Source organism: Bos grunniens, chromosome 2, assembly GCF_055505025.1.
Source record: "Bos grunniens cultivar Pamir isolate PY7600 chromosome 2, Bosgru_T2T1.0, whole genome shotgun sequence".
NCBI lineage: Eukaryota > Metazoa > Chordata > Mammalia > Artiodactyla > Bovidae > Bos > Bos grunniens.
Window position 1 is genome coordinate 41,343,961 of NC_141166.1, and position 144,179 is coordinate 41,488,139.

General features: G+C 41.8%; 1 protein-coding gene across 8 annotated transcripts; it reads left to right on the forward strand.

Annotated features, from left to right (window-relative positions):
• Positions 1-14,228: 14,228 nt before the first annotated feature.
• KLF7 (KLF transcription factor 7) lies at positions 14,229-119,234 on the forward strand. Of its 8 annotated transcripts, none has more exons than XM_086343639.1 (5): positions 14,229-14,276; positions 14,493-14,732; positions 55,615-56,248; positions 105,134-105,257; positions 113,079-119,234. In XM_086343639.1, the coding sequence occupies exons 2-5, from the start codon at positions 14,631-14,633 to the stop codon at positions 113,128-113,130; spliced, it is 912 nt and encodes a 303-aa protein (XP_086199765.1). In that variant the 5' UTR covers positions 14,229-14,276; positions 14,493-14,630; the 3' UTR covers positions 113,131-119,234. The 8 variants fall into 8 exon arrangements, with proteins under 8 accessions (XP_086199765.1, XP_086199785.1, XP_086199759.1 ...); XM_086343659.1 differs by having other exon boundaries at positions 55,615-56,245; XM_086343633.1 differs by having other exon boundaries at positions 14,229-14,732.
• Positions 119,235-144,179: the final 24,945 nt, after the last annotated feature.

Below are 144,179 nucleotides of genomic sequence, written 5' to 3' on the forward strand. Positions count from 1 at the left end.
TTTCTTTCCTTTCCTAGATTAATAATTTTACTCCTCCTCCTTTATTAGCTTGTTATCTGATATCCTTAAATTACTCTTTTGGTGATTACCTTAGAAATCACAACATTTCTCTTTGATTTGTTCAAGTCTGATATACATTTGAACTTTTTTTTTTTTTTTTTTGGCAGTTCAGCACTTGTTTATTCTGGCCCTTGTGGCTCATTTGTGGGTGAGGGACGGGCTTGGTGGCCTCTGTGGCTGCTGCCTGGCTGTCCCCAGGCAGGCCTTGAGGACCCCAGGCTCATGTCCTGGGACTATGCAAAGATATGAGAATATTTTAACTCTACTTACTTCCCTACTTTTGTGATATTTTAATTCCACATAATTTAAAATCTGATAGACCTTATTATTATTGTTTTATAGTGTCACTTACCTACAGCCAGACATCCTGGAGTGTGAAGTTAAGTGGGCCTTAGGAAGCATTACTATGAACAAAACTAGTGGAGGTGATGGAATTCCAGCTGAGCTATTTCCAATCCTAAAAGATGACGCTGTTAAAGTGCTGCACTCATATGCCAGTAAATTTGGAAAACTCAGCAGTGGCCACAGGACTGGAAAAGGTCAGTTTTCATTCCAATCCCAAAGAAAGACAATGCCAAAGAATATTCAAATTACCATACAATTGCACTCATTTCACATGTTAAAAAGATTACACTCAAAATCCTTCAAGCTAAGCTTCAGCAGTATGTGAACCAAGAACTTCCAGATGTTCAAGCTGGATTTAGAAAAGGCAGAGGAACCAGAGATCAAATTGCCAACATGCACTGGATCACAGCAAAACCAAGATAATTCCAGAAAAACATCTGCTTCATTGACTACGCCAAAGCCTTTGACTCTGTGGATCACAACAAACTGTGGAAAATTCTTAAAGAGATGGGAATACCAGACCACCTTGCCTACCTCCTGAGAAACCTGTATGCAGGGCAAGAAGCAACAGTTAGAACCAGACATGGAACAATGGACTGGTTCCACACTGGGAAAGGAGTATGCCAAGGCTATATATTGTCACCCTGCTTGTTTAACTTATATGCAGAGTACATCATGTGGAATGCCAGGATGGATGAATCACAAGCTGGAATCAAGATTTCTGGGAGAAATAATAACAACCTCAGATATGCAGATGATATCACTTTAATGGCAGAAAGTGAAGAGGAACTAAAGAGCCTCTTCAAGAAGATGAAAGAGGAGAGGGAAAAAGCTGACTTAAAACTCAACATTCAAAAAATAAAGATCATGGCATCTGGTCCCATGACTTCTTGGCAAATAGATGGGGGAAAAGTGGAAACTGACAGATTTTATTTTCTTGGGCTCCAAATCACTGTGGACAGTGACTGCAGCCATGAAAGTAAAAAACGCTTGCTCCTTGGAAGAAAAGCTATGACAAACCTAGACAGCATATTCAAAAGCAGAGACATCACTTTGCCGACAAAGGTCCATATAGTCAAAGCTATGGTTTTTCCAATAGTCATATATGGATGTGAGCTGGAACATAAAGAAGGCTGACGGCTGAAGAATTGATGTTTTCAACCTGTGGTGTTGGAGAAGGCTTGTGAGTCCCTTGGACAGCAAGGATATAAAACCAGTCAATTCTAAAGGATTGACTAATATTCATTGGATGCTGAAGCTAAAGCGCCAATACTTTGGCCACCAGATGTGAAGAGCTGACTCACTGGAAAAGACCCTGATGCTGGGAAATATAGAGGGCCAGAGGAGAAGGGCACGACAGAGGATGAGATGGATGGATGGCATTGCTGGACATGAGTCTGAGAAAACTCCACGAGATGGTTAAGGACAGGAAAGCTTGGCGTGCTGCAGTTTATTGCAAAGAGTCAGACACAACTGAGCAACTGAACAACAACAACAATATATGTGTGTGTGTATATATCTTGTCATTTAATTTCTTGATTATATTAATGATAGTTATTTTAAAGTGTCAAGGGAACTATGAACAAAATGAAAAGACAACCCACAGAATAGGAGAAAGTATTTGCAACCAAAGTGACCAAAAAGGGATTAATCTCCAAAATCCACAAACAACTCATGCCACTCTTTGTCAAAAAATAAAAATAAAAAATGAAGCCAGGACATGGAAGCAACCTAGATGTCCATCAGCAGATGAATGGAAAAGAAAGCTGTGGTACATATACACAATGGAGTATTACTCAGCCATTAAAGAATACATTTGAATCAGTTCTAATGAGGTGGATGAAACTGGAGCCTATTATACAGAGTGAAGTAAGCCACTAATACAAGTATACTAATGCATATATATGGAATTTAGAAAGATGGTAAGGATAACCCTGTATGCGAGACAGCAAAAGAGACACAGGTGTATTGAACAGTCTTTTGGACTCTGTGGGAGAGGGCGAGGGCGGGATGATTTGGGAGAATGGCACTGAAACATGTATAATATCATATGTGAAATGAATCACCAGTCCAGGTTCGATGCATGATACAGGGTGCTTGGGACTGGTGCACTGGGATGACACAGAGGGATGGAATGGGGAGAGAGGTGGGAGGGGGGTTCAAGATGGGGAACACATGTACACCCGTGGCAGATTCAAGTCCATGTATGGCAAAACCAATACAATATTGTAAAGTAAAATAAATAAATAAATTGAAAAAATAAAATAAAACATGAGCAGAAGATCTAAACAGACATTTTCCCAAAGAAGACAGACAGATGGCTAAGAGGCACATGAAAAGATCCTCAGTATCACTAATTATCAAAGAAATGCAAATCAAAACTACAGTGAGGCATCACCTCATATCAGTCACAATGCCCATCATCAAAAAGTCTACAAATAATAAATGCTGGAGAGGGTGTGCAGAAAAGGGAACTCTCTTACACTGTTCTTGAGAATGTAAATTGGTCAACCACTATGGATAATAGTGTGGAGTTTCCTTAAAAAACTTCAAATAGAACTACCATATGATCTAGCAATCCCACTCCTCGGCATGTATCTGGACAAAACTATAATTCAAAAACATACATGCATCCCAATGTTCATTGCAGCACTATTTACAATAGCCAAGACATGAAAGAAACCTGAATGTCCATTGACAGAGGAATAGATAAAGATGATGTGGCACATATTTATAATGGAATATTACTCAGCCATAAAAAGAAAGAAATAATGCCATTTACAGCGATATGGATGGACTTGGAGATTATCATATTAAGTGAAACAAGTCAGACAGAGAAAGACAAATATATGATATCACTCATATGTGGGATCTAATGTTTAAAATGAGACAAATGAAGTTGTTTACAAAATAGAAACAGACTCATAGGTTTTGAAAATAAGCCTATGGGGAAGTATGGGGTGAAAGGGATAAATCAGGAGCTTTGAATTAACATACACCCTACTATATATAAAATAGACAATCAACTAGCACCTACTGTATACAGCACAGGGAATGCTACTCAATATTCTGTAATAATCTATATGGGTAAAGAATTTGAAAAAGAATGTATATATGTATATTTATAGTTGAATCACTTTACACCTAACACAATTTTGTAACACAATATTGTAACTCAACTATATTCCAATAAAATTAAAAAAAAATAAAGTGTATGTCTGAAAACGACAATGTCTGGATCTCTTATGGGTCTATTTCTACTATCCAATTTTTAAAATCCTGGCTTCAGGGAAATTTTACCTTTTTATAGCTTTGTTTTTAAATGAGTGCATGTGTGCATTCTCAGTGGCTAAGTGGCTAAGTCATGTTCAACTGTTTTGTGACCCCATGTACTATGGCCTGCCAGGCTCCTCTGTCTGGGATTCTCCAAGGAAGAATACTAGAGTGGATTGCCATTCCTCCTCCAGGGGATCTTCCCAACTCAGGGATTAAAACTGGATGTCCTGTATCTCCTACATTGGCAGGTGGATTCTTTACCACTGAACCACCTGGGAAACTGGATATTAAAAAAATTTTTTTTTAATGTAGATTAGTTCAAGGTTTTGGATTATCTTTCTGGCAGAGAGGATTTCCTCTTTTCTTCTGAAGACAGCTTGACTAGGGGCAGACTACTTTACTCCAATCAAGTATTGTGATATATCAAAGCCAGACTTTAGCCCTGGTAAAGTATTGTCTTTTTCTGCCCTCTACACCTGCCCTCCCTTAACCTCCTAGTCAACTCTGAACTGTAATATTCATACTCCCAGCCTTTTGAATTTACTGAATCCTCTGTTCACCTTCCTTTTCAGTTGTGTTTTCTGCTCAGCTTCAGAGTCTCTCAGCTTTCTCTCTGGTAATTACTTCCACTGGGATAAAACCATGCTGATTTTTTGGTCTATTGCTTTTTGTTTCCTTTCTCTCCAGGATCTAGGCATAGTGAGTTATTGCTGCATTGTTACTTCATCATGTAATTTTTATCTTTTGTCTAGATTTTCTAGTTGTTCTCGGGATAGAGAAGGGCAGGGTTTCTCCAATACCAGCTAGTTGACCTTTGCTGGAAGCACACGTGACAATTTTTAAGCTCTTGCTAATATACAGCCAGTGCTGAGACTATTGAGTTTAGAAGTGCTCACTGCCAGCAGCGATGTTGAATCCCACTTTTGGTTAGATTTTAGCTCAATAATCCCTTATTATCTTGTCAGCTCATCAAGACTTATATTCTAGTATTTTGGTTGTTTTTACATAAAAGGAGTCCGGTCCAATAATCTAGTCTGCCATATCACTCATGTTACTTTTTATTTAAATCTCTTTTCACTTAACATCCTAGTTCCAGAAGGACAAGAATCATGTTTCACTTAACCTTTTAGTCCCTTTCCCCAGCCAGTGCTTGACAAAATAGGTGCTCAATAATTGTTGAGTAAATGAAATGATGAAGCTTTAAATGAGACCCTTTGGGCACATCTTAGTGGGTCCACCGTAAGTGAAACATATGAAGTTCAGTTTTGCCAGCTTAAAAAGCAAATGACTATGTTCACAGAGACAAGATTCCGTGCATTAGTTCAGACTAGGCAAATTTACAAGGAACTAGTTTATAAATAAATCTTGATGACCACTTAATAGGAGCTACAGCTGGATTGATAATGAAGTGGAGTGAAGTGAAAGTCACTCAGTTGTTTCTGACTCTTTTCGACCCTATGGACTATACAGTCCATGGAATTCTCCAGGCCAGAATATTGGAGTGGGTAGCCTTTCCCTTCTCCAGGGGATCCTCCCAACCCAGGGATTGAACCCAGGTCTCTCGCACTGCGGGCAGATTCTTTACCAGCTGAGCCACGAGGGAAGCCCAAGAATACTGGAGTGGGTAGCCTATCCCTTCTCCACTGGATCTTCCCAACCCAGGAATCGAAACAGTGTCTCCTACATTGCAGGTGGATTCTTTACCAACTGAGCTATCTCCTTCTTCCCTGATACTTTGGTACTTAACTTCTGTCTTTTCTTTAATGCTAATAGTTTTCTGTATTATGTTTCCTGTGTTTTAATATCTTTATTCATACTTCCCCTCTGGAAGTAGAAGAAATAATAAAAAGTAGGTAAATAAATAACATTGATACCATATGTTTACAAAGGGCAATCTTATATAAGTTAGTCCACTCAGAAGACCAAATCACAGATTACAAGGTTGCCATGGTAAAGACAAGTCAGAAAGGGGAAATTCAAGGTTGACAAATCACTTACTTTCAAGCTGCTAAAGTAGATCTCTTTCTATTCTAAGTGATCTTTAAAGGTCATTTAGCATCAAGGCATCCTTTACCCCAGGTCAGTATACAAGAAACTCAAATTTAACAAATTCCTATTCTCCAGCTTTCTTTCTGCTAATGCTGTTACTAGTTCCCAGAAAAGTCTATTATTTCAGGTATATTCCACTTTGTGAAATGTTACAATAGTCAAGATTACAGTCTCTCTTAAAATGTAACAAATGTAACTGGCTGTTTCCTGATAGATCAGGTAGAACCTTGTTTTAAAATATACTTTATCTCTGTACACCATTTTTTTTTGAGTTACTTCACTCTGTATATTAACGTGTATATATGGAATCTAGAAAAATGGTATTGATGGACTTATTTGCAGAGAAATAATGGAGACGCAGAAGTAGAGAATGGACTTCTGGACACGACTGAGGAGGGAGAGAGTGGGACAAATGGAGAAGGTAGCATTAGCATATATATACTATCACGTGCAAAGTGGATAGCTCGTGAGAAGTTCCTGTGTAACACAGGGAGCTCAGCCTGGTGCTCTGTGATGACCAAGAGCGGTGGGATGGGGCGGAGGGGAGGGAGGCTAAGAGGGAGAGGATATATATATAATTACAGCTGATTGGAGTTGTTGTACAGTAGAAACCAACACAAACTGTAAAAATTTAAAAAGAAAAAAGTTAAAGGAAACAAGATACCCCTCAAAAAATACAGTCTCTCTGAATCACCCTGTAAAGTGGGTTCTTTGACAATATATCTCATATACTTTATGCAGATTTTGTTATTTTAATTACAGAGAATTTTGCCAGGAGCCTGAGATCTTCCTTTCTCTTTCAACTACATTTGACATCATTTGAGATAATGCCATTTTCTCCTGCTTGGGCCAACCTAACAGAAACCAGTGCAAACAATACAATGCCCTAACAATACTGGGAAAGAGTAATATTGTTTTTAAATTTTACTAAAAATATTTTGCATGATCTTTTAAAAGTTAGCTTTTTTTTTTTTTTTAAGCTTGTATTTATTGTAACAGATATTAGATTCTCTATAGGGAGATCAGACAAATGTTCCTTAGGAATTTATAATCTCAAGAGCGCAATGATGCCCATAAACACGGGGAAAGGACAATAACCTTTGAGAGGGGTTTAACATGGACCTCCATCAAAGATCAAGGATGGATGCTGCAGAAAAGCAACGGACACGTTAATGTATGGCACAAAGGAGCCAGGTTGAATCTCACATTTTAGGTAAATTGGGTAAGTCTCTCTCAATTATACTGAATTTTGGTCTTCATCAAATGGGATTTCCCTAGCTTCCCAGCAAAAAGGAAGAGCATATCATATATGGGACCAGCTTGAGTGAAACCAAAATGTGGTGACCCTGATGACTGCTTAGAAAAATCTTCGAGCATTGCAAAGCAGCAGGGGCAGATGATGAGAGCTGGGAGAGGGTTTGTGAAGCATTCTGAAATGGACACTGAGGTGCTTCCTACACATACCTCCCCCCTTTCTGGGCTGCATAAATGGGAGGTTAGGCTATCTGCCTTGTTGTTGTTGTTGTTGCTAAGTCGGGTCCGACTTTGCAACCCCATGAACTGCAGCATGCCAGGCTTCTCTGTCCATCACTATCTCCTTGAGTTTGCTCAAACTCATGTCCATTGAGTCAGTGGACATGACTTGCTTACTCCTGAGAAAAGCGGTAACCAGTATTAAAAACTGTGACTCAGCTGGTTCTCCTAACCATTCAAATAAGCATCCTTCTGGTAAAGAAAATTCAGTGAAATTCAAATGAGCAACCAGTCAGCAAAAAACTGCTGCTGACATTATTAATCTTCCAAACTACTCAGATCTATCATCCACATAAAAACTCATCATTGGGCACTTGTGGAATACGTATCCCTCACTTAAAGGAATGGGCATTGTCAGCAAAGTTTGTGGTCCAGACTTTGTATCAAATCAATCTTATTCTCCCATTGATTTCCGTTACTAAATCTGAGATGCATTCTGCTGTTAAATCCCATTAAGTGTATACCAAACCCTTTGGAAATGGCATGTTTAAAAGAAAAATGATAATATCCTGAAAAACATTGACAGTGATATTTATATATTAATAGTAATGTTGGGCTGTATTCACCATGTCACAATAGAAATTGTTCAGGATGAAACATGACACAATCCTATAAATTGCCTCACGTACTGTAAAGGGCAATAATCCCTAAAACATGAGCAACTTAATTTTTCACTAGCTTCACAACTGCCTTGGCATTTCTATCATTACATAGCCAAAGAAATCCTTCTTTTCATTATTTAAAATCTTTTCTCATTTCCTATTGGCCTCTTTTCCAAAATCATTGTCCAGAAACCCCGAATAGCTTGTGACTCTATTCTCAGATGGGGAAAATTAGCCAGACTTGATCGTAGTGGTTTACTCCAGTGCCTGCTGGGATTTACCCATCATTGGAGCATCTCCTGGAAGGAATGTTGTTGAGGGAAGTGGTAGCTCTGTGAAAGTAGGACTAGAGACTTCAAATGCTTTTTTCTCACGTCTGAGATACAGTTCAACTATCTGACACTGGTAAAGTGTATGTGCTTACCATTCTATTTTCAACCTATGCACTTTGTATAATATGTTAAATGACCAAATGTTTTACATAAGATATGCTGAACGACTGAATGCTTTACATAATATATGTTGAATGACTGATTGAATTTAGATGATGATTTTGCTTTTCATTAGAAAATATTGACACTTCTAAGTGCTGGTAGCTCAGGCTGGAAAAATGGCTGTAGACATTAATCTTCACAGGCTTTATGTACCAAAGGTCATAATGGCATTACATGTCCAACAGTCTAAGGTCTGGACAGGACATTCCTGACAGTGATTTCTTGCTGAATTCTTGAATTCCCTACCTACATCATTACGATAAGTCAATTTTTATTAAGCAATAAATTGACTACTTAAATCAGAGCAACATGCCCATCACTGGTGATGTACCTCAGGTGTCCCCTTTAATTCCTTTAGTATAATCGACTGCAGTGCAGACTCAACATTCAGGGCTGACTTTAACATCTGATTAAAAAAAGGAAATGTTTTTATTAAACTATGACATACCCACAGAATTCTGAAAAGTCAATGGCAAGAGGCTACATGTTAATTTACCAAGAATTTTTTTTTGTTTCTGTTGTTTGTTTTTTTACTCATCATATCCAGAAACCTCAACATGTTAAGAGTCTCAAAACTGGACACACCCAGGGAATCAGACCCATACTAACTAAACTCACAAGGAATACACGTACAACTAAAAGGACTGTGTGTGGACAAAAACAACCAGAACTGTCACAATGACCACCAGACTCCTGTGGTTGTAACCAGCACATTCTTTCCCTGGAGGCATAACAAGTAGGAAGCCAAATTATGAGCTGAGAGTAAGTAAAGAATGAAAATAAGAAGAGATGTGTATTCTCAAGGAATATTTTGTCCAGAACATGAGAGGCCTGATGAAGCTGCCATTTCTTTTTTCAATCATGAAATAACTCTCTGGTTGTATGTATGTATGTATGTATGTCACTGTGTGTATGGCCACAGACATTTTCTTTCAGGTTCAAACTGCCTCTAACAGAGTCTCTTTGGCATCTCTATTTCCATCTCCTTGGCACTCTTATTTTCTCTGATACAAGTAAAGCCTGCTTCCTAAGTTCACATTTTCTTCTGTTATAGTAAGACTGTAAAGAGAAGCAAAAGTCAATACTATATGAAAGTATTATTAATGATATGGCCACTTATAAATTAGTGCCCCCTTCAAACATCTCTTTTAAACACCACATTCCTCGCCCCTCCCCCATGATGGTAAACATTTATGTGTGTGTGTGTTAGTCGCTCAGCCGTGTCCAACTCTTTGCGACCCCATGGACTGTAGCCCACCAGGCTTCTTTGTCCGTGGGATTCTCCAGGCAAGAATACTGGAGTGGGTTGCCATTTCTAGTACAATGCAAATACACTCAATTCTATTACAAAGTGAAGGGGCAAATCTTGCAAAAGGTATAAGATCAATAGAAGTGAGATCGGTAAAGCTGGCACATGAGGATTTACAGTTAAACAAACAAATGAAGGTAAAATCAACTGGGATGACTACATGGGTGCTTCAGAAGAGAATAGTTTGAATATCAAAGGATTAACTGAGACCCTTGGGAAAACCGAAGAAGCTCTCACACATTTTTACAAATGTTTTTGATTATCCTATTTTTGATTATTCCCTAAAAGTCAAACATGAAATAAAGCATGTTGTTAGGTGCTTCATATTGTCCAGGAAAAATTAAGCCAACAATAATCATCTTGCTGCTGCTGTTGCTGCTAGGTCACTTCAGTCGTGTCCAACTCTCTGTGACCCCATAGACGGCAGCCCACCAGGCTCCCCCGTCCCTGGGATTCTCCAGGCACGAACACTGGAGTGGGTTGCCATTTCCTTCTCTAATGCATGAAAGTGAAAAGTGAAAGTGAAGTCGCTCAGTCGTGTCTGACTCGTAGCGACCCCATGGACTGCAGCCCACCAGGCTCCTCCATCCATGAGATTTTCCAGGCAAGAGTAGTGGAGTGGGGTGCCATTGCCTTCTCCGATAATCATCTTGATGTACTATTTATTCATTCCACAATTTGCACATAGTTGTACTTATAAATTTTGTCCAAGATAGGATGTGTTTTAAAAATGTTGAGATTTTCAAAAAAAGTCTTGGCAAACCTTTTTTCACTAATTGCTCTGAAATTTGGTCCCTGTTTTAAGTAGACTTACTTCAAGGAAGCTTTCTCAGTGCTAATCACACTAGGATAATAAGCACTTCCTGTACTTATGGCACAGAACTTTTCTGGTAGTAACAGTCTGATGTCTTGACTGCTTCTATTTACATATAAAATTTTTACTATTTTGGTCATAAATATCCTCATAATAAAATGAACTTATTATTTACTCTTAGGTGTTTCCTATACGATGATTTTCAAAGGCTGATATTTTTAAAAGTATCATCAGTGTCTTCTAAGGCAACACATGCGGGAGACATAGATTTTGGAGTGAACTTGGAGTCAGACCTATATTTGAATCAGCTTTTGCCACTGAGACATGTAACAATGGGCAAATTATGTGAACCTTCTGAACTTTGGTATTTTCATCTGTGAAAATGGAGCAATAATAGCTCCCTCAAAAGACTGCGGTGAAGATCAGACTTGAACACGTTTAAAATCCCAGGTATAGAGAAAGCATTCACTACACAATAGTTATAGCAGTGCTACTTATTTTTGTTTTGTTTTGTTGACTGCCAAAGTTCCCTTGTGATCTTAATTTGTTGATTATTTTGTACCTTCAGATCCTTTGCATGTGCTTTGCAATGTGAACCAGGTATCTTTAGGCTATTAAAGTTAGCTAAACATGACTAATTTTGAAAACGTGCCTTTAGGAGAGCCTTGTTGGAAAAATCTCTTAGAATGAATTCTAGAAACTTTGAAAAAAGTCATAATGAGGGTTTTAGGATTTACACTAAAATTTTGGTTTAATTCTTCTATTAGTATGGCAATTTACATGAGAAAAACCTCAATGGAAGCCTCCCTTTTCCACACTGAAGAAGTTTTTTATTAACAAATCTTGACTTAAAACCAAGAAACCCAGTCTTTTACCTTGCAGAAAGCGCCATTCAGAACACAATCTTGGAAGTCAGGTGCTCCTAGGTTTGAACCCGTTTGGCTGCTTCCTGGTTGTCTAACCTTGAGCAACTTAGTATTTCCAACCTTGGGTATCTTTATCCATAAAGTTAGGAATAATAAAAACACTTACCTTGGGATTGTCATGAAGATGAAAGGTGAAATTGCATATAAAATGTTTATGTGGCCTTGCAGCTTGGCACACTTTGCTTAATAAATATTACTTGTAAAATCTTTGGACTCCTAAGTTAACAGGTATGTCATATTTTGTTCAAAATGGTAATAGCATGATACAAAAACAAAAAAAAAAATTCACTTGAGTTTCCAACATCAAACATTAGGTTCTCTGGTCTTCCCTTGATTTTTGCCTCCTGAGTTTCCTATATTTAGCTTCCTTTTCTTCCCCTATTACTTCTGAACATATCTTCTGCCCCAGTATTTCTGGGTGGTCTCCTCCCTATCCCCACCCAGTCAGAATAGCATGTGGGGTGGGGGTGGGGGTGGGGGGTAAGGGGAGACATTATTCCAAATAGGCAAGAGGTTTCTATCTTCCTCCTTCCCTAAGACTCTGGTATATCCCCCCATGAGCCTGATTAGTTCAGATATATGTACTCAGCTAAAGCCAGGAGATAATAACAGCTAACATTTAGTATTCACCTAATAGCACCAGATACAGTATGTCAGGTAAGTTACAAACATCATTTTAGGACATCTTGACTGTTCATAACGATCAGGCAAGTAGATACCACTATTACTGTTTCTAAGAAAGGTAGCCTGAGGGTCTGAGCCAGTAATTGGCTCAAAGACACACAGCTAGTAAGTGGTACTATCAATGGTCATAAGGATCCAGTTAATGCATTAATTGGGGTGTGATGGCTCTAAGTGGTTTTCTGCTTACAGGAAAGGCCCACATAGCCTTTGCATACTGGCACTTATATGTGCGCTATTATAATATCACCTTATTCATGTAGGACTTTTAATCTTTTTATACCATTTATCTCCTAGTACCATGAATGTGTATACATAACACTAAGCGCACCAAGATCCTTGTGCATTTCTTGTGCATACGCTTGCAGTAAGCGCACCAATTTTATACACATACACTGGATGCTGTAGATCTGACCAACAGAATTCAGGACATCAAAAAGTAAATAAACTTTCCTCAACTCAATAATTCCTGTTTAATTTCCCCTGGCAAATATTGAATTTCAAATTGTGTTTGTCCTATCAAGTAGAATCTTTCAAATATTGTGATATGGAGTTCCACATTGTCAGAAGGAGAGAGTTGAGAAGGGTGATTAACATGGATGTGTTTCTTCCATTATGAGTTGAATTAAGTTTCTCATTTCTGACTAAGTACCAAATTCTGCAATCATTCCAAAAGTGGAAGTTCAGCTCACAGTGCATTTTGAGGAAGCTTCAGCTACACTAACCATTTAAGGTCAAGCAAACAACGGGTCAACCCTAGCAACTGGCATACTGCAGGGCTTTCAGCTAAGAGATAATAGGGTCTAGATCTACACATCTCTATATGTTAGCTGTATCGTTAGCTGTATCAAAAACACAATCTGGGTCCTCCTCTCACCACCGCAGCTTGGCTGACTGACACTTTATCTTCAAGTCACAAGAGGGGCCTCACGTTTAAGACCCCAAACAAGTTGCCTGCTCCTGCCAGCACCTCACGTCTACCCTGATTCCCTCTATTGTCTTTAACACACACACTTCTTCTAATACTTCCCCTTCCAATTAACTCTAGCTGGCACTCCGACCCTCGCCGGGTCCCCAGCGCGGGGTCAGAGGGCTGGGCAGGGGGTTGGGGGCGCGGCGGCGCGCTCCTTGGCGCCGGCGGGCTGGGGGCGGGGCCTGCGCGCGGGGCGGGCCCCGGGCCGCTGTCTGTACGCCGCTCCCCTTTGTTCTGTTCCATTGTGTGGCACTTCCTCCTCCGGCGCTTCTTCTCTGCACTCTGGTAGCCGGTGGGGAATTCGTGAAGGGGTTTTTGGTGACTTTTTCCTTTCTCCCCCGCTCCGGTTTATTTTTTAGGAAGTGTGGAACTCTTCTGTGCTGCCCCTCCCTCGCGGTTCCCCGCCCCCAGGCCTGGGAGGGAGGCGGAGTGGGAAGTGGCTGGCCCTCTTCCCCACGCCGGCTTCCTTGTCCTCCCACCTTGCTCTTCCTCCAGGAGGCATCCTAACCCCGCATTCTGGACTTTCACCTCCTGACCGGCCGCGTCCACGCCAGAATGGCGATACACGACCCTCTCCCTTCTGAGGGGCGCCGGCTCCGGCCGCCCGAGTTTCCATCTGGCACCAAAGCGAAGGTCGAAGGCCGGCGTGCGGCCCGAACCCAGCCGCCTCGGCGTCCCGGGAGCCGGCGAGAGTGTCGCCGCGACCCTCCCCGTCCCTCGCGCTCACGCTACCCGGCCGCTGTGCGGCCGCCTCAACCCCGTTATATAGCCCTCTAAAAATAGCTCGCCTCGCACCGCCTTGTAAGGCAGCGGGGAGATTCGCAGCTTGCCAATCGGCGCCCGCCGCCAGGGCCGAGCCCCGCCTCAGGTCCCGCTCCGCGCTCCCCATTGGTCCTGAGTGACTTCATGAGCCCCCTGTTTACCTTACATGGTCACACGCGGCCTAATGTACGCCCTCCTCCGAGATCCCACGGCTGCGCGGAGAGCGGGGCGGAGGGAGGGAGTTTGGGGAGGGGGAAGAGCAGGAGGAGGAGAAAAGGAGGAGGAGGGGGAGAGACTACAAACTAGCGAGGATGGGGTGGGGGGTGGGGAGGGAAGGAAAGGGGGGGAGAGAAGCGATCGCGAGAAAAAAAAAATGCAACCTCCCAAAATAAAGAGCAAAGATTGCATTAGGAGCGAACAGCGCTGCAGAAATAGATGGCAGCTTCGTATCAGTGAGTTTGCATCCCCCTTCCTGATCCACGAGCTGGAGTGATTAGAGCCCTGGAAGGGAATTGTTACTCCCGTGGAGAAGTCCCCTTTTCCTGGCAGCCGTCTGCACTGTACACGCTGGATGCTTCTCTCCATCCACCCCACTCAGTCTCTCCTCTCTCACCTCCTCTCTCCCTCTCTCCTGCATTGATTTTTTTTTTTTTTTTTTTCCTTTTTAGTTGACTGAAACAAAACAAAACAAAAGGGCCACTGGATGTCTGCCTTCTTGGGGGGTGAGCCAGACAGACTGACAAACAAACAGACCCAACTGTGCTCGGGGGAGGGTTTCTCCTCCGGTTTTGCCCGGCAGCAGCAACATGGACGTGTTGGCTAGTTATAGTATATTCCAGGAGCTACAACTTGTCCACGACACCGGCTACTTCTCAGCTTTGCCATCCCTGGAGGAGACCTGGCAGCAGGTGAATGATTTAAATTACTTGTGTAAATCGTGTGGTGGCGGCGGACTCGCAGGGGCTGCGTTGGTGTGGGCTTGGGGTTGAATTTTTTTGTTTGTTTGTTTAATTTTTACCCCCCTTTTGGCTGTTTGTTGTTGAAAATGTTTTTGGAAACAGTCATATGCTTACCTCTCCACCCACCCCCTAACCCCGTATAGTGTGCAGAGCTGAGCAGCCGGTCCGAGCTGCCTGCGTTTCAGTCACCAACACACATCCTTGTGCACATTTTGTTGGGCTCACTGTCCCCCAGCAGAGACCTGCCTAACTTCTGGGGTTCGGAGGAGCCGGGTGGGAAGGGGGTTTGGGGCTTAACGAGCCATCGCAGACAGCTACCGCGTCCCTACATGCACTAGCTGTACCTACTTGGTACCTTAAATCAGGTTCATCTCTCAACTGGTGCTGACGGCCGTCAGATGCGGAGGGGTGGGGGGTGGTAAGAGCAAAGCGGGGTGTTTTCCTAGTAATTAGCGAGTGTCAATAAAGAATAGGAACTTGATTTTGAGATTAGAAGGTGGGCAGGAGGGCGAGGAACCCAGTTATAAAAGGTACTCAAGGATATCTTGGAGGAGGATGGGAAGATATATCTATCTAGTGCTGACCATGCATTGTAGGCTTCCCCAGTGCAATATCCACGGAAAGAGATCGCTCTCTGCGTGTGTCCTTGCTTCCCTCTCTCCTTTGGTGTCCCTCTCCACTTAGCACAACCTCCGACAAAGGGTGGTGTGTGCTTCCATGCCTCTGACTTTGTCTTAGAGGACTAGTTAAGAAACTCCTAAGATGCTGAAGGGCACCAGTGCCAAGTTGGCTAGGTGTCCCAGGGAGGGGGAAGTGGGGCTGGTGACAAGTTCACTGGGCTTTGTGAAGTAGAATAAAGAAAGTGCTGGTCAGTGGAAAGTGCCAAATCTGCTGCAGAAACGGTGGTTTTTCGCAGTAAGGATTGGGAGCTGCTGAGGGGACATTTCTTCAGGAAAGATGGTGGATGGGGGGAAGGTGGAGGGACACGAGTATGCTTTAGTATTCTTTCAAAATTCTACAATGTGTATCATGGAAAGTCCAAGAAGACAATTCAGATTTGCATGGAGGAAGTGTGAACGTGCACAATCCGTCTTGGAGTAACGTGCTTGTCCTTGGGGAGGGCTGCGAGAGGCTTGGTGTGTGGCTGCTCATGTAACTTCTCTGCTTCGTGACAGCAGCTTGTTAAGGCTAATGAACGGCTGGATTTCCTCTGCCAGGATCCAAAGCGGGATTTGCCGGCTTGAGTCTAAGGATGTAACAGTCGCTGCTTTAGCGAGTGAGGTTTGGTTTTCGGTGTAAGGAGGTGATCCTCTGTACCATTGTTACTAATTGCCGTTACTCCCCTGATTCTTCCAGGCTGGAGTTTCTCCGGATACTGGTCTCTGGTGTCTGTGGGTCCATACATGCATTCCTGCCTGAGGATGCTGGCAGATGTGTTTGACTTTGTCCTTCTCTAAAGGCACACACAGCGCACACTTTTTTAGCATAAGGCATTTCTCCAGTGCATCCTTTCTTCCATCCTTGATGAGACTGCCTCATGAAGGGTCTCACTGGAGCTTTTTCCTCTTTTTATTTCACATGCTAATTAAACCAAAAGGTTGCCAGAATTTCATTTTCAGAAATAGTCTTCATTTCACACTGTCAGCCCACTGGTGTTGAATTGGTTGCCTATTAACAACTGTCTAGACTCGTTAGGGAAGAGAATCTGTTGATTTAGGCAACCCTTGTTTGTGACTAACTGTTAAGTAGGCTTGGAGGAAAGAAAGTTGGCTTTATTTGTTACAACGTTCCCCCCTGATGAATCACCCAACTTTGTTTTGGTTCAAGTTGTCACAGTAGTAAAGCCTGCTTTTTGGGGAAGGCCTCTCCAGAGGAAACCTGCCTTTCTAGATCTGGTTAGACCATCCATGAGAACATCTAGATCTATAGGGAAACATCATTGGTTTGATAATTAGAGGATGTATTAGATCTATTGTTTCCTCAGAAGCTTTCTCTGCTTTTCTCTCCACCTCCCACCCCCCTTCCTCCTCACTTCATCTCACCCACTTCGAGGAACCTCTAGTTTAGTTTCTATCTGTGGGCAAAGGAATTTCAGCCCACTGCACCTCCTTCCCTATTTCTTGCCTTAATCCTGTCCTACTGCCTGTTACCCTCACCTTCAGATCCTTTACCACGCTCTTTCAGAAGCATGCTCATAGTCCATACTGAAATATAACTTGTGAGGACACAGTCCTAAATGAGCTGTCACTCCAAAGAGCTTTCTTCTCTGGACTCCTTAGTCACAAATGCTTTCTGTAAAGGTGACTGGGACTCCCAAGTTCGTACTGGTGACATATCTCCAACTTCTCTCTCTTCCTCTCTCTCCCTACACCCTCCCCTATGCTGCTTCTGAGTATAAAGGAGGGGAATGTGGTTACATGCAACTGTTGGTTCCAAATCAACCATCAGATGGTGAAATTTTAAGTCTCCTTTGCTCAAATCAGCTCAGGAAGGTTGCTACAAAGAACCCCAGGCCGGAGGAAGTTTGCTGATGCTCTGGGGTAATCAGATTTTAGAGGTCAAATAAGGAGCAATTATTAGATGTACTCCTGAAAGTGAACAGTGTACCTTGAGGAGATGAGCGAAATGCAGAGATTCCAGTAATCTGGTTTGGTTCCTAAGAAAAGACTGGCTTGGATGATAAACCCAAGAACATCTGTGCATTTGAAAATTAAGGATGGAGGTTTTATTTTAAATTCTTGCCTGAGATAATTGTCCTGCTTAACAGTCAGTGAGCTTGTCATGGATCTCCTGTCACAGGGGTCATCATTTTGACATTGGGTTTTGGGACAATCATGTCTTCTCCACATCCAGCTCCAACTGTGAAAATCGTTGCCGGTATAATTTTTAAATCCAGATGGACATCCTACATTAACAGCTCTCCATTCCTGGGCTCTGACTGCATACTTAAGCACTTGGCTCAAGTAACATCATCCCTGCCTGTCATATAACTGTAAATTACGCTGTGCTTATGTGGTCTATTATTTTATGGAATTCAGCTGACGCACAACTCCTACGGCCACCAGCCTTAAGCCCTTCGGAAACTTGCAGGAAATTTTCCAAGAGCTGTCTGAGCAAAAGTAGAAAAAAGTCAAAGGTAGGACAGAAGCTAGCGTAGTGTATAGGGTACCACTTGATGGATAACGGGGGACCCATTCATGAGTTTTGTCGCCGTCAGAAATCATGATTTTTCTGGATGTGCTGCTGACTTGGAAGATGAAGAAGGATTTAATACAATATTGATGGTTATTTTTCTTTGGGAAGCTACAAGCACTTTTAGAATTTTGATATATTCTTCATACCTAGACTGCTGTTTCATGAGTACAGGTCAAGTAATGATGTTCTAAGTCTTATTTACACTTAGCCTTGCTTCATGCCATTGAGGAGCATGGTGTGTTTACTGGAAAACTCTTATGGAATTATGTTTGTTGTTAATGCTGATTCATAATTGGCAGATGGGGTCAGTTTCAGGCCTCCCTTGTGCTCAGAGAAAATTTTCCACTGCTACTGGAAACAAATAAATAAATCATAGAACATTCCTCCCTCCTCCCCCACTCCCCCATTGTTTTAAACTAATGGCATACTTGGCTACTGTAAGAACTGCAGCGTCCCCATAACACTGCAATTTCATCTTGGTGACAGGCACCCTGAACCACTTTTTATAAGGGCCTTTGGTATGAAGCATCTCTAGGGGACAGCCTACAAAAATGGTTGCCTTCCAAGAGCAGCCTCATGGTGCAAGGGATAGGATTTGGTCCGTGAGCTACGTTGCTTCTCCTACACGGGGATCGTGCCTTCGCACTGCCTTCTACAGGCCCGAGCAGCCAGGTGCTGTCTCAGCCAGAAAGACAAAGCAAACTGTAGGGTCCCTGCACCCGCAGGTTTGCCTCTGTCCCCAGTTTGCAGAAAACCTTGTCGTGAATTAGAATTTCTTGGCAACAGCACCACCCAGGGAAATTTGTAGACACAAAGGAGCCTTGCTAACCACACTGAAAGGATAAAATAGCTGGCTTTTTATTTATTTATTTATTTATTGTATGTGATTTGTGCGTTCTTTAGTTACCATAAGCCTATTTTTAAAAAAATTTGAAACAGTGACTTGGCAGACTGAAAAAAAAAATTGGAACTGCCCCTGTTACCCAGATTTCCTTTATAAGGATGCAGTCACTAAATAAATGTAGCTTTACAAATGAAAGCACATGTGAATGCCATCAATCACACACTTAGCCTTTCTTTAACAGATTCATTTCCATGTTCTTCTGAATAGATACATCTCTGTGTAGATTTAGGGTTTCTAAACATGATCATTAAGTCTACCTGTTTCAGTTTGGTATTTTAAAGTGAATGAATGTTACAATGCAGATTTTTTTTTTTTAACTACATCTGTCTTTAGTTGCGGGAGAGGGGGTAAAGGAAGTGGTGACTTCTTTGTTCTCCATGTAACTCCCACCCCCACTCCCTACCCTGAGGAGAATGTGATGTTGGGGTCCAATCCATTTAAAGGGCAGAGCAGAAGATGCACTGTGACACCTCACCCTGAAATGATTTATGTATGGGTATGTCAGAGACCTTCAGTGTTCAAAATGCGCTCTTCCTCTCTCTCAGCCCATTCTAAATATAAATGCCAGTGGGGGCTATTTGCCTCTCCACTTAAATGGGAATAGTTTAGAGAGGGTCCTAATGGAGCTTTTAGTTGCCATTCTCTTATAAATCTTCAGATTCTTCTCCCATCAGAGAATTCCTGCATTTTAACTTTGTGCGTACAAGAAGGCAATGCAGAATTCTTTAATCAGCCTATGCTTATTGGGGAGGGAAGGCAGTTTCCTCCAGCCAGCCCCAAATGACTCACGTTGAGAGGGTAGCTGGCCACATGGGGTGGAGACACCCCCTATCTCTGCAGTTTGGCAGTAGCATGCCAGGAGTTTTCAGTCACCTTTGCTGGCCTCCATGATTGGCAAATGCAGAGAATGCCTCTGTGATTCGGGTTCACTCAGTCTATCAGTTAGCATGTATGTTGGGACAGAGATTTGCTGAAAGTTTAGGACAGCTCCCCAACGTAACCTGAGCAGTGCCAGAAGGGTGAGGGGTGGAGATGTATCTCTCTACAAATACACCCCTTTGTTTTCCCAGATCAACTGAGTGCTTGCTTTGCGTGAACAGGTAGAAATTTTTAACCCAGATCGCCAGATCTTACCAAGAACAGTGATTAGGAAGCTCTACAAGCACTAAAGGTGTTAAAGTCAGTGGAACAAGATACAGCAGCTAATCATTAATGTTACATGCAACACCTGCAAGTTAAGAAATACTCCTCTGCCCAGATACATTGTGTGCTTATTTTAGAACATCACACACCCACAGGAGAAACTCTCCTCATTCAATTTAAGTGTTCCCCAAATCAAGTCCTGCATTACTAGAACAGGTTTTTACCTAAAATTAGTCATCATCTTGTTCCTCTCCCTTCTTGTTCTTTCACTTTTGTTTTCTGCTGCTAATTTGGAGAATCATTTCTCCTGCCTTGGTACCTTTTTGTTTTCGTCACTTGGTATTTTGTTGTGACCCTGAGAATTCGGTCCTGCTGAGTGTATTGTGTCTGCTGCACTCTCCGTTAGAGCAGCTTCCAGCTGTCCCCATCCACCACGTGCGTGACATACAGAGGGACAGCTGAGGGTCAGCAGCAGCTTCGAGATCCATCTAGGATCAGCCTGCTTGACATGGGAGTGACTTATGATTTCATAGTGATTCACACTGCTGACTGAGCTGGTCGAGGCACTCAGTCACACCTTGTGGGCTTTTCTCTATTTATATGAAAATATGGAAAATACTTCACAGTCAGTACTTCATTCCTTTACTTTGGTTATGTGCAAAATACTGTTTGGGTGATGTGAATTTGAATTGGCTATAGGCTCTGCCCTGTATGAGCTTGACTCCAGTAGGGGAGAGTGAGCATGTTCAGAATTCAGTAATGCACTATCAGAACACTGTTGCCAAAAAGAGAGATTTGAAGTCCTGAATTTGAGTACTGACCCATGCCTCTCTATATAACCTCACCTTGTTAAAATCTTGTTTATAGAACATACTTGAGATTTACTAAGTTCTGTTGTGCTTTTGTTTTAGCTAATGGGGTAATGGGGCTGGTGGCCCTTTGAGGGCAGATGAGTAGACAGCGTAAATACACATGTCCGTAATGGCCAGGAAACAGCATCCCTGTCTGTGTCATTCGGAAATGATTATAGGTAATTAAAATAATTAATGTAGAGCCGTATGCAATATCTATTTCTGAATATGGGTTTATTGACATTTCCTAAGGGTCATATTAAAAGTCAGGCCCCAGGCCTGTTATCAAAGCTAGATGCAGATAATCTTAGAGTTTCAAATCCTGAAAGGCTCTTGGTTTCTTTAAAACACTAGGCTAGGACCAAGTGATTGTTGAAGCCAGATGGAACACTGAACCTTCCAAGGTCCAGCTGTTGTTAACATGGATGGCGGTCCTAGGCCCCAGACTCTTTCAGATGTCCACATGATCCATTTGCTTGCTTTTCATCATGTTGTTCTGAGTATATTTTGGGTTACTTCTCATCTTTCCTCCTCTTTCTTTCCCTGTTTCCCCTTAAAAGGAGGCAAAAAAATCCTGTTTTTACTTTGAACAGCCCTTGTACATGAAGTTTGGGAATTGTCTGGGCCCTAAACCAAGCTATTGATATCTTGGAGAAAGCTTATGTGTGTCATTTTATCTCTTTTTCCACTTTTAATAATGTGTGGTAACCTGGAAAATGTACACTGTACTAAAAAGACAAAACAAAAGCCCCCAATTACAACTCCAGCCCTATGAAAAAAAGTGCTGTCACTTAAATGATAACGAATGGAGTGAGAATAAGGAGGTGCATTGAGATGGATGTGGTAGGGAGCTGGATGGATGGTGGAACTGGGGTTTTATGTGGAAAGCGTCAAGTGCGAAATGGTGAAATGCTTTGTCTCTGACAACTTGCCAACTAAGAGACTGCGTGAAACTGTAGCAGTTATCATGTGCCAATTCAGGAAAAGCTTTTCTGAAGTGTTTTAAGATTTCTTGAGAGGGTTGGATGGGCAGTGAAGTTGTAATGTTTTACAAATTTAAACAAAAAAATATTGCACATTGTGATAAGCAGTTGGGAAGAGAGTCAACTTCTGTGTGTTTTTAAAAAAGTCCTGTGGGGCTGGAAGGATTGTGCTGGCCTAATTTTGAGTGACTCTAGCGAGGAAAGGAAACTTGGGGCGCTCTTCACTCTACTTCCCAGCAACTTTTGGCCCGTCTCCACCCAATCTCTGGTAGTGATGATGGTAAAAGTTCTCTGTTGGAACTTGTCTCACAGATTGGCTTCACCTCTAAGATCTTAGAAATTGAAGTTTGCTTCCCAAATGGAGACTTCTTTATTTCATCAAAGCTGTAATCTACATGTCCAGCTCCGGTATCTTCCTGAGTTCAGTCTCACAGTTTGGAATTGGAAACATGGGGGCTGACACTAAAGACTTTTGGGATTGTCCAGTTATGACCTCAGCTGAATATACCCCGAAGTGTGAGCTCATCCACTCTGTCCTCCTTTTCCTGGCTCCCCTGTTTCTTGTACTAATCGCCTTTCTTCTGGGATCCAGGTTTGAAGGTTCTATCATCTGTGGCTTCTCTCTTTCCCTTGACTGTCATCGGTTGAAGAATCCCCCTGATTTGGATCTCACTGTACGGCACCTGGTTGGCTTTCTTCTTGTTCTGCCATTGCCCCAGGGCAGCCTGGCCACCTCACCTGGATTGACTTTCTACCTCAATCACCGTGTTTCAGATTGTTGGTGTTTCCCTCTTTTGCGTATGATGACGCCAAACGTCTAAGAGTCACAGTATTCCTAGACTGAGGCTAGGTAGTAGTTACAAGTTTGCCCTCTTGTTACCATGCGCGCTGCCATACAAATTGAATGATTGTGCTTTTTCTGCTTCTGTCTTCATTTATGTCATTTTCTTCAGACTTTTCCCTTCTTTTTCCTTTTCCCTCATGAGTCTCTTTGTCCAAATTCTACCCATCCTTTGACTTTCAGATGGTTGCCACATCATCCAGGAAACTCCCTCACTTTCCCTTTGCCAACAGTAATTGCTGCTATTCCTACACTCTTGTGTAGAACTTTCTACTTCCTCGTGATGCTTTTCAGTTTTGTCCTGTAATATAGTTTTTCTTTTTTCCCCATTACCCTGTTTTTCCAGTTAGGTTGTATGATTTGGAGCAAAGTCCATGCCTTGGTTATAATTCTGAGAATAAACTTTTAATACATAACCCTTCAGGTTCTTAGAAAGCCATGCACATGGTAGATAATCAGTGGATATTTAAGACTTAAGATATGACCGTGACTTAAGATTTGACTATGTGTGCAGTAATGATTCACAACTGTGGTTGTACCCCAGACCAATTATATCAGTATTCCTTTGGGTGGAACCCAGACATCAGTGTTTGTTTTTTTCTTTTTTTTTAATAATCTTCTGGGTGATTCCAATATGCAGCCAAGGTTTTGAGCTCTTAATCTATGGAAGGTTGATATCAGATAGATCAGAGTTGTAGTTGGCTATTCCTTATATGGAAATATTTTATTTCTTGTATAACTTGGAAGCTAAGTGTAAAAGAGGTTTATAATAAAGCAGGGTAGTCGTGGGTATACTTCATCCAGCTCCTTGGTTAATAGCAACTGTCCAAGTGTTGTTTGATCCTTCTTGTTTTGCTTTCCTTTACCCTAAAGTGTTGAGTACAGTCTCATTTAGCTTACATTTCCTCTGACCCACTAGAGGTTTGCTTAACCTGGTCAAATTCCATTTCTGGTACTTTTGTGGTGGTGGGCACTAAACTCCAGCCGTGCCGTGCTTCAAATAATTCATTCTCAGCAGGCTCTCGACCATGATTTTCCACTTACCTCATCCCGCTCTGTGGTTTTGAAGGGATGGATGCATGCATGAACATCTGTTGGATGATGCCAGATAGGTATTAGGTACCAGTTCAACAGATTTCTTCCTGACCTCACTGTTTGCAAGTAGACTCTGTTTATAAAGAATTTCAAAGGACCCATGTTTCTAGTAAGAGGAGCAAAAATAAACTGTAGAAGAATTGCCACCGAGGACATTCAGGCAAGGGGGCCGCCTCCTTGTCCATAGAAGGCTTTAGCTCTTGTGGTAATGACTGTGGGCATGTGGTGATTTTCACAAAGAAGCCTTAGAAAGGCCTCGATTTCAAACTGTGATGTTTGCAAAAATGTATGTACTGTAGCTGCATCCTTTCATCTATAAACTGTCTTTGATGGGGTATGGTTGGCAAGAGAGAACATCAGGAGAGGAGCTCAGAGCTCAGGGTTGAAGGATATCTTTTGGAAAGCTCAACCCAGCTGTGAAAACGGCAATTAGCTGTGGAGCAATCGCTCGACAAGGGAGTGCCTGCCTGCTCCTGACCCTGCGTTCATGCTCACCTTCCAGAGCTCAGGTTGCGGGAATTCAATGGACTGGTCACAGTGCTGGCTCTTATTTTTGGAGAGGCGGCAGATTTGCTTGGCATACAAAGGAGTGGAAATAGATGGCCCCATCCCTCCCTTTTGAGCTCTTAGTGTTTGTTCATAGGGCCACTGTAGACCCTGTTCATAGAGCACAGCTCCTGTCTAAGAGGTGAAGGATGTCATCTGCGAGGAGCCCCCTGTGCAGAGCTGATTCTCCTGTGAGCTCCCTGAGATGCTGCTCAGTGTCACACTGAGTCTTTGGCTTTGCCTTCTGCATTCCAAGATGACCCGGCCCTCCCCTGTGCATTTACCTCCCTGTATTAAGTTTCTTTCTTTCTTTCTTTAATATGGACCAAGAGATGGTTTCCCCTGTGATGGGGATGTTCACGTTGGCTTGTAAGAGTCCAACAGACATCTGTATTGAGCTTTTGTTCTCAAGGACTCAGGGTGTTTTGATCAGGATCTCTTGTCACTGGCACATTCTTTCTGTAACTAAGGAACAGGCAGATATTACAGAATTTCCCATTCAGAGGTGAGAAAAATGGGGCAGAGGAAGATGAAGCAAGTTGTATTCATGTGGCTGCAAAGCAGATGAGTTGCAAAACCCATGGTGGAACATTCTTTCCTCTTCCTTCTTTCAACTTGGCCATTCTGTCTGTCACCATAACAAGCATCATAATAATACCTGTGCTAAGTTGCTTTACTCGTGTCTGACTCTTTGTGACCCTGTGGACTGTAGCCCACCAGCCTCCTCTGTCCATGGGATTCTCCAGGCAAGAATACTGGAGTGGGTTGCCATGCCCTCCTCTAGGAATAATATCTAATAGATATCAGATACTTCCTAGAGATGATCTCATCTGAGCACGTTATATACATCATTTCATTTAACTCTCACACCAACCCTGTGAGATATATGTTCTGCTTAATCCTCCTTTTACAGATGGATACATTGAGGTGAGAGTTATTAAATGACTTGCCTAAAGTCACACAACTTGGAAGTCTGGTTGAGCCAGATTGGGCTCAGAATGAGCCCAGGCAGTATGCTCAGGACTCTGAATTTCTACATTTATACTGACTCCTAGTTAGGAAGGAGACACCAAGGCAGAAGCCAAAGGTCATGGCTTGGGACTCAGTGGAACTGTATGGATTTGAAGGCTTTCTGGCCTATCTTTCTGGTTTTCTCATCTGAAAAAGAGCCCTATAATGGCTCAGATGGTAAAGAATCTACCTGCAGTACAGGAGACCTTGTTTGATCCCTGGATCAGAAAGATCCCCCGTAGAAAGGCATGGCAATCTACTCCAGTATTCTTGCCTGGAGAATCCCATGGACAGAGGAACCTGGTGGGCCACAGTCCATGGGGTCGCAAAGAGTCAATGACTGAGCGACTAACACTTTAGTTAGGGTTTCTTAAGGTCATAGTGTTTGTATTAGTCAAATTACATGAGGTGTTGAAATCAGGCAGAGCTGGAGCCTTGAGAAAGTCACCCAACATCTCTGAGTCTATTCTGTCATGGGTGGAATAGAGACAATAATGCCTAAGTAAGAGCAGGCATGTTGGCTCTCTGGCCCAGTGTCTGACACATAGGATCCACTCAACAAATTCTTTTCCCATTTTCAACCATTCTTCCTTCCGTTGAAAACAGTACTCTTTTTCTAAATAGTATCACTGGTTTCTCTAAGGCCCTAGTCATCTCGAGTGTCTAAGAGAAGGTGAATGATGGGAAGGCATGGTATTTCCTTTATCCATCCCACCAGAGCAGCTTTCATGAAATCACTTGCGCTTAGTAGTGGGGAAATACTCGCAGTATCCATTGCCCCCCAAAACTCGGCCTCCTTTGATACTGTTGGAATTTGCTTGGCTTGCTCACTCCCATGTCCAACTCATTCCCTTTCTTTCCAGTCTTACTTAGGACTTTTCCTAAGTTTTCCCGGCATGTGGATATTTTTCTTTGTGAGTCAGAATTCGGCACATATACTGTAATACAGTGCCGGTTACTACACCTGCCTTTTCTGCCTTACCTGATGACTGAGCTTATAGCAGCTTATGAGAGTGAATCAGGTTTTATGAGATCTATAAATATCTCCGATAGGATTTTTATTTCATTTTCCCCCTTCAAATAAGACATAATGGAAGCACTCACATACACAAGGAATATTCTTTCTGTGATAAAGTGGGTGTTTTTGAATTGGCCTCTGAAAAGCAATAATTTGATGTTGTTCATGATGTGGTTGTTCATGTTGGGAGTTTTATGGGGGAGGGGGAAGAATCATGCATATGCTGCTATAAAACTTGAAGATTATTTCCTCATATTGAAGGTTTAGCCCAGTACCTATGGAGAGATTTATGTCAAGAGATGCCAGCTGTGTGTACAGACTGCATCTCCTCCTTCTGAGGAGTGTGTGTTTGTGTGTTTCTTAGACACACAGAAACCAGGGAAGGAAAGTCCCGTTGGCTGACAGAAGCGGGGGCTCCCAGAAAGAAGATTTCCAGTTCTTTGTCTCATCTGCTTCTAGCTGCCCTAGGGGAGGATCTCGTCATCCTTCTCTGGACTTCATGAATTTCCTAGGGAGATTTCACACCACTTAATATATCTCAATGAAATTTTTTCCCTCGGAACTTCACTTTTTATTTTTTTTTAAGAGTCTTAAGCTTACCCAATTTTTAAAAAATGTACATTCCCCAATACCAAGAATGGAAAGGATTTTTCTTACCTTGCTTTTTGAGGAGTATCTAGAAGGAACCTTGAGCATGTAACTTTAAAGAATCCATTAAAAATAAAACTGTGAGGGTTCTTTGTCCCTCGTTTTTACTGCCTGGAAAATAGAAGTCAGGAACTCCACTTGCCATCTTATTCAGGACTGTTGTGACAAAGATAATTATGGACTTAACACTGGTTTTTGAAAAACTGGATATCTGACTCTGACTACTTAGGATTTTTGTTTTGTTTTTTTTGCACAACCTCTCCTTGCATACATCTTCCAGCAATTCTCAGTAGCTTTATGTTTTAACTAGATGATATAATTTGGCCTCTGAAAAAATAAACTCTGTGAACTTAGTACACCTGACCTAAAGGCATGCAGGATTTTTGCCTTAATGTCATTTCATTTTTTTCCATTTAACATCATCTCGGTGTGTAATATAATCCTAGCATTTTGGCTCTGCTACAGGCAAACACTATTGCATGCTTATCATCAAATGATATGAGTTCTCTGGTCCTCAGTTTCCTCATGTGTAGACAGTAGGGTAGAGTTAGGAGCAGTCAGATGATCAGATACAAACAGGAAGCTCCTAGGCTAAACTGGCTTCAAGAGCTGTTTTATTTGGCCAGCATACCTATTTCAGTTTTCTTTTTAATTGGAATGCTTTCAGACACATCATGCACTCTTCAATTAACCTTGTCTCCACTATTTCTACCTTGCTTTGTTTCTGATCTCTAGCCAGGTGAGCATGCATTTGAGTTTGTGACCCCCAGACTGTCAGCTCTCTAAGTCACCTTCCCCTCCAAAAATGCTGTGATTTGGGGGACAGCCGTTATTTCTTCATGAGTCTCAAGCTGGCTTGATTTCTGTTCTTACCCGGAATCCATTTTCATTCCTTTTTAGACTTCTCTGCCTTGTTGAATGTCTTTGTTTGGGATTCTATTTTATAAAGCAGATTCCAAATTGCATCTCAATTTCTCCGAGTCATCCAGGTTCTGTTGTAGATCATCGAAATCTGGGTTGGAAAAGACCATCTGGTTTACCCCTCTCCCCGCCTGGGCTGAGCAGTTGCTGCTGAGCATGTTTATTCCTTATTGGTATTTGCAACATTTTCCAATTTGGAAACTGACTCTTAAGTTTCCTGAGCTTGCAGCGTCTTCTTGGTGGAAATGGGAGTGCAATGAGACAATACCAAAAAAAAAAAGTTCTTCTGGTCAGACAACCCTCATTAACAAATGACTGCCATTGTCTGGGTTTCTTTTGTCACTCATGACACACAACTGATCAGTGGTGGGGAAAAGTCGTTTTTGTGGAAGAAAAACGTGTATCCATTGCTGAGGTTTCATAGTCTTGATATAGAAGCATGTTGTATAGAACCCCATTATCAGCTTTAACTGCTAATTTTTTGTGGAAGTGGATTTTATGACTTGTTTCACTGAGGAAGTGATGCTTTTTGTGTGAAGAACTCTAGGGCATTATAATAAAGTACTTTCCTGAGAATCAAGTAATTGGCTTTTTTTTTTTTTTTTTTTGGCCCTTGGCACTCAAATACTGCCAGCAAGGCACTTGGCCTTCATTTTCTAATGCTTTCAGGATGCTATTCTACATTAGGGGTGTTTAAAAAAATTTATTCTTTTGTATTGGCTCCCTGATATTACTAAGGATATCATTTAGGTTGACTGGCTGGCGATTTTCAAGTCATTCTTTTCCTGTTAAAAAAGCCAGTCATTCCATTGAATTACTTGATGCTGGGTATACCTCCTTTGCTACAATCTCCAATTACTTTTTCTTTTTAAAAAACTCTGAGGGTTAAGTAAAGGTCCAGCCTCATTATCTTGTTAGCATATGTATTAATTAATTTTTAAAAACTAAATAGTTGTTTATCTTACTATGTGAATTGACAGCTATTAAAATATTTCTGGAAAGTATCTTTAGAAAGGAAGAAAGAAAGGTAGAAAATAAAAGCAAGAAGAAAAAAGCAGGCAGACCTTATATGGCCCTCAAATGTCCTTGCACAGTTCTTCTGTGAAAGAGAAGCAGAATGCAAATCGTTTGTCTTCCTATCCAAGATGTGTCTTTTCCTCTTGTTTCTGCATTCATGATCTCTTTTTTTATGCACCCTCTTCAAAGAGTTTAAGATTTTACAAATATTAGAATCTGAGGACTATTGGACATCTCATCGCAATCTCTTTTCTTTCTCCTCGATTTGCAGATAACCTGCCTGAGCTCTGTTGTTTCAGTCGCAAAGTTGTGTCTGACTCTTTGTGACCCCATGAACTGCAGCACACCAGGCTTCCCTGGCCTCCATTATCTCTCGGAGTTTACTGTAAAGCCTGAGCTTTAGAGAGCATTATTTAAGTCCAAGCCAGTATTGGACCTTCAAGCAATTTGCTTTACTTGAAATACTTTATTTTAAAATTTTTATTGTAGTATAGTTGATTTACAATGTGGTGTTTCACGTGTATAGCAAAGTGGTTCAGGTATATATATATCCATATATACATGCATATACATTTTCAGACACTTTTCCATTATAGATTGTTATATGATACTGAGTATAGTTTCCTGTGCTATATAGTAGGTCCTTGTTGGTTATCTGTTTTATATATAGTAGTTTGTATATATTAATCCCAAACTCCTAACTTATCCCATTTCAATATTTCAGATGTCTTCCCATGTTAACATAATGTGTGGTGAAGCATGGCTCAAGGCAGTGCTTCTCAAAGGGTGAGCTACCCTCTGTGGGCTCAGGAGCACAGCGTTAAATAACAACAGAATTACCTTGGGAGGCCTTATTATTATTCCCGGTTCAGTTTTCTTTCAATCCTTCTGACTAACTCTAGGAGAAAGTCTCAGCTTTGTGTCCTTAAGGCTTCATGATCTTTTCCTTCTCTTCCTCCTTCTCTGTCCTGTCCTCCATCCTGCCCTCTCTTTATGCCTTCTTTTTTTTCATTTTTCTTCCTTTCTTTCTTTTTAATGACGAGAAAACAGAAACCAAACCCAGAGTTTTTGACAGTCAAACGTCCAGCTAAAAGTTAATATTATCATTTTGGTTATATTGTTTTTAATTTTATGGTTATTTTTTATTGATGATCATTTATAGGAAAAGTATTTTAAAATATATGCAGCCTTAAATTTTTACTGTAGTATAGCTGGTTTACAATGTGGTGTCAGTTTCAGGTGTACAGCAAAGCGGTTCAGATACATATACACACATACACACACGTATACTTTTTCAGACACATTTCTGTTATAGATTATTACAAGATTCAATGCCTTCATGAGGCAGTTATAAATGTAAATAATAGGGAAATGATTATACAGATGGAAAGCTGATTTGGTAAAAATGTATGAACGTGGGATGAAGTGAAATATGAAGAACACTGATGTGGTAGAGAATTCAAGGGACTTGGAGTCAGAAAACTGGAATTTAGTCCTGACTTTGTAAATATAAACCAGGGCAAATCGCTAAACTGCATTTTCCCATCTGCAGTGTGGGGTTTATAATAATAGGATTATTATAATCAAATGATACATGGCTGTGAAAGTGCTTTGTAAACTATCATATGCTACATAATGTTATTGTTTTCTATTCTGTGGTAGCGGAGGCTTTAGTTTCAGACTTAAACTAGCACTCTCTGTTGACTTTCTTCTTCCTTATGATTTCTGTTCAGTGTTCTGAGCATGGATATAGTAGCTTCTTACTTGTTCAAGTGGGGCTCTTGTCCCTTACTTGCAGCACTTTGAAAAATCTTCCTACTGGTTTTCTAAAAGTGGGGACATAATTTCTAATTTCTTTGTGTGTGTGTTAGCTTTTAAATAAATTTTGAAAAAAGTAAATTTAGTAAATATAGTATGTCAAAGCTAGATTAAGATAATACGTTTAGCTTAATTGATCCTTTCCAGATAAATTTTTAAAACTTAAAATATTTTATCACACTCATGAAAGAATTGGGTGTGTGTCTGTGAGTTGATGCCCAGAGATGAAGGCAGTTTGGGTTTTGTGTAGAAAGGAGAACCTTGGGGACAGTTTGCTCCTGAAAGTAGAAGTCTGTGTGGCTAAAGTGACTCATTAACAATGTCTGTCACATGTGGTTCACTGATAAGATGGGAACTTGGCCTGGTTAGGAAGTCCTGGACTTACCAGGACCTTTCAGCTGACTTCCAGAAAAGCCTAGCTTATGCTGCACAGGGATTGGAGTGACAGAGCAGCATTCATGGTCTCAGGGACATGGACTTTTATCCCACCCTAGACAACCCAGATCGGAGATAACTGTAGATAAGAAGGGAGGTTGATCTCTCTGACTTGAGGACCACACTGACTGCGTTGGTCAAGCTCCATGAACTCTTCAACTCAGGATGCTCAGATGGGTGCCATTTTGACAAGAATTTAGGAACTCAGAGTGTGAGGTCCAAAGGCCCTCTCTCATACTGCCTCATCCTGAAGCTGGGAATGAGGGAGTATCTGGATCCCTGTCTAAGAGAGGGCCACTAGGGTTTTAGCCCATCCCTGTTTTAGGGGATTGAGTAGCTCTGTCCTTATTCAAAGACCTCCATTCAAAGCGAAGGTTTTTAGGAGCAGCCCATGAAGTGGCCTAGCACAGGCCTCTCTCTCTCATCAGGGTTGAATGGCCGTCATGGCCTTCCTCTCAGCCTTGATAGAGTTACTGCTACTGCTGCTGCTGCTAAGTTGCTTCAGTCATGTCCAACTCTGTGCGACCCCATAGACGGCAGCCTACCAGGGTCCGCCGTCCCTGGGATTCTCCAGGCAAGAACACTGGAGTGGGTTGCCATTTCCTTCTCCAGTGCATGAAAGTGGAAAGTGAAAGTGAAGTTGCTCAGTTGTGTCCGACTCTTCATGACCCCATGGACTGCAGCTTGCCAGGCTCCTCTGTCCATGGGATTTTCCAGGCAAGAGTACTGGAGTGGGGTACCATTGCCTTCTCTGTTAAGGGGCTTCTTAAAACTCAGAGCTTCCAGTTTGCCCTTCTTCGGACTTTTAAGCGGAAGTGGAGATGGACAGGAATCTACTTCTGTAGGGATTTGTCAGGACATACCTTTGGCTCAACCTCCCACATGAGAAATTTGATTCTGGGGTCAGGAATGTGACAAAACACTTGAGTATGCAGCTGGATCTTTGCCATCAATATGATTTGCAAGGAAGTGTGGCCATAAAATGCTTGAGATCATGAATTGGATGGACTCCCCATCTGGAGAGCCATACCTTTCTCTGCAAACTTAAATACTTATGTACTTTTAAAGTTTAGTTTTGATTTTTTTAAAAGAGGATAGAAACTTAATCAGCTATTAAGAAAAAAACGGAACAAAACAAAAATTGCTTCAGATCTAGTGGTAACATTTTCAAGTTTGCAACAAACAGTTTTATTGGAAAATAATGTTTTGTTCGTTAAAGAAAATCAAACCTGTCCTAAGGCATTGCAAGAACTGGCCAATGCTACAACCCTGGTCAGTGAACACGGTGGAAAGAAGCGACAGAGGCTGGGGCTGATGTTGGCACATTGTATTATCAGAGAAATTTGTCATCATCTGTTACTTATCGTCCTCTTACTTTCAGGTTCTTCACTGTGGTTTTCCCTGTCAAGTGGTAACTTATTTCATTTTAGAAATGCTTTTTATTTTGAAGTAATTATAGACTCACAGTAAGTTGCAGAAATAATACAGAGTCCTATGTTCCCCACAGTGAGGGCATCTTACTCCATAGCCATCAGATGACTTGGTTCTTTTTGAGGGACTTGCTCTGAGGGAGTGGGGTGGGTGTGGTAAGTGGGGATACCTTGGAATACAGGGATGATGTTCTTATGGGGCAAAAGGGGCTGTAGGCAGAAGGCAGGGGTAATTGAGAAGGAATACAGGTCATACCTCCCCAGCTTGTTTGTAGCTGGGGCCTCCCAGCTGTTAAAAAGCCAATTAGCTTTTGTGTAAATGAGAAAAAAAGAAGAAATACAATTGTCTCTCTATATATACATTCAAATAAAAGGATATACTTATTGACAGTTTGAGGGGGAAGGAGTAGAGGGTGCTGGGAATTAGAAAGGGAGATTTTATTTTTTAAACCTTTTCTATTCTGTTTAAATTTTTTGACCTTCACCTGTGTTCATTACTTTCAATTTTTTTAAGAGCGATCCTGTGATGAAGTGATGGGCCTCTTGCCTTTTCTTTGTGATTTTTTTTTTTCTTTCAGTCTTATGTTCATTTAAAAGAATACCCAGCCTCTTGAGAGGATCAATAATTTGGACTGCTGACAATTGTCTATAATTATACCATGATTGCTCTTCTTTTAGTGGGGCCAATAAATTAACTCCCCTTCTCCCCTCCCCAACCCATTTGAGAAAATAGATACAGGAAACAGACAGATTAGAGGTTAAATATCAGGTTTCAAGTGGATAAAACTGGATTGAGACCCAGTTGGGAAGTGCCGTCTCATTCTGGCGTCCCAGTAGCTACTGTGGAATCCTCTCCGCACCCCCACCCCACGGCTTGTAGGCTGCTCATCCAGGGGAAGGAAACGTGCGTCCAGCTGAGCAGCAGGTCGCCAGCTCTGCACTGCCTGCCTGGCCCCTCAGGGCTTCCCCCACAGCAGGGGGCAAAGCTTTCCAGGAAGGGGTTAGGATGACGAGAGAGGAGCAGGGCCTATAGCGTGTTTTTCTTTTTTCTTTTCTTTAATCTTTTCTCTTACAATAGCTTTCTTGGGCAGGAGTGAGGGAAGGTGATAAAAAGAAGTTTGGAAGCTCTACTTGCAGGACATCCTGGGAGATACTTACTTGGAAGAGTGAGCCCCGTGCCTCTGAGGAATTCTAGCGGAGGAGGGGAGGAGTCTAGTATAGCACCGGGACAGGCTCCAGGGTAGAAGGAAGACAGGAAGCAGCAATGAAGGTTTTATCTTGGTCTGACTCAGGGGAAGGGGCTCAAGGGACCTTGGTCCTAGGCCCTGCTCTTTGAGGAACACTGGCCAGAAAGGGACTGGGAGCAGCTAGGGAAGGGGAGTGACCCTGGGTGTGTTGAGTTCTAGTCTGTCCTGAATTCCCCCAACCTCACCCTGCAAGTAAAAATGGAAAGAATTTGAGGACTGCAGGCAGGTAGCCTCAAGGAAGAGTGGTGGAGGTAGAGAGATGAGAACAGAAGAATCCTGAGTCTCCAAAAATGCTGGTGTGGAGACTGCTTTGTCCCTTACCTGTCCACCTGTCCACTTGCCTCTTCTTGGCCACTTCACATCAGAATAGAACTCCTAGTCCCTGAAGTCAGCTGGCTCTTGCTGATCAGTCTGTCATCCACTAACAGGGGGTGAAGGAGTCGGAACAGTCATACTCCTCTGTAATTAACCATCGGGATGCTTGAGAAGGAAGTAGGGAATGCTCAGTTTTGTAGTTATGCTTCATTTTTCTTCTATGATTTTTGTTTGGTTCTCTTTCTTTGTGATTTACTCAGTTTCTATCAGATTTCTCAGATAACAACTATTATCTCATGAATAGTTGATAGTTGCTCTTCTTGTGAAGCCAGGAACCACCTATGTTGCTATCCTGGTGACATCACTCTCTTGGTTCCTTTTCTTTAATTGATTAATTTAATTCATCCCTCTCTCTTTCTCTTCCTTCCTCTCTTCTTTTCTTGAAGGCTTTTGATATGCTAAGCATTGTACTCGGTGCTGAGAATGTATTAATGACCCAAACAGATGCTGTCCTTGCTAGAATCTAGAGTGGACCCACAAGATAAATAGATTGTGATTGGCATAGAAGGAAAAGAACAGGGTGTCAGGAGAGAATATTTCCTCAGTGATTTTCCCAGTCACATCTGAAATAGTTAAGGAATTTTCCTGCTCATCTCATAGCTTTTTTATATACTCCCCAAAATGTTCTTCTCAAAACTTTTTCCTGGAAGTATGTAGTTGACACTCAAGAAATCTAAAATGGAACAAACATTTTGGATTTAGTATACTTATGATCTGTTTCATTTATTGCATATATTTCATTTATCATGAGTCTCCTCTTGAGTGTGTAAATTCTCTTCTGTGTATGTAGCTGGAATTTTAATCTTGCTAAACAAAAAGGCTGTCACACTCCATATACTTACTGTGTGTATTGTCAGTGTTTGAGTAACTGTATTATCGTTTGAAGGTTTTGTTTTTTTTAACCTCATCTTATTTTCCAATAGATTTGTTGTATTCCTTTCATAGGAAAAACTGAGGGAAGTAAAGAAAAGGAAAAGCTAATGGTCTTTTCATGTCACAGCAAATCATGGCAGCCAGGAGATTCTGACTAAGCACGTCAGTTAAACCTTTAATGGTACGTTACTGTGCAGCACTTCCTTATAAAATCTATACGTAAAAGCAGTAGGTAATTTATGGTCATCAGTGGTGGCAGTTTTAAAAAATATAGATGTGATAAGCATTCTGTTCCTTAAGTTCTGCCTCAGGACTGATTGGTGAGTTGCCATTGTGTTGAGTGATGTGAACAATACTGATAAACATATCAGGTCGTATTTATTTGATTCCAGCTAAAGGAAAAAAACCTTTCTGGAAAGAGTGATGCTTCTTTAATAGCAAATGGATTGAATTGATGTAAGTATGGTTTGTAACAAGGGATATTTAACCTTCTATCTAGAATCAAATGCGAGAATCAGAGACGCTGAAGACAACAATGACTTTACAGAGAAGACTTTTGCTTAATCTGCATGATTGGAGGAAGGCTTTGGGGATAAAGATGCATCTGAAAACTTACTTTGCTTAGCTTGGTGCTGTGTGCTTAGTCGCCCAGTTGTGTCTGACTCTTTGCGACCACATGGACTATATAGCCCGCCAGCCTCCATAGGATTCTCCAGGCGAGAATACTGGAGTGGATTGCCATTCCCTGCTCCTGGCGTCTGAGGCACCTTTCAGCCTTGTAGTGACAATTACAGGCATTCCTGAGGGATGGTGGCAGGATATTGTAGAGACCAAGGTACAGCCTCACATGAAGGGAAGGTTGAAATGAACCCTGTTCCCTCAGGCGTGCATGAAATGTGTTGGTGATACTGACTTGGTGATAGAGGCAGCTGAATTGGGTCATGTGACTGATGCGAGGGAAGCCGTGACCCAGCTGGTTGGGAGTCCTAAGCAAATCAGAAGGGACGCAAGGATAGGGCTGGTGGTTTCATTTCCCTGCAGGTATAACAGAGGCTCTGTGTTCTCCTCTGCTGACATTTGAAAATGTTCATTTTGGTACTTGTCGGTGACCCAGGAAAACAAGGTGAAAAATTAGCAACAGTGGGATGCTATAAAGCTTGTGACTGAACATTTCTATGATGTTTTTGAAACTTTTGCCTTGGGTTAGCCCCCTGGCGTGACTTTTTGGAAGTCTAAACCAAACAATAACTCCCTGTCATTCAGACTAGCTTGTCTCCCTCTGAGACTTCTCCTTGACCAAGGGCACAACTTTTATGGGAGTGAAGGAGGTGCTATATCAATACTGGGTTCATCTGTAGAGCTTAGATGAATTTGCCTCCCGAGAGTTCAGACTTTAATGAAGCATCCTTTCCCTTGGAGCCAGCCTGCCTTTCTGCTGTCTTCACTCTCCACTAAGGCAGAGAGCAGAGCCTTCTCTTATGATATTGCAGAGTTAATAATGCTGCTCTATTGATTTTGTGAGCCTCTCAGTCACAGGGGAATGTGGGGGCGGGGATGGGTCCAGTGCTCATAGTACGCTTCCTCCAACTCTCTTTCCAGCCTGGAGCTGTTGTTTTGATTCTGGAAGCTTCTAACCAGGGCTGGATTTCCAAAGGTCAAATGTGCCTGCACATTTTGTCCTTAATGAGTTAGCTCTGCCCTGGAGTCCTCCCTGAACTTGCCAGCGTTCAACCTGAGCAGTAGCAACAGCAACTTCATAACCAGGTCCAATTGCTTGACGCTCCACCCTTGAGAGGTGCCAAAAGGAGCCGCTTAGTGTTATTGGCCAGGAGAATGTGGTCATAAATGCATGTCTACAGGAATGGGTGAGGTTTCCTCTTTGCTTAGAAAGCCAGAAAAACATCAACAGAAAGGGGCTACAAAGGAGAAAAACACATCCAGGCGCTGAACCTTTGGTCCCCTCACCAGCAAAACATTTGATGGTTTTAGTGAGGAAATTCCACTTTTTTTTTTTCCTTAAAAAAATAGGGAGATATACTTTTTAATCATCTCCTTTTTTCCTCTTATTCTTTCTCTTTTATTCCATATTTTGTCTTCTTCCAGCTCTTGCTTTAAACCTGGCATACACAGATCAACTGATATCTGAGGAACTGATGTTTCTTTTTCTTGATGATGAGAAGTTCTTAACTTATTGTTGATCATTTTACCTTGGCTACCAGGAAACTCAGGGCTGAATTTCATTTTGTGCTTGATATACTAGCATTTTTTAAGCGTTCTTTTTAATAATATTTATCTCTTCTTTTATTCTCATTTGAAGGCTTATTATATGTGTGTCTTAAACTAGGAGTATAAATCTGAAATGGAAAAAGCCTCAGATGACTTTGTAAAACATTTGGTTCAGAAGTATTACTTGGTAGCATTAATATGACCAGTGGGCTTTACTAGTGTTTTTTGAGCTCTTCATCTTTCCCTGAATTATCCCCAATGCACTAGAGAAACAGCCATTGCTGTTTAGCAAATTATACTGGTAAAACTGAGCCCAGAGCAAACAGGCAACATCATTTTCAGCCGAAAACTGCATTTTCTGGGCCCGGGGGATGCTGTTGCTGCCCCTTTATAGCTACCCCCGTGTATCAGAACCACGAGTCTGCTCATCCACTTCCAGGCACACAGTGGGGCTTTCATGTGTCCGTGTGCTCTTTCTGGAATGTCACTATCCCCTTTCTCCACTTAACAGAAGCCTGCTCATTTTTCAAGGTCCAGCTCAAGTGTGACTTTTTCACGTGGCCTTTACCAACCTCTCCAGGAAAGTGAGCTGGTTCTTTTGCTGCGATGCCGTCATACGTGGTTTGTCCTAATTATTAGTCACACACATACTCTCTTAGAGTTGAGCATATTTCTATCCCTCTGTCCCTGCTATACTGTGGGCATCTTGTAGGCAGGTTTTGAGCCCTAGGACTCCCCAGAATCTCTAGCAAAGTGTCTGATGTAAAGCAGAGACTCAGTAAATAATCGTTCAATTAATTTAAAAGAAGGACAAGACACAGTACCTGCCCCTGAAAGGCCAACAGAGTTCAAATGGGTGTACTCTGCATATCCCAGCAAAGTTCTTTCTCCCTGGCTGTTATCCTGCTCATCAAAGCAACCAGTTTGATCTGGTCACTTCTGAGAAGAGCACAGAATGATAAGTAATAGTGGCTCCTAATCAAGATTTCTTTTTTAAAAAATTCACTTAAGAATTTACTGAGCAACTGCTGATGATACCGAGCACTGTGCTTAGCCCGAGGGAGGTTTAAAACTTGGTGCCTGGCCTCCAGGCTTCTGTAGATTTGTCCGCGCTTGCCCTCTCCTGCTTGACATTTCTTGGTGACGTCTCTGCACATTTCCCTTTCTTGTGTCAGGATTCTTCTCAAGAGCAGGGATTCCAGCTGTGTGGTGCTGGGCAAGGGTAGCTGAGCAGAAGATGAATGAAAGTGCTGCTCATTTGTGATTTCCTCCAGATGGGTCTCTCCTCAAGTGAGCAGTTTCATAGGAAAACTTGGAGGAAGGTTTACTGCAGTTCCCACCCATCTCTGTTGTCATATTCTTTCCACTAAATCCTGGCCCCTATAGGTGTTTGAGTGTGTGAATCCTGACCTAGATTTATCAGGAAGGGCATTGATACCTACTCGAAGTGTGTGTGTGTGTGTGTGTGTGTGTGTGCGCGCGTGTGTGTGTGTGTGCCCGCGTGCATGCTCAGTTTTTCAGTCATGTCTGACTCTCTGTGATTGTATGGACTGTAGCCCATCAGGCTCCTCTGTCCATGGGATTTCCCAGGCAAAAATACAGAAGTAGGTAGCCATTTTCCTCCTCTAGGGAATCTTCCTGACCCAGGGATCAAACCTGGTTCTCCTACGGCTCCTGCATTGACAGGCGGATTCTTTACCACTGAGTCACCTGGGGATCCTTAAAAACAACACCTGTCTACCCCAGCACCTCAAGGACAACTGTGTGGCCTTGTTTCCTGGGATCTCACCTGGGAGATTGGGCAGAAGCTGCAGTCCACAATCTGAAATGGAGATTCCGGAAGACTCCCATAAGCAGAGGGATCCGAATAGTAAAATTTCATCTTCCACATGCTTTGCTTCCTTTAGACAAGCAAGATTTGGCCATGAGAAAGCAAGGACCAAACAGGAGGTGACTTGAAGAAGGCCGCAAAGCTAATTACACGGGAGGAGCTGGTTAAAGTCCTCCTGACTCCAGTCTGTGTTCTCTCTGTGACCCCACATTGCCTTTGATATCTGTTAAAAGTCCCAAAGTGGAAAGGTTTTGATATCCAAGATTGATTAGGTGCCCATCCCAATAAGATGCTTAATTCCTTGATTTTTTAATAAAGATGGTCTTCCACAACCACACCTTTCTGAATCACAATAATGCCAGCCATCTTTCTTCTTAGCTGACTACCAAATGATTATAGACAAAAGCACTTTAAAATTAAGGTTTAGTTTCCATGTAGGGAGCAAGGCCAAGTGTCTCTTTTACCCTTGAGTTGATTTGCTGCCCAAAGTTTGATGGATCTCCTTGGTTAGAGGTGTGTCACCTGAGAAGAGGTATTGGCATCCAGGGTTTTTACACAGGAGTGAAATGCTTGCTGTTCATCTGTTTCGCTTGCTGCTATTTTTCCTCTTCTTGCTGCTTCTATTCCTTCTATGTCCTTTTTCAGGCTGCATTTTTTATTTGAATCTTAAACAAAAGAAATGAGTGATTGATAGTACTGGTGTTGAAAATAGCTTGAGTATTCTGAAGGGCACTGGTTGAGAGGGATGTTGAATCTGGTTTGGTCAAATATGCATTTTTATGTTTATTAAAACTAGGAAAATTTTTAAAAAGATGTTGAATGGCAGGTTCAACTACCCCTTTTAAAAAAATGAATCACTTATAGTTTCCATATATTTGTCATTAATCCAATAAAAAAATAAAATTAGGTTCTTAGTAAACCATAATTATAAATTTTCTTAGTTCAGATCTTAATGATACTGATTCCATTTCTTTCTGTTTCATTGATGACACTTGATGTTGATAAATTGGAATGACTAAAATTCTAATTACTTTTAACAATCCAACCAGGGTTTGGAACAGCCAGAGAAAACTCAGAAATTTCCTAATAAAGGGTGTCGTCAAAACTAAGACTTCTTGTTTCCTTCTTACCAGGAGAAATTACACAGAAATTACACAAATATTTGAAAAGCTTGTGGAATGAAATTTGGGTATTGTGCTTACAATTTGGGAAGATCCTGAGCCTTTGTCAGGAATCTGTTCCTTCAAGCTTACTGCAGATGGTTTGTTGAACTTTCTATGTTTTGAGATCATGATAGAGGGTTCAGAGTTGGACCAGAAAAAGAGCCTAAGGGAAAAGCCCAAGAATCCTTTGGTTCTGTTTCTGGTTTTGTTGGTAGTACGGCTATAGAAGTATGGAAAACCCATTTTTCTTTACCAGAAAGGCTTCCCCGTTAATAGGAAGGGAATTTTAATCCTTGTTGTCTAGTTAGACTCATAGGAGGACTTTAAGGTTACATGAAAACATTGACAACCATTTTCAGAAGCTTTGCACAAAACAGTTCTCTATAAAGAAGTTATATGTCATTTCATACGGATTGGATTGGAAAAGTCCCAGTTTCACCTGGCTGCTATATTTATGATTTGTTCCTGATTCTGTCAGCCTGTTTTCTAGAGAAAATGGAGGGGTTCTGTGGATCTCTGATTCAGTGAATCGTGGTTTCAGAGCTCAGAGTGTGTTTTCAAGAACGACATAGATAGTACATCCCTGCCTCAGCAAAAGTAATCCTTTCTTTCATATAGTTGTTTGCAAATCCTGATGGTGTAGATGTCATTTTTATTTTCTTTTTCCAAAAAGCACATTCAAGATCTCAATTTGTTGAAGAGCAAGCCAAACATGACCAAATTTTATGACAAGTGCAAATATAGACACAACATCAGAATATCTCCTTAATTAAGGCTGTGGCTCTGCTGGGGCCCACATTCCAGGATTCTCAGTTGAGAAAACATGTTTTCTTTATAGGGGAGTTTTATTAGCAGCAATGTTCCGGTATGTGGTTCAGGTTAATTAATGATGTAGTCACACTGGTGTCTTGCCATGAGTTTTATCCCAGTAAGCAGGGCACTAGGAAATCTCATTGGCATATCCTGTCATGCCAAAATGGGATCCTTAATTTGAAGCATTAAAATACATCTCAGTGAGGTCTGTCAACAAGGTAGTTTAAGAATTTTTAATGTGGATACCACCTTACACTGAGATTTCATCCACCATAAACTATTTAAAAGTATGTGCATTGATGTCAGTGAATATATGCATTTTGAAATATTTTGCTCGCTGATATGATTGAGATCTCAAAGACCGAGACCACCCACAGGCTCTGGTGGAGTTGACCTTCAATTGTGTAAGGAGATTTGTACCAAAAACCACCTTTTCCCCATGAGAGTTTTTATTAATTTTAAATCACGGTGGCGTTTTAAAACTTAATTTATGTTGTGCATATGTAGCAACCTTCCTTGGAGGTTGAAACAACAAAGCAACTGGATTGGAAATTAGATTTTCCCCCTTATGCTGCTAATGTAGTTCTTGTTCCATTGGGACTTCCCCTTTGCATGGGCTGATGATTTCTTTGAAACTGTATGGAAATTGGTTCAGACAGGAACAAAGAGGAGAGGGGATGGCAGTGATGATTCAAATTAGTGTCTCTTCTTCAGTGAGAAGACTGGTGCGCCTGAAAGTGCATGTCATGCCGTACCGGGTGAGCCACCTAGGGTTGAATGAGATGCCAGAGCTACTGGAAACCAAACTTCAGGGCCTCAACACTTGATTCTTCCCTGTCAAGTTGGGTTGAATTGTTAATTTGAAATCTGCAACATTGGATTGTGGTTCAAAAATGGGCTGGGCACAGTTTTTCTTTTCTTTACATGATGGAAAACCATCTCTTCCTTTCTCCCTCACCTGTTCCCAGCCATCATTGAAAGCTTCCTATTGCCTAACATAATAAACAAGAAAGGGACTGGCTCTGGGATTCTGGAAACAACAATGAGTTTAGGGAAAAGCATCTGAAAGACATGAAAAAGAATCTGCATTGCATTGTCAGTGACACGTGCACACGCTCACATACACTGGGACCCTGTACAGCTTATATTCAGTATTTTCACCCTTAGCTCTTGCCTAGTTCAAACGCCATACCCTCTTAATTGGATTTTGGCTTACTTCCAGGTTCAGTATTTGAGAGCTCTGTATCTCTGAGATAATGATCCTGAAATAAATAGCATCTCTCAGTAGAGATATCTTTTTATGTAAAATTCTTAAAGGGAATGGAGAGGAACGAAACGTTTTGTGTTTAGGAATTTATGGGAAAGTCACCAGAAGAGGCCAAAATAGGAATTTCCCAGGACCTCACCTATGTAAGTGGAGTGTGAGGCTATTTAAGATGACAAAAAACAGGATCCTTGCTGCCTGTGAAATTGAAATGCACTCTTTCATGGAAAGACCAGTGAATATGGGGAGACCCACATTGGGGACCAAATGGTTGTGACCCTCAAGGGCTGCAGAGACCAGTGATCAGAGTTGCCTTTCCCAGGGAGGCCCTTTTGGGTGTAGAAATGGGAATAAATGATATAAGAGGCTTGAGCCTCTACCCTTAGTCTGTTCCCTCAGGGCACCAGTTAACAAGCTCCTGGTGCGGAAAGCCAGGAGAGGGTGGGTTTGCTCATCTGAGTGACACTCTGAACACATGATGCAATACCGACTTCTGAGAAGAAATGCCCTCCTTGCATCTGTTGGAAATGGGCAAGTGTGAGGACCCAAGACTGATCCCTTTGTCTTGAGCAGAGACTCCATTCTGCTCAGTCCGATGAGAATGAATCATCAGCACATGCTTTCTCGGTGCTGATGTGTGAATGGAGGAGAAATGTTGATGGAGCCCTTTGACTTCGTAAGGTACACCTTTTAGAATAGATTTCTTGGCTAGAGAGACCAGCTATCATTCTCTGTAGAATTCGGCATTGACTAATGGCTTCATTGATTCCTTTACCCATTAAACTAGTATGTGTAGATGGCTTTTCCAAGCCCTGTGCTGAGTGTGGAGATTCACTGGCACATAAGCTGGAGGTCCCTACTCTGCTGGAACTTCCTTAATAGTAGGGAAGATAGACAGTAAACATGAAAACAAACAATTTGGATCTTTCCAGGGCTTGGCAAGTAACTGAAAAGCAAATAAAACAAGGTAGTCTGATAGAGAATGAATAGGATGTTTGAGTTATTTAGGCAGATCAAAGGACTCTGAATAGGTGGCAATTAAACCAGAACATCATAGGTTAAAAGAAAGCAGGTAACAGCAGGCACTGCGGCTCTGAACTTGGTGTGTTTGTGTGCATGGGAGAAGGGTAAGAGGTGAGGAAGGCAAGACAAGTTCACGTAGGACCTGATTGGCCATGGCAAGTAAGTAAATGTGATGGCTGGCTAGGATTGTCAGCAAGAATTTGAGCTGGAAGGAGTCTTTGCGAGGATGGTTCACTCATTTTGCAGAGAAGGAAATTAACTCTCTGCTCCAGGTTAGTAGTTTAGTGGGAAGGGGAGAGGCAGCATCAGAAAGGGAGACATTGAACCTGATTCCCAGACCAGGCCCTTTTACCAACAAAAAATGAAAATTGGACATAGCAGCTTGTCCACTTGTGTTTTTCTGGCGTCTCTTCCTGGTGGTTTCCGGAGGCCAGAGGAGAAAAGATGAAGTGGCCAAAGGAAGAGGAACATTCTCTGAGATGACGAAATGACTTTTACTTCCTACACAGGGCTGCGCTATGGCCTTTTAGGAATCTAAATATGCCTCTCATTTAGGAATGCTGGGTGTATCCCAGAGAGTAAGCATTTAAAACTTTACTTTTTTAATGAAAAATTTAATTATTAAAATACTGTGGAATCCTACAAGGACTGTTGCTGATTATATATGCATGCATACTTTTTTCTGATGTTCTTTGGGTGAAGGAGGAAGAATTTTGGCTTTTATCATACTCTTGGACCCCTACCTGACAAGAATTGTGCTCAAATATGTTGACATTTTGATGGAATTGTTTGAAAGTTGCTTCATTCATTTATTCATTGACTCATTCATTCATTCAACAAGACAAACGGACCATGAGAGAAAAACAAGTCCAGGTATCTGAGGAATCCACATTCTAGTGAAGATTAAATGCTAGTGAGGCCAATACCCACGGTGAAGCAGAGGATTAGTTTCACAGTATCTGGAAACATGGGTTAGAGAGTGTCATAAGCTTCCTGAGTCCCCTGTGAAGAGGCCAAAGACCGCCTTTTTTCTGGGTTCTCAGCCTCCTTCCTTTCACCAGCCTCTTGGGCAGCAGAGCCACATGTCTCTTCCTTCGAACCTGTTCTCAATGAGCCATTCCCACCTTTCACCACTTTTACCCTTTTACCACTATTTCATGGCATCTTGGAACCGCCAGACGAGTAGGTTCCTAAGACCCCCCATCCGTTCACCTGGTAGGTGAGAAAACAGCCCCATGAGGTAGATCACTTAATCTTTCCTACTCAACAGCGTTGCTTTACCTGGATAATTATTTGCTGTTTTTATTTTCCCTTTCCATGCCCTCAATGTTCTTAGACATGTAATAAAAAGAACACATTATACTGGCTAGAGAGTGTGTGTTTCAGGCCCTGTTCTAGGTACTCAGCACTTGAGAGGGATGGAACTCGCACGCACTTCTGTGCTGTAGGTTTTTCTGTTATCTCATTTTACAGATGAGGAAAGCGAGGCAGAGGGGTCGAGTAACTTGCCCAGCAGTGAGTTGAGCTAGTAAGTAGTGCAGCCTGATATTGGCCCTTGGCAGTCTCTCTCCAGGGCCGACTCTTCATCCCTTCTCTTCTGCCTTTCAGAGCACACGGGGCCAGTTTCTTTAACTGGGGTGAGCAGCCCCGTGGCACACCCCTGCTGCCACCTGAAATATTTTGAGAAGTGGATTCCAAGTACCTCAAATGAAGTCAGTGTACAACCTTCTGTGTCAGGAAAAGCAGCTCAGGGCTTGGTTTTCATTATGTTTTTGCTTGTCACTTTGCAGTCTGAGGAGCAGAACAAACATTCCTTAGTACCTCCACCTTTAACATTCCACAGTGGAAGTTGTTGAAAACTCTCTTGGTTTTGAAAATATCCTCTGTGATCACCAATCACTAAATTGCATCTACCACTGAGGGCCCTGATGAGAACTGAACCTGTTGTTCTTGGGAAATTCAAGCTTTGACTGGGTATGTGTATGTGTGTGTACATTGTACACATGGGCAACTGTGCTTCAGGGTAAAAAGCAATCATATATGTATATGTAATTTTTATGGGAGGTAGAGAAAGGATATATTTAATTTACCCGACTGAGGAGGATATAACAATTGTCCAGAAGGGCGTCCATAAAATGAGTTTGCTTTAAAGAAGAAAAAAATCCCAGTAGCCTGAGTCAGCCTGTGCAAGTGATTTGGGAGAGGAAGGGGAGATGATGTCATGGGTTCGGCATGTTCCCATCTTGGCCACTCAGTGCAGAGGGGCCCGGGGAGTTTGGGGAGGGTGTGTGCATGTGTGAGCAGAGTTCACAGGAGTGAGTGGGGGAGTGAGTAAGAGCGCAGTTGTGAAACAGCATTAATAACCCCTTGTCAGACCTTTCTCTGTTACTGTGTTTTTCAGCAATCTTGGTTTGAATGAAGGCTCTCTAGCCAATTAATGTTTATTTGTTTCTTTTGGCAAGACCCGTTGGGGGAAGGGATGAGATTGGTGAGTTGAAACATTTTTGTTTTGTTTTTGCATTTTGGAAGAAGAGGCAAGTAATGTGAGTCTGGGTTTTCAATGAAGGCTCCCCTGCCCACCCCGCCCCTCAGCCCCAACCCACCCCTTTAAGAGGCAGGAGGCAAGACATGGCCAGCTGGTGCCTTGAACTGACGCAGGTGCAGAGGCTGTGGGGGGTGGGGAGCCAAGAATAATTACAGGTTTTTGAAGCATCAGGCCCCTCCTGACACAAGCGCTCGTTGCAAAAACTGCTCTTTATGGAAAATTAATGGTGAAGCTGAGCAACTGTCAGGATCACTGTTGTTCCCAGGAAGCATCACTCTTTGGACAGCATGCCTTCTCCCAGGTCCGTGGGCTCTTGTGAGTTGCTGGGACAGGACTTAAAGCAAGGACTGTTGGCACTCCCCTACATGGGAATGGGCTTTTCCTTTAGTGGTATCTCTTCTGCAGTTTTGTCTTTCTTAATCCACACACTCAGCCCAGAGCTAGGTCTTTGCTCTAATGGAGGATGATTTTTAATTGACTATTATTAAGGCATGAATTTTATTTTGCCCATGAAAGTGTGATGACTGAAGCAGAGACATCTAATGAAGCTTCTTTTCAAGCTATAAAGTAACAAATGGGATTTCCTCCAGTGTGTGTCAAGCTAAATTGAGGCTTCTTTGGGAAGTCTGTTGATAGCGGACCCAAGCATCTTCAGTGATCTAGCTGTGATGAGCAGTGGTGTCTATCTACCACTTGTAAGTTGAATTTAGTTTTAATTCAGTGGCCAAATAATAGCAAGTGCCTCTCCTAAAGGGCTGATGGAGGGTAGTTGCAGTAATTGTGGATGGAAGCCAGAGTGATAGACTTCTAATTGGTGTGTTCTGAAAAGTAATGTGTGGAAAAACAACCCTGAGCCAAGATAGGAAGACTTCTTATGCATGTACCTCCTTATCCCTATGCTATGCTAAGTCACTTCAGTCGTGTCCAACTCTGTGTGACCCCATAGATGGCAGCCACCAGGCTCCCCCGTCCCTGGGATTCTCCAGGCAAGAATACTGGAGTGGGTTGCCATTTCCTTCTCCAATGCATCAAAGTGAAAAGTGAAAGCGAAGTCGCTCAGTCGTGTCAGACTCTTAGCGACCCCATGGACTGCAGCCTACCAGGCTCCTCCATCCATGGGATTTTCCAGGCAAGAGTACTGGAGTGGGGTGCCATTGCCTTCTCCCTAGTGGACACTTAATTTTAAGGATTACAGACACTGAAGGAAGAAAGTGCTATTCTAAGTTGTTGGAGGTGTGGGGAGCCTTCCTTCAAGGAGCGTAAGACCTGGATCCCAACTCTGCCTAGGTTATGTGACTTTAAAACTCGCCTTAACAATTAATTTGGATTTATGTTGAGGTGTTTTTTTTTTTTTTAAATGTACCACAACTAAGACATCCTTGGGAGATGAAACGAGTATTTGAGGCTGTTTATTTCAAAGACATCACCGTCTCCCCAAGCCTTTAATCTGGTCTCCTTTCTCCCCAGACTCCCCATTGAAAAACATACAATAAATACTTTTTTTGTATGTTGAAAATAGTTTGGGGAGGAGAAACACTGAAGAGGTTTTGGTAGAAATTTCCCAACTTTGATGTTTGTTTAGAATTCAATTAATTTTCATAGTACTGTCTCTCAGAGTGTACAAATTACTAGAGGGAAATATTGAATTTGGTTTCAGCTCCAGCAACCAGTTGATGTGAGAAACAGTGGAAAGGAATGCGATGTTCCAGTGATTTTAGTACTGTGGTTATTTTGTGGAGTTCAGCAGTTCTGGTAGTGATGTGTAATTCTGTTGTACCTCTGGGGTGTGCTATTGATGTGGGTTCTTTTTTTTTTTTAACCTAATAACTGAAAAATGCAGTAAGAGATTTTCACTTAAACCATATACTTGCTTACCCACAATATCTAGATAGAATTTTTTCTCCCCTAACCTTCCACTCTAATGTTTTCCCCCAGTGGAAGTCAAGAAAAAGTGGATGTTGGTTTAAAATCATCAGAGAAATCACTTTCTAGATCTTACAAGGTTAATTCTTGTCACTGGTTCATGCATCCTGCCTGCCATCAGTTAGGTTCAGTGTTACCTTCTTCTCCTCAAACATGCTTTGAAATGTTGAAACCCAGGAAGATGGGCAAAGAGTTGAGGTGCTTGTTTTGTAAGGTTCTCCTATATGCTTACTGAGCTTATCAATCATGGTGCTTCCTTTCCCCTTTCTAGTTCCTGAGAAAAATGGTACCAGAACTCTCTGGCCATGCTTTCCACTTCCTTTTCTAAACTCTGACCTAATTTTAAAAGACTAGAAATATGACAGAACCATTACATCATATCATCCTTTGAAGGGAAAAAAGAAATCACAAAGTTCCCATAAATATCAACTTTGCAATCCTATAAAGTTTTCAAGTTGGCTGTAGGAGTTAGAAGAATAAAGATTTTGCTAAAAAGTGTAAAGTGTGAGCATAGCTAATAATATGTTAGAAAGAATGAGTATTTTAAGAGATTGCTTTATAGAAGAAGGCCAGATTACCCTACTACAAGTCGCTTGTTTTGTGGCACTTTGAATTTCCATTCTGGGATGTGTGTTATGATTTCAAATCACAGAAAAGTAATTAAGCTTTGGGATACTCCCAGGAGAAAGGTAAGAGGTTCTTCTCCCTGTTTCTACACTTCAGATTCTTTGGGGACTGTGGCACCACGGTTAATAGCATGTGACAAAGCCACACATAACAAATGTCACAGGGAGGGACTCGCACGGGCAGCCAAGTACAGTTCACTTGTGTGTGCAGTTACCTGGGTGAGCATTCTTTCTGGGAACCAGAGTTTACCCCTTTCTTCCTAGGAGCATCGTCATCATCATAACCATCAACATCAGCAGGTCAAGGTCTGATCTCAGAAGAAGCATGACTTTGCAAGTTTCCGCAAAGGAGAATGCTGTGTCTCCCCATATTTTTGCATCTATATTCTTTCCCCAGATTGTTTTATCTGTTTGTATTTTAGATGAATGAAGTAAGTGGGATTCTTGGAATGAAGGGCAGATGGTTAACAGGAACACAAATGACTGATGATTGATTATAAACATAGGTAGTAGTAAGTAGCATTTTATTTTGATGACTGTATGTTTCCAGAAAGAAATCATTAGCAAAATGCAATTTCTTTTATTTCTTTTTTACTCACTAACTCAAGTATGTGTGGATACTTGAGTAAAAGTACAAAGACGATAAATAAATATTCCTAATGACACAGCTATTGAGCGGTGCCAAGAATATTGGACCACTGACTTTGTCTTATGTTCTAATTAAAAGACACAGAAATATTTACAGTGGTGGTGATGGATGGGGGTTGTGAGGTCAGCTTAATTTTTAGAAAGTTCTTAACAACTCTACACCACTTCAAATACTTAGATATATCTCCCATCTGAGATAACAAAGGTAGTTTTAGCTCTAAAAGATTATTTATATTGTTTGAGGCTTAAGTGATTTAAACAATATGATTATTGCTTTTAAGGAGATCATAAATCTTAATAAACCAGACATGTCACCAATTTGTGGCCCCTTTGATTCATTTTGGAGATACTATTTAATTGTCCAGAATTGAAGAGGAATGTTTTTAAGCACTTTACAGCCAGCATATTTTCTTAACATTTCCTAGACCAGGCTCCTTAAAGAGATAGACTTTATGTTGAACTTTGAATGAAAGGATAATTAGTTGGGGAGAAAATGAAAGATTGTGTCAAGTATATGGGCATGAGGGAAAGTTAATGAGAGGAAAAATAGGTGAGGAAAACCCTTTAGGAGAGATGGCAAAAGTGCCTGGAGATGTTTGTAGTCTTCCCTGGCAAGTTTCGTGTAAATTATGATGAGATAAGGACTGGTTGAAAAAGAGCCGTTTGGTAACCTTGGCATCATCTTGCCTGCATATGACAAGTTTCTTGCATACTTCTTGATCCTATGAAAGTAACTACCGCAGGGAGATTTTGGTGAACTGAATTTGTGCTGCAAGACTTGGATTATCTTGTTTTCTATCAACTTATGCCTTTGGATCCTATCATAGAAGTTGCAGATATGGCAGTAATAGATTTGCATTTTTTTTTCTTTTTTAGAGACTAGGTCTTGGATTGGGGCTTCTTTGGTGGCTCAGATGGTAAAGAATCCACTTGCAAGGCGGGTGACCCAGGTTCGATCCAGTATTCTTGCCTAGAGAATTCCATGGACAGAGGAGGCTGGCCAGCTACAGTCTTTGGGGCCACAAAGAGTCAGACACGACTGAGCGAATAACACTAATAACAATGGGTCTTGGATGATGGTTTTTAATAAGCATGTTTCAACAAGAGGGCTATGAAGAGAATGGAGAGAGCATATTAAAATATTTCAGAATGATCAGTTCAAAGCCAAATTCAGGTGATATTTGTTAGAAAACTCAAAGAAGCCATACATTTTGAAATCAAGATATTAGTGACTCATTTGTGACTCATAAATAATAAGAAAGTCGCTTTGCACTTGGGCACCTTTCCTTCTCACTGCTGACGGTAGTAGATTTTTGAGATGGTGGAGGCTGATACAGTGTCTCAAGTCTTTAGCTGTACTGTAAGCTCAGGCTGAGCAAAGCCTCATTTCTCCAAGGTGAGGTACCAGACAGCCATGATTTATGTCGTTAAATTGACATCTGCTGACTCCAGTTTGGAGTTTGCTGGCTAGAGTGTCTTTGGGACAGAGTAAATCTCTGTGTCTGGTAGAAAAACAAGTATTCACATTATATCAAAATTGACAATCTGGAGATGTTCCTAGTTTGCTGATGGGTATTTCTTTTTTTCTTTCTTTCTCATTTGAAATAATTTAGACTTAACAGAAGTTGAAAAAGTTGTACATAGAATTCCTATATACATATTCCCAATTTACTTTGATATTACATAACTGTAGTACAAGTCCTCTGGAGGAGGGCATGGCATCCCCACCCCAGTATTCTTGCCTGGAGAGTCCCATGGACAGAGGACCCTGATGGACTATGGTCCACAGGGTTTCAAAGAGTTGAACGCTGCTGAAGCGACAGCATGCACACATGCATGCATGCAAATCTCTGGTTCTGATAGAAAAACAGACATTCAAACTCTATCAAAATTTGCAATCTGGAGACACTCCTGGTTTGCCAGTCGGTATTTCCTTTTTCTCTCTCATTTGAAATTATTTACATTTACAGAAGTTGCAAAAATTGTACATAGAGTTGCTGTATACATATTGCTAGCTTACCTTAATATTACATAACCATAGTACAGATATCAGAATAAGAAATTGACACTGATAAAATACCATGAACTAAATCTATATGCTTTCTTTGAATTACATTGTTTTCCCACCCCTGTTCTTTTTCTCATCCAGGATCCAGACAGGGACCTATTGCATTTGGTTGTCTGATCGTCTTAGTTTCCTCCAGTATGTGACAGCTTCTCAATCTTTGCTCCTCATGACCTTGGTACTTTTAAAGAATACTGGCCAGGTATTCTGTAGAATGGCCCTCAGTTTGTATTGGTCTGATGTTTTCTCATGATAAGATTGAGGTTATTGAACTTTTGGCAAGAGTGACATAGAGTAATGTTGTGCCCTTTTCAGCCTATCATACCAGTGGAATATGATATCAATATGCTGCTAAATTTCATCATATGGTTAAGATGGTGCATGCCAGGTTTCTCTGCTATATAATTATTATGTTTTGTCCTTATAATTAATAAATGTCTTATTGGGAGGGGATACTTTGAGACTAGACAAATATCTTGTTTCTCATTACACCTTCATCTATTAATTTTAACGTCCTTTGGTGATTCTTGCTGAAAGTCATTGTTTCTTTGTTATTTGACTAGTAGTGATCTTCTATTTCCATCAATACTTATGTTTATTAATTGTCATTTTACTATAAGGAGGAGCTGATCTGTCTCCTCCATTTTTTTATTCAACCATTTTTTTATGTCACTGAATTTCTTGAATATTAATTTTATTCCATGGGTTAGAATCTGTTATTATCATTATTCATTTTTATTGCTCAAATTCCCTAGATTTGGGCTTTGAGAACTCCTTCAAGTTGGCTCATGTGTCTTTTTGACATACACTCATCACTTTATGAGCACTTTTTTACCTTATGGTACAATAACATATTCCAAACTCATCTTTATTTTCTTTGCCTCAGGCCTTTCAATCAACTTTTCCCTCCCAGGTTCTCTTTATTGGATAATGATATTTAGAAACCAAGATCTTGATGCCAAGTGTGCTAACTACTATTGGGGTGTCTTTGCTTGTGGATTCTTCTGATTGACAGAGCCAGGAAGTACATACATGTATACACATACATGCAAACACACCTTTGTTACTATAAAAATCTCTGTGTGTATATGTGTTGAAATCTCTAAATAAATACTGAAACCACAAATTCCAATTAAACATCATAGGTGTTTCTTATGGGACTTCTTGTAATTATTTTTTTTAAATATGGGAGATAAACTATCTCTTTTGCTTGGAAATAATCTAACAATGAAATAAATACTCCTCATCCTTAACATTTTATTCTCCAGCACTCCTGATGAGTTTCTGGTTGACAAAATCTTCTTTTCTATCTAAGCTTCATTACCAGCAGATATTATAAGAAGTAGATTTCTCAAGACAACAATATTCCATAATGATTTCAGAGGGCTATCCAGCATATTTTGACGGGTTCTCATGGTTTATAGCTCTCAGATGGAATAGAATGCCTTGTATTAGGATTGCAAGAGATAGCCTCTCTTAGTGATCCAGATTTCCCCGTATTTAAGTGATGAGAAGTATCTCCATCCTTAGATGATTAGTATGATCCATGTGTTCTGGGATTCAAACTAGGGCATACTGGGTAGGTTAGTTTGTATCCTCCCTGAAGAGTGTGTAAATGCATTTAGAATGTCTCAGTTCCTCAGAACTTTGAATATGAAGAGATCTAAGCCTCCTGTTAGTAACAATCACAATTTCTTAGTGACTTTTGAACCTTTGAGCTAAAAACTACATAAGAGGATATGACATCCAAAAGCCCTATCGATAGACACTGGTGACTGTGAAATAGTTCCTGTGTGTGAGGACCTGTCTCGAGGACCTGTCTCAAGGACCTCTTCTAACCCATGATTCAGCTGACTTCCCCCTGGAACATATTTGTGTCTCAAAGGTCTGGTTCTACTCTTTGAACAAAGCTAAAGGAGCGTTATGTTCTAGAAGACATGTATTAGTGGTCATATCTAGCTTCATCGTATTCCAGATTAAGGTCAGCAGGTAGCTTTTGTACAGTGGAGTGGAATAGAATGATTAAAAATAATAGTATATAGTTGGTTTATCTTTGGTTGGTAGACATTATGTACCTGATGGGTACCAGACACTGTTCTTGATAGGTGATGGTTTAAAAAGAGAAGGGAAGATTAAAGGGAGGTTTTTTGGGGGTAATATAATTCAGAAGTGAATTGACTGGGGCTGAGACTGGGGGTTTTAATACTGGAAAGAAGTAAATGATAATTTTTAGCAATGAGATGGAAAAAGGAAAGGAAAAAATCTTTGAAACATAGAATTCAGAAAAGGGACAAATAAGGATAAGAGAAATTTCTAGACCTGAGAAGGTGGCAGTATTGGTTTTAGATATAAAGTGGTGGAAAGCTACTCAGCAAGAGCTATTATTTAATCAATAAGCAAAATAGAATCAAGCTTAGTTTTCCAATAAGCTTTCCTTGATTAACACCTCCATAACATAAGAGTACAGAATTCATTGTCCACTCATCCTTTAAGAACTTGTCAACATACTTTATTGTTATATTATTTGGTATCACTTTGCTTGTAAATTCATGTAAATTTTAGCTTGCAGTTGTTTATTCTGTATGTACGTCACATGGATCTGTTACTGTGTCATCCTCTAACACAGAAAGCCTTGCACCTTGCTGTGAACACAGTAGTTGAATGAACACTTGTGACATGAGTATTGAATGAAGATTGGAACCATTCATTAGTTTATACTATTAAAAATCAGCAGTGAGACCCAAAGGTGATTCATCGTTAAAAATCTGCTTTTCTTGTTCAGTAATGCAGTTTTACCAGAAGGCTGATTAAAAACCAATCTTTTGAAATGTCACCAAAATAAAATCGTTGACAGATACAACACAACCAGGTATATCATTAAAATATATTCTTAACAGAATAAAAGCCTAGAATCAGAACACCGGTTGAAAACATAGAAGTGCTAGAGAGCCAGAGAATTAGGAGCTAGTCAGATTTTAAATTTGCCGGCAGTGTTTCTTTGTTGAAGCCCCAGAAGTTACAAGTTGAACTGATGGCATAAATTAGGACTGGGCTTCTCAGGTTGCACTAGTGGTAAAGAACCTGCCAGCCAGTGCAGGAGACAAAAGAGACACGGGTTCAATCCCTGGGTCAGGAAGATCCCCTAGAGGAGGGCATGACCCCCCACTCCAGTATTCTGGCCTGGAGAATCCCATAGACAGAGGAGCCTGGCAGGCTACTGTCCATAGGGTCACAAAGTGTCAGACACAACTGAAGTAACTTAGCACACATAAGTTGCTGCTAAGTCGTTTTAGTCGTGGCCGACTCTGTGCGACCCCATAGACAGCAGCCCACCAGGCTCCTCCGTCCCTGGGATTCTCCAGGCAAGAATATTGGAGTGGGTTGCCATTTCCTTCTCCAATGCATGAAAGTGAAAAGGGAAAGTGAAGTTGCTCAGTCGTGTCCGACTCTTAGCGACCCCATGGACTGCAGCCCACCAGGCTCCTCTGTCCATGCTCCAGGCAAGAGTACTGGAGTGGGATGCCATTGCCTTCTCCAAAACACATAAGTTAGGACTATGGTTTTCTACCAGATTCTGAAAGAGCAGGATTAAGTGAGGAGAGCTTTCAGGTTATAAACTTAAATATCCATTTTTGCCATAAAAACACTTCTACCATCTTACAAAGACTTACGAGCACCGTGGATGAAGATTTGTTGAAACTCTGAACTTTTCTGATTATATTTTTCTTGCCTCACTTCTTTACCAGGTGAAAACTTTATATTGAAATAGATTAGTGTCTTTTTCTTTAACAATTCAAATAGCTGTGTTTGAACTTATTTTTATCACGTAGACAGATGTCAGACTATTGTAATGGGACTCATGCTTCTTGCCTCGCAATACGTAATGATTGTGCTTAGTGATTTGCCAAAGTCTGTTTGAAAAATGAAGTTGGACTGTGGGGAGTCTTACTTGCTATGAAAACCTCATCTGATTTTGTTTGCTTCCTGCTTGCATACGGGCTCCTAGGGAGGCTAAGAGCATCTCACCTACCGAATTGGATTGTAGGATGTGAGATCATTTTAACATTGAATGTTCTCAGGGAACTTGATGGTGTGAGATAGCCCTTCTGGGTTTCTAGTTCCCCATTAACTGTAGTAGTTGAGCTCATATGATGTGACCCTTGTGAACCCTTCAGAAGTGTCCAGGGAGAAAAATAACAAGGTCAGACCTTTCACCAGGAAGATTTCAGATATGAGCCAGGAAACATCCTCTGTTCCTTCCTGTAGATTGCTCCTCAGCCTGTCAACATGTGGTCCCCTGGTGTTCTTTGCTTCTGATGGCTGTTTCTCTCCCTCCCTCCTTGCCCTCTGCAGACATGCCTTGAATTGGAACGCTACCTGCAGACGGAGCCCAGGAGGATCTCGGAGACCTTCGGTGAGGACTTGGACTGTTTCCTCCGTGCTTCTCCTCCCCCGTGCATCGAGGAAAGCTTCCGGCGCTTAGACCCCCTGCTGCTCCCCGTGGAAGCGACCATCTGCGAGAAGAGCTCGGCCGTGGACATTCTGCTCTCTCGGGACAAGTTGCTATCTGAGACCTGCCTCAGCCTCCAGCCAACCAGCTCTTCTCTAGACAGCTACACAGCCGTCAACCAGGCCCAGCTCAACGCAGTGACCTCATTAACGCCCCCATCGTCCCCTGAGCTCAGCCGCCATCTGGTGAAAACCTCACAGACTCTCTCAGCCGTGGACGGCACAGTGACGTTGAAACTGGTGGCCAAGAAGGCTGCGCTCGGCTCAGTCAAGGTGGGAGGGGTGGCAACAGCAGCGGCAGCCGTGGCGGCAGCTGGGACAGTTAAGAGTGGACACAGCGACAGTGAGCAAGGAGGGGTAGGGGCTGAGGCGTGCCCCGAAAACAAGAAGAGGGTTCATCGCTGTCAGTTTAACGGGTGCCGGAAAGTTTATACAAAAAGCTCCCACTTAAAGGCCCACCAGAGGACTCACACAGGTAGTGGTACAAGTTGGCCGCACGTGGTTTCTTCTTTTTCGTCCTTTAGCCTCGTGGGGGGAAGGGCCTCTCTCTGTTCCGAGAAGTGGCATCCATGCCAACGAGGAGGTATAGAGAGGCAGGCAGGCCTGGGAGGGAAGCCGAGTGACTCACCCATTAACCTTAGGATCTCCAGGTGTCCTGGGCACCAGACATGGGTTTGTCACTTGCTGGCTTGGAGATTCTTTCAGAGGGCAGTGCCAGCCTTGGTGTAGTATCAGACACTGCTGAGGATGCCTGAACAGGGGTTCTGGTGGTGTGACTCACAGCCGTACGTGATGTATGCATCTGTCACTTCCCTGACACTTTTCGTTGTTTTATCGGTGTGATTCGGTGGTTTTGATCAACACTGGAATCTGAGACGTTACCTTGGAGAGAATTGCAATTGAACAAAGTAGCCAGGGTGTCCCTATTTACTCTTTTTCCAGCATCCCTGATTTTTCATCAAAGTCACCAACAGCAGGAGGGTTTCAGAGTTCATTAGATGTGATCATTCTGTAATTAATTGGCATCTCCTCTTTTGCATTGTTCTCTGGCGCGTGCTTTATAGAGAGATGGCAGAATTGCTTTTTAATGAGCTTGTTACTGCGAAGTTGCTAAAGTGATTACATTGCTATGTGTGTGGTAAGGGCGGTGGGGACCGGCAGGGACTGTATAGTTTACTCAGGACTTCTGTGGTGACTCCCAGGACTCATACTGATCTTGGGAGTGATGGGATAATTTAGAAGAGTGGGGTTTGTGAAGAAAAGAATGAGATTAGCATTTTCCTTGAATCTGGTCTTTGTCCTCTGCTTTGAGGCAGAAACTTAGGGCTGGTGTCTCTTCTTGGGGTTAGCATTGTAGGAGCAATTACTGTCATTAGTGGTTTTTAAATGAGTCCCTGAAAGTATATTGCCGGTATGGTTTTTTCAATCTGCGTGCACAATACCAACTGAACTGGGAAGAGCTCCGAAAGTGTAAGTAGCAGAATCAGAGTGTTGCTGGGAAGAAATGGGTGATTAGATCTAGGCTGGGAGATATGTCTGGAGAGAGTTCTTCTTCTTGGGCTTGCTGCTTGCCTTCCGGGTGCTCTGTGGTGACTTGAGGACTATGTCACCAGAGAAGTGTGCAGTGCAAGGATCATTGGTTGGAAAATGGGGAAACCTAGGTTCTAGTTCTAGTGCTGTCCCTAACTAGCTTTGTCACCCTGAGCACATCCCTGTACCTCACTGGTGGCCTCATTTTCTACATCTACCAAACAATTTGGCTTTTGAGGCCCCTCTCAGCTCTAATGTTCTTGGGGGAGGCGGTTTTGGGAAATGTCTTTGTGTAGAACAGAGGAGCTTCCCTGAGATAGGAGTGTATAATGTGTGTGTAGAAACCATCACCACCTTGAATTTCAAAGTTATTCCCATGGGAGGATGATAGCGGACAGTGTTTCCTCACAGCATAAGACTTAGGCATGTTCTCCTCTCATTTCAAACTGACTTTTGCTTGTGGTCCTTGCTTGCTTCATGGAAAGTTATCCTAAGGTTACTTTTGAACCCGTGGCTCAGGTTCAAGTCCCACTCATGGTTCCTTTTGGAGTTTGAGTTCGAGTCCTCTAGTCCACATACTTCAAGGCAAAAGCTTCTTGCTACTGTCAGCTTTTCCTTTTTTTCACCTGTCTGGTATTGTTCTGGAGGTTAGTTTTATTTATTTGTCTTTCTCAAGTCGGTGAGTAAAGTAACTAGAAGACATTGCAGTGCTCCCAGGCTTCGGCCGTGACTCATCTCCTCTTCCCCCCAGGAAACCAGAGAAGGCAGGATGAGGCGAGAAGGTTGAGCTTTGTTGAGGGTATGGAATTCATGATTATGAGCACATTTTTAAAATTATTGACACGAAGACAGGCTATGTCCTGCCTAGTTTGGAGGCTGGGCCTCTCTGGGAAAGCAGAGATTCTTTTTTGGGGGGTGAGTCCAGAGCATTTGCTTCCTTTTCCTGTCCCCTCTTTCTAATGGATGTGTTAGGAGGATAACTCTGAGAAGTGATGCATCTTATGTGGTTTGTTTTTTTTGGGCATTGTCTACTCAGAGTGATTATCAAGGTGGAGCTCATTATGTTTCCCAGCACCTGCAACCACTTGCTCTATAGTGGATTAAAGTGGAAAGAATCCTCCCTGTGGGGAATTTATCCAAGAAGGCACCTTGCATTATTGGAAAGGCAGTACTGCAGAGCAGTTAAGAGCAGGGCTTTGCAGTCAGGGAGACTCAGGTTTGAATTCTGGCTCTACAACTTCCTAGATTTATGACCTGGATACCTGATGCATCTTCCCTGAGTCTCAGTTTCCTCATCTGTAAAACAGGGATAATTTACCTCCTAGATTGTTTTGAAAATTAAATGAGTAAATATATGTAAAGTGAAAGTTAGTCGCCCAGTTGTGCCCAGCTCTTTGGGATCCCATGGACTGTCGCCTGCTAGGCTCCCCTGTCCATGGAATTCTCCAGGCAGGAGTACTGGAATGGATTGCCATTTCTTCCTCCAGGGGATCTTCCCAACCCAGGGATTGAAACCAGGTCTCCTGCATTGCAGGCAGATTCTTTACCTTGAGCCACCAGGGAAGCCCAAATATATGTAAATTACTTGGCAGATGGTAAGAGCTCATTAAAGAGAGTAATAGGGTTGGTTGTAGTCCTGACTATTGCTGATGATATTGATTAAAGATGATTTTGTGGAAAAAAAGAAAAACAGCTTTATATAAACTAGAAATAAATCACTTAAAGTTAAATCCCACTAAAAAGCAAGAAGCTTTTCTTTCCTCACTTCCGTAATTTCAGTGTCGGGGTGGTGATGCACAGCCACTCGTCACAGAGGATGAAGTTGGACGTGCAGGCATTGACCCATTGAAGTTGGCAGTAATGTAGAGCACAGCTTTCCTAAAACAACACAGGAAGCAATGACCTTGCACCCTCCAGAAGCATTTTGCCAGTAAAACCTTCTGCAGAGACAAACATGGAGGGAAAAGTAGGCGCTATAAGAAAGAGAAACAGACAGGAGGGGAGGCAGAGGTGGAGATGGGCAATGAGGAAAGGGAATCTGAATTAATTTGGATTAAATAGATGAGAATCAGAAGTATTTATTTGGAATTGGTGTGAAGGGGGCACAGGGGAACTGAAAACAAAAGTGATAATTTATGTGGTGTGGATGAACTAAGAATAATGAAAAAAGCATGAAGGATGGAATCAAATTAAGTGCAAACATATCAAGGAAGTGGACTAGCAAAAGCTTGGGGGCAAAGGTATATGGTGATGAGAATTCAGGTTGGAGATGAGGCCATTGATAGAAAGAAATGAATAAGGGAGGGCTGCTGACCAAGTGTTGAAATGAAGCTCTGGTTGGATTCAGGCAAGCTATTTTAACACAGGGCTCACTTTAATTCAATGAAAATATTTTCTTATCTTTCAGCTGGGGAAGTGTTTTGGGACGTAAAAAGAGAGAGAGAGGGAAAAAAAAATCCAAGAGAAAGAGAGGAAATACTGGCATTTTGTTCTCTGGAGTTATGTATATGCTCTATCTCTTCTATATGGTAATATGTTGAAAAAGAGACACACTTGCAAAAATGAAATAAACTGTGTGGGTCTCAGTCTATGCATAAAGAAAGACAATACGTTGTTGGTAACATGGATTTCCTTGCAGTGAATAATTTTTAAAAGTGTTATTCATTTCATCTTTATATAGATAGAATTTACTGAGCTGGAAAAGATATGCTGCTGCTGCTGCTTTTTTTGTCCTTCTGTGGCTGTTTTTTTGAGGATGCTGAATCCTTCAAACTTTTTGCCCTGGAGGATGTTAGGCAATGAGGTGATTTTTCTTTTTTTCAGGTAGCAGATGCTCAAATTGGTAGCTAGGGCACAAATACTGGTTGCCCAAGGAGCTGAAGTGAGGGATGGGGGAGCCAGGCTGGGGGTGGCTGAAGATGAGGCAGGGGCTGGGACAAAGGGAATATTGTGAAGTAGCAGAATCTAAGTGAAAGGAAGCATATAAAAATGGACATATGGTTTATTCATTGGGAAGAGCACTTAGTGCTGGCGTGAGGGTAGAAATGTCCTTCAGCAGCCAAGCCATTACAGACCTTTCTCTTCCACTGTTTTCTGGTCTTTGTATAATATATTTTTCTTTCTCAATAAGTCAACCATTATGTTCACAGTTTTATTTGTCCTCTTGAAGACAGCTAAATAATCCTAAATTTTGTTGCAGGGAAATCCCTCACTTTCAGGTTTTAAAATACTACTTTATTATGTTTATTTTCAGCAAAAATCAATTTGTTAAAATGTTGGTAGTTTCTATTCAAAAAAACAAAAAATAATTTTCTACATTTCTTCTTGATCATTTCTGAGAAGGAAAAAAAGCCTGTGATTGAAATGGATCTTTATGTTAAGTGAGCAGACTTCTCTAATATGAAAATTCATATAAAATCATGTTCACATTTACACGATTAAGATGAGTCATGTTGGTAAAGTCAGGACAAAGGCCAGCAGTGAAATCTTTGACTGTTGGTCATAGAGGAAGGAGCAGAGGCCATGTCCTGTCTTCTGCTACTTGGACAAGGGCTCTCCATAGACTGGAGTTGCTTTTGCCTAATCCATGGGTGGTGATAGAACATTCTAGGTTTTGCACTGAAAGATGTAAAGATATGCTTTTTAGGTGAAAAGATAAAATGACCATGCAATTTTCTTAGTATCTGATACCTGCTTTGAGGCAGGTCATAATGAATCATAATGTGGCACAATCTCTAAGTTTAATTAGGATTTAGGGAAATAGTTTATTTTTAAATGGAAAGATAGCTAAAAACATTATGAACAAAAAGATGGGTATCAGTTCAGTTCAGTTGCTCAGGTGTGTCTAGTTCTTTGCGACCCCATGGACTGCAGCACACCAGGCCTCCCTGTCCATCACCAACTCCTGGAGTTTACTCAAACTCATGTCCGTTGACTCCATGATTCCTTCCAACCATCTCATTGTCTGTCATCCCCTTCTCCTCCCACCTTCAATCTTTCCCAGCATCAGGGTCTTTTCAAATGAGTCAGTTGTTCGCATTAGGTAGCCAAAGTATTGGAGTTTCACCTTTAGCATCATTCCTTCCAATGAATGTTCAGGGCTGATTTCCTTTAGGATGGACTGGTTGGATCTCCTTGCTGTCCAAGGAACTCTCAAGAGTCTTCTCCAACACCACAGTTCAAAAGCATCAATTCTTTGGTGCTCAGCTTTCTTTATAGTCCAACTCTCACATCCATACATGACTACTGGAAAAACCATAGCTTTGACTAGACGGACCTTTGTTGGCAAAGTAACATCTCTGCTTTTTAATATGCTGTCTAGGTTGGTCATAACTTTTCTTCCAAGGAGGAAGCATCTTTTAATTTCATGGCTGCAGTCACCATCTGCAGTGATTTTGGACCCCCCCCCCCAAAATAAAGTCTCTCACCGTTTCCATTGTTTCCCCATCTATTTGCCATGAAGTGATAGGACCGGATGCCATGATCTTAGTTTTCTGAATGTTGAGTTTTAAGCCAGCTTTTTCACTCTCCTCTTTCACTTTCATCAAGAGGCTCTTTAGTTCTTCACTTTCTGCCTTAAGGGTGGTGTCATCTGCATATCTGAGATTATTGATATTTCTCCCGGCAGTATTGATTCCAGTTTGTGCTTCATCCAGTCCAGCATTTCTCATGATGTACTCTGCATATAAGTTAAATAGGCAGGGTGACAATATACAGCCTTGACATACTCCTTTTCCTATTTGGAACCAATCTGTTGTTGTTCCATGTCCAGTTCTAACTGTTGCTTCCTGACCTGCATACAGATTTCTCAGGAGGCAGGTCAGGTGGTCTGGTATTCCCATCTCTTTCAGAATTTTCCACAGTTTGTTGTGGTCCACACAGTCAAAGGCTTTGGCCTAGTCAATAAAGCAGAAGTAGATGTTTTTCTGGAACTCTTTTGCTTTTGTGATGCTCCAGTGGATATTGGCAATTTTATCTCTGGTTCCTCTGCCTTTTCTAAATCCAACTTGAATATCTGAAAGTTTACGGTTCACGTACTGTTGAAGCTTGCCTTGGAGAATTTTGAGCATTACTTTTCTAGCATGTGAGATGAGTGCAATTATGTGGTAGTTTGAGCATTCTTTGGGATTGGAATGAAAACTGACCTTTTCCAGTCCTGTGGCCACTGCTGAGTTTCCCAAACTTACTGGCATATTGAGTGCAGCACTTTAACAGCATCATTTTTAGGATTTGAAATAGCTCAACTGGAATTCCAATACTGCCACTAGCTTTGTTCATGGTGATGCTTCCTAAGGCCCACTTGACTTCGCATTCCAGGATGTCTGGCTCTAGGTGAGTGAGCACACCGTCATGATTATCTGGGTCATGAAGATCTAGTTTGTACAGTTCTTCTGTGTATTCTTGCCACCTCTTCTTAATATCTTCTACTTCTGTTAGGTCCATACCATTTGTGTCCTTTATTGAGCCCATCTTTGCATGAAATGTTCCCTTGGTATCTCTAATTATCTTGACGAGATCTCTAGTCTTTCTTATTCTATTGTTTTCCTCTATTTCTTTGCACTGATCACTGAGGAAGGGTTTCTTCTCTCCTTGCTATTCTTTGGAACTCTGCATTCAAATGGGTGTATTTTTCCTTTTCTTCTTTGCCTTTTGCTTCTCTTCTTTTCTCAGCTATTTGTAAGGCCTCCTCAGACAACCATTTTGCCTTTTTGCACTTCTTTTTCTTGGGGATGGTCTTGATCTCTGCCTCCTGTAGTGTCAGGATGGGTATAGTGTTTAAGAGATAAACAAAAGTGCTTTAATGAAAGCTTGAAATATAATTTATTTATTCAACAAACACTTATAAAAACTTGTTATATGTCAGATAATGTTCAGAGTATTAAGAAACAAAATTCAACTGAGTAAATTTTAAAGATCTCACTGGCTTTATTCAGTGATTCATGAATTGGGCAGCATCTCATCTAGCATTTATAGGAAGGAGCTCTGAAATGCTATAAGGGACTTCCCTGGTGGCTCAGACGGTAAAAGCATCTGCCTACAATGCAGGAGACCCGTATTCGATTCCTGGTTTGGGAATATCCCTTGGAGAAAGAAATGGCAACCCACTCCAGTACTCTTGCCTGAAAAATCCCATGGACGGAGGAGCCTGATAGGCTACAGTCCATGGGGTCGCAAAGAGTCAGACACGACTGAATGACTTCATTTTCTTTCTGATATGCTATGCAAAGTGAAAGACTTTTATAGGCGGAAACCTGGACAAGGAAGTTATACCAGGAAAGAGCTGATGGTTTGTGGCAGGGTCACCTTCCTTTAGGGAATGGTAGGGGTCTGTGAGGCAGATAACCTCACTAGTTCTGACCTGGCCATTTCAGATTGCCTGGTTTAATATTCTATTCCTGGGAGAGGCTGAATCTATATTAAATGTATAAGTTTCAGCTTGTTGAAGTAGGGCTTAGCACAGTTCAGTTCAGTCACTCAGTTATGTCCGACTCTTTGCGACCCCATGAATTGCAGCACGCCAGGCCTCCCTGTCCATCACCAACTCCCGGAGTTCACTCAAACTCACGTCCATCGAGTCGGTGATGCCATCCAGCCATCTCATCCTCTGTCATCCCCTTCTCCTCCTGCCCCCAATCCCTCCCAGCATCAGAGTCTTTTCCAATGAGTCAACTCTTCGCATGAGGTGGCCAAAGTACTGGAGTTTCAGCTTTAGCATCATTCCTTCCAAAGAAATCCCAGGGCTGATCTCCTTCAGAATGGACTGGTTGGATCTCCTTGCAGTCCAAGGGACTCTCAAGAGTCTTCTTCAACACCACAGTTCAAAAGCATCAATTCTTTGGCACTCAGCTTTCTTCACAGTCCAACTCTCACATCCGTACATGACTACTGGAAAAACCATAGCCTTGACTAGACAGACCTTTGTTGGCAAAGTAATGTCTCTGCTTTTGAATATGCTATCTAGGTTGGTCATAACTTTCCTTCCAATTTCATGGGCTTAGCCCAAGTGACTCCATTTTGGGCCAGTTGTGTCTTTTTTAACAATTCTCCTAGTTTGATCAGACTTAGCCTGAGAGATATGATAAAAATTTAAGGCATCAAATGCCACTCCCAGCTACTGCTCTGAAGATCTCCCAGTTTTTGCTGATTCTCTGTGTGCTATTCACAGATCATGACTTAAGGTTCACATGTTTTAAGTTGGTCATTCTCTTCATCCGTTTTCTGACATTTCAGTCTTAGAGTATTGGTTGGTGGTTAGTGGCTACAGACATGCACTTAAACATGCATTTAAAGTGCACCAGGAAGACTATTATTATTATAAGCAAGACGATTCCCAGTGTCTGGAGTGCACTTCAGAGCCACGGTCCCCAAGACCCAAGCCAATCAAAACTAAATATGTCAAAGAAAGATCTTGTTAAAGCAATCACTTTTTAAAGCCAAGTGATTTTATGTTCAGCCAAGTTCAGTGATTTTATGAAGCTGAGTTTCAGCTTCCCCAGAAAGGTTAATGCAGGTGCAGCAAGTGGTGTTGGATGCAGCACAGACCCCTTCTGGTGAAGCTATAAGATAATCAACGGCTATCCCATCATTAAGAGCAACATTGGTCAGAAAGTCTAAGGATTTTTCTTGGGCAGCTTTAGCAGTGGATTCTGAGTTAATGATGGTTTCTGATCATTTGTACTCACTCCTAACCAGGGAAGTAGGGTTCAGTCTGTGAATTGGTAAGATCCCCTGGAGGAGGGCATGGCAACTGACTCCAGCATTCTTGCCTAGAAAATTCCATGAACCTGGCAGGCTATAGTCCATAGGGCTGCAAAGAGTCGGACATGACTGAAGCAACTGAGCATACACACACACGGGCATAGAGAGACAACCTAAGAGGCATTGCCTGGTTACACACCAGCCATCAAGGCATGTATAAGCCCAAGGAGAATGATAATCAACACAGACAAAGATTAATCATGTTAGGGCACAAACCATTCCTACTGATGGATTCATTTGCAGGAATTTGTTACATTTGCCCATTCAAACCAGGGGTCAGTTAGGTTTTCAGTGCATTTGGAAAGTATATCTAGCTCAAAATAAAATGTTGTTCTAAATTTCTGGCAAAGATGGGTGCTGCTGGTGAGATCTTTTCATGACTGGGGAAGAATCATAGTTAGATAATCATAAGAACATGGGAGTGCAGATATACTGGGATTTCTCTAGGCATTGTGTCTCGTTGTGTCTAGGGCACCTATAATAGAAAAGTGAAAACGAGGCACTGGTTGTTCTGGCCATTAAAATCAGACCCTCTAAATGATTTCTAAGGGAGGTTCAACTGTAGTTTACAGGACATTCGGAATAGATGAAAAAGTGGTCATAGGGAAGACCAGTGGTTCTTTAGTATTACCGATAGATTGGTATTTTTACTGGCAGATCCAGTAGTCTAAAAGGTTATCCCCCTTAGTAATGGCCTGGGAGATATGGATGATAGTGTTATCTTTTTAGGACCATGCCAAAGTAAAAGAAAGAAAAGAAGAAAAGGTTTTTGTTGTTCAAGTATGAAGTCTTGATCCAGCATCTTGGGTGGAGGCAGTCTACACTGATTTCAGCTACTTCTCTTCCTAGTCAGTTTTATTTGCGTGTCTCCAGAGTTTGCCCAATTCTAGATGTCATGTGGAGCCTTCTTCAGCTGTAAGATATGTACTCAAGGTTTATTACTTTCTAATTTTGTAGCAGTGTCAGTGGTCAGGAGCACCTGGTAAAGTCCTTTCCATGAGTCTCATTTTTGCAAGAATATTGGAGTAAAACAGTAGCTGTCTGTAAATTACAAAAGACTTTAAAATGCCCATTGTTGAAGATCTGATGCCAACTCATTTGCTAAAGAAGTATATTTATTTCTCTGATATACAACATTTTAAGATAGTAACTAAAATTGTGACTGATAATATTTTACCAGAACATATGAGAGTTCCAGGAATGTTAAACAGTTTCTGGAACACTTGTAACATATGCCTATACAAGTACAAAATAAAGAAGACTTAATATTACCTATTTGACAGTGCTTCTTGGTTAATTTAACACAGTAAATAAGCCTATTTGGTTTAACATCTCTTTTTTTATAAAGAGAGAGAACAAATCTCCTGAGATGTTCCAGGAGCCCTCTAGAAAATTCCAAAAAAGTTTGAAGTCAAAAAACTTCATTTAGAATTTGGTTTGGGGGAAGTTTGTAAAAAATATCCATTTAATAAAATGACAGTAGATATTGTTAAAGGCAAAACAGAAAGTTACATAATTGTGAGCAAATCTTAGTTCTTTAATTTTGAGAAGATTGGGTTTTCTTAAGTAAAAGACCTGATAAAGACAGTGTGAAGCACAGTAAGTTATTTTGGTATGACATAAAATCTTTACTGTTCAGAAAGATTACTTAAAAAATAAAGAAAATTTCACAGTCTGTTATCAAAAGTAGACCAAAAGTCCAACAACACCTTAGTAATGTTAACAGAGAGAATAAAATTCTAATTTTGCACCAGTGTACTTTTGATAGTAAAACTCATTTTTTAAACAATTAAATAAATTTATTTTAATCCTAGCTATCCTGACTCCACATAAAACCAAGGTTCCTCTTACACAAACTGTCTACAATTTTGTTCCATTTTTTTCCTCTTTCTTATTCTAAAACAATGAGTCATTTTACTTTCCTTTCCTACTTTTCATACACAGTTACTTTCCTTCACCTTTATTTTTCTAAGTAGTTCTAACTACATACATGATTAGAATGACTCTTAGAATGGTTAATTCATAGTGAAAACTGAGATGTAGGAAGTTGTGGACTATCTCTTACACGGGCATTCTGTGGATTGGCAAATTTAGAAATACACGTCATAATTTCTAGAAATACATGTCATAATGTCTAGAAATACATTCTTCCTCATAATAAATTTTCCAATGTGGCAAACAAAAAAAATGTTTACTAATAAACCCAAATATCTTAAGTTTCTCAGTAATAGGAAGCCAAAAGTAGACAAACCTACATTCAGGACTAATGTTCCAATATTTATTCAGAAACAATCTAGGTATTCAATTAAATATTCATCATTTAAATTAACATAGAAAAACTCTAAGGTTTCAAGTTACCGAAAAAATTTGGGGAATATATTTAAGTAAACATACCAAACTATAGTTATTACTGGAAAGTGGAAATAGTTAACACACTTATATCTATTCAAATCACTTGTTCTTAATAGTTATGTTTAGATTACTCATGAAAATTTTAGTATACCAAATTATTTTTCTTGGTGAAAAATTCTGTAATAGAGATAACCCAAGTAGAATAAAAATGGTATGCCTGCATTATTTTCAGTGTTGATAACTTTATAGACATGTCTATTTTAATTAAACCAACAAACTTAAACTACCCTTTATTTAGTGGAGATAATACTAGGTTGTGAACTTGAAACATTTGGGATAGTTTTTCTATTTCTGAGATTATACTTAATTTATGTAGCATTTGTTTGTTTTAAAAGCAATTGAATAAAGCCCTTTACAAATTAATTTTAGCCTTACTATCCAAAGGTAGATAATACCACACATCTGTAACACATATACAATTGACCTTTGAACAATGTGGGGTTAAAGAGAGCTGACTCTCTGCATAGTCTAAAATCTGTGTATAACTTATAGTCTGCCCTCTCTACATGGTTCCAGTACATCTGCAGATTCAACTAAGTGCAGATCATGTAGTACTGTAATACCAAGTATTGGAAAAAATCTATACATAAGTGGATCCACACAGTTCAAATCTGTGTTGTTCAAGTGTCAACTGTGTGTGTAGATACACATAAAGACAGATCAGTTCAGTTCAGTCTCTCAGTTGTGTCCGACTCTTTGCGACCTCATGGACTGCAGCACATCAGGCCTCACTGTCCATCGCCAACTCCTGGAGTTTACTCAAACTCATGTCCATTGAGTCAGTGATGCCATCTAGCCATCTCATCCTCTGTCATCCCCTTCTCTTCCTGTCTTCAGTCTTTCCCATCATCAGGGTCTAGCTTCCATTCTCAAATTTTAGCCACGAATCAAGTACAATAATATAAAACTCATTAGTTATATAAAATAAGTTGGATCCAAATTGTGTATTTGCCAGGTAAAATAAATTAACGGCTCAAGTGGCTAAAGCTTTTTACTAATATTGGTGGGGAAGACAATTAAGGTTTTTCATTTGTCTAAGTTCCAAATAACTACATACCCCTCCCCATTTTTTTTCCTTTAATAGGAATTACCTCCCTGGAGTTTTCATTTAAAAGAGATGGCCTAGATAAGATTTCCTAGAGATGACCAGGTAGAACATTTACGTCTCAAAGCCCAGGGAAAGAATGCAAATTCCTTCAAGAAGGACTCTTGTTTCCGAAGGCCAGGACTGGGGAACCTGCAAGTCTTTTGAGATGAATAAGAGAGGTTTGGGGATTGGACTTCATATTGTTTCTAGAGCTGCATTTCTGGTTTTGCAAAAATTTGTAAGATGTAGACAGTTGCTTTTAATTTCTATTTCTCTAAAGAAGTTATAGCCTAAATGATTTTGTTAAAGGGTTGATTTGCTTATCCAACCACATTATCTTCAATTTACTTTTTTTATACTGGGGAGAAGATTTCCAACTAAGATGGAAATGAAAATCTTTGGAACATTTTAGTAAATCCTTCCATAAAACCATCAGAATTTTGTTTTTTTAATTTTTTTCCTCCTTCTGGGTACATGGTTTCATTTTATCTTAGGAGAGAAGGTTTAAAATTTTTTTTCCATCAAGCTCTGAATATCAGCTTCTAGTTTGGCCAACCTCTGATCACAGAGCTACTCAAAAAATGCTTTCAAATATCTTGTCAATTTTCAGCTGAAACAAACAATAAATATAAATAAATAAATACTGGCAGTATTGAATATTCCTATGGACTCAAGAGGTGTCCCCAAAGAGAGGGCAAAAGATATACCTCCCAAGATCCAGAGCCAAAGATAGCCAAAGGAAAAAAAGGAAGAAATAAAAAATACAATTCCCCTGAGGACTGGCCATATCCTGGAGCTGCAAATGAAGTTCAACCATATTTCTGTCCAACCATATCTAACTGCAAATGGGGATATAACCTACATTTTCTGCCCAGTCATATTTTGGGGCACCCAAATTCCGTGGTAGCTCAGTTGGTAAAAATCTGCTTGCAGTGCAGGAGATCCCTCTTCCATCTCTGAGTCAGGAAGATCCCCTGGAAAAGGAAATGGTAACCCACTCCAGTATTCTTGCATAGAAAATCCTATGCACAGAGGAGCCTGTCAGGCTACAGTCTGTGGGGCCGCAAGAGTCGGATACAACCTAGTAACTAAAGTGAAAGTTGTTCAGTCGTGTCCAACTCTTTGTGACTCCATGAACTGTACAGTCCATGGAATTCTCCAGGCCAGAATACTGGAGTGGATAGCCTTTCCGTTCTCCAGGGGATCTTCTGGAGTGAGTAGCCTATCCCTTCTCCAGCAGATCTTCCGGACCCAGGAATCAAACTGGGGTTTCCTGCATTGCAGGTGGATTCTTTACCAACTGAGCTATCTGGGAAGCCTAAACCACCACCAAATTGACAAACCAAGCTCTCAGGACGTAAAACAAGACAAACAAGAAGGTAACAGCTGTCCTTGGGAGAGAAAGAATCAATAACCAATGTATCTGGATTTAGAAAGGAAAGGACCATGTGAAATTTTAGTTTCCTTTTTCCTCTGGGCATAACAGGCATTCAGGAGAGCTGATTCTGTTAAGAATTCTCACCCTTTGCTGGTCTCCCAGTTTTCCCATAAACCCATCTGCATGCTTTGCTGGTGGCTCAGACAGTAAAGAATCTGTCTGCAATGCATAAGATGCTGGTTCTATCCCTGGGTTGGGAAGATTCCTTGGAGAAGAGAATGGCTACCCACTACAGTATTCTTGCCTGGAGAATTCCATGGATAGAGGAGCCTGGCGGCCATTGTTGTAAGATATTCATAGCTTCTGGGACCACAGTTCTTAGACATAAAATAAGCAGATGTGCCAGAATGTAGTGTACTCAATTCTTTGAAACTTAAGGATCTCAGTTTTTTTAGCTAAGCCTTGGGTCTCTTGGAGCCAGAATTAATACCTAAGAGGAATGTGGCTCTGGACTGGGGATTGTGTGGTATTTTACAGCCTACCTTGTTATGTGGAAATTTCCCTGGGATTGGCAGGTGACCTGGTATCAGCCTAACCCGTTTTGTGACCAGTTTGTCCTAACACAGGAGTCTTTTGAGGTAGGTGACAAGTGCTCTAACAGCTTTTAAGTGCTCAACCATACCCATACACAAAGTCAATTTTGTGACTTTGGTCTTCTGAGATTCCCATTAGCAATAGTCTTTCAGTTCAGTTCAGTCACTCAGTCGTGTCCAACTCTTTGCGACCCCATGAACTGCAGCACGCCATGCCTTCCTGTCCATCACCAACTCCCGGAGTTCACCCAAATTCATGTCCGTTGAGTCAGTGATGCCATCCAACCATCTCATCCTCTTTCGTCCCCTTCTCCTCCTGCCCTAAATCTTTCCCAGCATCAGGGTCTTTTCAAATGAGTCAGCTCTTCACATTAGGTGGCCAAAATATTGGAGTTTCAGCTTCAACATCAGTCCTTCCAATGAATACCCAGGGCTGATCTCCTTTAGGATGGACTGGTTGGATCTCCTTGCAGTCCAAGGGACTCTCAAGAGTCTTCTCCAACACCACAGTTCAAAAGCATCAATTCTTTGGTGCTCAGCTTTCTTTGTAGTCCAACTCTCACATCCATACATGACTACTGGAAAAACCATAGCCTTGACTAAATGGACCTTTGTTGACCAAGTAATGTCTCTGGTTTTTAATATGATGTCTAGATTGGTCATAATTTTCCTTCCAAGGAGTAAGGCTGACTTCATTTTTGGGGGCTCCAAAATCACTGCAGATGGTGATTGCAGCCATGAAATTAAAAGATGCTTACTCCTTGGAAGGAAAGTTATGACCAACCTAGACAGCAATAGTCTTTACATGCACATTAACATACCAGCAGTAACCAAACTGATGGTACAGTAAGCTGGCCAAGAGAAAGCTTTAGGTGCACACCTCCAGCTGTTCTCAATGAAGAACTACAGGCTAAACTAACAGACCCTAACAAATGGGGACTGGACTAGCCAAGGGCTAGGGACTTCAGTGACCCACTGAGGCCTGGCCTGGGACCGTGAACTAACCAAGGGCTGAGGACTGACACCCTGTTAGAGCCTCCTGTCAATCTCCAGGGGATCTTCCCCACCCAGGGATGGAACCCAGGCTTCCCACATTGCAGGCAGATTCTTTACCAGCTGGCTTCCTTGTTGGCTCAGCTGGTAAAGAATCCGCCACATTATGGGACACCTGGGTTCAACCCCTGGGTTGGGAAGATCCCCTGGAGAAGGGAATGGCTACACACTCCAGTATTCTGGCCTGGAGAATTCCATGGACTGTATAGTCCCTGGGGTTGCAAAGAGTTGGACATGACTGAGCAACTTTCACTTCAGTTCTTTACCAGCTGAACCACCAGGGAAGCCCCCTGTCAGTCTAGACTGGCCCATTAACCCTAGTCTGGAAAGCTAATTAGATCAGGAGCTCAACACAAAAAAAGTGGACCTCAGAGCCCAGAGGAACTTACCCACAGCACTTGGAAATGATAAGAAAGATAAAGAACTCAAAGTTTACAGGTACCAGCACCTGTGTTTCTCATTCTCTGAAACTGGCTGAAGTTTCCACTGGATCCCACCACTGCCCCCAAATTTGTTTTTCAAAAAAATTCAACTGAGTTCTTACGATCTTATTGGCTTTCTTCAATGATTCATAAATTGAGTGGCATCCCATCTAGCAAATAGAAAGGAGCTCTGAAGAGCTGAGCAAAATGTGAGACTTTTATAGGCAGAAGATAGCAGGACAAGGAAGTTATACCAGCAAAGAGCTGATTGTTTATGGCAAGGTCATCATCTCCTTGCAGAAGATGGCTGGGGTCTATCAAGCGGATGATCTCACTAGGGCTCACCAGGTAATTCCAGATGACTGGTTTGAGATTTCATTCTCTAAGGAGGATGAAACTACTTTGTTGTTGTTGTTGTTATTCAGTCGCTCAGTTGTGTCCAACTCTTTGCGACCCCACTGACTGCAGCACGCCAGGCTTCCCTGTCCTTCACCGTCTCCTGGAGTTTGCTCAAACTCAAGTCCATTGAGTTGGTGATGGCATCCAGCCATCTCATTCTCTGTCTCATTCATCTCATTCTCTTCTCCTCATGCCCTCAATCTTTCCCAGCTTCATGGTCTTTTCCAGCTTCATGGTCTTTGCATCAGGAGGCCAGAGTATTAGAGCTTCAGCATCAGGCCTTCCAATGAATATTCGGGGTTGATTTCCATTAGGAAACTGTACTTAAGTTAGGTATTAAGTCTTGGTTTGATGATACGGGGCTTAGCACAAATGACTCCATTTTGGCCTGCTGTCTTTTTTCTAAACAGAAGTTTTTTTATGAATATAACCCTTTAAGCCACATTAATGACACCGGTACTATTCTCATTTTACAGATGAGAAAAATGAGACCAGGAGAGGTCAAGTAACTTGCCCAATATCACACAGCTCCTAGGTGGTTGGGCCAGGGTTTGAATCAAATCCTGTTTGATTTTGTTTCTCCATTTTGAGCTTTTAATTTCTTTGCTAAGTCATAAGGGGAGATGCTGTCATTTAGATATTTTTCTTAATAACCCATTATTTAGAGGAAATGAGAAACTTACAGTTTAAATACAAATTGACAATGAAACTACTTTAAGTATCTTCTAAACAGATAAGAACTAGGAGGATCCTTAAACATATTGCTTCATCAAGTGACTAAGAACCAGAACAAGGAAATTACGAAGGAATGATCTTCCGTTTCCAGTCCCATTATTGTTGCTGCAATAGTTACTATTATTATGATCATTACTATGAAACCATTTTTTTTACTTTAGTATTAAAGAGACTCTTGTAACATTCTCAATTCACTCATTAAAATGATAAATGTTAGTACTGTATTCATATGAAATAATATAAACAAGTGTTATCACCTACAGGGAAAACTGAGGACCAAAAATAGTAAATACCTTAACCCAGGCTATACAACCTGCCACTAAATTAAAATTTGTCCCATTCCCTTCAGCTTGTATTCTATTTAGCATTAATATAGTTTAGTAGTATTCTTACTTTGTTCACTCAGCCATCTTACAATCAGGTATTAAGTGCCCATAGATTTCAGGTGCTGTGGTATAGAATAACCAGCAGTTAAGATAGGAAGGGCTGTTCAGATAAGGAAGGCTAAAGAAAGACAGGGCATTAAATGAGATTAGGGCTCCTGTCAGTGGTCAGAAGCAGCATGGATGATTCTGAGATACAAAGTCACTTTTCTCCTCTGGAAAGGCTGTTTTTTATTGATGCTGTTCATCTTTTAAAATTATGCCAATGTGATAATACATTAATTTATATAAATAGAAGCCCTAATTCAAGGTCAGGCATATCAGCAGGATGAAATTAAATACCTCAGTCTGGAACTGTAGGGGGCCCATCGACCACTTTCAACCTCCTCAGCTCTATAGATAAGAATTCTTTGAATTTATACAATAGCAACTGAAATAGGGCAATTTTAAGACATTAAAAGGCCTTTAATATGCTGAGACACATGGCTGCTAATGAAGTTTATCCATGTGTTGAGGCAGAAACTCATTAAACCCCTATTATGGGATGGAAACTAGCGTAGGGGTTAACTGTTCAGTTCACAAGGTGGAGAGAGTTTAATAGGAGGGTTTGGTAGTTTGGATTTAGCATATTCAGGGACTTGGGAGAAAGAGTTTGAAAGAAGGGGTGTGAATGAGGTGGTGGAAAACAGTTGATGAGAGAATCTTAGAGCTTTACCATATGATGATTTAGCAATATGCTAAATCTTCATACTATTTATGAAGATAAATTTAGGTAAACGTATATCGAGTCGAATGGCTTAAACTCAGCATATACACAACAAACACATTTATTTTATTATTATAATATGGTAATAAACATAGGCTTTGTAGGATGCCTATTCCAGATGTCCTTTTAAAGGATAATCAGTAGTCACAAAGTGTTAAAATAAGAATTGAAGAGAAAGGAAGAACCATGAAATAAATACTGCACCATAGACAGTATTTATGGAACACTCACTGTACTAGACATTATTCCTTCCCCATCTCTGAGAACCTCATTTTTTGATGCAAAAGCCTGAAATATGGTTTCATAAAGTCTAAATATAATATTTAGAACCTGATTTCAAAAGAGAGCATGGATTGGGGTTGGGAGGTAGGAAAAGGGAAAAGAGGAACCTCATTTTAGAAAAGGCTGTGGAAGTAATGGAATGTTATAAATTCTAAGATTTAAAAGTTAGGCCAGCTCTGTTTGCTCTAGAAGAGGAAAAGAGGGTCACAAGAAGTCTGTGCCAGTGACGGCTTGGCATTGGGAAGGCCAACTTAAAGTGTTCCCTTTAATAAATAAATAATGTATAGAAGTTGTTTCTAATATAATAAGAGTATTAATAACCATGATCATCAGGGTTATCCTGTATATATTACAGTGAGAGGTTGGAAGAAAGTTAAATAGAGCCTTTGTAAAGACTGCAGGTGAAGAGAATATCGTTAAAATCCATTGGTGGTAGGCAATACTTCTGTCTCCTGAAGCTGAAACAGTAGTGGAGTGATTCTGTTTGAATCAGGAAACCAAGGGGAATTTAAGACAGTCATGTGTGATAAAACCAAAACCCTTTTTTCCCTTAAACTTTGGAATAACTTTTGAAAAAAATTATTTGAGATACAAGCACAGATGAAAAAATATTTGTTAAATGATGTGTCTTTCTTTGAAAAATATACACTTTCAATTCTGTAGAAATTATAGTTGAAGCCCCATAAATAAATCATGAGGAAACAAGCTTTTCATAGAAAGAAGCTAATTCTGGGCAGTAAATGGAGCTCTGGGAGTCCAGGCTACTTTGGTTATATGTATTCAGTTCAGTTCAGTTCAGTCGCTCAGTCGTGTCCGACTCTTTGCGACCCCATGAATCGCAGCACGCCAGGCCTCCCTGTCCATTGCCAACTCCAGGAGTTTACTCAAACTCATGTCCATCGAGTCGGTGATGCCATCCAGCCATCTCATCCTCTGTCGTCCCCTTCTCCTCCTGCCCCGAATCCCTCCCAGCATCAGAGTCTTTTCCAATGAGTTAACTCTTTGCATCAGGTGGCCAAAGTATTGGAGTTTCAGCTTTAGCATCAGTCCTCCCAAAGAACACCCAGGGCTGATCTCCTTTAGAATGGACTGGTTGGATCTCCTTGCAGTCCAAGGGACTCTCAACAGTCTTCTCCAACACCACAGTTCAAAACCATCAATTCTTCGGCACTCAGCTTTCCTCACAGTCCAACTCTCACATCCATACATGACCACTGGAAAAACCATAGCCTTGACTAGACGGACCTTTGTTGGCAAAGTAATATCTCTGCTTTTGAATATGCTATCTAGGTTGGTCATAACTTTCCTTCCAAGGAGTAAGCGTCTTTTAATTTCATGGCTGCAGTTACCATCTGCAGTGATTTTGGAGGCCCCCCAAAAATAAAGTCTGACACTGTTTCCACTGTTTCCCCAGCTATTTGCCATGAAGTGATGGGACCAGATGCCATGATCTTAGTTTTCTGAATGTTGAGCTTTAAGCCAACTTTTTCACTCTCCTCTTTTACTTTCATCAAGAGGCTCTTTAGTTCCTCTTCACTTTCTGCCATAAAGGTGGTGTCATCTGCATATCTGAGGTTATTGGTAATTCTCCCGGCAATCTTGATTCCAGCTTGTGTTTCTTCCAGCCCAACGTTTCTCATGATGTACTCTGGGTATAAGATAAATAAGCAGGGTGACAATATACGGCCTTGAGGTACTCCTTTTCCTATTTGGAACCAGTCTGTTGTTCCATGTCCAGTTCTAATTGTTGCTTCCTGACCTGCATATAGGTTTCTCAAGAGGCAGATCAGGTGGTCTGGTATTCCCATCTCTTTCAGAATTTTCCACAGTTTATTGTGATCCACACAGTCAAAGGCTTTGGCATAGTCAATAAAGCAGAAATAGATGTTTTTCTGGAACTCTCTTGCTTTCTCCATGATCCAGCGGATGTTGGCAATTTGATCTCTGGTTCCTCTGCCTTTTCTAAAACCAGCTTGAACATCTGGAATTTTCCGGTTCATGTATTGCTGAAGCCTGGCTTGGAGAATTTTGAGGATTACCTCACTAGTATGTGAGATGAGTGCAATTGTGCGGTAGTTTGAGCATTCTTTGGTATTGCCCTTCTTTGGGATTGGAATGAAAACTGACCTTTTCCAGTCCTGTGGCCACTGCTGAGTTTTCCAAGTTTGCTGGCATATTGAGTGCAGCACTTTCACAGCATCATATGTATATGTATATTATATGTACAGCATATGTACAGCATTATATGTATAGTGGGACTCAAAGCCAGACTCCTCAGGTACCATATGAAGAAGGTCTGGCCATTTCCAACAAGGCAGTTTCAGTTTTTCCCGCACTAATGGAGGTGAACTCGCTGGCCTTGGGCAAACCTGTTTCATAAAAATTTTAGTTTCTTCCTTCTTCATGGCCCACCCAAGAATCTTATACTTGATGCTTTCCTATACTGGGTCACTTCCTGCCTTTTTGGCCTGCTTCGACCTCTTTCGGGCTTCCCAGGAGGCTCAGTGATAAAGAATCCCTCTGGCCAATGCAGGAGACTCAAGAGACAAGGGTTCAATCCCTGGGTTGGGAAGATCCCCTGGAGGAGGAAATGACAACTCACTCCAGTATTCTTGCCTGGAAAATCCCATGGACAGAGGAGCCCAGTGGGCTACAGTCCACAAGGTCACAAGGAGTGGGACACGACTGAGAGCAGCAACACCCTCCTTTACATCAGAAAGTATTTGGTGCACTATTAATTGATAGATTACATATCCATTAACCAGTAGTTTATAAAATAAGAATAAGAAATCTTTTACTACTTTTTTATTCTTCAATTCTAGGAGCCTCTTCATGGAATTTCAGGAATCTGCAGGCAAGTAGGCAGACAAGATGGGGGGAGCTGTTAGAAGCTGGAGCAGCATTCTCCACTTCCCACTCGTTCCCTTCCCCCTGCTACCAGATTTTCTGCATTTTCTAAGAGTAAGCTATTTTCAGCCATTTGAAAAAATAATATATTGAATGTTAATAGAAGCAAGACCATTCAAAATAATCAAAAGGGTAGTGGCTTTTTAGTGTGCTGGCTATTTGGGTCACCAGTGACAGTCACTGCCCATTTCTGCAGTGTCCCCACGTTTGGTTGCCAGTGTAAGGACCTGCCTCGCTTATATAATGGAGGTCAGCCCATTTAAATTATTTAAGGGTGTCTGCAGAGAGAATACGCTTTCCTTGGTCTTTGCTTTGTCTCCTCCTTTACCATCTATGCTTATTGAGGTAGGTGAGTTGGGCACAGATGCAGGATTGGACCCAATAAGATTTTACAGGTAGAAGACTAGGGCACCCCATTACTAGTTCCTTATGGAGCCTAGGTCCAGCTTTGTCTTAAACCAGGCCTGCTTGGCAGACTTTCTTCCTTTTTGAGCCCTGGGTCTTTTCCTCTCTTCCCTTCAAAAGTTATCTGCATTCAGGTTAGATTCCTTTTATTTTATTTGCAAAATAAATAGAACTTATAATTTAAAATTCATTTTCTGTACGTCACTCATCTGGTTTCAGCAGACATATACTTTAAGCTTCTTTTGTTGTTTCTGTCTTTAGAGTGTATCTTCTCTCCGTTACTGTAATTGACATTTAATTTATGGAATTCAGTAAAGTGAAAATGCCCTGTTTTAGGAACAGGTTTGACATTTAATTTATGGAGTTCAGCATTGTGCACTGTTGTCAAACAAGGTAAAATTTTTTTAAATCCCAAATTTATTGGGATAGAATAGTTTGAACCATTTCACTAGTGAGCTAGAGCTGACAAAAGCCATCAATCCTTTGGTGGTGGGCAGGAAGCCAAACACTGTCCTCAGTGGGGAAGGTTCTTTTCCTTCATGGGAGTGCATTGCCCGGTTAAGTGTGTTACAGTGTCTAACATCTTCTTCTGGAGCCTTTGCAGTGTTCAGAACAGGATAATTTTGTAAGGAGGATAATAGCTGGTTCTAAGAAGACACCGTTACGTGAGAGAGGTTCTAGGAGTCCAATGGAGGCCTTAAATAAGATGTAGACTTACATAAACTGTGCCCTGATGACTAAAACCCAGGAAAATGGTTGATGCCACTGCATGTCCTAGTTTATAAGAGGCGCAGCATGCAGTAGAAAATATTTTAGAATACTGGTGCAGAAGGCATGTTTAAACATTTTCTGTCTTAATTTTGTATGTTTGTGTGGTTTAACATCACCTCACTGGAATTCATTAGTGTGATTATGAACCTACACATGGTGTTTGAATCCCCTTACTGCAGTATACACACTCTTCATCTGTCCTCCACTTCTGTTGTAGCAAGGAAAGAATGATTCCTCATGTCGAATTCTCAATTGGTCATGAGCTTATTGAATCCAGTATCGGTATTTTAAAAAGAGCAACAAAAGATACATCTCCCTTCTCTGATATAGGTAATAAGACATTTTATGTTCCTCATGCTCAGGAGAGAGTGTCAGAAAGTCAATATGAATAAATTCAAGTACACAGAGGATTCAGCCTCTTCGAAAATGTGGTGTGTAGCAGAATGACGGTATGCATTATTAAGTGTTTTTTGCTTCACTCACATGTAGATATTAGCATGAAGAAAAGGTGCCATGGGTTACTTAAGAATTTAGGCAGAAGGCTATTTGCTGGCTTTTTTGTTTTTTCCGTTCTTTGTTGTTGTTGTTTAGTGTCTCAAGCCTTCAGCTAATCTGAATTTGAAACTAAATACTGTCATTACAGAAGATTTTTTTCTGAGTTCTTCCAATTTCTCTGGGGACAAAATAATGGCTGCTTGAAGCAGTGGAGAAACAGTAATTAGGGCAAATAGTAATACTGTGCATGATTGAGGAAAATGTGAGGAAAGGAGGGAGAAAATGCAACAGACAGACTTGTACAGCCTGTTACTAGGAAACCACATCAGCATTAAATACAGTGTGCTAATTGGCTATCCTTTTTCTGCCTGGGTACCAGCCTGGGCCTGCTACACAGCTGTTTCTGCTCCTTCTGGTTGCTAGGTAACTGCATCAATTTTTTTCTCCCTCTTTGTATTCTGGAGGCTAATTGGCTACTTCTGCTCCTGGTGTTGCTGCTGGGTACCAGTCTGGGCCTGCTGCTCTGCTGTTTTCCAAAGGGATTTAATGGGGGGAAGGGAGGAAAAAGGGAAAGGAAGATATGCTGGCAATTAATGGAGCATAAGTGCAAATTCTACACAGTGTCTGGCACCTGCGTCCCCTCAGCCTGCTTTCTCAACTAAATCCTTTTGCTGTGAAAACACATTAGAATCTTGAAGTCTTTCTTCTGCTTACCTTTTGAATATCGTTTAAAAGAAACAAGACATTTGAAGACTTATTACTTCAATGATGGATTTGATCTTCTTAAGAAAGAACTGGCAAGTCATTACACATCTATAGTTGATATGGGCACTAATAGAATTTGTGCAAACATGAACTTTCCTAACTTAGTAACAAAGCAGCATCTTTAACATCTTAGGGAGAGTGCTGCTTTATCTCTTAAATGGACCAAATTTTTTATAGCCATTCTTGGTATCACACAGAGTATAAAGTAAGAAATCAAATGGACTAAAAGCAACTATGGGATTTTCCCAACTGTTTTATTCATGAAGAAGGAGTAGAGAGAAGCTTCTAGACCCATGACTTTCCATTATGGATATCATTCGTCTGATGTGTGCAGCACATGTCCTAAGTGCTTTTTGCTGATACATTACATCGACATAGAAATAAATATGTTTGCATACCTTATTTGTCTTTCCTTATAGGAAATGAACAAATGTGGTGCAAAGTAAACCTAGAGTCAGTTTTGTGATTTTTTTTTTAAGTGTAATTACTTTCCATATCATTGCATTTCCTGTCTAAGTAGAGGTTTCTATTTCATCATTATTGAAATTCTCCCTGGAAGTGTGGGAAGGAAGATTCTTCAGAAGTGAAGTGACGCTTCAAGGAGGTTTCACTTTAAATGGTTGAGAAAGTGTATGTAAATTGAGGTCCCTTGAAGAGGCAACTTTGTCCCCCTGGGAAGGAGCTGTTTTATTGAGAAAACTCAGAGCATGTTGTGTGACTGTGCACAGAAATAGTTAGCAAAGGCAACTCTTACTTGGCGCTAATGGCTGGTACTGGCTTCCCATACTAATGAGATCTACCCTCCACTGTTGAAAGTGAAGCAGGAGAAGCTCTATTCTGAGCAGCAACCCTGTCACTAGTAGATCAGACCAGACTCTATAGAATCATTTCTGCTCAAATTATCCTTAAAATAGGTAGAAGGCCTCACACAAGGATGATGGAGAGAAGAGTGCAGTGTTTATAGTTCTTAGGGCTTCCCCCACGGCTCAGCGGGTAAAGAATCCACCTCCAGTGCAGCAGATATAGGAGATGCAGGTTCGATCCGTAGGTCAGGAGGATCCCTGGAGGAGGGCATGGCAACCCACTCCAGTATTCTTACCTGAAGAATCCTATAAACAGAGGAGCCTGGAGGGCTGCAGTCCATGAGGTCGCACAGAATTGAACATGACTAAAGCGGCGTAGCGCGCACACACACACACACACACCAATACACATAAGCATGCTTCGGGGGTTGAGGGAAGTAGATATTCCACAAAGCTATTTCAAACTTTGCATTCTCCTCAATCACAAAACACCCCGGCTTTGCTAATTCTCATCTGCATAACAGTATTACTTCCTGTATGAGGTGCATCAGTTGACAGACCTGGAGAAGAGGAATCCGATGGCTGCTAGCCACCCTGCAGGGCTGCTGCTGTCCCAGATCTTGCTTTTGTGTGAATCAGAAAAAGGTGCCCTTCTGTGGAGCAGGTGCAACCTGTACTTGGGTGGCAGAGCTAGTGTCAGCCCCGCTCCACCCTTCAGCTGGACACCCGGTGCCCACTGCCTCACATGGCTGCATCCTCACCACAGGAGCTGATCCACTTGGCCGGCCTTCCCTAACCCTCCATGAACTTGAGAAGTTAATGAGGTTCCGGCAGGAACATGAAAGTCCCATGACTGTTCAAGGGTGGATATTGGGACCTTCTCTTCAGTGGTTTGCTTCCAAGGTGGTGCAGTGTGGTAAAGGATCTGCCCGCAATGAAGGAGACACAAGAGAGGAGGTTCCATCCCTGGGTCGGGAAGATCCCCTGAAGTAGAAAATGGCAACCCACTCCAGTAGTCTTGGCCTGAGCCTGGTGGGCTACAGCCCAAGGGGTCTCAAAGAGTCAGACACAACTGAGCACGTAGGCAACTCAGTGGTGAGAGGCCGGCCGTATGTGTGAGAGCAAACCTGTCAGCTCAGCCACTAGCCCCAAATATGAGATCATTAGTTGCCTAATGTTGTGATTCTCAACTTGGGCCCATTTCCCCCCTGGGGACATTGGATGATGTCTGGAGATACTTTGGATTTTCACATCTTTGAGGAGGAGGTGGTTGCTACTGGCTTCTGGGAGGTGGAGGGCAGGGACGCTGGTCAGTCCACTACACAGTGCAATTCAGTGCCCAGGACAGCTTCCACAGCAGACCCTCGCTGGGCCCCAAGTGTCCGCAGGGCCGAGATTGAGAAACCCTGGCCTCACGCAACTTTAGCTGGCTTTCGCTTCTTCTCTTTGGGCTCCTCTGCACCACTTGCAAAATATTTCTTCATCCTTTTAAGGTTACTGACCAGGTCTTGCCTTCCCTTTTGTGCTTTTTTTTATTTTTATTTTTTGGATGTGGACCATTTTTTTAAAGTCTTGATTGAATTTGTTAAAATATTGCTTCTGTTTTGTGTTTTTGGTTTTTCGGCCGAGAGGCATGTGTGATCTTAGCTCCCCAACCAGCGATCAAATTTGCACCCCCTGCATTGGAAGGTGAAGCCCCGACCACTGGTCTGTCAGTCTCCCTTTTGTGCTCTTTTAAAAATCAACGAAATATGACTATTGTATAATTATTTCTTTTGGGTCTTAGAAGATGGGCTGTCCCCCCGCTCCCCTTACGATATGAGGAAAGTCTCTCCACCTCTACCCAATGCTTAACTTCCTTGAATTAACATTCATTATTGTAGCTGTTCACAGGCAACACCCCCTCCCTTCTTGCTGAAGGCTTCTGACCTGTAATAGTTTGAGATTTTGCTGAGGCAGGGGTTTAAATCACATGGGCTGCCAGGCGGGTAGGTGAAAGAGAGGCTTTTAGCCAGAAAATGGGTCCATCTGACCAGGCACTAACAATCCTTCTCTACCCGTCCTCTCATGTACAGCAGTCTCGCCCAATTGTAACAATTGCTTCCTTATTGTCAAAGAGAAGGTTGATTGTTAGGGCAGAAATAAGGCTGAGAATAAATATTTTTAGTCAGAAAGTAGACCAGAATTTTACTGGGAAAAATTGATGTGTGCTCTCTCAGTGCATTTCCTATCGTTTCCTGTCGGGTTCACACCAGTACCGTGAGGAAAGTACCGGGAGGCATTTTGAGTTCTCAGGGAGAAAGGTGCTACCTGAGGTAAAAGGATTTTAAGTGGCATTATCTAATGGACACATACTTCAGGCTTGCATTTTGTCAGGAGATGTGAATTATGCATTGGCCCTTTCAGCTGCATTCACATGCATAGAAAATAACATTGTCAGACGTGTCATCCCCAGATACAATGGACAATATGCTATTATAATTGTGTGGCATTGTCCTTGCTGTTTGGAGATAATACTGCTGACATTATTCCTCTCATACATGTGAATGTGGCTGTAGGGAGGACGTGACATCTGTGTCTTTCACACAGATTAGCTTATCCCTTGCCACTTGGAGGGACTGCGATTAGTGAGCTAGCCTCCTGGGGTCATGGTGAGTGCCATGTTTTGGATCACAGTTGTTATCGGACCTTAGTTTTAGGTTCAGTAGGGAATTAGTAAGATTTATCTTGATGACCTGAAGAGGCAGTGGTTATTTAGTCAGCTCCCCAGAGCAGATGTGCTAAAGAAAGGGTAGGCTGAGACATTCCTACTCAGATTGGAAATGATGAAGACAGGTGGGTACCAAGCCTGGGAATGGTTGCCTGCACTTGATTGCTTTATCCAAGGAAGTGAGCAGGAAGATATCACACTGATCGTCGCAGCTCACCAAGTGCTTTCACTTACCTCTTTTTGTTTAACCCTCATTCACCTGTGAGGTGTTCTCATTCCCATTTTATAGATGAGGAAACTGTGGCTCTGAGAATGATTTTTCAAAGATTTCTGTGATGAAGCCTAGTGCATACCCCATTCTATTTGTCCTTTGGAAATCAGGTTTTTTTGTGGGGCTAGAGGGAAGGGACTAAATTCAGACAGAATATAAATGAGTTTAGTTGTTTAGTAAAGTAAATGGCCTAATACTTACCATCCTTCTTGTCTCACACATATGAGAGATGAGTTGTTATCTTGGATCCAATATGACAAACTTAGAATAGTTAAGAAAACTGAATGATTGTCTCATCTAGTCCTATATTCGGTCTTGATTGAACTTAACGATCTTTGATCTTGGTTTTTGGGTGTTTTTTTTTTTTTTTCTATTTTAAGAAATAAAGCTAGTTTTGAAGAACCCAACAAATGCAAGGCATTGATTCTCGAGATGATAGCCCAGTACTAATACACTTACGTATTTAAGAAAAGTTGAGGAGAGAAATAAATCATAAATAGGAACTTCTCTCCAATCCCTTAAAAGAATGCACCTTAGCAGTCCTCTTTCCTTACTAAACTGGAAAATCCAAGTGGAGGTGCCTTAGAGAAGAGGTGGGAGAGGCTATGGATGGATAGACCTTGGTGTGTAGGTTGCACGTTGCTGTCTTAGGCGTACCAGGGCTTTGGGGAGTTTGAACAAATAATTTGTGCTCTCATTTTTATTTGTATGATCCTCGTGGAGTTAAAAATAATTCTGTTTATCTGGTTTTTTTTGGCCACACTTTTTGGAGGATGTTTATGGATGTGTAAAATATCTTAAGGAGAAAAACATGTGATCGATACAGAAATTAGAAATCCCCTAGTTAGCAGAGATCCCAACGCAGGTGAAGATTCTGCTGCGGTGTGCAACGATCTTCCCTCTGTATTCAGGAGAGCATGTGGTGGAGAAGAATAGCTGCTTTCTAGCATTCTGCCTTAAGGATCTACAGGAACCTCCGAGTGACAGGCACTTGCATTGTCTTCTGGAGATCTGAAGAATGAAATGGTTTCAACACTGAAAGACAAATTCCTGGAAGGTGGAGGGAACAGCACACGTGACCCCGGAGGGCTCTGCTTTTAGCAGATTGTTTGCCAGTGGATTTTCCTTTGTCTGATACTGGGTTCCTGTGCATCTTTATATTTTCAGATTTACTTCCCCTTTCTATTTATTCTACCTGCCAAAGAGTTAACCTAATAAATCATTAGAACTGGCAGGGCCCTCATCCTCACTTAATATGCGTTTCTTGCTTACTTAGAATTTGCTGCTAAGCATTAGAATGCTTTCTAACCCATGTGTGTTTTTCCACTCCCCCACAGTCAGATCTTGAATTTTTTTTGTGATTTTCCTTGGTGTCCATCTTCTCCCCAAAGAATGTTAAATAAGCAGTGACAGGGACTGGAAATAATCCTTTCAACTGAGGAAAACCTTTCATGCATCCTTCCCACTTGCTGTCATTGCACGAGTTAGAAGAACCATAGGCACCAAGTTTGCAGGATCAATTACAACAAGCTCACTGTTAAACATTTTTTTTTTCTAAATCTGTTGTGAGAAGAATAAAGCAATAATTAAAATTAACTGAACAGCTTTTGCTCTATTGAGGCGTTAAACCTTTGTGTAAACACAATCATATTGTGCAAACATGGGTCTTTTCACTTGGCTGATTTAGACAGTGAAACCACTGAAGTTTTGAGGTCTCTGGGTCAAGGGCCCGTTTTGACACGGTTTGAAAGGTCACCTGCTCATTTGTGTCTCCGCTGTGCTGCACACACGGGGCCAGGAACGGGTCTGATTCCTTTCCCTCCTGCAGCACAAAGAGGAGCCGGCTGGCATTTGGCAGATTGTGGGTCTGAGACCAGCACACAAAGCCGGAACACTTCCCACAGGGCATGGGGAGGTGTGTGTAGTGGGAAAGACACTGGTGCCTCCCGGCCCCTGGGGCCCAAGCAGTGAACTGGTTCGAGCGTGGAGAAAACAGCAGTTATAAAATATAAATGTGTTTATTATTACACTGGGCCCCATGCTATATAATTTTACACATACTCATATCGGTGATTTATGGCTGCAGCTCTGTATGGAGGAGAAGCTTGCTAATTCACCCAAATTGATAGGGAGGACTCTGAAGATGATCAAACTGGAAGGAGCAGTAACTGAGAAAAAATGGTCTTTTAAAACAACCAAAAAAAATGTGGCTGCTATGTCAGAGGCATCCTTTGTTCATTTATTTTGATAAGCAGAGCTTCGCCTTAATTATTCACGCTAATGCTTGCTCTGAGAGGAGTGTCCCTCACGTGTCCTGGCAGCCTGGCTCCGTGCTGGGTGCTCTGGGAGATTAATGCCAAAACACCCAGCCCAGTTTTTCTTGAGCTTTTCTTGAGATGGTATCGTGCTTTCATCTGTGAGAGGTGAAGATAGGTCTGGGGATGGCGGGTGTTGAGTGGGCTGGAGGAGAGGAGAAAAGAGGGGAGGTCCCAGCCCCAGTTTGGGGCACTCCTGTGCAAAATCAAATCACCCTGAACCTTCCCATGGTGGGTGGTGATTTTCCCATCCAAGGGATGAAAAACAGAAGCCTGGGAAAGCCCAGGGGTACCCAACTAGTGAGGGGCTGAGCTGACTTCTGAGTCAGAGGCTGACTCCAGAGCCCATTCTCTTGCAATATTCTGCAGGGTTTTCTAGGAAAGAAGCCAGGAAGGGGCACAGGAACAAACGGCCACTCCCCCCACCCCCACCTCCACTGCAGTCCATCCCATTTGCTGTGCATTCAGCCCATTTCCTGATCTTAGCAGCAATTATCATCATTTCCTACAGCTTTCCCAAGTGATTCTCGTCTTGGCAGAATCTTGAGTTACTTCTTCTGGGAGCTCTTCAGAAGGAAAGCACTTTGGAACAGCATGCGTTAGTTCCCAAGTACTCAGAGCATCCATGATTCATGCCTCCTGCAGAGGAAGCTTCATGCAGACACAGCGCTGAGGCCCTGGGATGACTGGATGGGCCGTTTTTTCTTGGATGTATAATTGCTAGAGGGTGGCACCAAATGGCCCAGCCACTCTATTCATAGCAGAGCCTTGGGAAGCATCCCTGTACACAACCTTTTGTTTCCCCCTTATTCAGTAGTTTTCTATAGCTTGTTGGCACTATTTTCTAACTATGTTTTTTATGTGTTCAGCTCTCTGCCTCTCTGCTGCTAGGAGTAGTGCCATCCATGTTCCAGCCACCATCTTCTTTCTCCCAGATGGTTGTAGAGCATCCAAGAGCGTCTCTTTCATCATCTCATTTCCCTCTGCAGCCCCTTCTCCATTTTGTAGCCAGGGTGATATTTTAAAGATTCAAATCTGATTGTGCTCTATGCCTCTGCTTAACAGCTCACAGTGGCTGCCATTGTTTTTAGGATCCTGTCCAGATTCTTAAACGTGGTGTATGAGATCACTGTCTGATAGAAATATGTAATATAAGCCACGTGTACTTTATTTTAAAAGTAATTAACTATACTAATTAATTTTAGTAGTAGACTTTAATTTCCACGTCATCAATATTAACATTTATTAATGAACACTTTACATTTCTTTCCATAATAAGTCTTTGAGATCCAGCATGTATATTACATTTAGAGCGATCTTTATTCATATTGCTCACATTTCAAATGTGAGCCAGATGGGATAAATGGCTTCCAAATTGGACCAAGTGGTCTGGCCGCTGCCTGATTCTCTCTCCCCGTTGTGTCGCTCTCTCCCTGCTGGACTCACACTCCACATACCTGTCTTTGGCTTTCTAGGCTAGATGTGGGAGATATGCCAGAAGGTAAGAGTTTGAGGAACTAGCCCAGTATGGAGCCTTCTTCAGGCTACCTTTGAACCTGCAGGGCCTTCAGAAAGTCAGAGGTATGGGTTAAGAATGAAGTCCTCCCTTGTCATTGGCCTTGGGGGTTTCCATTTTGGTTTATCTAGGGCTAAACTGATTCCTTTTTGGGAAAGTGAAGGGAATGAAATGGAAAACCACTGGTACAGTTGATATGTGGTATCAACTTTGACTGCCTACCCCACACAGAGGTCCTGCAGTGAGTAGTAGCATTATATGAGCTAAAGATGAGACCATGGGACCTGACAGGAGCGAAAAGGGGTGGTTCACATCTCTGGCTTCTAGTTTCAATAGATAATATTCCTTCATTTATTCATTTTAAAATAGTTAGAACAGCTATTGTGTGGGTGCCTCTAAAGATTTATGACATTCTTTCAGTTGAAAGATTTATTTTACCAGAAAATATTTCCAAAAGGAATATGAACATTTATTTTTATTGTTGACATTTAAATAAGACGCAGAGTGAGATAGAAGATATCATGTGGACTCTGAAGGTGAGATTGCCTGGGTTTAAATCTGTGCCACTTTCAAGCTGAAAGTGAACCCAGGTGAACTTGGGCTGAATTTCTTGGACTCTCAGTTTCTCAGCTATAAAATGGGGGAGGATAATGGCCTGTATCTCATAGGGCTGTCGAGAGGATTAAAGTAGAGAATAGCCCTTGGTGCCTTGAAGTGACAACACATAATGAGTGCTCAGTAAATATTAGCCAATAGCCTGTTTCCCCAGGGTTTATAAACCATCATTATCGATTGAGGATTGATAGAATTGGGCCACAAGTCTTGGCTCAGGATGATCATTCAAGATGTTTGCTCAGGGAAGATACATTTATTGTCTGTTTGTATCTACAAATGTTTTGTGTTTTTCTCTCTCACTTGGTTCCCTACTATATATATGTGTGTGTGTGTGTGTGTGAGGAAGGGAAATAGAGACATCTCATCAGGGTTTGATTCTGCCATCCGTGTATCCAGTAGAAAAAGTCAAACATATTTCAGTGGATGAGATGTGAGACATGGTGAAATATATACCATGTATTAGTGGTATATGGACTATGACTATTTTTCTGTTAAAAAACTTTTGCTATTTAGTCCAAACACTTTGTCTTTCTAATCAATGACACAGTACCAGTTGAGAAGTGGGGGCTTAGGGTGATATCTCTGATCATTAAATGAAAGACTAGCCCTAGGAGGTGGTCTGCTCGTAATACTGTAACACTGACCTCTGACCATCTTAGGTAGAAACAGGTGATTGCAGGCCTTTTACTTACCAGGATGGTATGTCTGGGCACTCAGCGTTGGTAGGAGCCACCTTGCATAAAGAAGGAAGTTTATTTGGGAATATTTTAATAATAACTTTGTTTGCTGCTACTGCTAAGTCACTTCAGTCGTGTCTGACTTTGTGCGACCCCATAGACAGCAGCCCACCAGGCTCCCCCATCCCTGGGATTCTCCAGGCAAGAACACTGGAGTGGGTTGCCATTTCCTTCTCCAATGCATCAAAGTGAAAAGTGAGAGTGAAGTCACTCAGTCATGTCCAACTCTTAGCAACCCCATGGACTGTAGCCTACCAGGCTCCTCTGCCCATGGGATTTTCCAGGCAAGACTACTGGAGTGGGGTGCCATTGCCTTCTCCAATAACTTTGTTTACATGGTGTTTTATAGTATACAAAGCACTTGCCCGGATGTCATCTGTCTTAGACTTCATAGTAATCCTGTGAGGCCAAAATCGAAGAAGTTAGCCCCATTTGACAGAGGAAGAAAGTGAGAGTATGTAACTTTCTAAAATAGTAAGTAGGAAGAGTCAGGTTAGAACCCATGTCTCCTGACTGCAAGTCATGTATGTGAGTGTGAGTGTGTTGTGTGTGTATTTACGCTAAACTGTACTTGCAAGCGTGATACTCCATTTTCAGAAGTTGTGGCAACCTTTCTGAATTGAAAAAATTTTGAGATGTAAAATAAAGTTTGTACTGCGGGTTTTCCATTTGGGCATGTATCATTTTCATTCATTGGTTTGTTACCCTTTGAATTAATAAGAACATAAATGAAGCTATTTGTGATAGAGACCCAAGCTAACAGAGATTTAAAGAAGATGGAAGATTTTTTTTCTCTTTCATATAAGAGTCCAGGCTCCCAGACAGGTGTTTTCTGAGAAGCAGTCAAAAGCCCAGACTCCTTCTGTCCTGTTGGTTCCCATCCCTGGGGTTTCTGCCCTTAAGAAATAGCCGATATCCATGCAGTTCAAGATGGCTATTCCCAGGCCTGCTTTCCAGGCATCTAGTTTTCATGCAACTATTTGGAAAGTGGGAAGGGGAAAGGATGTCCCAACGTTTAAAGTACAACATGGAGTGGCGCTTTTCACTTCCACTCTCATCTCACTGGCCAGAACTTAGTTATATGTTGACATGCAACTGCAAAGAAGTTGGGAAATGGAATCCTCATTGTAGGTGGCAAGGAGCCCAGCTAAAATCTGGGGAGTCTCTTATGATAAAAAAGGGGAGAATGTATATAGATGGACAACTGGCTGTTGCTCCTCTGCCCTTAGTCTTAAGAATAGTCTCTTTTAAAGACATTTAAGCATGAGTCACTTGGGTTCAGAAATCCTAAACGTTTAATAGGGTAAGAAAAAAAACCCTAGTGCATTTTAGTTTGTAGCACATTGCACAATCCAAATAACTGCAGGAAACTAGGTTCCTGTGACATGCCAGAAGTTCTGAATGGAAATTTAATTTACATTTTGCATTTTATGAGAATATTGCATTATTGGCATAATATGAAGTGACTGGGAAATGAATAACTTTGAGATAGTAAGCCTGTAGGGTCAAATTAACCTCATCTTAATATTCTTGCACATTTTTTCCCTTCCAAAGTATAAAGTCACATTGCATTGACATTTTCGTCCCAGGATGAAAATGTAGTAGGAGAATGAAAAGTATTTTGTAGCTATGGGTTTAGCACAGACAAAATTAAGACTGTTTGAGGTTAGGGGTATATAGGCTGACAGATTGTGTGGGGGTGTTTTTACATATGTGGGTGTCAATATGTTTGTGCTGAATTGTTTGCAGATTTGAGGGGAGGTGGTTGTGTGTGTATGTGTGTGTGTGTTAATATAGACTCCATGGGTAGCTTCAATCATTGTGTTTTCTTCCTAATTCCTACTACAGAGCAACAGAAAGAGAGTGTAGGAGGATCTAGGTTACAGAGTTTTGAAGGAAGGTTTGAATAAGGACTAGTCATAGAATGCATGTTTGTTCAATCAAATTCATCAAGAGTGTGTGGAATGTCTCCAGTATTCTAAGTCTTGGAAATAGTAAGGTGAATAAACCCAGCCTCTGCCCTTGAAGAGACCAATCTGTGAAGCTACAGCATGTAAACAAATCACTCAAGTAGTAAGATAAGACTCTTCTAAAAGAAGTTACAGGAGCAGAGAGGAAGGGGTGCCCACCTCTATCAGAGCTGGCATAGAATCACTTGCCCAAGAAGGTGCTTTGTGAGGTCCTTGTGCCACACATTAGATGAAGCTCTGAGGATCCGGCTATGTAAAGACATGGGCTCTGTCCTCAAGGCAGTCAGCCTCCTGAGAGGGAGTGGGAATGTGTCATCAAGGCCCCACAGGGTGTGGTTCTTACCACCGTTCCAGGCCATTCTTGTGATTCTTCATATCCTCATCCTTCACCTCAGCTGTGACAACCCCCTGTTCCTCATCTCTGGCCCTTTGCATCTCGTGTTCCTGCTCCCTGAAATGTCCACTGCCTTTGTCCCTGACACCCTTCAAGTTTGAGTGAGACGTCTCTTCTCTGGGAAGCCTTCCCCGATGGTTCTGCAGAGTCTTGGGGATGGCCTTTTCCACACATCCATGCACTGATCAGACACAGCGGACCTTGTGTCATTTGTGTGCACTGGTAGGGCTTCCCCACCTGGGAACTCCTCTGACATAAGGGCCCTTGCTGCTTTAATCTCCAGCACTTTCATTGCTCAGTGCATATTAAAATCAAGACTTAATATTGGTTAGATCCATGTTGTCACACTGAAGAGGCCAATGGTATTTTTCACCATCAGTGAGTTAGACCAGAAGTCTTGCTATTTAACTTTGCCTGCTCACCTGCAAACAGAGATGAGGTGTGTCGGAAACAATGCATGTTAGGGTTTGTTCATCTGGAAGACAGTATGTTACTGTTGATTTCTGATTGATCACTGACCCATTCATTAACGGGTCTCATACTGAGTGCATATAATGTGCCTGAGCTGGTGCTGGACAGGGGGTGATGACGAAGAAGCAAGTGAGAAAGCATCCAGCCCTGTACCCAGACACACATTGGATACTCAGTTGAATTTATTGAGTTGGAGGTGTAGGATTTCCCTGCTTTAAAAGCAATTTCCATATAATGTGGGTAGGGAAAAGTAGGGCAAATGATCAAGGCATAAAAGGGTAAATATCTACAGGAAATAGCAAAAAGTTGCCAGAGAATGAAAGCTTAGATAAAGCTATAGGTTTCTGAGGGGAAGAAATGCTTGGGCTGGGGTGACGTGTGGAAGACACATCCTGAGTAGATGACATCCCAGTAAGCAGGATGGGCTGGGGAGGGCTGCTTAGGGATGTTGGAGAGTGAGGGGTTTGTGGAAAGAGTAGTGGATAGATGAGGGTAGAAAAAGAAGTAAGATGGTTTTGTGGACATTTCTTCTTAAATCCAGGCAGTGGTATTTGAAGACCATCTTGTTTAGGTTATCAGTTGTCAAAATAAGAAACTAATATTTTCCTTTTGTGTTAGTCTTTTCTTAAACTTCATACCTGGATAAGGTATATATTTGGGATGCCTTATTTAGTGGGAAAATTCAGTCTCTGGGGGAAAAAAAAAAAACCTGGGGTTAATCTTGGAAGAGAGTTAAGTTATATAGACAAACTGATGTTTTAAATCTTGACTCAAAATCTCTAGGGAATTGGATTCATATCTGTTCAACTTGAATGGTAACTGGTCCAGGGGAGGGCCCATATCTCCATCACCTGTATGTAAATGATCAAATTTGGGCTTTTTGAGGATTGATAAAGTTACCTTTTTGTTTATTGATTTAAGGCAAATTACCTTATCAAATATTGATTTGCTTAGGCCACTTCTCTACCATCTCTACCATCTACATTAGGGAATAACAATTAATGATTGCATTAGCTTAATCAGAACAAATTCAAGATGCTGACACTAGTCATTAGATAACTACCAAAGTCAGATCTAACATGGTTTTTGGATTATCCACTTTTACGGGTTTTCTATACCATTGGTTCCTCTCTTTTCATGTATACCACCTGTGTAGCAGGAAATTAATTCTGTATTCTAATAGTAAGTGTTTTGAGCTTATGTTATCCAATTTTTCATTAGGAATAAAAGAAAATTACAGTTATTCTAAGACAGTAGACTGGGCATCATCAACTAATGTGATATGTACCAATTGATGACTGCCATGTGTCTGGGATCTGGTCAGATGTGTTTTAGCCTCCCCTCCCTACACACTGGTACTGGACCTCCATATATCTATTTTTGCCATGAATCCCAGATACACAATCCTCTCCCACTGTCCTCAGGCTCCCCCAAATCCTCCTCAATATCAGGTCTACTCTCCTTCAAAGCTCTGTGCTCCACAGTTACTCTTTGTCTTACTACTTCTCTCCATGCAAGAATAAATTCCTGCTGATTTTCACTTGAAGTTTTACACCTGAGTTCCCAGCCTTTGAAACATACTGGATCTTTGGGGGGAATGGGTCCTGTTCTAAGTTGGTTTGCTTCTGAAGGGCACACTCTTGTATTAGAGATACTGTTACTCTTACAGTGGCTTGGTGATACTTTTCATGTCAGTTAAGCTTGGAACATGTTGTTTGTGGCTAAAGTTACAGTGTTTTCCTTGTCATTCTTTAAATTTTTTAAGATGATTAAGAAATTAATACTTTAGTCATGGTTGTAGTAATAGACTGTTCCTGCATGTATCCTTTGCAATCATGCTGTCTTTATATTTGAATGCGAAAATTGAAGATTGGCCATGTGTTTGAAATTCATAGGTCTTAATCAAATTCCTACCTAAATATCACATTGAATTGTGGGAACCTGATTTACAGAGTAATATCTTTATTGCTAAATGGAAGAAATGTCCTATGAATTAGTTTCAAATAATTCACATGGTGTAGTTATGGTGACAGAGACGAATGTTTTAACAACTTTTCAAATCTAATTTCTATCTAGCTTTTAACTTTGTTGTAACTTTGGTAATCACTAAAATGTACTTCAATTTCCAAATTGGTATTAAACTTTCTTTGAATTTATCCTTAAAAAGCTGATAAAACTATTTTTAAAAATTAATATTGGGTGATAACAACCAAATTAAACCAGTGAGAATCAAAGCAAAATAAGAAAAAAATACAGAAAACATTAACCATGTTGCCAGAAAATAGTTTAGATCCCCGTGAGTAAAATATGAGAAACTACTTGTTTTAAAACTTGAGCACATATAATTTAAGGTATGAGTGTTGAGGTCTAAATTTTTAAATGAGTTTATAATCGTATGAGAATTATTCTCTTAAGAGTTGCAGGAGGTTGTTTTTGTTTTGTTGGGGGAACAGAATTAATTGTACCTCACGGAAAATATTAGAATACTATACACATTTTGATGAAATTTTAAAAAAATCAATTTGATTTTGAGAATATCATGATACCCCTAGCCTTAGGGGAAGGTGAAAGTGGCTCAGTCGTGTCCGACTCTTTGTGACCCCATGGACTATAGTCCATGGAATTCTCCAGGCCAGAATACTGGAGTGGGTAGCCTTTCCCTTCTTCAGGGGATCTTCCCAGCTCAGGGATCGAACCCAGGTCTCTCATATTGCAGGCAGATTCTTTACTAGCTGAGGCACAAGGGAAGCCCAAGAATACTGGAGTGGGTAGCCTATCCCTTCTTCAGCGATCTTCCCATCCCAGGAATTAAACCAGGGTCTCCTGCATTGCAGGTGGATTCTTTACCAACTGAGCTATGGGAAACATGCTGCAGTATCTAAAAATACTTACATTGGAATCACAGGTTGCACACTTGCAAAAATTCTAATTGCTGAGAGCTGTACTTGCTCCAGCATCTGTGATGGTTGCCAGTTTCATGACCAATCCACTCTTCTTCAGCATTTCAGACAAATTCACCAAGAATGTAACAGTTCACCTCCAAAAGGAATGTTTTGGAAAAAGTGTGTTAGTTGCTCATTTGTATCTGATTCTTTGTGACCCCATGGACTGTAGCCCGCCAGGCTCCTCTGTCCATGGAATTCTTCAGGCAAGAATACTGGAGTGGGTCGCCATTCCCTTTTCCAGGGGATCTTCCCCACCCAGAGACCGAACACGAGTCTCTTATGTCTCCTGCATTGGGAGGTGATTCTTGACCACTAGCACCACCTGGGAGGAGTTCCCAAAGATTTGTTTCATCCTATGTATTTCCTGGCTGTGATTCACAAAGCTTGGTGGGTCTGAAGAGTAATTTGGTGTGATGCTTAGGCTCCAGCTTAAGTCTCGTGGAGGAGCCCTTGTGCCCTTGCCTTGCACATAGAGGTAACAACGGTCTCTGTTTCCATAGTCTTCCCTGGCCTCCTGCACATCTGTGAACTCCCTTTTGATATTGCCATCGTCGTCAAAACCTTTTATCCATGTAGGACTTTGTAATTGACCAATCACTTCTATGTATTGGATTCCACTGAATCTTCATAACGACAAGGGAAGCAGGACAGATCTTTTAAAATATCTTTTCCACACAGTGAAGAACAGTAAGTTGGGATGAAGAAGTGAACTGACTGTACAGGCCATATTGCTAATACGTAGCAAAGCCAGAATTAGAAGAATCTGTTTTTGGATGTCTAGTCCATTTTTCTCCACCAAACCAGTAATTCAGGTTTCACTGAGACATCAAGGGATGCCTACCCTGATGGTCCTAGAGAGTCTTAGGGATGGTCTCCTCCACATATCCACACACAGGTGTTTATCAGACACATTGGGTTTGTATTATTTGTGTGTACACATGGGGTTTCCCAACCTGGGAACGCCTCTAATGCTGAGACTTTTTCACTTTAATCTCCAACACTGTCATTGTTCAGTACATCTTATTAATAGAATCAACAATTAAGGTTGGTTGCATCCAGATTGTCACACCAAAGAGGTCAACGGTATTTTCACCGTCAGTGAGTTAGATCAGAAGTTTCATTATTTGACTTGACCTGCTCACACGTGAACAGAGATGAGGTGTTTTGGAGATGATGCATGTTAGGGTTTGTGAATGTGGAAAGCAGGGTAGTAACATAGCTTTAATGATTATACAGTGGAAGTGAGAAATAGATTTAAGGGCCTAGATCTGATAGATAAAGTGCCTGATGAAATATGGAATGAGGTTCGTGACATTGTACAGGAGACAGGGATCAAGACCATCCCCATGGAAAAGAAATGCAAAAAAGCAAAATGGCTGTCTGGGGAGGCCTTACAAATAGCTGAGAAAAGAAGAGAAGCGAAAAGCAAAGGAGAAAAGGAAAGATATAAACATCTGAATGCAGAGTTCCAAAGAATAGCAACAAGAGATAAGAAAGCCTTCTTCAGCAATCACTGCAAAGAAATAGAGGAAAACAACAGAATGGGAAAGACTAGAGATCTCTTCAAGAAAATCAGAGATACCAAAGGAACATTTCATGCAAAGATGGGCTCGAAAAATAGCATGGACCTAACAGAAGCAGAAGGTATTAAGAAGAGATGACAAGAATACACAGAAGAACTGTACAAAAAAGATCTTCACGACCCAGATAATCATGATGGTGTGATCACTGACCTAGAGCCAGACATCCTGGAATGTGAAGTCAAGTGGGCCTTAGAAAGCATCACTACGAACAAAGCTAGTGGAGGTGATGGAATTCCAGTTGAGCTATTCCAAATCCTGAAAGATGATGCTGTGAAAGTGCTGCACTCAATATGCCAGCAAATTTGGAAAACTCAGCAGTGGCCACAGGACTGGAAAAGGTCAGTTTTCATTCCAATCCCAAAGAAAGGAAATGCCAAAGAATGCTCAAACTACCGCACAATTGCACTCATCTCACATGCTAGTAAAGTAATGCTCAAAATTCTCCAAGCCAGGCTTCAGCAATACGTGAACCGTGAACTTCCTGATATTCAAGCTGGTTTTAGAAAAGGCAGAGGAACCAGAGATCAAATTGCCAACATCTGCTGGATCATGGAAAAAGCAAGAGAGTTCCAGAAAAACATCTATTTCTGCTTTATTGACTATGCCAAAGCCTTTGACTGTGTGGATCACAATAAACTGTGGAAAATTCTGAAAGAGATGGGAATACCAGGCCGCCTGATCTGCCTCTTGAGAAATTTGTATGCAGGTCAGGAAGCAATAGTTAGAACTGGACATGGAACAACAGACTGGTTCCAAATAGGAAAAGGAGTACGTCAAGGCTGTATATTGTCACCCTGCTTATTTAACTTATATGCAGAGTACATCATGAGAAACGCTGGACTGGAAGAAACGCAAGCTGGAATCAAGATTGCCGGGAGAAATATCAATAACCTCAGATATACAGACAATACCACCCTTATGGCAGAAAGTGAAGAGGAACTCAAAAGCCTCTTGATGAAAGTGAAAGTGGAGAGTGAAAAAGCTGGCTTAAAACTCAACATTCAGAAAACGAAGATCATGGCATCCGGTCACATCACTTCATGGGAAATAGATGGAGAAACAGTGGAAACAATGTCAGACTTTATTTTTCTGGGCTCCAAAATCACCACAGATGGTGACTGCAACCATGAAATTAAAAGATGCTTCCTCCTTGGAAGGAAAGTTATGACCAACCTAGATAGCATATTCAAAAGCAGAGACATTACTTTGCCAACAAAGGTCCGTCTAGTCAAGGCTATGGTTTTTCCTGTGGTCATGTATGGATGTGAGAGTTGGACTGTGAAGAAGGCTGAGCACCGAAGAATTGATGCTTTTGAACTGTGGTGTTGGAGAAGACTCTTGAGAGTCCCTTGAACTGCAAGGAAATCCAACCAGTCCATTCTAAAGGAGATCAGCCCTGGGTGTTCTTTGGAAGGACTGATGCTAAAGCTGAAACTCCAGTACTTTGGCCACCTCATGCGAAGAGGTGACTCATTGGAAAAGACTCTGATGCTAGGAGGGATTGGGGGCAAGAGAAGAAGGGGACGACAGAGGATGAGATGGCTGGATGGCATCACTGACTCGATGGACATGAGTCTGAGTGAACTCTGGGTGTGCTGATGGATAGGGAGGCCTGGTGTGCTGCGGTTCATGGGATCGCAAAGAGTCGGACACGACTGAACGACTGATCTGATCTGATCTCATCTGAACGTAGCTTTTGGGCTGGGCATTGGGAAGAGTTTAGAAAGGATGAGCCCTTACACTTGAATTAATGGTGGGAATTCCACATAGAAGATATATTTTAACCTGTACTGTCCAAAATAGAAATATTTGTAAGCTATATATGTGATTTAAATTTTTCTAGTAACCACATTTTTAAGAAGTAAATAGAAATAGTGATAATAATTTTAACAATATATGTTAACTAACCAAAACAAAAGTGTAAAATATTCTTTACATTGCTTCAGTTTTTAAATTTTAATTAAAATTAAGTTAAATTAAAAGTTCAGTTCTTTAGTTGCCTTAGGCTCACTTGAATGCTCACAGCCATATATGATTCGTAACTACTACACTGGACACCACAGGTGTCAGCAGTTGTGGGATTAAGTCAAAATCCTTTCTCACCTCTCTCCGCATTCTAAAATAGGAGCTATAGCTACTTAAGGACATAAAGTTTAAATTCTAGATTATAGATCTTTAAAGAACCATTTTAAGGTGGTAATCCAGGCAATGAAGGGGCTTCCCAGGTGGCACTAGAGGTAAAGAACCTACCTGCCAATGCAGGAGACATGAGTTGCAGGTTTGATCCTTGGGTTGGGAAGATCCCCTGGAGGAGGGCATGACAACCCACTCCAGTATTCTTGCCTGGAGAATCCCATGGACAGAAGAGCCCGATGGGCTGCAGTCCAAGGGGTTGCAAAAAGTCAGACACAACAGAAACGACTAAGGACACACACATGCCAAGTGATGAGGAGTTTACCTAACCTAGGCCAGTTTTTATTTTATTAGTTGTTTTAAAAATTAAAAAAATAGAGTAAATGTTTACATGCTCTGTAAAGTGACTAGTGCTTTTTGTAAATTCAGTAACTCAGGTCATAGCATCTATTTGGCCTTTGGATGAGCAAGTGATTAATGAATGAAAAGAATCAACATGTAGTGTAAATAAAAGTATGTGTTTTATTTTATGTAGTTACTATAAATGCTTTTGAAATTATGGAAAATAAAGTCCTTGTCTCATTCTTCCATCAGTCACCTAAAGAAAGTATTTAGGATTCATCTTGAATCTAAGAGGAACTCTGAGACAGTTTTCCAAAGCAGAGTTAAGAACTTGGAGTATTTTCTTGTTGTAGCAGGTACCCCCTGAGAAGCAATTGCCAAACTATGGAGTGATGTTTACTGGTTACTCTTTTTCCAATGTTAAGAAAGCGTAGTGACATTTTCTCTCTCAATGTCTTTATTCCCCAGGTAGCTTAAATTCTCTAGTGCTGCTGAGTGTGATGTGAAAGCAATTGATAGGTCTTTGCTGGTTCCCTCTAGATGTACTCAGTAGCAATATAAACCCATTACAGAGTATTTTTCCTCCTTTCTATTTTGCTTTTCTATTTCCTGATCCACAGAATTACAAATTCCTAATCCAAGTCCTAAGGGGACTAGGACCCTAACATGCCCAGACAACAGAAATCTAGTAGCTACATTTTTTTAAAAAAGAAAAGTAAATAGATGAAATTAGTTTTAACTGAAACCTGGGTACGTCAAGGTCCTAGTCTCCTTAGGAATTGGATTAGGAACTTGACATTTTTCAGATCAGGAAGTGAATGCAGAAAATTTGCGTTAGCGATGTTTATTTTCAAAAGACTTTTAATGCAAGATTCTGACACCTGTTCATACTTCATGCTACAGTCTTTGTCTTAGAGGCAAATGTATAGTGCAATACGTTTGACATATCACTTACACTCTCCCAGCCTCTTCTTCAGTGAGAACCTTTACAAATGAATTCCGTAAAATGACGCACGTGGTTTCCCAGAGGAGATGTTGCTCAGGAGACCAATCCCAGGTGTGAGTTGAAGGTTACAGGAAGATTTTCAGGATACTCCTTTTTTAGGCTCAGGTGGATAGGAAAGAAGTGAGGAGTGAGCTATGATGGTGAAGTAATACTTAATCCATTGTAGAGTTTCACAGTGTGGTCCCTGACACAGAGGTATGGCCGGGTTTAAACAAGCCAGCAATTATTTTCTGCTCTTAAGTCAGGTCAGAACATAGAGAGGGACTGAGATTGCTTAGACTGTCCTGCTCCTCTGTGTGGACTTGGGTCTTCGTTGCAAATCAGAAAAGATGCTTCATTCATGCAGTGTATTCTACAAGGTTGAGCCAGGCCCCACTTTGGTACTGTCGGTATCACAACGAACAAAAGAGATGCCTGCATGAAGCTTATACCCTCCTAGGGGAAGCAGACAGTATGGCACACAAACATTATGCAATCTCATTTCAAAGTGACTCAGTTCAGTTCAGTCGCTCAGTCGTGTCCAACTCTTTGTGACCCCATGGATTGCAGCACACCAAGCCTTCCTGTTCATCGCCAACTCCTGGAGTTTACTCAGACTCATGTCCATTGAGTCGGTGATGCCATCCAACCATCTCATCCTCTCTCATCCCCTTCTCCTCCCACCTTAAATCTTAACCAGTGTCAGGGTCTTTTCAGATGAGTCAATTCTTCGCATCAGGTGGCCAAAGTATTGGAGCTTCAGCTTCAGCATCAGTCCTTCCAATGAATATTCAGGACTGATTTCCTTGAGGATTCACTGTTTGGATCTCCTTGCAATTCAAGGGACTCTCAAGAGTCTTCTCCAACACCACAGTTCAAAAACATCAATTCTTTGGCGCTCAGTTTTCTTTATAGTCCAACTCTCACATCCATACATGACTACTGGAAAAACCATAGCTTTGACTAGACAGACCTTTGTTGGCAAAGTAATGTCTCTGCTTTTTAATATGCTGTCTAGGTTGGTCATAACTTTTCTTCCAAGGAGCAAGCGTCTTTTAATTTCATGGCTGCAGTCACCATCTGCAGTGATTTTGTAGCCCCCAAAAATAAAGTCTGACGCAACTAAGTGGTCCCAGAAGATGACAAAATATGCTGCTGCTCAAAAGAGAATGCCGAGGGTAGATCTCTCTGAAGTGGAGACAGTTGAGCATTGACCTGATGGCAGCGAGGGAACAGGAGCATTCCAGGCAGAACAGGGAGCAAGTGCAAAAGCTCTGAGGTGGGAGCAGTCAGGTAGGGCATGAGTAATCGAGTTGGCCAGGGCAGATCGTGGGGATTCTATACAATAGGACCTTAAAAGCTTTTGACTTCTATCCTAAAAGCAGTAGGAACCCATTGGAACATTTACATTTTAATTTCTTCTTAACCTTTTTTGGGTCATGAACTTCTTTAGCAGTCTGGTGAAGCCTGTGGAACCCTCTACAGAATAATGTTTTTCAATGCATAAAATAAAATCCCAGAGGGTGTTAAAGAAAATAATTATATGGAAATAGAAAGATTAAAGTCCCCTGTAAGGGACATACATGCTCCGATTTATATTTTCAAAGAGTTCTTTTGGCTGCTGCAGGCAGAATAGACTGTAGGGACCAAGGCTGGAAGCACAGACACCAGTGAGCGTGGAGCTAAGATCTTCTCATTTACCCTGTAGGGCAGTGGTCTCGAAGTACAGTTGTGCAACACTGTCGTTTTGAATGCAGGGAGAAAATTTGATAACTTCTGTTTATATTTGTGTGTGGGGGGAGCAGTTAGTCGCTCAGTTTTGTCCAGCTCCTTGTGACCCCATGGACTGTAACCCACCATGTTCCTCCGTCCATGGAATTCTCCAGGTGAGTTTCTAGAGTAGGTTGCCATTTCCTTCTCCAGGGAATCTTCCCAACCCAGGGATCGAACCTGCGTCTCCTTCATTACAGGTGGATTCTTTACTGCTATGCCGCCGGGGAAGACCCTGTTTATATTTAAATGACCCTAATTCCTTTAAATTTCTATATTGAGTTTATGTTTTATAATGTCCTAATGTATTAGGACATTAGTACATTTATATAATTCGTGGATTAATCTACATGTATTGGAGGTACATGTTCAGAAGGCAATGGTGACATTATTTTTTGATCAAATGTGATGATCACGATGTAGAGAGTTATTCTGTAAGAAATGGAATAGAAGGCCACTCTGCTTTCAACCACATTGCATTTCAGAGGCCATTTTGTGAGGAAGCATGAATTTGTGCCCTGCGGTATGAGTGAGCTTTAAACATGAAATTGTATTCCCCATTCTATTTTTCCTGTCCCTCTGATTTCTGAACTCCCCCTGTTTCAGGCACTACTCCTTCATTTGGTTGAGTTCTTTCTTAGTTGTTTTAAATTTTTTATGAGCATTTGCAGAAATGACAACTTGTGGGTTAATTAATCAGATGTTGGGAAAATAGCTTGACGAATCGCGATAGCGTAACTTGGCTAAACTGGCAGGGTGGGGGGGCTTGTCCTCAGTGTTGCTCTGTGTAGTACCTGCTGAAGCAGGAGACAGTGTTAGGCGACACGGTTCAGAGCCAAGTCCAGCTGCGTGTAGTTTCTGTCTTACAGCTGCAACAGGGACACAGCCACTGGAAGCATGCTGTGAAATAGCTACTGGGGAGAGGGTGCTTGGTTTGTGCCAGGAATTAACAGAGCATCCACGTTATCTTCTGGGAAATAACTAAATCCTTGACATTATTTGTCAGCATAAAACAGAACAAAACTAATTTTAAAAAATTCAGCAAGGGAAAAAGCAAACACTTAGAAATTAATAAAAAAAACCCAAAGACATCCACTTTAATCTCCATTTTGTCTCTGTCCTTCCTGTGTCCTTCAGAGTGTGGTTGCCTATGATGGATGGGTCTGTTCGATTGTGGGATTGATTTTGGGGACCGGATGTCTCTGCTTGTTGCTGCAGAATGTCATGGCATTTCCAGATGCCTCATTGTTGCTTTTGAGGTGTGCTTGGTACCCAAGGTTCCAGGACCCTCCAGTGTTACTTGTACATGAAGGCCTTTGGGAGTAAGGGGCATTTGGAATTTCTGAAGTCTTTGGTGCCTCATTCTCCATTTCTTGTTGTTGTGTTTGCCAGATTTCCTTGAAGTAACAGAGGCTCATGGGTGATTAGTAGCATTAAGTAAATAATGCCAACAGTCCTCTCTGGTACTTCTCTCTCCAACTTGGGTCTCTTAGTTCCCCTTCAACATCCCACTCATTCAGAGCAGATCTAAAGGACACGGTCTTTCTGGTCCATTCTCCGTCAGTATACTGAGGTAACACTTCAGACTTAAAAAGACTCTCCCATTTTTCAATATTTAGGTTGCCCAGAGTGACTCCAGGCTCAGCAGGCTGGAGCCTGAGTCCTAGAAGTTTCTTTGACCGCCACTTAGACCTGTCTCCTTAGCTGCCTCTGAGAATACAGGCGAATGGGGAGGAATAGGGGTTCAGATTAACTAACCATTTACCTTGCTCCAGGCTCCAGAAATGCCTGATACACAACACCTTACGTCAACCTCACAATAGACACAGGAATCTCACCCCCATTTGACAGATGGGGACCCTGAGGCCTCGCGTCTATAACAAACAGAGTAAGATCCCAGGTGTGCTAACTCTGAAGCTGACCTGACCCCATCACGCTTCACCTCTCTCTGCAGCAGGCACACTTTTCTAAAATTGTGGCTGTAAGGATCTAGAAGGTGAACTTTTAACTCCGCTTAGTGATTCTTTTTTTTTTTTTCTGGTTTCCAAAACTGAATGGGTTTCCTCCTGCGCCTCTGGCCCACCTTCATGTCCTCTTGGTTCAGTTGAAAAGAGATGCCTGTATTTCTCATTCCTCTTCTCCGTGGGTCTTACAGAGCAGCGGCTCACTAGGGCACCGATTTAATGAAATAACATTTTCCATCCTGTTTGGTTCAATTCTAGGTGATACAAATAAAGAATTGTGAACACTTTGTAGTTAGGTTTAAAGGGAAGGAGAAAGGTGGAAAGAAGAAAGCGGGTCAAGTATAGTATCTGGGCAAGGCCTCCTAAACTGCTGCCTGGTGAAAGATTGAGCTATTAAAAGTGGAGAAGTAATGGGGCAGCCGGACAACTTCGGCACTTGTGTATCTGGAAATTTCGGGTTTGGTCATTTATACTGTTTTACAGTTATGTTAATTGTATCTATGCCAGGCATTGTTCTGATTAATATATAGTACATCTGTACATTAATTTATCCTCTCCCTTTGAGGTACATACTACTATTATTTGTAAAAGAAGACAGAGGCACAGAGAAGTTTATCATCTTGCCGAAGGATAGATAGTTAAGGGCAGAACCAAAAGTTGAGCCTATGAAAGTTGGCTTCAGAGGGCTGTTAACCTCTATGCTAACCAGCCTCTCAGTGACAGGGCTGGGTAACTCTCATGATTTCAGAGATCACTTTTCTTCTTTTTAGAACCAGCCCACCATACAGTTGGAAGAGTAAATATTTGTCATGTTTGGTGACAGACGTTGATGGGTTAAAAAAAAAAAAAAGGTCTTAGGAAACGTCATGTACTTTCTCTCCCATATTCCTCCATCTGTATTTACTGTTCAGAAAGGTCACTTGAGCACAGAGCTTGGATTTCATGCTTCTAAGCAGCTTCAGCGTGCCTGAAACCTTGCTCTACAAATTGACTTTAAAAATATTTTGTAATAATGCATATCACTCTCGAATATGAATGTGCTAGAGTCATTAAGTGATGATCTTCTTAAATGGGACTTTCGTGACTATATTTTACATAAATACCAGGAATCGTTAAGTGATTTTTTGTTTTGCTCTTAAATTGTAGCCTTTCCTCATGAGTGTCCATCCACTCACATTTACTGGAAGGAACCGAGGTTCTGGGAGCCCTGAGCTCTTTGCCTTGTCAGTCAGTTGCCTGGCTACACTTTGTGGTAGGAGAGAAGAGAGGGGAAAAGACTAAAAAGGCTGAAATGGTAAATTACTCTAGGTTCTGGAGAAAAATAGAATTAGAAGCATTTGTGGTTCTGATGAAAATAGCACATTTCCTTTCTGCTTGGAATGTGGGGGGTCAGAGAGCTCCAGAGAATAGAAAATAAATAAAAATTGATCCCTCTCCAGTCGAAGGAAATGCTTTGACTCTGGGAACTGAAATGACAGCTCTAGATTTGAAGATCTTGTGAAACCACTTTTGAAGGTTAAAAAAAAATAACAACAACAAAAGCACTAAGAGGCTTAAAAAAAATGTGACACACTATGTTAGGAAATTTAGCCTTTCAGGAATGATTTTATAGCCCTTTTCCAAGACTGAAGAGTAGGTAACAGACCCAGATCATGTTGTTCCTGTCACTGACCATGGTCATTCCATCTCTCCTTGCAGGTGAGAAGCCTTATAAGTGCTCATGGGAAGGGTGTGAGTGGCGTTTTGCACGAAGCGATGAGCTCACAAGGCACTACAGGAAACACACAGGTGCAAAGCCCTTTAAATGCAACCACTGCGACAGGTAAAGAAACTTCGAAGCTGGCGGGAAGGGAACGGGTGAAGTGGGTGGGAGGTTGGGTTGGTCGTGCGCTCCTGGCTTCATCACAAGCCTCTCTCGAAGAGATCGGGCCTGGCGATGCCTCTTACTTCTCCATGGAGAAAACCAATTAGATAAGGGTGCCTCCTTGCATACAATCAAGAGATGATATGGATTCTCAGGTCAGTTACATGCGTATTTCATGAACACCAGAATTGTGATGGTCTCTAGATATCAGTGAGACCTAACTCCTACCCTCGAGGGGATAATGTGACAGATAATTTTAGTATAATAAGAAAATTAATAGACTAGAGAATGGTCGCCGGTAGTTTCTGATCTTTTTATTAATATCAATACCGTTTTTCTCAATGTGAGAAGTAGAAAGCCTGCATGAAGGAGGAGAAATTAGTTATAGGACTCCTTTGAAGCATTGTTAGAAATGAATTTACTGAAGAGAGTTCCCATTGTTTTGGGAGGCCTAAGCCATCCTTTCTTCTTTAAAAGTAGGTACAAAGGTCTAAAAGATGGTGAGGCTTTGAGAACTCATCCTATAATTCAATTTCAGACCTTCAGCATTTGATAGTGGAAGAAAGAGCACGTAGCAACAGACACTACACAAGTAATAGTATCTGACAGCCCTGGCATTATCAACCAATAAACCCCAAAATGGAGACTCTGCAGGCCAAGGTGAAGGCAGGATTAGGTTTAGACGTAATCAAATAATGGGCTTGCATCTGAGCGTGTTATCCTTCTAATCCTATTTCTGTGTTTAAAAGGAAGCTTAAGAAAATTAACCATCTTTTTAATGCAATATTAAAGGTCTCGGTTATGATGAGAAAAATGCTTCTAATACGATAAAAGCCCTGAAAGCCTCAGGGTTCCCCGGCTCGGCCCCTTGCTCGCAGGGTGGCAGGAGGGGTGTGCAGGATGTCCGCAGAGGCCTGGCTCTCCAGTGGAGGAAATGCGATCGCTTTTGCATCCTGCCTCCCCCAGCCCCCTCACCAGACCTTCCTCTGGTGCAGAGCAGGACAGGAGTGGCCACGTTTCATGGGTGGCCAGTGCCTTGGTGCTCCTTTAAGATGCTTATAAAGAAGCATTCACGTTGTTCTTCCCCCTTTTTTTTTTTTTTCGTTTTTCCTGAAGAGCCTATTTTCCTCTTATCTTCATTCTGGAAGAACTAAATAAAGCCCCCATGCCTCCTGGAGCCCAAAGATAACCTCCCACCCCAAGGCTGAGGAAGTATACTCCATGAAGCTATTGTCTGTCCGTCCCTTAGAGCTCTCTTCTGCTACTCCAAAATACAACCTGTTTGTCATTTCTGCCCCATTCACCTCAGAGTCCCCCTGAATTTATAGAAATCAGCAGCTATTCTCCTATAGATTATATTTCAGTGATGTTGATGTTGCTCCACAGTCCTATGAGGAAGGGCATTATATCAGTGGGGGTGAAGATATATCCTTTGTGAGTTATCAGAGTGTAGTGGTAGTAGGTACACATGAGTCATCCTTCCCTGAAAGGTGGTGAGGCTATTATTTGGAAATCGTGCTTTATGGATAGCCATAAGCCTTGGAAACAGGCAAAGAATTGTTATGGGGAAATTGCCAGACTTAGTATTCCTCTTAAGTCAACTGAGTTATTAAGCAGTATTCAACTGTCTATGCTGGAGAAGGGGATGACAGGGAATGAGATGGTTGGATAGCATCATCAACTCAATGGACATGAATTTGAGCAAGCTGCAGGAGATAGTGAAGGATATGGCATGCAGTCCGTGGAGTCACAAAGAGTCAGACACGACTGAGCGACTGAACAACAACAATGCATCTCTCCAGCACTTAACATATTAGGATTAAACCTGACTGATGTATATGGAGAAATAATTTCAAACCGACTGGATATTTCAGTGTAGGAGATGTCAGGGATGGGTAGTTCAGTTAGTCTTTTGCTTGATTTTCCTCATCAAAATATACTCTGGTTTCTGGAGCTAGAAGTTTGCTGAGCAGATGGTATAAACTCTGACATGGTATTTGGGGCAGCTGGCGAGTAGCTCAAACTTCTGTGGCAGGAGAGTCAGTGCCTTTCAGCAGTGTCAGAAACCAGGGGGTGGAGCCTCGTTAGTGTCTCCTGACAGGCAGCACCTTGTACTTCAGCTGCACGAACTGTGCTGAAAATAGAGCAGGTCTGGGAGGTGGCACGGGGAGCTGGAGTGGTCCCAAAGTGATGGAAGGAAAGCCTGGAGTGACCGCGGACTTGGCATTCCTTAGAAGACTTTTACCTTCAAAAAAAGAGGACATTTATAGCCCTTAGCAGAGCACTGGATCCTGTTGGAGTATGTATGAGCCTGAGAAATCTCTCTCTTGCCTCATATAATTGAATAATCAGACTGCCCTGTCGGCATGCGTGCTAAGTCACTTCAGTCATGCCCAACCCTTTACCATCCCACAGACTGTATCGCCCACTAGGCTCCTCTGTCCATGGGATTTTCCAGGCAAGATTACTGAAGCAGATTGCCATTTCCCTCTCCAGGGGATCTTCCTGAACCAGGGATCAAACCTGTATCTCTTAGGTCTCGTGCATTGAACGGTGGGTTCTTTACGACTAGCGCCACCTGGGAAGCCCTCAGACTATGCTACTTAGAGGCTGAACTAAGTAAGATTGGGGTTTCTTGACCTTAAAGCAGGTACCAAGTCTAACTTATACTTTTATTTTGCCTATAGGGTAAATTAAAAAATACATGAGTTCTTGTTTGTTTTGCTAACATTTCAAATTGCTAAATGTCACAAAAGCCTCTGTTCCTGGCTTTGAAAAATTGGAAGATCTGGTAACAGTGGACTCACGTTCGCAGGTGGCCATAGTTTTCTGGAGCTGAATAGTCACCGCTGCCTTTGGTAATGGTCCTGTGATTACTCGTTTCTCTTCCCCCTCCCTCACCACGGTCTCCCAGCGTGAAGGCAGGGCATCAGTTGCTGTGCAGCATGTCCAGTTATCTCCTTTTAATGAAGAGCAACATTCTTTTATTCACAGAAGTAGAATCAGATGGTTTAAAAACGCTGTGTGTTTCTTACTCTTGACCCATTGCACCCATTTACTTTATCTGCCTGACCTTAAAGACATTAAGTTTTGTGACCTCTGGCTTCAGGTCTGGGGAGAAAGCAATGAGGTGTTTGGGCTATCTTACCATCAAACTGCGCAGAAGAGCCCACTCAGTGATCAGGTGCTTAAAGGGATGAGTGTTGTTTCTCAGCCCATAGAGCAAGAGGCTGCTGATGGTAGTAAGCAGGGCTGTTTCCCTAAGTAGCCATATGCAGCTATAACCCAAGGATCCTGCTCCACGGTAGTACCTCCAAGATCCTAGAAGTTCAGAGGAGGCATTTTGATCTTTGATCTCTTTGTCAGCCCACTTATAGGTGGTGAGAAACATCAACCTATATCTAGCCCTTTGGGGCCCTGGTGTGTTGCTGTTGGCTCAATGCCCATGTGACTTTAGGGGGCGCTTTTCATCAGCAAGAGAAATGAAAATAGGGGTTTGGCTAGTTCTCTGCAGTAAACAAATTTTAGTCATTAAGAACTTTCTTATTTAAGGTCATCTGACAGCTGTACACTCCTAAATACCCGCTGGGGGTATATTACCCTTAGAATTACTAGCTTCTGCATTTCTAGATGCAGAGTTTATCTATTAGTTTTTACTTTACTATTCCTATGTGGAACTCAGTAAGTATAATTTAATAAATATAAATTAATCATGACTAAGTATCCTACTGGTATATTGGATTTAAATAAGACCTCAACGGTGGGGGACCCAGTCTCATTCTAAATCCATGCTCTTCCTAGAATTTTAACAAACAATGATGCTAGTTTGATTCAGGAGGGGTGTGATCCTATTTTATACCATGTTAAAGAATTGGTTGGGTTTTCACTTTTTTTTTTTTTTTTTTTCTGAAAGAATTTAAAGAGTAAAGACAGATGCTTATACAGATTGCTAGTTACTCAGCACAGGTTAAGCAGTTGGTTAAAGGAGAATGAAAGTATGGAACACATACAGTACTGAGTGGTTATTTCAAATGAAGTCCTAAATCAAGAATGCTGTTGTCCCATGCGACTTCCCTGGTGATCCAATGGTTAAGAATCCACCTGCCAATGCAGGAGACATGGGTTCAATCTCTGGTCTGGAAAGATTTCCACATGCCATGAAGTAGCTCCTGAGCCCCATGAAACCTAATAATGCTCATGCTCTGCAAAAAGGGAAGCTACCGCAGTAAGAAACCTGCATACCTCAACTAGAGAGTAGCTCCCATTTGCTGCAACTAGAGAAAGCCCACGTGCAGCAGCAAAGACCCAGCACAGCCAAAAATTAATTCATTAATTAATTTTTTAAAAATACTGTTGTCCCGTATGTTCTCAGGATGTGGAAAAGAAAAGAGAAAGATTTTGTACTAGTAGCAAAGACTTCTGCTTTGCTCCTTACCATCTCGAATCCCCACTTGCCTCTTTTGAACACACAGAGTTCTTGGTACATGCTCTGTGGCTTTCTTGCAGGGCCTTGCTGCTCAGGCTTGACCAGATTAACTTCTGGATTCATTTTCTAGTTGCTGACGTTGCCAGTTGTCACAAGTTTAGTATCACCCTTATTTATCTTTACAGATTTATCATTTTACAGTTCCTTGGGTTAGAAGTCCAACACAGATCTCCCTGGGGGTGAAATCAAGATGTGGGTTGCTCTCCATTCCCTTCCTGAGGCTCAAGGGAAGAACCCATTTCCTTGCCTTTTCCAGCTTTCAGCTTTGTACATGTTCCTTGGCTCCTGACCCCATTTCTTCATCATCAAAGCTATTGAGTCCTTTTCATGCTTCCATCTCTCTGGTTTTCTCTTTTAATTCCCTTTTCCATTTTTAAAGACCCTTGCAGTGACATTGGGTCTACCCAGATAATCCAGAGTAAGCTTCCCATTTGAAAGTCAGCTAACCAGCAAATTAATTCCACCCACAACCTTAATTCCCCTTTGCCTTTGAACATAACATATTCACAAGTTCTGGGGATGAGGTGCAGGTATTTGGGGAAGACCGTCCATCAGTTCTGACTACTACCAGTTCTTTAAACGGACAGTTCAGCTTGACCTTCTGCTCAGCCTGAGAACTGGGTATGGCTGAAAGCATGGGCTCTGGAGTCAAGGCTACTTGGGTTCAGATTTTGGCTTTGCTTCTTTTTGATGAATATCTCATCTGGTAATGGGGCTAAGAATGGTACCTTCTTTATAGAGTTCTTGTAAGAATGTTAACTTCAGAGAAATACCTACAAAAACAACTTCCCGACTTAGATCTTCTTTCTCTACGCTGTTGAGATGAAGGAAGGAGAGAAGGAAGAAAGGAAGAGGGAAAGGAGAAAGGGAAAGAAAGAGAAGAGGCAGTGGATAGTACTAAGTGTGCCCTCGGCACAGGACAGTCAAACACTAAATTCCCCGCAGGCTGTACTGCTTTTTCTTATACCGGTGACATCAAGTACTTGCTTTTAAAGAAAATTTATCACTCTTCTATAGTAAATCAAATCCCCTTTAGATGCTATGCCAAGGAATTATTCAAGTATCTTGCTTATACCAAAATCAGAGCCCCAAATAAGCAGTTATGGTTAGAATTACTGTTATTCAATATGTTACTGAATTAGATCACTTTCTACTCTTATTTTTCCTGTTATGATAATTTTTTTTTTCATTTTACTTTGTTCTATTTTGCTTCATTTTCTTGAGGTTCTATCCGGCATGTGTATCTGAGAAATGAACACAAACAGTGCGTGGAGAGTGCTGGGGTCAGCAGATAGGGCCAGGGGTTTTCTCTTTCTTTGTTTTAGGAATGAACAAATACAGGGAAATTCTGCCCTGAACAGGAACCCTTGCTGACCTGAGCAGAACAGCTTACTAACATACCAGCTAGAGTTTTGAACTGGAAGGATGTCTCAGGAAGTGTGTCAGGGGACCTGGGAACTTTCTCCCAGGTAGGATGGAGACCAGTGTCTAGAGCTGGATCTAAGGGAGAACTCACACCCAGAACTCAGAATGACTGCTGTCTGACGCACTGACTTCCCTGGGATTCCAGCCCAAGAACCTGAGACTGTATGTAGGCCTTGGAGATGCAGAAATGGCCACTCTATTAGTTATAAGTAGAGAACCCTGACTCAGTCCTGAGTTAGCTTCCAGGGTTTTTTATTAGCTCCTATAACTAAGACGAACAGAATTCGATTTGTCTTCACACTTGGCTGAGTCCAGGTGCTTAGATGTTGTCCTCAGGACTAGAAACTCTCTTCCTTCCTACCCCTTCGCCTGTTTTTCTCTGTTAATTTCATTCTCAAATAGGCTCTTTCCCCCGCATGGACACCCACAGCTCCTATCTTAGTGTCTAAGCCCCAGTGGAAAGAAAGCGTCTCTCTTCCAATAGTTTCAGCAAATGTCCCAGAACTTGCTCTCGTTGACCTTTGTGGATCACATGACTGTCACTAAGCAGATGACTGTGGCCATCACTTCAGCCTTAGGAGGTGGGTTAGCCGCATACAACTGAGAATGTGGAAGAGTTACCACCCAGGGCAAAATCAAGTGGGTGGTGTTAAAGAAGGGAAGGAGTGAAAGCAGCCACTGCTTTCACTCTGAGGCTGACAAAGGGATTCAGTGGCCAACCTTGGGTTCCAGAAACAGTTCAAAGAATGGGTTTAGACATCTGCCTGGCTTCTCACCCCACGACTGCCACTCATTGGCTGTGTGACCCCAGCCTCAGGGTCCCTACCACATGAATGCCCATGAAAAGAGTGTGAAGATTTACCATGGTAAATCTGAGGATATTGTTGGTGTTTCTGTTCAGTCGCTAAGTTGTGTTTGACTCTTTGCGACCCCATAGACTGCAGCATGCCAGGCTTCCCGGTCCTTCACTCTCTCCCGGAGTTTGCTTAAATTTATGTCCATTGAGTCTAGGGTAGTACTGGAGAAACACCAAGCACATGCCTGCATATGACACCATTATTAATAAACATGTTCCTCCCTTTGAATGTGGAGTGCCTATATAGACCTGCAGATATCACAGGCAGCATTTCTGGGCTTCCATTGTAAAACTTAAGACTGAAATCTGGGTGTTGAAATGTTAAGAGTGTCATCATTTGATAGTACAGGCTAATCATTCTTTGTAGTGTATGAGCATGACACACATTATTTCCAAAACACTTTTACATTTGTTTCTTCTTTAATGATGACAATCGCAATAATAATATTTAATATTAATCAAGATTTTACCATTGGCTGGGCAATTTTCTAAGCACTTTACATAGATCATCTCACTTAATCCTCACAACCAATCTATGAAATAAGTGCTCTCAATTTTCCGCATTTTATTGAGGAGGAATTAAGATACCAGGCTTCCCTAATGGCTCAGATGGTAATCTGCCTGCAGTACAGAAGATCCGGGTTGGATCCCTGCATCAGGAAGATTCCCTGGAGAAGGGAATGGCTACCTACTCCAGTATTCTTGCCTGGAGAATTCCATGGACAGAGGAGCCTGATGGGCTACAGTCTGTGGGGTCGCAAAGAGTCAGACAGAACTAAGCAACTAAGACTTAAGACACTAAGAGGTTAAGTTGCTCCATCACACAGCTATTGCAGGAGGTGAACCCAAGCATTCTGACTGCTGAGCTCACCTGCCCTATATACCTCGTTTCCCAGTACACATGTACTGCCTCTCTCTCTCTTTTAGGGCTAATTCATTTTCTAAGGGGTGATGGAAGTTGAGTTCTTTATGCAGATCTCTGTAATATCCTTGTTTTTCTTATCTTCTCTAGGTGTTTTTCCAGGTCTGACCACCTTGCCCTCCATATGAAGAGACATATCTAAAAAACCTGAAGGCCAGAGTTGCCATGGCGTCGGCCGGCCGTTGTCTGAAGGAAATGCCACGAGGCAGGGGGCTGGACTTCAGGCGGGGACCCATTGCCTCGCAGAAGAAAGTTCTCACTTATTAAACCTCTGTGTACACACACACACAGACACACACACACGCACTCACACATAGACACACACACACACACAGTCATGCACTCAGCTATATTTAAAATATATACGTCTATCTTTATGCCTTGCCCTAGCCAGATGGTAGAAGAAGAAGAAGAAAGAAACCAGGTGAACTCAGCAAGGCAGTCTGGCTGCTTACTTCAGCGCTATTGGAATTATTTCCCGCTGTTGCCAATGGAAATCAAAGAAAATGGATGTGACGTCTCTACAGGTGGACGGCAGTAAGAGGGGCTTATTTAACTTGCTTCTCAGTGCAACTTGATAGGAGAATACAACGTCTTAAAGTTGCATATGTGTAGCACTAATGTTTCTTTTTCAATAGTTGGGGGAAAATGACCTAGCAAACCAAATTGCAGTTTGGTAGCCAAAATTAACTCTCGGTTTATTTGTCCTTTGTGTGTGAAAGTCCTACTATTCCGTGCGTCCGACTTCCTCACAGAACTGTTGATCAGTTTTGGTTCTTAGTACTATTGAGATCTTTCCAGTCGATACCAACGGCCTTAGCGGCGGCAGACTCCGGAATAACACCTTACACCTTTCTGGCCTGCATTTCTCTAGACTTCACTCTCCAGGTCTCCAGGGAAGAGTGTTCTTTTCTTACTTTTTGACTCTTGCACACCATATGCACTAGGGATTCTGGAAACTTCTAGCATGACTGCAAAGTGGCCAAGAGAATAAAGTCCTTGATGATCAATCACAGTGTATCCCTTGAGCCTCACCTTATTGCCAGTGCTAGATTTTTTCTTTTTAATCTCTCTGTTTTTTGCTAACGAAAACTTGAAAAGCTTATTTGGAAGCTTAAATGTTTTATCTTTTCTCCATGGACTAAACCTCTCCAGGACTCTCTCTCTCTCGTCACCTGGATGTCCAGCTCTCGAAGCAGCCAATCAGATGGGACATCACACTTTTTTCATCCCCCCTGAGGCATCCTGACCTCAGCTCATAGTGATCAACCCCGTGCTGTGTGTCACTGCTACCCTAACAACCAGTTTCAGCGTAGATGTCGCTAGTCTCAAAGGGCAGCTGCATATTGAACGTAACTCTGGGTTATGACCTGACAAAAAAAGCCAAAAATATCCCTCTTTCCAGGAATGGGGAGAACGGAGGATGCCTCCCAAGTCTAGTGGCTTCAAAAACCATCACCCTCTCTTCCTGTCTCATACCCACTGAGTCATGTCACCCCACTTGTTAAAACACACAATTCAAAATGCTGTTGTGGGAATAAAGGGTGGACATTTAAGGAAAGGGTTGAGATATTTCTCTCATGGTCTGTGTAAAAGGAGAGACATATTTCTGATTTTTTAATTTTTTTGGCTAGGCCCACCATGACTTGTGCCCTAGAGCACCTGGGATCAACAGAGGCCTCACTTTTACTCTGCAAGCTGACTCCGAGGGGGTTCCATGCCTCACTTTCCATCCCCCACACACATCCAGTATCGGTCTCCATCATCTACCCGCATTCTTAGCTAGTTGGCACTGGCCTCAACTCCAAAGACTGCCTTTAGGACCATTAAATGGCCTATGCAAGCAAGTGGGGTGGTTATTAGGGCAGATTGTATATTTTGTATATTCTGGGACCATCCCTTCAAGACATGTCTAAAAAAACAAAAATGGTATTTGGTCCGCCCATGGTTGCTGCTCCTTCATACCAGCTGGCTCCTCTCCTGCCCTCCTTTGACTGTTTGACTCATTGACTGTTAAAATGCCACCCCATACCTATTTGGGATGCAAAACTGAAGTCTTTGAAAGGAAATATAAGAAACACAGATTCATTTATGACAGCAAACTTCAAGATCCTTGGCATTTGGTTTCTCAGCTTTCTGCAAACTTTGATTTCACTGAAATGTTGAAACTACTCGTCTGAGGGCAGAGGAGCCTCCTTATCACAAATGCTGTAGCTGCCAGTTGGACACTTGGGGCATTCTGAGGTCTGGCCCTTCAAGTTTTCTTTCTCTTTTTTCCTTTTTTCAATTTAGACCAAAAACAAAAAAGAAAAACCACCCTAAACACACACACAAAATCTGCCCATTTGCCAGAGGCAATTATGTATATGTTAGTCAGAGGGTATTTTAAAAAATCAGTTTTATTCCAAAGATTTAAAACTAGACATGACTTAGAAACATTTCTGGAGCACTGCTTGCTGACAATCTCGTAGTTCTCGACTGCATTCGAGTGCGTTTGTAGCCAGTCCATCAGGGCGGACCATGGGATTATATTTGAATGTGTGGTTCATCCTTTCTGGATGAAGGATGTGTGAGGGACCTTGAACCTCAGCTGTATTAAACTGTAGCGCCTCCAGTCAGTGCACTAGACGAAACTTTAGACACCCCAGATTTTGTTGGTTTGTTGATTTCCCTTTCTAGAGCAGCCTCCAGCATGACTGCACGCACAGTCCCAGTGATGGCATTAGCCGTGGCTGCCACGATTTACAAATGTTCTCTCCCCCGCTGGAGCTGCTCTTGCCTCTCGAAATGCTATTATTAAGGGTTTATAATACTTAATTTAATTTTTGAACTGACCAATGCAAGGCTCTATTAAAAAGAAAGTTTAAAAAAATGCAAAAGAGTAATCATTGCTTGTTCGCTCCCCGTTGTCATCTGTGGTCTTGAAAAGATCTCATTTGAATGTGACAGAACAAAGGCCCTTGGGTCTTCATCAGTGTCTGAAATATTGGGCAATTCTCCTCTCTTTTATATCAGTGAGGTCCTTTGTAATCTGCTCCTGACCTTTCTCCAAGCAGGGCGCACTGAACCTTGATGGTGGGGCTTGCTGGCTCCAAGCATTTGTTGACCGAGAATTGGCCTGAGAATTTGGTGGGTGCTAAGCGTATGGCTTTGAAACTGTTCTTGTGTAGCCCGATTGACACCTCTGAACGCTAACCAGTCCTGTCTGTTGTCGGGTGGGGAGAGCGGTAGTCATTTGGGCATGTTATCAAGTATCCATCCTCTCTGAAATGGCAGAGATGGTTGGAAGGAGCCTGCTGGAGTGAACAGGCTTTCTGGGAAATAACCTGAAGCTAGTTTGCTTCCAAGAGGACAGGTTATTCAAAGCAGTGCTTTAGTGGACAGTTGAAACATATTAAACCATTGTCTCGTTTAAATTGGTAACTCCCAGCATTCCAGGATATCTCCAATTTGAAAGGAAAAACCTGTCATAGTGTTTCTTGTAGTGGTCCTCCGAAGCACGCTTTATCCAGGGTTCAGAGTGTAATGTATAGAAAAAGAGTGTTTCGAAGCCATTGACAGTTTTTTTTTTATTTCAATTTGTGCTTCTTTCTCCTACCACATGACTGTAAGTCAAAGATGTGGAAACCTGAAATTATAATGCTGCTCCTAGCTACTGGCCTTCTGCCCCACTGATGGTTCATTGGCCCAGCTTAATGCCTGGTGGTTGATGAGTATTATGTCCAGAAAAAAGAGATGTTTGGATTCCATGACAAAGCTGCGTTTTATAAATATATCGGAGACCCCCCAAAATGAACTTCATGCTGACCATTTCCTTCTCCTCTCTGTGCTCTTCCTTACAAAGCCCTTCAAGTATCCCTTGTCCACCCCTCCTGCACCTCTTGTGCCCTTTTTACATCTTTGATTGCCTGACGATAACAGGGTAAAAAAGACAGCCAACCTCACGCATGATTAGTAGAACTGATTCCTACGTTAAAAAAAAAATCTTTGAATCTAGAAGCCAGAGAAGATTTTTTTTAAGGACTTCAGTTTGGGATAAGCTTCCAGATTAGCCATGTCTATTTGCATCAAAGGGGAAGTAAATGGGACTTGCAGGGCGGCTCACCCAGTGCATTCAGGATGTCTGCCTATAGCCCCAACTCCTGAATTCTATGGCAAAGTCAAAAGACGTGAACTCAAATGGCAAGAACAACAGGACTTGGTGATTAATGTTACCGGTTCATAATGGTTTCCTGTATGGAAGTCACTTCATAAAATATAAAATACAGTGCAAAGTGCAAAATGGCTTCTCTTTTGCATGAGTTGGTTTTAGGAGAAGGAAGGTTGGGAAAGTCGGAGATGCAACATATTAACTACAAAAACCAGGTTCATTGTTTCTTTAAAAAAAAAAAATCTTATGAGGTCCAGCATTTCTGGCCACAGTTTTGCACCCAGATCTTTGCCAAAGTGAAAATTCATTAAGTAGAACCTGGTTGACATCTACCTGGGGACACTTTCCCTGGCATCTTCCTGAAGTGGCCACTGCCAAGTCGGGGGTGGAGGCAGGAGGAGAGAATTTGCATTCCAGCTCTGGATGTGTTTCGGTAAACATGGTGATATCTCAGTTTGAAAACTAGAGGGGCTGTTCTGAGTATACATCAATGCCTCTTTGATGGTCTACTTTCCTCAGTGAGGATCTTTGGGAATACTTGAGATGGAACAACGAAAATGTGTCAAAGGAAGCAAAAACTCCTTGTAAATGTGAGATCCCATGACTAACTGCCTGAGGCTTCAGGGTTTTCTCTTACTTTTAACACTCGCTTAAATCTCCTCTGTTGGTTCCTGATGGATCCCGGTAAAGGGAAAAATAAAGCTGCAATTTAACTTTCTTATGTGCACCCTTCCAAGATAGTACTGTATTCTTCAGGTGTTTTGCATTTACGTATAAGTGCTCGGGAAACAGGTATCAAAAATGGAGAGAGAAATCCCAGGCCGTCACTTCACGAATATCCCAAACGAGATACTCTTTTTCAAACAGGGCTCCCTCTCAGCAGTCACGAGGGGACGTTGATGCGTTCTTTGTTGGGGACTGTTTATACAATTTTTTTTCAACTGTGAGCTTTGGAATCGTAAACTGCTTTGACTCCAGCTTCTGTCTACTGCCATAAAAAAGGACCCCACACCAGAATAATGAGGGTGGTATGTGTGCATGCAGCTAGACACGTGTGCACGTGTACCTAATGTACCTTCGCAGAAGGAAAACAGTTAGGCTACTGACGTTTACGAGGAGTAGCCACCAGTGCCTAATATCTTTTGGGGGGATGGATGCTTATAATTGCCAGTATATTGAAAACACACTGGGAGTTCCACATAGAGGGGAGGGGCTGAGGGTGGGGAGAGGGGACATTTTAACCCTAGGCCTTTGGACTCCAGGCAGAATGATTTCTGCAGATCTCGGTCCTGAAAGGTTTTGGGGCTCATCGGCTGGTCCTCAAGCTTTTTTATTTTTGTTTTTCTCAGCATGCATTTTCAATCTGAACCCAGACTTAGTTGAATTTATCTTTCACTTCTGCTTCATTCCAGGGAGGAAAAATACACCTGTTATGGCCAAGATCTCCTTGATAACACAGAGGCAAAAATAAATGTTTAATGTTTTTGAAGCCTCCCCCTTCCTTTCCATAAATCTCCCCAAACTCCTTCTCTCTTGTCACCCCCTCCCTCCTCCCACCACATGGCTTCCTAGCCACCACCACTTTTCTTTCAAATCTCTCTTATCCTCTTAACAGTTGCTTGAAGAACTTTGTTTTTGCACTATACATTTTCTTTTGCCAGATGTGTCTAACAAGTGTGTTTGGAGAGACCTACTCCCAGCCCCCACCCCTCCCCCACCTCCCTCGGTCACATGCTCTCAGGCCTTCTCTGGTATTTATAATATATCACAGAAGTACCCAGTCTTATAGCCCTCGGTTATGCCTTTTTTTGACATTTTATTTTTTTTAAGCTTTTTATATATATATATATAAATATATTACTTTGTCAAGTTTTTTTGCTGTACAAAAGTCTTAAGATTTAAAACTATTATTTGTATTATATGATGGTGGTATGTTAATGTTACAAAATTATTAATGAAGAAAAAATTTATTTTTGTTACTGGTCTGTTTCATAATTCTTTTTTAAATTGGTATATTGTAAGATATCTATGCAAAAAATGTTATGTGACGCATTTTTATTTAAGAATGTAATATGTGTAATAAACAGTAGAATGTGTTTGGCCTTGGAATGCCTTACTGTATTTCTCCTTAGCTTATTTCATTGGAGAGAAAAAAAAAATCCTCAAAGAGACTAAAATGGGCCCTTATATGCCTCATGAGAGTTTTCTTTCTCAGAGAGAGAAAAGGAAGGCGAAAGATTGTATTAGATCATTTGTCTTCGTTTTGGGAGGCTGTTGGGTGTGTGTGTGTACGCGCACGTGTGTGTGTGTATTTTATGGTTTCAGTGAGGTAGCTCAGATCCCAAATATGAAGGAACACTGAAGGCAGTTTATTTCTTCAAGGAGAGGAAGACGGCAAATGGTTGGAAGTTATGAAAAGCAATATTTTAGAACGAAGTGGATTGTGGGATGTTATTTGTTTTGGGGGTTAGAAGCAACTTATTGAAAGCAGTTTATTTGGTGAGAGAAGGGGAAAGATTGTTATGTGATGGCATTAAATACAGCAGCTTTGGAAACGATAACTTGAAGCAGTTGGTGGAGGGAGGAAGGAAGAAGGACAGAGGTGAGTGAGAAGGAATCATTGAGGTAAGGGGTCGGAGAGTCAATATAAATTGAAGGGGAAGATCAATGACAAAGTGGGGACGAGATGGCTCACCAGAGATAGAGCCATGTATGTGGCTAGGCATAGTACAGGAAGGTAGGTGCAAGCATAAGCAGCCTCCAGCACTGAAAAGGAGGAGCTGGAGAGCCTGGGAAAGAGTCTCAGAATAGAAAACAATACTTTCTAAAATTTTTCTTCCATACACTTCCAGGAAAGAACATCCACATTAGCAGGAAGGCAGAGAACCTAGTTGATGTTAGAATCCTGGGACCCCTCAGAGAGCAAATCTCTGAAAAAAGTGCTATCGTTAACTGGGAGCAACAGCGAACCCCTCGCTTGTCACCTACCAAGGCCACAGGGCTCTCAAGCTTTCCTTTCACACTTCAGTTTACAGAAATAAATACAATGGCGAATCACTTCTATCCCTCCTCCGATGAATCTCATGAGAGAGTTTTCTATTTTCCCATTGAAGATCGTGACTATAGTGACTGAACTTGCTGCGTGGGCACAGGCATGTCTCTGAACAGGAACATGGGTGTGAAGAGTGTTGCAGTGAGCTGGGAAGGGAAACTGAATGATTGTGGCCTCCATCTAATAAAACTGAAGGGGAAAGAACAGTAGATGCTTCAGGGGTCAGGAAAATGGTTGTGACCATTGTAAACATCTGCGCCCACATCTTTCAAGTAGGCAGGTGAGCTGGGCAACAAGGCAACCAGGCAACTCAAAGCCTTCTGACAAAAAACTATAGGCTCCGATGGGAAAAAAACACTGGGCCCAGAGTCCTTGGCCCTACCTCCTGGTCTCTGGTCATTTAGTAGATCCATGACTTGTGAAGTCATTCAACCATCTCATAACCAAAGTCATTGGCTTAGAAGTCAGTTTGTTCAAGGAAGGATAGGATAACATTGCTGTATTACTTAGAACAAGACTTATTTTTCTGTAAGAATGAGCCTCACATGTCAAAGCATATCAAATTGAACATTTCAAGTGGGCGACAGCATCACTGTGCTGAGATAATAAGAGGGGAAGCTGGTAACTGTAATCTTTTTGCCATAAGGAAAGGAGATGGTTTACATAATTAAATATTCTCGGTTCAGTTCAGTCACTCAGTCGTGTCTCTTTGTGACCCCACAGACTGCAGCACACCAGGCCTCCCTGTCCAGCACCAACTCCCAGAGTTTGCTCAAACTCATGTTCATTGAGTCCGTGATGCCCTCCAGCCATATCATCCTCTGTTGTCCCCTTCTCCTCCTGCCTTCAGTCTTTCCCAGCATCAGGGTCTTTTCAAATGAGTCAGTTCTTCACATTAGGTGGCCAAAGTATTGGAGTTTCAGCTTCAACATCAGTCCTTCCATTGAATGTTCAAGACTGATTTCCTTTAAGATGGACTGGTTGGATCTCCTTGCAGTCCAAGGGACTCTCAAGAGTCTTCTCCAACACTACAGATCAAAAGCATCAATTCTTCGGTGCTCAGCATTCTTTAGAGTCCAACTCTCATATCCATACATGACTATTGGAAAAACTATAGCTTTGACTAGATGGACCTTTGTTGGCAAAGTAACGTCTCTGCTTTTTAATATGCTGTCTAGGTTGGTCATAACTTTTCTTCCAAGGAGCAAGTGTCTTTTAATTTCATGGCTGCAATCACCATCTGCAGTGATTTTTTAAGCCCCCCAAAATAAAGTGTGCCACTGTTTCCACTGTTTCCCCATCTATTTGCCAAGAAGTGATGGGACCAAATGCCACGATCTTAGTTTTCTGAATGTTTAGTTTTAGGCCAACTTTTTCACTCTCCTCTTTCACTTTCATCAAGAGGCTCTTGAGTTCTTCACTTTCTGCCATAAGGGTGGTGTCATCTGCATATCTGAGATTATTGATATTTCTCCTGGCAATCTTGATTTCAGCTTGTGCTTCATCCAGACCGGTATTTCTCATGATGTACTCTGCATATAAGTTAAATAAGCAGGGTGACAATATACAGCCTTGACGTACTCCTTTCCCCATTTGGAACCAGTCTGTTGTTCCATGTCTAGTTCTAATTGTTGCTTCTTGACCTGCATACAGGTTTCTCAAGAGGCAGGTCAGGCGACCTGTTATTCTCATCTCTTTAAGAATTTTCCACAGTTTGTTGTGATCCACACAGTCAAAGGCTTTGGCATAGTCAATAATGCATAAGTAGATGTGTTTCTGGAATTCTCTTGCTTTTTCAATGATCCAGCGGATGTTGGCAGTTTGATCTCTGGTTCCTCTGCCTTTTCTAAATCCAGCTTGAACATCTGGAATTTCACAGTTCATTGAAGCCTGCCTTGGAGAATTTTGAGCATTACTTTGCCAGGGTATGAGATGAGTGCAATTGTGTGGTAGTTTGAGCATTCTTTGGCATTGACTTTCTTTGGGATTGGAATGAAAACTGACCTTTTCCAGTCCTGTGGCCACTGCTGAGTTTTCGAAATTTGCTGGCATTTTGAGTGCAGCACTTTCAAGCTTCATCCTTTAGGATTTGAAATAGTTCACCTGGAATTTCATCACCTTCACTAGCTTTGTTCGTAGTGATGCTTCCTAAGGCCCACTTGAGTTCACATTCCAGGATGTCTGGCTCTAGGTGAGTGATCACACCATCATGATTATCTGGGTCGTGAAGATCTTGTTTGTATAGATCTTCTGAGTATTCTTGCCACCTCTTCTTAATATCTTCTGCTTCTGTTAGGTCCATACTATCACTGTCCTTTATTGAGCCCAGCTTTACATGAAATGTTCCCTTGGTATCTCTAATTTTCTCAAAAAGATCTCTAGTCTTTCCCATTCTGTTGTTTTCCTCTATTTCTTTGCACTGATCACCAAGGAAGGCTTTCTTATCTCTCCTTGCTATTCTTTGGAACTCTATTCAAATGGGTATATTTTTCCTTTTCTTCTTTGCCTTTCACTTCTCTTCTTTTCATAGCTATTTGTAAGGCCTCCTCAGACAACCATTTTGCCTTTTTGCATTTCTTTTTCTTGGGGATGGTCTTGATCACTGCCTCCTGTACAATGTCACGAACCTCCATCCATAGTTCTTCAGCCACTCTATCAGATCTAACTTTTGAATCTGTATGTCACTTCCACTGTATAATCATAAGGGATTTGATTTAGGTCATACCTGAATGGTCTAGTGGTTTTCCTTACTTTCTTCAATTTAAGTCTGAATTTGGCAATAAGGAGTTCATGATCTGAGCCACAGTCAAGCTCCTGGTCTTATTTTTGCTGACTGTATAGAGCTTCTCCATCTTTGGCTGCAAAGAATATAATCAATCTGATCTTGGTATTAACCATCTGATGATGTCCATGTGTAGAGTCTTATCTTGTGTTGTTGGAAGAGGGTATTTGCTATGACCAGTGCGTTCTCTTGGCAAAACTCCATTAGCTTTTTCCATGTTTCATTCTGTACTCCAAGGCCAAATTTGCCTGTTACTCCAGGTAACTTCCTACTTTTGCATTCCAGTCCCCTATAATGAAAAGGACATCTTTTTGGGGTGTTAGTTCTAGAAGGTATTGTAGGTCTTCATAGCACCATTCAACTTCAGCTTCTTCAGCATTACTGGTCAGGACATAGGCTTGGATTATTGTGATATTGAATGGTTTGCCTTGGAAATGAACAGAGGTCATTCTGTCGTTTTGGGGATTGCATCCAAGTACTGCATTTCAGACTCTTGTTGACTATGATGGCTACTCCATTTCTTCTAAGGGATTCCTGCCCACAGTAGTAGATATAATGGTCATTTGAGTTAAATTCACCCATTCCAGCCCATTTTAGTTCGCTGATTCCTAAAATATCGACATTCACTCTTGCCATCTCCTGTTTGACCACTTCCAATTTGCCTTGATTCATGGACTTAACATTCCAGGTTTCTATGCAGTATCGCTCTTTACAGCTTCGGACTTCACTTCCATCACCAGTCACATCCAGAACTAGGTGTTGTTTTTGCTTTCGCTCCATCTCTTCATTCTTTCTGGTGTTATTTCTCCACTCATCTCCCGTAGCATCTCCTGGGCACCTACCGACCTGGGGAGTTCATCTTTCAGAGTCCTATCTTTTTGCCTTTTCATACTGTTCATGGGGTTCTAAAGGAAAGAATACTGAAGTGGTTTGCCATTCCCTTCTCCAGTGGTCCATGTTTTGTCAGAACTCTCCACCATGACCTGTTCAAACTGGGTGGCCCTACACGGCGTGGCTCATAGTTTTCATTGAGTTAGATAAGACTGTGGTCCATGTGATCTGATTGGTTAGTTTTCTGTGATTGTGATTTTCAGTCTGTCTTCCCTCTGATGGAGAAGGATTAGAGGCTTATGAAAGCTTCCTGACAGGAGAGACTGACTAAGGGGGAAAACTGGGTCTTGTTCAGATGTGTAGGGCCATGCTCAGTAAATCTTTAATCCAATTTTCTGTTGATGGACGTCTGTATAGGACTTCCCTCATAGCTCAATTGGTAAAGAATCTGCCTACAATGCAGGAGACCTGGGTTCAATCCCTGGGACAGGAAGATCCCCTGGAGAAGGAAATGGCAGCCCACTCGAGTATTCTTGCCTGGAGGATCCCATGGACAGAGGAGCCTGGCAGGCTACAATCCATGGGTCACAAGAGTTGGACATGACTTAGTGACTAAACCACCACCACCAGTATTATGAGTCTTTCTTAGTCTGAATATTCTAGATGACTGAATTTTCCATATTTAGAGATATAACTTTTGTTTAAAATATGTCTAAAAATACATTACCCACTTCACAACACTTTTAAGCATCTGTTTTTATCATATAACATAAATTCAGGTATGAGTACAGACTGTCAGGTTGTCTGACCCAACACTAAATGACTCCAGTCCTAACAATGAGTGATTCTACTTCCTCTGTTACATCCTCCCTATTTGTAAATTACAAGTTCTTTGTGTTTCCCTCTACCAATGTTTATCTCCTCCTCAACTCACAGATCAAGAAAGCAAGCTTGATAACTTAGTAAGTGCAAAAAGTAACTATAATTCTAATTTCACAGGCAGTAATCACAAAGTGTACCCTGGGTAACCTGGGGAGTAAAGTGAATAGGTTTTGTGACAGCTCTAATCTGAGGTTACATATTTGATTGGAAATTCTGTGCTAATAGAAAGGAGCCTTGTAAAAAGCAAAGCTCAGTGGAACGGATAAATAATTTAGTATAGCTAGCTCATCTTCTACTTAGGATTATAGGTTTAGAAGAGGACATGTTTAAAACTTTTAATTGAAAGAGGATTTTGAGGTGATTGGTGAATGATGAAGGTTTTGGGGGTTACCCATTATGAACCAATTGGTGATTCCTTCTTCAGCATTAAACCTTTTATCCCTGCTGTTCAAAACTATCAATATTGACTCACTTGAATGTAACCTATTGTTTTAAAAATCCTGCTTAACCATTATATGGTTAGATACCACCCCACTATATTTAAAAATACTGAAACAACAAAGATCTACAAGAGGTAGTGGAGAACAAGATTTATATTTGATTAGAACTTTCCCTTCACATACATTGCATAGGAGCCATGCAACAAGACTGCATGATAACGGCATAGGTATCATTCACTACCATGGCCCTTTGCCTAAACAGAGACACTGGGACTCAATAGATAGAGGACATGTGACTTTGATAGAGGGCCCACAGATGGAGGGCATGTGATTTTGTGAAGGTCCAGGGGACAGCGTTGGCACATAGCGTTGGTCTTCTTACTCTGGATTTTCCTCTACCCCTTATTCTTCTTTGGTGACCCAAGAACCAAATTGCTGCTTCTGCATGTCTAGCCATGACATCCCCATTGACAACAATGACTTAATTTCCCAGTTTCCTTCCCTTTAGTCACAGATGGTAACCTATAGTGTAGATAAATCATCACTTGCTAGAATTGGAACAGACCTTGGTGATCTCTTTTAATGCCACCATTGTGTTTGAGTATACTGGTGCTCCTAGAGGAGGAAATGGCAACCCACTCCAGTGTTCTTGCCTAGAGAATCCTATGCACAGAGAAGCCTGGCAGGCTGCAGTCCATGGGGTTGCAAAGAGCAACTTGGCAGGCACGCATGCACATACTGGTGCTCGGAGAGGTTTTTTACCCTCCCAGTGTCATACAGCACACCCTTTGCAGAACAAGGGGCAACCCAGGGTTGTTGATATGCAGTAATGATCAACTAGCCTTGGCCATGCTTCTTAAACTTTAGTCGCTTGAATATGGCCTTCGAGATTCTTGTGATATCCTTGCACAAATACTTCCTTAATATTTTTCTTCAAGTCAACCCCATTTTTAAAATCTTAAACACCTATTTTAGCTTTGTCCTAGGCAAAAATTTCCTTTGTCCTAAGTAAAAACACTGATTTGACTGTTTCCCCTTTAAGTATAATTGACAATAAATGTATAACTCAAAAATAAAAAATTCACATAATTGTGTTACATTGTAAGACTCAATTGCTACTGGCAGTATTGGAGAGGCATCATTCTGTGCCATTCTCTAAAATCTATTCTGTGCCATTTCTCTTTAGCTAATTATTTAGTCCATATGATGCTCCTTGGAGCACATTTCAAATTGAATCTAAGACTAAGTGCATGTGAAAATTTAATAAAGACTGATTTGATGACTGGGAAGTTACTTAAGGACCCAGAGGTCTCTTAGGAGGAAGAAGATAATGCAGCCGTGAGTGGAGTGAGAGTGCATTCTCTGCCTTGCTTTCCCATCCTTGGGACACCCATCTTCCCTCATGGAAAGGCGCTCTCAGTGGACGGGCTCATGGCCAGGTCATGCCATTATTCTGAGAATGGAGCCTTGAACATCATGCGTTGACCGCATCAAGGAAATCACCCTTTCCTTGTGTCCCTCAATCAACAATCAATGCCTAGAAACAAATGCATGCCATGAAATATGGCATCAAAGATGTGTTTAACTTCATGGCATGTTTCCTGGGATTCCCTGCCCACCACATGTATATGCACATATACACACGATTCAGCCCCCAAAATATTCTTCCAATTGGCTTTCAGGCACCTGATATTCCACTATTAAAATCGTTTTATTTGCCTAAACACTTCTCTATTTTAAAATTTTAGCCAGCCAGGAGGAGGTAACTCTATCCATGATCTGTACTTTAATGTGAATAAGTGCATTCTGTCATTTCACAAGAAAAGACTTGAAGTGCAAAGAAGATGAGTGACATGGGGACCATGGATAGGAGAGTAGGTGGCTAACCTCAGGACTCAAGGAGGGGGAAGGGGGAAGCAGTCAGTCAAGCAGTTCTCTGTCCATCACTGCAGAGCTACAGGGTAGGCAAATGACTTCATAAAGAGAAGGAAGCAATTATTTTGTTGCCAGCAAAGTCTCCTATGTGATCAAAATGAAAGTTTGCAGGAAATTGGGTCTGCAGAACTAAACACAGGAAACAGCTACCAGCAAATCTGTGGCCACTCCTTAGATACAACAGCGATGAGACATTACTGGTTGCTGGGCTTGATTCTGTTCCTTGAAGCAACTACTTCTGGAGGCCTGGTCTTGTAAGCAGAAAGTCAAGGTCCCTTCATGAAGATGGAAATGTACTTGAGTCTCTGTGAAACTAGTTTAAAAAAAATCATCATTAACAGACACTAAGAGACAAAGCAATGATAATATATTTTCTGCATTTCTACACCATACTATGTTCTTAAGGTTAAGTCTGCAGACTGTTCTGAGAAGTACATGGTAATGGGATTAACTTTTAAAGAGCCCAGGCTGTAAGAAATAAGCATCTAATCGTACATCCTCTGGTGAGCTCATGGAAACAAAAAAAGATTTGCCACTGGAAATCTTAAATGAGTTGACTCAGTGTCACATCCATACAAAGCCATTTTCTATTCCTGCTTAGAAATATCTAACCACACTCTATTTCTCATGTTAATATGACTATATTAATGAATGGCCAAAATTTGAATCTTATCTTTGGTTCATGGAACTTTTAATATCTTTCTGTTCCCAATCTTTATGTTTTTCTTTTCATTTTTGTTCCTATTTATTCTTTTTTCCTCTTTTCTTTCTCCCACCTCTATGCCTCCTAGTATCTGGTATTAGAAAGTAGCTCCCAAGCCCGTATTGGACTTCTCTCTGGTTCTATCCCAAAGACCTGGCCCATCATCCCATAAGTTCCTCTCTCCTCCTCCCCTCCTACATACCTTTGTAGTATCACTATATCCCAGTTGGATGGTGTCCATTTTCAGCATTATTTAAGATGCTGCTACTAAGAGAATGGTTGTGGTTGTTTTCCTGGTTTCCTTGGTACAGTTAGAAACAGAAAACTATAGGATGACATGGAAGTTTCCAGAACATCCTCATTTTTTAAACACTGTGATCTGCCAGGCAGTAGGTCAGTGACTGCTTTGTGTGTATTGTGTAATATGTGTCAGCCATATACACACCCACTTGAATGTTTCTAAGACACATGTGCAATAATAAAATAATAATAAAATAACTACTTGATGAATCTTAGACAGTCAGGATTGTAGAATACCAAATATAAATTTTTCCTGCTACAATATAGGTGGGTTTTGATTATGCAATATAATTATCCCTCCCCCACCCCCAATAGAAGTGTTAGTCACTCAGTCATGACCCCATGGACTGTAGCCTGCCAGGCTCCTCTGTCCATGGGATTCTCCAAGCAAGAATACTGGCATGGATAGCCATTCCCTTCTCCAGGGAAATCTTCCTGACACAGGGCCCCACAATAGAAATTGACTCTTAAATGTACACAGAAGCTGTGTGTAGTGTTACTCAGGGTGCAAACCAATGACCACCTGAATCAGAATGACCAAGTGTGCTTCTTAAAAAGACACTTTTCTGAATCTCCTCCCAAACCTGAATCACATTCTTTGGGGGAAGGCCTGGACATCTGCAGTTTGAGAGGTTTTCTTAAGGTCATTTTCAGAGCATCTCAGAGTCTGAGAAACATACGAAACAAAGCCGCATTTAAATGTAGAAAATTTGCTATTATGTTCTTAGTTTTGATTCTTAAAAATATGGATTTTCATAGGTACCTATGACTCTGATTTGCTCAGAGTGCGGTATGGCTGTTCATCACACTGCATATGTTTGGGATCTGTCACAGTAAGGACAGCCTGTCTGTCATCAGTTACACTGGGTGACTTCCAAGGAGGTAGCGGATCAGATTAAGTCCCAGGAAGCCTCTCCGGAAAATGTGTTGAGATGGAGGTCTTTGGTAATTCTTTGGGATAGCGCATTTTGATTTTGCTGGTTTTGATTCAATCCTCTCAGTTGGCCTTGGCAGCTCATGCCCCGTGTTGAGACAGTCCCTGGCAGAGTTCCTAACTGGGGCATAGGAATACCAGCCTGTTATTAGGACCTAACAACCTACCCACTTTGGGCTTAAGGCCCCATTCTGGGCCCTATCCCTGGCTTCCGAGACACCAACGACACCTTCTCTGAATCAAGCCTTATTTGTTTCTTAAACCTTTGCAGCCTTTACACCATTGAAGTTCATGCATAGAGTAGAAGTCCCCTGCGACTAAGGGCTTGGAGGAGCCTGTAGGAATTCGCTGTCTGTCAGCAAAGCCCTGTGAGCTAAGCTCAGTTTCCCATCCAGATTTTATCAACTAAACTAGTGGAAGGAATCCATGTCACAGTTGGAGAATATGGGCTTTTCTATATTCTGAGAAAGTTGTTCTAAAAATAGGCCCGTGGAAGACCTAGCAGGGAAAAATAGGAGCAAAGAAGGCATTTAAAAAAATGATTGTGAAATCTCTTCCTGAAAATGTACAGATACAGATTCCTGTTTATCTTCTTCCTCTGACCCGCAGCACCCCACCGATGGGGGTGGGGTGAGGTGGGGAGTAACTCAGGGAACAGGAAGGGGGAAGGGAATCACCATAAATCTGAGCTGATTTGGAAAGGGAAGGATGAAGCAGATACTCAGCAATCGATAGAGCAACGACTTGTTTTGCGGTAAATGTTTACGGCTCTGTTGCTGGAATGAAATCCTGCTGCATCAGAACATGGACCATTAGAGGTGAAATGAGTTCACCTAATGCCCTCGGTGTGTAATTGGTATGCATCCCTCCTCCACAAACAGCAGCCCAACGTCCCTGGCTTCCAGCTAGAGAGAAGGTTTTAGATGATTCTTGACATCTTCTTTACCCTTTTATTACTTCAGGATTCCACAGAAAGAGAAAAATGACCATGTCTCTTTCCTTAGCCCTTGCTTGCAGGACGGGATGTACAAATGGCACTTAACGCTTCCTTCCACTCCTGAAAGTGAGGAAATGCAAACAATGAGAACAGGAGGCGGTTTGTTCCTCCACTGCCTGCTCTCAAGGAGTGAGGCCCTGCTCTGCCTCGAGGGGAGAAGAAGCCATGCCTGTGTTTCCTTGTCACGCAAAGGGAAGGGTGTGAAAAATGCTTTGACTGAAAGCTGAGTGCACTAATTGATTGTTAATGACTACGCAGCCCTAAATGTCTGGAATTTGGTTTAGATTCAATGTAATTTGACATTTGCCAACCATTATTAAATCCCTTTGATGCTCTCCCTGTGCAGCAGTGATGAGCAGCTGATTGGCTCTTGGGGTTGGAAAATGAGCCTGGCTGGGCACTGAGTCAATGGGGTATCTGGAAGGCGGCCACCGTCACCCAACTCCCCTCAGCCTCGCCAGCCTTTCACGCGCTGGCATTCCCAGTGCCCTGTCTTCTCTGCCCCTTTCCTGTCTCTGTAGGCTCTCTCTCCTTGCATTTCCCCTCGTTCTCCAGGTCACATTCCCTTTCCAGCTCCAGTTCACCTGCCCCTTTAAAAGCAAACAATCTTCTATTCTCTTGCTTTCTCTAACTCAAAAGCCAGCCTCTCTCTGGAAACCACAAAAACAGTAGAATTGTATCAACATTAAAAGGTGAATAAAATTTTGTAGGAGGTTTACATGAAAACCCACTGTGGGAAAAATAGTCGCTGAGAGAACGGGAGAGACTTAGCCTTCTTCAGATTTCATTTCTGTTTTCCTTTGCCTGTTTGCTCTGTCCTTCCTTCCACAAACAAGCTTCTTTGCTTCCTCATCTATTGTATACTGTCCAGCATCCCGTCCACCTGAGCCACCCCCAAATATTAATAAAAATTCCTTAGTTCCAGCCTCGGCAGAACCTATCCCCTGGCTTCCCACAGGAACCGACAATGGTCTCAGGGTCCTAATTTCCCATGAGAAAGAATTTAATGGGCCAGGCTCAGATCTAGGGCTCATCACTAGTTGCATCAGCTGTTGCTGGGGTGGAGTGGGGAACAGAGGCAAGGCATGTAGCGTTCACTTTTCCAGAGCTGAGAGTGGGGAGGTAGAAAAGATGGCAGACCCGGTGCAATGTCCAGGAGCCAACCTCTTCATTTTGGGATCAACTGTCTCAGAGTATCCAACACGACCTTGCAAACAGTTCTGTGTTTTCTGTATCATAATTTTTTAATATACTCCAGTACTTGCATTAACCCACTTACTTTACCAGAACCAATCCCTCTCCACCTACACTTCTGCCAAATCTCCTTTCAAAAGATTTAAAAGGCAGGGGGAGGTGGGGAATCAGAAGATCCTTCAAGACAGATCCCTGAGAATTAAGAGTAGAGCTGCAGCAATGAGAGGAAAAAATGCATAATTCCATGACAGTAAAGACAAAGATGGATTTTGTTATCAGTTCATCTCTGAAGCAGCATGAAAGGGGTCAGGCAGAAAGGACAGGGGAGGAGTCAGGAAACCTTTTCCTGGTTCTAACTAGGCCTCTGATGAGCTGTGTGGCCTGAGGCAAATCACTTAACCTTTCTGGGCCTCACTTTTCTTGAAAAATAAAAAAGAATAAATTAGATGAATTTTTAAGTCATTTCCTCTTCTTCAGTTCTGGGATAATATAACTTCAAGAAATATTTGATAGAGAAATTATAGGACAGCCAAAGAATTTGATTGGTTCCAAGGAGGTATTCATCTTTCCATTCATTCTTTTAATTCACTAGGCAAAAATTAGTTTTTTCATGTTTTAATTCATTTAATTAGGGCCTTCCCTGGTGACTCAGATGGTAAAGGACCTGCCTGAGATGCAGGAGACCTGGGTTCAATCTCTGGGTCAGGAAGAGCCCCTGGAGAAGGAAATGGCAACCCACTCCAGTATTCTTGCCTGGAGAATCCCATGGACAGAGGAGCCTGGAATTTTTTAATGCTAGCTCATCTCTGGGCTAGGCTGTAGATGTGCAAATGGCAATGTGCAAATATGATCCCTATACTCACCAAAGGCACAATTTAGCACATTAAGGAAAATCTTTATCATCTGCATCGCAGTATTTCTGAGATAAACCTTCTTTTATGTAAATACAATTCTGTTTTCTCCTGTAGCACTCTTCATACATTGATGATGTATGGCTTCTTTTTCTTTGTCTAACTGGGCTAGAAGCCTTCCCTCTCTCAGTGAGACACTTTGAAACCCTAACACTCAGCTGCTAAGGAAAAACATGGCCATGACCAGATAGAGAAATTTCCCTGCTTTTCCATCTTCTTCAGTATCAGGTCTTTCTAAGCAGACTTTCCCTTTAGGTTCAGAAATTCCAAAAACATCAGAAGCCTTTATATTCAAGGATAAATATAAAAGCATTGTGAAACACCAGCAGACACTAATTACAAATTATTCCCCACATGGACTGTCTTGGTCTCTCTGAGCCACTTGAAGATCATTTCAAGAATTACACAGATGAATCCATGGCAATGATGGGAGTGGGGCCTGGTGAATGTTGCCTACTCACTAGGTACTGGAATCATTATCGGTACTAACAGAAAGCTGACATATTTCAGGGCAGAGTTTCTTAGTGTGTGTTGCTCAGTCATGTCCGACTCTTTGCAACCTCATGGACTGTAGCCCACCAGGCTCCTCTGTCCATGGAATTTTCCAGGTAAGAATACTGGGGTGGGTTGCCATTCCCTTCTCTAGGGGATCTCCCCCACCCAGGAATCGAACCCAGGTCTCCTGCATTGCAGAGGGATTCTTTACTACTGAGCTGCCAGGGAAGCCCATGGAATCTAATTCTAGTCCTTGAGAAAGTAGATCCGCCGCTCCCACTTACCCCAAGACCTGGATCAGGGGCCTCTGCTTCAGGCTCCAGGAAGGAGAGAGGGCATGCTGGCCCCTCTCCTGCAGCCACCCCAAATGTGTGCCCCTATTCCTCGGCCAGCCCAGATCCCCCATCACTGGGGGGACCAGTGTTTTCCAGGCTCAATCCTGCTCTTCATCCCCATGAAGCAAATCAATGTGTTCTCAGAAAACACGACCCCAGTGGAAATGTTTGCCATTTTCTTGGCTAAGTGTTATTTTTTCCATACTAGAGGTCTGATTTCCTGCCATTCTTGGAGAGTACCGAGAGGAAGAAGGGTCAGGAAGCTAGGCCCAGAGGGGAGCAGTGATTAAGCGCCCACTCATTTCCATCCTTTTCCTTCACAACTGCGGGAAAGGACTCTGCGGTGTTTCTGCATCGGTTATTTTTGTCCAGAAAAAGACAGTGTCTTTGTGAAGAGATCCTAGATGAGATGCACGGCAGATTCAGCATTTTCCCTTTGGTTCTGTCACTCACCAGCAGTGTGGCTTTCCTGAGTGCCGTCTCCCTGGGCTAGTTTCCTCAGCCCTTAAAAGGAGACAATACCAGCCTGAGAAATGACTTGGATTTCCTTCCAAATAAAATGTCAGGCAAGTCTAACATACTATTATTATTGTAAAAGGCTTCTGTCTTGGGAAGTAGCACTCAGTTAGAGGTGAAGAAAAGAGAGGGCAGCCTTGAGAAGGGAAAGGCCCCAGACAGGGTCACGGAAGAAATATTCTGAGACATTGTCTCCTCCAGCCCTCCCCTCTCTCTAAGAGGAACTTAAGAGTCGTTTTCACCAACCAGTCACAGGCTGCACTGCTTGCAAGAGTAAAGCTGTTTTAGTCTAATGGACCTGATTGATTTGATTATGTAGATTTTCAGTTACAGCTCTCCACTTATGTGGTTCAGTGCTAAAGAATCTGCCTGCCAAGAAGGAGATTTGGGTTCCATCCCTGGGTGGGGAAGGTCCCCTGGAGAAGGAAATGGCAACCCACTCCAGTATCCTTACCTGGGAAATCCCATGGACAGAGGAGTCTGGCCGGCAATAGTCCATGGGGTTGCAGAGTTGGGCACAAATCAGCAACTAAACAACAACAACTCCACCCACAGGTACAAAATACAGAGAACGTGATTTATCCAAGTGTTCACTAGTGATATAATGAGATAATGGAGAAGGCTATATACTCTTTTTGATGATTGTTTTAATACTTTGTCCATAGCTTTAATACATTATCTCATTTAATATTCATAATAAACATGTAAGGTCAGGAGAACAGATCTTACCCAAGTCAAATTCCCCATCTCCTTTTTGCCTTTTGAATGAGGAAACTCAAGCCCCAGGGAGCTTGAGTGACTAGCCCAAAGTCCCAGAAGTGCTAACCAGAAATCAGCGAAGGGGTACACGACTCTGAACCAAGGAAGGGAGAGCCTGTAAGAAGGGGGAAGGGTGCCAACCCTAGGAGCAGGGGGTAGAGATTGGACCCATGAGGACCACAATCACCCTTGGGGCTGCATACTGGGGGGCTCTCCCATCTCCTTCTTATTGCATTTGGATGCTCCTGCTACTTATCTGGTCTTGCCCCCACAAGCTCCATGTATTTCCTGGTCACCAAATCATAAGATTGTATCCAGTGTCAAGGTCCTGGAGCCTGAGTGATGGTTGCTGCTGCTGCTAAGTCGCTTCAGTCGTGTCCGACTCTGTGCGACCCCAAAGACGGCAGCCCACCAGGCTCCCCGGTCCCTGGGATTCTCCAGGCAAGAACACTGGAGTGGGTTGCCATTTCCTTCTCCAATGCGTGAAAGTGAAAAGTGAAAGTGAAGTCGCTCAGTCGTGTCTGACTCTTAGCGACCCCATGGACTGCAGCCCACCAGGCTCCTCTGTCCATGGGATTTTCCAGGCAAGAGGACTGGAGTGGGGTGCCATTGCCTTCTCTGGAGTGATGGTTGAATATCTTCAAAAGAGATAACAATCATATGAAAGCCAGTACACTGGCTGAAAGGGTAGGAAAAAACCATATTTCACTCTTGTTAATACGATTAATATGGAGCCTGTTCTGGAAAACAGACTGCTTCTCTTGAATAGTAAACTCTCAGGGACCCAGATTCCTGGCATAGAAAGGAAAATCTATTTTCCGCCCAGCGCATAGCGCCTGAAATGTAGTAAGAGTTCAGCAGATGTTAGCTGTTCTTATTAATATTATCATGAACAACTTTCCCCCAGGGGGATGAAGTCGTCGGCCTAGAAACATCATGACTGATATTAGACCACAGGGCTGGCGATCATTACAATAGTAGTCTAGGACTTTCTATGGGAGGGCAGGGGGAAAGGAGAAGGAGAGAGAAGACAAGATGACTGGCGGTCTGGGCTTCTCTCTAATGAAGAGGCTCAAATTGATACTTCAATCATTTCACCAAATGAGATGGTATCCTCAGGTTCAGAGTCACCCTGGCAGGATTGAACGAAGCCATTCATCAAACAGTTTTAAACTTGTGTTCTATTTTTGGATCAGACTGCCTATGGTTCCCCAAGAATAAATATTTTTCATAAATCTTTAATTATCTTGTGAGATTAAATTGCATTACAATCCTATTTAACTCTGATTAGGTTAAATATAAACACAAGTTATGGGATTCAAGATGTGCTAAATTTTTTAATGATTTTGAAGCCCCATTTTGACTTGCCTTCATTTCAAAAAATATTACATAGGTGCTCCCAAATGTCAGAAATGATTCTGAGAGTTCCTGGCTAGAGATTATCTAGTGATTTTTAAAGAGAGGTGCACATCTGAGTCTCTAGGAGAAATTCTGGAAAAACAATGCCCCACTGACCCCAAAAGTCTGATTCAGGAGGTCTGCTGCTGCTGCTAAGTCGCTTCAGTCGTGTCCGACTCTGTGGGGCCCCATAGACGGCAGCCCACCAGGCTCCGCCGTCCCTGGGATTCTCCAGGCAAGAACACTGGAGTGGGTTGCCATTTCCTTCTCTAATGCATGAAAGTGAAAAGTGAAAGTGAAGTCGCTCAGTCGTGTCCGACTCTTGGCGACCTCATGGACTGCAGCCTACCAGGCTCCTCTGTCCATGGGATTTTCCAGGCAAGAGGACTGGAGTGGGGTGCCATTGCCTTCTCTGGATTCAGGAGGTTTAGGTGTGTCTAAACCTGCACTGGGAAGGCAATGGCACCCCACTCCAGTGTTCTTGCCTGGAGAATCCCAGGAACGGGGGAGCCTGGTGGGCTGCCGTCTATGGGGCCGCACAGAGTCGGACACGACTGAAGCGACTTAGCAGCAGTAGCAGCAGCAAACCTGCACCTATTCTGAGTTTCTGGTATTCTGACCTCCAGTTTTGATTAAAATCCACTGATGGGGTCCAGTAGGCTCCGCCAAGTCTCAGTCCAGGGCTCCTCCCTCTAGCTCACAAGCAGTGTCAGGTACTGATGTATGCCCTGAGCTGGAGGGCCTGGGGCAGGTGTGTTGCACTTTTCCAATATTAGCAAGCGGAGTCTTTTGTTTCTTGCCATCCTTATTAAATCAGAGCCCCGAAGCAAGACATGAGGTGGCAGGGGGTGGGGGCTCTTAAAAGCCATGTATATCTGATTTCAGAAACAATAAAAGGAAAAGGCCATCTCTCTCTTTCTTGAAACTTGGTTTGGGAGGCTTATGTCCCCAAACTTGAATTGCTGATGAACTGCAAAGCTTGCTTTACAAACAGACTTTAGTTCCTGATGCCACAAGGCACAGAATTGTGAGAGGTGAATTTCTACTTTCTTTCTTAGAGCTTCAGCCACCACCACTCCCCCCAACCCCAACTCTGTGTCTTGCCCTAGGGTCACTCCTCCGGAAGAGGGGCTGAAGTCAATAGGCTCAGCTTCTCCCCTCCAGGACACATAGGACAGCTGGCCTTTGTGCTCCAGGAAAAGATGGGCATTTGTTGCTGTGCCTTAGATTCCTGAGGGCACGGTGCAGGACGCAGATGCTGCCTAGGAAAGACTGACTGTGTGGAATGCTTGTGCTCTCAGAGGGTCATGGCACATTAGCATTGGTCTTGGTGACTCTCAAAGGGACAGGGCATTCTGTCTCCAGATTTCATTCAAATTCTGGACTTGATGTCTGCATATTTGACACTAAATCATATCCTGCCTCAGGAAGTCAATGATTGTGTCTTCTGTTGTTCTATAACTTTATGTGAGTGACTCTCATCTCCCGCATTCGATGGTGGGCTCCCAGAGCAGGAACTGTAAGCTGCTTGTCCTTATAGTGTACTGCACAGTGTGGGCGCAACTGATTTCAGATCAAATGAATAAAAGAGTTCAGGAATTAGTCCCAGTTTAGTTCCTAATTGCTAGCACTAATAATATTACGTCATATCCAAAGATATGATCTTTAGGCCTTGTCTCTAGTTGGCAGAAAAGTGAAGATCAGGAAAGCGGATCATTGAATACAGCACCGTCGTTAAGGGTGGGACTTTGCCAATAAATAGATCTGGGCTTTGTCCATTATCAAGGAATCTTCAATGGACATCACTATTTCGAGTTCCTGAAGTTTCTTGAATGTTGGAAAAATGAAGAAGAAAGATAAGAATGGATGGTAATAGAGGTGTTAGGCTTTGGATTTTCCTTACTTGTGGTCCAGGCTAGGTTTACATAGATGATCTGTCAGTTGCTGAGGGCCTGAGGAAGTAGCACTCTGAAACACAACCGGTGAGAGTGTAGATCAGTATCACCTGGTGCAGTCAAGATTAGCACATTTAATCCATCAATTCTACTTCTAGAAATTCAACCTGAGGAAGTAATAGGACAAGTATGCAAAGATAGACATTAAGGAAAGTGTTGTGGTAGTCGGTCAGTCATGTACAACTCTATACAACCTCTATACAACCCAGCAGGCTCCCCTATCCATGGGATTCCCCTTCTCCAAGGGATCTTCCTAACGCTGGGATCAAACCTGGGTCTCTTGCATTGCAGGCATATTCTTCACCATCCGAGCCACCATTAAGGAACTTCATGAAAATTTGAAAATATTAGAAACAATACAAATGTCCACTAATGGGGGATTTGTTAAGTAATTTATTACATGGCCACACAATGCAATATGACGCAGCTCTCAAGAAGGTTAAGTAGAAATTTAAATACTGTATGTCATTATTTATAAGATGTCTGTTTAATATCTTAACATCTATGAAATTAGGACATGTCTTAGAATCCATAAAAGGCTTCCCAGGTGGTACAGTGGGAAGAATCTGCCTGCTAATGCAGGAGACACAAGAGACATGGGTTTGATCCCTGGATTGGGAAGATCTCCTGAATGAGGAAATGGCAACCAACTCCAGTATTCTTGCCTGGAAAATCCCATGGATAGAGGAGCCTGGCTGGCTACACAGTTCATGGGGTTGCAAAGAATCAGACACAACTGAGCATACAGAGTCTACAGAACCTGCTGATTATAATCTATAGCAGTTTTTCCTTCTTACGTACAAGGTGCATAATCTTAGAGTCACAAGCATCTTTCACTCAATGGTATGGCATATTGACATGGAAGGATGGCCATCGCACATGAAGTTAAAAAAGGATCCTACAGAACACTACCTAGATAAGATCCCATTTATGTTCATGCTGCTGCTGTGAAGTCACTTCAGTCACGTCCTACTCTTTGACACTATGGACTGTAGCCCACCAGGCTCCTCTATCCATGGGATTCTCCAAACAAGAATACTTCAATGGATTGCTGTGCCCTCCTCCTGGGGATCTTCCTGATCGAACCCAGGTCTCCTACAGCTGCTGCATTGCAGCAGGATTCTTTACTGCTGAGATACTTGGGAAGTCCCATTTATATTTATATGTATGTTGATTTCTGGAAACATGCATAAAATTCTTGACAGTGATGGTCAGGTTAGGGTTATGAAAGCTTTCTCTATATTTTGGGGTGATAATTTACAACATTAATGTACTATTAGGAAGAATAAAAATATTTTCAAATTTATCCATTGCTTTGCCTTTTTCTTTCCACTCACTGTAAGAACTTCTGGATGGATTGCTTATAAATGAGTCCGGGGAACAAAATGTCTTTCTCTCCTCCAACAACCATCAGCAATGTAGTCATGGCCACAAGGCTATGTTCCTGGCTTTCAATGACACGATCCCAGCAGCTTTTTGTGAAGGGAACCTGCAAGGCTGAGCTCCTATGTGACTTGTATTATGTTTAGTTTAACAGGATTGGCACCACGTCTTTCTCATAACGATGGCAGGGAGGTGTTGTCAGGGGACCTGCTTGGTGAGAGGAGGAAGGAGAAGGAAACAAGGTAGTCATTTGAGGAAAGAAACCACCTATTCTGATAATGGAAAAAAGAAAGATGGAGAAGAAAAAAATAAGGCATTTAGAAGCTAAGTTTGCCATTATCTTCTGATTCAACAGCTACCTCTGTTTGGTAAAAGTGTAGTCAGTAGGGTATTATTACCTTCACCAGGACTGCAAGATTGAACAGTAAATGCTTCAGAGGAGAATTCAGAGCATAAGAGTAATCATTTGAAATTATTAAGGCTTTTTTTAAAACATTTAATTGTATCATATTATTTAAACACCATAATTAGATGATAACCAGAGTCATTTAAATTTATTTAATGTGTGATTTTTAAATTCCGAAGCGTTGTGCTAAGTATAATGTTATTATCAATTAAATTAGCATTCTTACCACTTTTGCTCTCAATAACTTTTCAGCTGCTATTATCTGGAATTTTAGTAGCATCTTATCAGTAAAGTCTCATTGTGGCTGGCCCGTCTGTTCCATTAATAATTTCTTAATTAAATGAGATGACAGCTGTCCCTTCTTGTCCTCGCTACCTTGTCACTGTCTTTCTTTCCAAAGTAAATTTTTTTTTTCCTGGTCTTTCTTATTTTTTTTCCTCTACAGACAGGCTTAGCTCCTGTTGTTGTTCACAAATGGATCTGGAATTTCTTCTCTGATCCTCACTCCGCCTACCCCAATCTGTTCCCTCTCTGTCTTCTTGATTTCAGTTCCATATTCATTTCTCCCCTTCAAAAGCTTTTCTCACTTTTTGCCATCTCTCATCCTTTCAGTTGTCTTTGATTTCTTTTCTGCTGAGCTCTCATTTTTTCCCCTCAAACAATTTAATCATGTTACCTTCCTTTTCTATTTCTCTGTGTATTTCACCTTATGTTCTAAGTATCCAGTAATAGGAACATAGTTCTTATGCAAAGAGACAAAATTAGTGCCAGCTTCATCATGGAAACCCCTTATGACCTGGCAACTGTCAGCATCATATAAACAATCCCCGCTGCAGCCATCATTTATTTATTCAATTCCAAATATTTTTCCCCTGGTGATTTTTCTTAATGAGAAATGGAGAATGTTAACTTTGGAACAAGTATTATACTTGATATCACAATATAACTCCCAGGAGAATGTATTCCATAAGTAGTTCATCTTCTAGGATTGCCTTGTACTTGAGACTGTGTTGTCATTGTTTTAAAGTCTTTCCTTTTGTTGATAAATAAACCAGCTATGAACTTTTTGAAAATGTATAGGATTATCTTTGATTTGAGAATAAGAAAAGTAACTCTGGATTCAGCTTTTATTTTATCCAAATTGGCTTACCATTTCTGAATTGTGTATGTAGAAGCAGAGATAGACCTAGAAAAGACCTTAATGGTCCTTATCAATAAAATGAGAAAATAGAGCTTTGGATTCGTACTGTGCAATACAGTAGCCACTAACCACATGTGGTTATTTAAATTGAAATTTTAAAAATTAAATTAAACATAGTGTGCCTTTGTCAAACCGATCATGTTTCAAGAACTCAATGGCCACAATGACTAGTGGCCACCAAGTTGGACAGGAGAGATACATATTTCTGTTTCAGCAGAGGTCTATTGGACTGCACAGGTTTTGACTATACAAGGCAGAGGTTCAAGAATCTGGGACTCAGTCTTCCTGTAAGCTGAAGATCCCAATGTCCTATAATAAAATTTATTTTGTGATATTGTCTTACAGTATAGGAACCTGAGAGGTCATGTACAAAGGGAAACTGAATTAAATACAATTTCATATAGTTGATAGCTCATGAAAAGATGCTTTTCAGCTTACAAGGCATTTTCACATACATCACCATGTTTGATGCTCACAATAACCCTGTATGGTAGAAAGGACAGATGTTCACATCTTCATTCCCCAGAGGAGGAAGCAGAAGCTCAGAGAAATTTGAACTTGTCTAAAGCCACACTTCTTACAAACCAAGACATCAACCTAAGTCTCCTGCTCCAAATCCCTTGATCTTTTCATCATGTTGAAAAGTACCAGAAGGATGAGTATTAATTTTTAAGAATGTGTATTAAAAACATTCTCACAGCCAGGCGTTGTGCCAAAGGTTTATGTGTGTTATCTCATGTAACCCCCAGCTTGAGATTTAGTTTTAAATGTTCGAATTCCTACCTCATCACCTCTCCCCTTAAAAGTCTGGTCAATTCTCACACTTACAGTGTCTGAAGTAGCCTTGCAATAGCTTAGATCAGGAAAGATAGCTTAGAGTGAAAGTCACTCAGTCGTGTCCGACTCCTTGCGACCTCGTGGACTATAGTCTGCCAGGCTCCTCTAGAGAAGGGAAGGGCTACCCACTCCAGTATTCTGGCCTGGAGAATTCCACGGACTCTATAGTCCAAAGGGTCGCAAAGAGCTGGACATGACTGAGGAACTTTCACTTTCACTTTGCACGTTCACTCTCTTCTCCCTGGGTATTCGTCCAAATGTCACCTCTCTAGAGAAGGCTTTTCTTACCATTCTGTCTAAAGCAACCTACAAGTCCACAGTTGAGTCTGCACTATCCTGATTATTTCCTTCACAGCACTGAGTCACAATTACAATGAGCTCATTCACTGATTTATTGCCCTGTTTATTACCTGGGGCCCCGTCACCTGTGTTTTCTGAGCTATCTTTCTGAACTTTGAACAGTGCCTGGCATATAATAGGTGGTCAATAAAATTTTATTCAATAAATAAACAACCTTGGGAGCAAGTTCCATTATTCATTTCACAACTGAGGAGATGGAGGCTTAGGCAGTAACTTGTCCATTGTTGCTCATTGAATAGGTGGTATAAGCCAGAAATTGTTTCCAGTATATCTGACAACAAGGCCTGCTCTTCCCTATAAATCCATATTGTGTCCTTATTTTTAAATATTTCTTGTGTTCATTTATTCATTCATTTATCAAACATTTATTGAGCATTTATAAAGTAAAGACCAGTTACAACAGCCACGTTGGGCAAATTCTGGCTCTTGAAAAATGTGATATATCCCCTGTCTTCATGTAGCTTAAAATCTAGCAGGCTTTTTGTTAAGCTGAAACTCAATCACCAGTTTCTTTTATGCATTTATGAGATCTGCTTAAACCTTCATGTACTGGTTATAACGAAAGAATCACAGGAGTGGACAAGTTATTGAAAAGTCATTTCTTTGTCCTCTTCCCCTCCCATTCCAGGTGACAAGGATCTTTCCTTTGAAAATCTGAAAATGGAGGTTTTGCAAGATACTTTAATAAGTGACTAAAATTAAACATATACAATTCATTTGGGACCATCAGAGTGGTTTGTCATAGTAAACTGAATGATTAGTAACCCAGGTGTGATCCCTTAAATTGGCACTAAAGGAAGACCCCAAGAAGAGGAAGAATGAACACTGAGTTGGGAACTGAAAACCTGGGTTCTAGTTCTGATTTTATCCCTAAACGAACTTTAGTCAAGTCATAGTCCTTTAAAATTTCTTTTCTCATCAACAAAGTAGGTGGGGTGTGTGGGCAGGGAGGTGAGTTCTATCTACATCATGGCAAAATTGTGTGAACCCAATGAAAGAGTTAATGTGAAAGTGCTCTTTTTTTCTAATTTATTTTTTAATTGGAGCAAAATTGATTTATAATGTTGTCAACACACCATTTGATTTTGCTGTACAACAGGGCAAATCAGCCATAATTATACATAAATCCTCTCCCTCTTAAGCCTCCCTTCCCTCCCTTCATCCCACCCTTTTAGGTCATCTCAGAGCACCAGGATGGACTCCCTGTGCTATCCAGAAACTTCTCACAACACTATTTACAATAGCCAGGACATGCAAGCAACCTAGACCTCCACTGACAGATGAATGGAGAAAGAAGATGTGGCACATATATACAGTGGAGTATTACTCGGCCATAAAAAAGAACAAATTTGAGTCCGTTTCAGTGAGATGGATGAACCTAGAGCCTGTTACACAGTGTGAAGTCAGAAACAGAAAGATTTCTTTTACATAAACAAAAAAGCCAGAAGTGCCACACGATGTGCCTCTATCATTTCAGAATCTCATTTGCTCCTCAGAGGATGGAGAAGGTGGACGGGTCAGAAGTACAAAGGGACATAGGGGTCTGTTCCCCTTTCCAGCCTCACTTTTTCACTCCTTCATGTCATGATTTCAAGCCCCCCAACTTTCGACATGCTGGTCCCTCTGCCTGGAATGCCCTTTCCTCTTTGATGATCCTCTTGACATTTTTTGAGACTCAGCTTGAACCTGACTTTTTCTGTACAAACTTCCTGATACCCTCTGCTTTTAAAGCCATCTGATATATTTCTCTAACTGAATTCATGTAACTACAGTGTCATTATCTGTGCATAGATCATGAAGTTGGAAGCTTCATGAGGGTAAGGATTGTCCATTCTTGATGGGATTGTCTTTCCCACATCCCTCTTCTAGTGACAAGCTTGTTTCCCTCTACAGCCATATAGTCATCAGAGGATCCTCCATGTTAGTCCAATGTAATCCCTCCCCTTTCCCTGCATGGATGGATGGACTGGGAGCGAGTACCTTCCCGAAGCAGAGTATCCCATCTTGAAGGGCAGTCATTTGGTTTAGGGTGAGCTCCTGGTCCAATCTGGGAATTGGAACTGAGAAAAGGAGCTCAACCTGTTTTGGTTGTGAAGCAGTAAGCTTTAGCATTACTGGCATCCATGTTTTCAGACATGAGAGCAAAACAATGGGAGTCTTGAGAAAGAGAAAGATGGAATAAATGAGCTGAGAAGAAGAGAGCTGAGATGGGGGGCCTTGAGCTCTTCAGTCCCCATTTTCAGAATTCTAGAAGGTGTGTTCCACTTCTAGGGTTTCCACAAAGATACTTTAATGTTCCTATAATAAATTATGTTATTTAGTCACTGAATTGTGTCCAACTCTTTTGTGACCCCATGGACTGTAGTCCACCAGACTCCTCTGTCCATGGGATTTCCCAGGCAAGAATACTGGAGTGGGTTGCCATTTCCTTCTCC

Excerpts from the sequence above, each read along its gene's own strand:
- KLF7 (XM_086343633.1), top strand. The coding sequence starts at position 14,631 with ATGGACGTGTTGGCTAGTTATAGTATATTCCAGGAGCTACAACTTGTC. Across the intron at positions 56,249-105,133 it reads CCAGAGGACTCACACAGGTA|GTGAGAAGCCTTATAAGTGC; the intron begins GTGGTACAAGTT and ends CTCTCCTTGCAG. Across the intron at positions 105,258-113,078 it reads AAATGCAACCACTGCGACAG|GTGTTTTTCCAGGTCTGACC; the intron begins GTAAAGAAACTT and ends TATCTTCTCTAG.